At 41.9% G+C, this 128,346-nt stretch overlaps 8 protein-coding genes across 10 annotated transcripts; 4 read left to right on the forward strand and 4 right to left on the reverse strand.

Moving 5' to 3' along the window:
• Window positions 1–18,715: 18,715 nt before the first annotated feature.
• On the reverse strand, window positions 18,716–20,023 carry htr1aa (5-hydroxytryptamine (serotonin) receptor 1A a; the record flags this gene model as incomplete). The annotated part of the gene is made up of 1 exon (XM_079270474.1): window positions 18,716–20,023. The coding sequence occupies exon 1, from the start codon at window positions 19,997–19,999 to the stop codon at window positions 18,716–18,718; it is 1,284 nt and encodes a 427-aa protein (XP_079126600.1). The 5' UTR covers window positions 20,000–20,023.
• Window positions 20,024–22,876: 2,853 nt separating this feature from the next.
• On the forward strand, window positions 22,877–30,281 carry rnf180a (ring finger protein 180a; the record flags this gene model as incomplete). The annotated part of the gene is made up of 5 exons (XM_079270799.1): window positions 22,877–23,105; window positions 24,562–24,674; window positions 27,853–28,090; window positions 28,993–29,118; window positions 30,076–30,281. The coding sequence occupies 5 exons, from the start codon at window positions 22,877–22,879 to the stop codon at window positions 30,279–30,281; spliced, it is 912 nt and encodes a 303-aa protein (XP_079126925.1).
• A 3,530-nt stretch (window positions 30,282–33,811) lies between these two features.
• rgs7bpa (regulator of G protein signaling 7 binding protein a) lies at window positions 33,812–39,804 on the forward strand. Its single transcript, XM_079270345.1, has 6 exons — window positions 33,812–34,065; window positions 35,001–35,167; window positions 36,996–37,126; window positions 37,437–37,581; window positions 38,521–38,591; window positions 38,806–39,804. Exons 1-6 carry the CDS (start codon window positions 33,916–33,918, stop codon window positions 38,895–38,897), a joined length of 756 nt encoding a protein of 251 aa, XP_079126471.1. The 5' UTR covers window positions 33,812–33,915; the 3' UTR covers window positions 38,898–39,804.
• Window positions 39,805–41,347: 1,543 nt separating this feature from the next.
• On the reverse strand, window positions 41,348–49,180 carry c7a (complement component 7a). Its single transcript, XM_079269672.1, has 17 exons — window positions 49,162–49,180; window positions 48,922–49,000; window positions 48,568–48,709; window positions 48,336–48,480; window positions 48,116–48,254; window positions 46,815–46,958; window positions 46,479–46,722; window positions 45,656–45,769; window positions 45,385–45,551; window positions 45,029–45,257; window positions 44,617–44,788; window positions 44,393–44,480; window positions 43,787–43,919; window positions 42,797–42,985; window positions 42,538–42,631; window positions 42,254–42,438; window positions 41,348–42,157 (listed from the first exon to the last, which is right to left on the reverse strand). The coding sequence occupies exons 3-17, from the start codon at window positions 48,692–48,694 to the stop codon at window positions 41,952–41,954; spliced, it is 2,376 nt and encodes a 791-aa protein (XP_079125798.1). The 5' UTR covers window positions 48,695–48,709; window positions 48,922–49,000; window positions 49,162–49,180; the 3' UTR covers window positions 41,348–41,951.
• An 8,817-nt stretch (window positions 49,181–57,997) lies between these two features.
• Window positions 57,998–72,737, reverse strand: plcxd3 (phosphatidylinositol-specific phospholipase C, X domain containing 3). Its single transcript, XM_079269549.1, has 6 exons — window positions 72,611–72,737; window positions 64,705–64,961; window positions 64,296–64,469; window positions 62,360–62,535; window positions 61,674–61,775; window positions 57,998–60,582 (listed from the first exon to the last, which is right to left on the reverse strand). The coding sequence occupies exons 1-6, from the start codon at window positions 72,711–72,713 to the stop codon at window positions 60,426–60,428; spliced, it is 969 nt and encodes a 322-aa protein (XP_079125675.1). The 5' UTR covers window positions 72,714–72,737; the 3' UTR covers window positions 57,998–60,425.
• A 1,295-nt stretch (window positions 72,738–74,032) lies between these two features.
• Window positions 74,033–112,472, reverse strand: oxct1a (3-oxoacid CoA transferase 1a). Its single transcript, XM_079270836.1, has 17 exons — window positions 112,298–112,472; window positions 111,442–111,550; window positions 110,718–110,808; window positions 107,903–108,038; window positions 107,522–107,671; window positions 106,987–107,093; window positions 106,217–106,277; window positions 95,658–95,765; window positions 95,263–95,377; window positions 94,691–94,785; window positions 94,056–94,104; window positions 92,713–92,785; window positions 91,404–91,479; window positions 85,777–85,866; window positions 84,245–84,325; window positions 74,962–75,063; window positions 74,033–74,857 (listed from the first exon to the last, which is right to left on the reverse strand). Exons 1-17 carry the CDS (start codon window positions 112,400–112,402, stop codon window positions 74,822–74,824), a joined length of 1,584 nt encoding a protein of 527 aa, XP_079126962.1. The 5' UTR covers window positions 112,403–112,472; the 3' UTR covers window positions 74,033–74,821.
• A 371-nt stretch (window positions 112,473–112,843) lies between these two features.
• On the forward strand, window positions 112,844–115,668 carry rimoc1 (rab7a interacting mon1-ccz1 complex subunit 1). Its single transcript, XM_079270391.1, has 6 exons — window positions 112,844–112,966; window positions 113,632–113,741; window positions 114,503–114,649; window positions 114,806–114,937; window positions 115,123–115,237; window positions 115,339–115,668. Exons 1-6 carry the CDS (start codon window positions 112,873–112,875, stop codon window positions 115,572–115,574), a joined length of 834 nt encoding a protein of 277 aa, XP_079126517.1. The 5' UTR covers window positions 112,844–112,872; the 3' UTR covers window positions 115,575–115,668.
• Window positions 115,669–116,500: 832 nt separating this feature from the next.
• Window positions 116,501–120,581, forward strand: fbxo4 (F-box protein 4). 3 transcript variants are annotated; one of them, XM_079269877.1, is made up of 7 exons: window positions 116,501–116,745; window positions 118,587–118,861; window positions 118,931–119,151; window positions 119,465–119,540; window positions 119,654–119,826; window positions 119,960–120,189; window positions 120,294–120,581. In XM_079269877.1, exons 1-7 carry the CDS (start codon window positions 116,581–116,583, stop codon window positions 120,384–120,386), a joined length of 1,233 nt encoding a protein of 410 aa, XP_079126003.1. In that variant the 5' UTR covers window positions 116,501–116,580; the 3' UTR covers window positions 120,387–120,581. The 3 variants fall into 3 exon arrangements, with proteins under 3 accessions (XP_079126003.1, XP_079126001.1, XP_079126002.1); XM_079269875.1 differs by having other exon boundaries at window positions 118,587–119,151; XM_079269876.1 differs by having other exon boundaries at window positions 118,587–119,151; window positions 119,963–120,189.
• Window positions 120,582–128,346: the final 7,765 nt, after the last annotated feature.

Below are 128,346 nucleotides of genomic sequence, written 5' to 3' on the forward strand. Positions count from 1 at the left end.
CATTCAGTTGTAGGATCTCACTCTGTTAATTGGCTCTCTTCTGACCTCCTCCCCCTCGCAAACTACTCTCCATAGTCTATCATGCATTCGGCTTTACCTTTGCTTTACTCCTGGGACTTCAAATCAATTTTGTTATCCATAATTCTCTGCACCCTTCCCACTTTCCAATGGATTTGTCACTCATGTAAAATGTTTCTGATTCTGTAAAACTCTGCGGGGAACCAGATTGTAATTCATTTTTCATATTGAACTTTGCCGGAGATCAACATCTCTTGGTTATAATGAGATTGCATCTCAGCGGACTGTAAATTATTTCCGAGTTCTTCAGTTCTTCAGTTCTCAGCTCCCGTGATGTGAAAATGCCAGCTTGCTCTTAAGAGAGTATCATTGCAATCAATTTCCTAATGCTAAAATGAAAATGTCAAGAACTTTCAATGTTAATTTGCCCAAAGGCCCTTGTGGTTCTGTTGAAGCTCATTGTAATGTGTATACACCAGTATTGTATGTAACATTGGGGTCTGAACTTCACCCTAGCAGTTCTTTTTATCCAAAAAATAAAAGCATTGGTCCTCTACAAACTCTTGCTTTACGTGACAGCATGAGAGAAAGGTGATCAGCCACTTTATTAGGTACACCTGTTCCACTGCCCCTTCTATGTTTCTATATTTAAATAGACTTGCCATTTTTTGCAAGATACTTGTTTTAAAGTACTGTTATTTGGTTGTTTGTGTGCCATATGTTTTTGTAAATTTTAATATGATTCTATTTTTAAATGATGTCTTGATTATTGCTTTTCATTGTTTATTGTTATGCACCATTCACCAAGTTAAATTCCTTGTATGTGTAACATACTTGGCAATAAACAGTTCTGATTCTGATTAATCTAATCAGCCAATCACGTGGCAGCAACTCAAAGCATTTAGGCATGTGGACAAAGTCGAGACGATCTGCTCAAAGTTCAAACCAAGCATCGAAATGGGGATGAAAGATGATGTAAGCGACTTTAAATGTGACGTTGTTGTTGATGCCAGGCAGGTTGGTTTGGGTTGCTGATCTTCTGGGATTTTCTCGCACTACCATCTTTAGGTCTGATAGAGAATGGTCAAAAAAAGGAGAAAATACCAAGTGAGCATCAGCAACAGTAACTCAAATGACCACTTGTTACGACAGAGGTATACATGAAGAGCATCTCTCAATGCGCAGCATTAAAACTTGGAGCAGATGGGCTTCAGCAGCAGAAGGCCACACCGGGTGACCACTCCTGTCAGCTAAGAACAGGAAGCTGAGGCAACCATCGGCACCGGCTCACCTAAATTGGACAAAAGATGTTTGAAAAAAACGTTGATTTCTGCTGAGACATTCAGATGGTAGGGTCAGAATTTGGTGTGAACAACATAAAAGCATGGATCCATCCTTCCTTGTACAGTTTATGCTGGTGGTAGTGGTGTCACGGTGTGGGGGAGATTCCCTTGGCACACTTTGGGCACCTTATTGCCAAATTTAAGCATCATTTAAACACCACAGCCACAGAGTATTGTTGCTGACAGTCCATCCCTGTATGGCCACAGTGTACCAGTCTTCTAATGGTCATGTCACAGAGCTCAACACATCTCAAACTGGTTTCTTGAACAGGACAATGTCATGTCGCCACCAAGTCACCAGATCTCAATCTAACAGAGCACATTTGGGATGTGGAGTGATGGGAGATTTTCATCATGCATGTGCAGCCGTCAAAACTGCAGACACTGCGTGATGCTATCACGTCACTATGGACCAAAATCTGAGGAATGTTGAATATTTATATTATTAACTTAACTTTAAGATGTATGCTTAAAATTGTTGACTATCTTTGCAACCATTATTTTACATTATTTTCTATCTCTAATTTACAGTTATGATCCCAAGATGACTTAATATGTACGGTAAGTCCAACATTCACTCTCCGTTTTGCTTGTTTTTCGGTCGTCACCAAATCGTGAGGGGAATATTTATCTCTTCAGCTGCTAACTGCTCCACTGTGTTCACCAGACAGTGGCATCGTGTTTAGTGCGCGCTGGTGTTAAACTGAAGGTTTTTACAGCTTTGGCACACATGATCAGATCTGTTGTCTGCTTGGGTTTGCCGAGTGTATCACCAGTGTACCATTTATTGTGATTGTGTAAATGTGTGTTTTGCAATACTATAAAGCTGTTGTAGTGTGATCCTGTTTATGATTGTAGCTTTTCAGATACGGCTCGTATTCTTTTCCCTCCTGGTCTACATTAATAAAACACACTGGAGCTATTATGTTGCTCGTATTCATATTTGTATTATATTGTATGAAAGCCAGGTAATTTCAAGCAGAATGACTATGTTTATATAACCGCCTTAGGCCCCTTTAGGTGAACGTGTACCGCCTGAGGCCGGTCACCCCGGCTGAATAAGGCCTCCTCTCCACCTGTCTGACAAATAGCTCGGGCCCAATTCCCTCACTTTGCTTTTTTATTCCGTCGCCTCTCTTTGATGTCATCGGATAATTGCTCCTTTTAGAACTCGGAAAGGGCCACTCAGCGCTCACGGGATGGAAGAGTATCCATGGTGACAATCTTTGTTATTCCACACCGCAAACAACTGTTTATTGTGCCCCTGGAACAGGGAAACGCTTTCCAGTGGAGATACTGCACATCTGGGGCCGAGGAGAGAGGGAGACGGAGAGAGAGAGAGATAGACAGACGGAAAGAGAAAGGGAGAATAGGAAGAGATGAGAAGCAAACTGGAAAGATCACATTTGTGTGTGAGTGACGGAGCGAAAGACAGACAGGTGATCGATACTGCCGAATGGATCGTTACTGCTCAGGGAGGAAAAGAGAGCTTGGTGAGGGCTCAGCGAGGCTGCTGAAAGGAAAAACAAATTCACAGGATTCTTCCCTGTGTTCACAAAGGATCTTTATGTGTAGAGCATTGATCCTGACCAGGCAGGATGGATATTGATAACCGGCACTGGATCAATAAGCAAGAACGATTCCTGTTATTGACAGGTAGTAATGTCGCTCAAATTGAACATGTGGCTTATTAGAGCCATTTTTTTTGTTTCATGTACTTCTGCTGTACCAGCGCACTCCTGCTTTAGTCACCCTCTCCCTCGTGTATTGCTATTATTAATGAATGCACACACCCACTATGTGGATGACTTGGGCTCAGCCATTTGTAAGGCTGTCATTCTGCTGTATCCCTCGGCCCCATCTGTCCCCCTCTCTTTTCTTGTATTAGACTTGATGACCCAGCTAAACCCCACGAAATATGTCAAAGCACTTTGAATAACAATCCTCTTCACACTCCACTGAAACAACCGAATTGGCCATCTCTCATTTTGTAGTTATTACCGTTGGATATTGCCAAATTCAATTATGGCAGAAAATGCATGGCTGCCAGCTACGTGGTTGACTTTTACTGGCTGCCGTATCAACTTTATTGTAACTCGAGAAGGTAATGTGAGTCATATTCTTAATGTGCCTGATTCATTTAGGTAGCACATATCGCGGCCCAGTGAGACAAGTGAGCCCACTGCTAGAGCTTTACAGGACTATGAGATTTGTATCAAACATGTATTTTGCAAAACATACTTCTCTCTGATATACTGTATTACACCTGTATTTCAAAGCCGACAGTTATTTGAAAGACAGCGGATGGATGACTGATCGACTGAGAATATTCACAGTCGGGTCAAATATAAGTTGGATGTAATGTAAAAATAAGACCTTCGGGGAAAAACAGACTCGGAAGAAGCTGATGGATGACATATTTTCGGTAAACAAGTTGGAAGCCGTATCGTGTGAAATTGCTCCCCGTCTACAGCCATCTGCGAACGATCTGCCCACATCATGTTTCTTGTTGTGCATGCTGAACCATTACCAGCAGCACTTATTTCAGTGGATCCTCCAAGATATCCCCGGGGTCTGGAACAGCAATCACTTCCCTGCACTGCATCACAGAGGAGAGGACAGATTGTGTCTCTCTTAGGGGTCGGTAAGGGGACTGGTGAGAGGATTTGGGTAAAATAGAGTGAAGTGGAGAGGAGACAAAGTTAGAAGAAGGATGGGAAGGACAGGGAAGGTGTCAAGAGGAGGAGAAAAGTAAAGAAGGAAGGGGGAAATTATCATAACACAAGAAAATAGGAAAGGGGAGTAGCAACGATCATAACTTAGAGGGTCTTACTTTGTTTTCCTTATTCAGAACCGGGTCAGAGACACAGGCTGTAGCTACATATTGTAAAGCCCTCAGAGGCAAATTTGTCCTTTTTATTTTTGGGGCTATGCAGTATGAATAAAACCGACTTAACTTTAAAAGCAAAAACTAGAAGGAGACATGGAGAGAGGAGGAAAATCGGATAGAATTAGTGAGAGGGTGTCCCATGAAATGAAAGAGAATAATAGAGGGAGAACGAGAGCAAGTGAAAGATAATGACGGGAGGCTGCTGGAGCTGGAGAGGAAAAGTCAAGAGTGATAAAAAGAAGAGAGAAGTTCAGTGAAACCGGAATAAAGTATTCGGTGTTATGTGTGCAAGTGTGTGTGTGTGTGTGTGTGCTTGCACAAAGCAGGAAAGCCTGTGAGCATTTTAAGAGCCTATCCAACTCGGGTTTCTTACAGAAGTCTCGCTCTCCCTCTGGAGTTTCACTTGGTGAATTCACGTCAGTTTTGCGACGCATGAGTTTGGCAATCAGTGCAGTGTGTTGTTCACACATCTCTGGTAATCCCGGCCTAGTCCTGCTGGATTAGTGCAGGAGATTCCTCTGTGTTGTTTGAGAGGAGAGAAAATGCTTCGGCTGAATCAGATATATTATGTCACTGTCTGCAGCCTTTGTCTGTTTGTCCTATAACTTACCATAGATAACCATAGATTTTGCACTTGGGAACGTGACAATATGTAAGGGCCGATGGCTCCAGCTTTACATCAAAGTAGAGCATTCAAAGGAAATGTGTGGTGTGCATAATCATATTCACGATAGATTATCAGTCGGGCCGCTTGTCTGCATTATTCATATTTTTGTCAAACAGCATATTTTATCCACTGTATACTTTCTCTGTTTCTGTAGTTTCCCTTCTTGTGTCATTAAGAGAGGAGACCTTTTGAGTGAAGCACTTTATTGCACTCCGTGTCAGGAATGGAAAATCATCTTTCACTGACATGTTCTTGAGTTGAATATATCCATTCAGTGGATTCCTGCTCATATGTAAAGATAAAGGGTGTTGAGGTTTACTAACAACAATCATCTTTTTGTGACATAAATAAAGAAAGAAATAGACACAGAAACATACTTCTTACATGTCACTGAAAATGTGACGTGTCAAAAGTACTGCAGTTATTAAAATGCTGCCTTGCCATCTTAGTGTCACATGATATACTGTTAAGTCATGGAACGATGGATGACCCTCCTCATCCCCACTTCCTTCAACCCAAAGAGTTCAACCACAAGTCATATGCATAATTCTGTATTACATGGTGGTCGGCCACTATGGATTAATAAACCGTCACGAGCACAACATAAAGGCAAAGCAAAAAGGCAGGGCAGTTCTCCTCATATTGCACATTTCCTCCACAGTGGCAATTCAAAGTGCTTCACCAATTGCACAAAAATAAGTTAAATATGACCGATCATTAAAAGTCATGACAATAAGGAACCATTAAGAGATTGACGAGAAGACCAAAGAAGAGAGAAAAAAGCCGAATAAGGCAGGCTAACATACATCTTGTGCTAACATACATGTTGTGCTACTACAGTCTGCATACAACAATGCTGAGTTCTGCATCCTCACTGCCCCACCACACCCTCCACCTGCTGAGCCTCCGCCTGTATCAGTATCTGGTTGTGTGTTTCGGCGTTATGTTTCCATTCTCATGGTCGCGTCATCTCAGGAACCCCTGGAGGGAATTTCTTAAAATGTGGCACAAATGTCGACCTAGACTAAAGCGCCAAAATCGAACTGATTCAATTTTAGAGGTCAAAGGTCAAGTTCACTGTCGCATCCGTCACGTTCTCGTGAGTGCAGCATCTCAGGAACGCCTTGAGAAAGTGTTATTTCTTCACATTTCTTCATAGACGTCGACTTGGACTCGATGATGAACTGATTAGAATTTGTTGGTCAAAGGTCACTGTGACCTCACACACTTTTTGGAAGAGAAGAGAAAAGAAGAGAAGCTGACAGCATGAAATGTAAATCATAACTGAAATTCAAATATGATCCACTTGTGTGTGCGTGCATCACTTATGCATACATACAAACACACATGCACGTAAACCAACCGCTGCAAATCTTCTGTGAATCTTCTCGGAGAAATAGGATTATTCGAGAACATATTAATGGTATACAGATTTAGCACTGGCTCTGCAAACTCAGTGTATTTCTCCTGGGTCTGCATAGTTAATGGGAACTGAGGCAGGCATATTTCATCAATATACTATATATACAGGATCCATTCCAATTGTGTCTATAGGTCTACTGTTCCCTCATTGTTTCTTCTTCTTTCTGCTTCTCATCCAAATGTGCTCGTGTCCACATATTCTTTGAATTATAGTTATTGATAATTAGAATCTTTTATTATTCAATGATGGCTCAATTTTACCCGTAAATAAAAACAAATGCTGTCCCTAAATAGAAAGCGATGAACATAAATTCACTAACACCTCATATTGGCACATTTAATGCTTTTTAATCGATTATTATTCAGATGAGCAACAATGCAGAATAATTGCTTATCATCTCACCACCACTGCCATACGTTTCTCTCTTTTTGTACAATGATGTGATGTATTGAGTTTCTGATACTATAATGCTATGATGCTACTTGCTTTGTCAATTCAAACATTACACTGTTAAAGTGTCACTCTGTATTTTGGAGGATTAATATAGCTGGACGGGGATATATATCATGTTTGATATCTTGCATAACAACACAGAAAAAGTGAACCGATGCACTGAAACACAGTCACAATCATCATTTAGCTCACTTTTCTGAAAGTACATTTTTTTTAATACAGCTATTTGTGTAATCTTTGAGACAATTGCCATAGCATGCTCTCTTAGAACATTTTATTTAAAAATTAATTATTCAAATTCGGTAATGCCAGAGACCAGTGATACCCCGATGCGCTGATAAACATGATGCATTTCCTAATTTGATTTTGAGCCCAATTTTCGGGATACAACACATTGTGTAGCGAGCTTTGCACATTCAAACTGCTGAATTGAACCAAAGCAGCGATAAAATACTTTAATCGAGCATGATCGGTGTTGAAATCTGATCAAATGCTTGTAGCCAGCAGATGCTCTTGTCCCAAATAGCTGTGCCTCTCTTCAGGACTTCACTCTCTCTCCGTCTGTCTCAAAAAACATTGAAAGGGTCTCTCAACATTTGAGACGAGAGGTCAGCTGACAGGCTCCGCTGCTCAGAAAAACGGAACAAGAGCGAAAGGTCAAGGATTTCTGCCAGCCAGACAGCAAGTGGGTGCTGCTCTTCTCTGACCTGTTTTTTGTTTGTTTGTTGCTGTTAAGTGGAAAGTCTATGAGACTAGACTGTGGAGAGAGGAGAGGAGTGTTTGCTCGGGGGATAGTGCGAGAGGAGTAAAGAGGTGAAAATTGAAGAGCACGGGAGGTGCACAAAAAAAGAGATAAGGACGAAGGGGAGGGAGACGAGATACAAAGACCAGAAAGGGGGGTTCGGGGTTGTGAGGATGATTCATGCGTATGCTCTTCACGGCACCCGATCTCTCATTCCAGTCATTCTACTTCAATTGGCTGAAATCTATTTTGAATCCTTTATTGTTGTTGTTTTTTTTAAAGAAAGAAACAAGAGAGTCAGTTGAAAAAGAATAACAACTACGGTTAACAGAGGAAAAACAAAGGGAATCAGTTTGCTTTTAAATGATTTAAACAGCAACCCACTGTGGTTTGGGACCAGGGCAGCTTAGAGGGGGGAAGTTGTTAATGATACTGAAAAGTAGATATTGATCAGGATGCCTCCCAAGACTCTTCCCTGTGGAGGTTTTCCAAGATTCCCCCAGCTGGGAAGAGACCTTGGGGCAGACTCGGAACACGCTGGAGGAAGTCTGAGGAAGTCCTTGGGATCACATGCCAGATTTAATCACCTCACATGTTTATGAACAGCAGGCAGCCTGGTGATGTGTGTTCCTCATACTTATATATGGACCTTCCATATGCCTCTAATGTGACACTGTGGTGCGAGCGCGGACGAACACATGGGTTTCTGTTGGCACAAACTGCCATGCATGACTACAGAGCGCTGTGCAAGCAGTCTCGTATACTATTAGTCTCTGTTAAATGCCATGGTCAGAGGATCATAAGATAAGCCCCCTGGCTGCTGTTAGCACTGCATGTAGCTAATTGTCCTCCTTTAGAGGCTCAGTTTGCGAATGATGAAGTGTCAGCGAGCGCTTATCCTTTCGATTCGTGGAGCTGCAGCTGTGCTGTGACAGAGACTAATGGATAGACTTTGCCAAGGGGACTGCTGCTGATCTCCGCCAACACATATACACAAATCACACGCACATCTACGCGAAATACAAATGAGAGCATGCCATCCTTACCCACACACACCCAGGCACACAGTGTGTTTACCGAGGTCTGATAATCCCTTATAGGCGTATTAAAACTGTCAGGGTGCCTGCTCATGTCCAGACTCGACACATTCGTATACAGTTCAACCACATGAGCAAATATATACAGCACGTGCTGCTGTAAATTGGAGCGCATACTTTATGTATCCCATGCTTGACGGGGTACTGCCTGTATATACATGTGCACGAAGCAGCAGCTTCCTCATCCCAAGCCTCGAGGCCCTCAGCTTAGCCTTGAGCCAGTACTCTGATTGTCCTTACACATGCCAAGGATTTCTTCCTTTGGTAACAAATACGCTTTCTGAGTGGTGCACGGGCTCCGAATTTCTGGCAAAAGCCTGAGGCCGAAGACAATATTTTAAGATCAAAACTAACTCTCTCTCTTTACTTTTCTTCTCTTTTTGTCTCTCCGTTTCTCTTTCTGTCTGTCTTTTGTTTTTGCATGTGTCCCCACATAGATGGTGGGGCCCTGTCCACCGTCTCCTTGCTTTAATATATGGGCCCATATGTCCATCACAAAGCATCAAGGACGTGAAGCGATTGCATTAGCTAAGACAAACAGCGGTAATGTAGCTCTCACCAAACATTAGTCAGTCGACCATCTCATGCAAATCTTTAAACCTCTCCCCACTGATAAGTGATGGCGAAGAAGTGCAGCTGATCAAATATTTCTCCCATCAGTCCCTTTGCCTGCTTGATCTAGACTTAACTTTATGACTGTATTTATGGGGGACAATATACACTTGTTGGCATTGAGTCTAAATATCTCACTGTCTGTCCCTCTGTTAAATGAGGCGCCGTCACTTTGTAGTGACAAAAAAATGGTAAAGGTTTTTGCGAACCAGACCCAATTAGGAACATCAGTGGGGCTCTGGGGAATATCTGTGTTTGTTTCTGTCAGCATAAGTGAGTGTGTTTATAACTGCCCAATTACTGTGCACATCTTTTGCCAGTGTCAGTATCTTGTTGGCAATTAAGACAACATGACTGAAAGCAACCACGTTGCCTCAGAGGACAGAAAACAGCGAGCACTGAGATGATGTTGTTATTAAAGATCTATGAAGCAGCAATAAAGCCAATGTTACTGAGGGCGCAGACACTTGACTTCTAAAAAGCATGCTCAACTGATGGTGGTGGTGCATTATGGCTCGCAGAGACAAAGGGAGGAAATGTAAATTGAAAAATAATATAAATCAAATGCGATGTCCCTGAGGCAAATAGCTGGCGTGTTAAGTTATTCATAGAAAGGCCGTGAACATATTTACAGGACACATGCTGAGATGCTGAGAAAATATATTGCAAGAGTTGGCAGGAGATGAAACGAAGACTGGGGGCTTTTTGTTGTTGATTTGAGTTAATTTAAAGGCAATAGATCTCACTCTTGGCAGATTTTGCCCGCTGACTGATACTGGAAATGATGCAATAAGTCAAGTGATGTTTCCTGTCTCTCTCTCTCTCTCTCTCTCTCTCTCTCTCTCTCTCTCTCTCTCTCTCTCTCTCTCTCTCTCTCTATTTGTCTCTCTGTCTCTCGCTCTCTGTTTCTGACTCCGTCTTCCAACGCCGCCAACGAGGAGCTAGCAGCAATAAACCTGCATCATCTTCTTTTTGAACCACCACTACAGCTTTGAGAGAAACACAAACGCATTTCATTTTGGTAACATCCGGCGAAAAACAAAATAATCTGGGAGATAATTAGGTCAACTTTGGTCGCCCGAATTCCACTTTTGGATCTCTAACAAGCCAAATTGCATTCAGAGTTTGGGCTAAAATTGAGTTGCGGAAATATTGGATCTTATACATAATAATTCTCCATTACAAGTGAAAGTCCTGCATTCAAAATGTCATTTAACTTTAGTAGAATTACACATATATTAGCAGCAAATAGCAGCAGAATGGTTGTATCTGGTGAATCTGGAGCTATATTACCTATTCTACTAGCCAGTTGAATCTACCGTATAGATTAAATATCCATATATTATTACCTGATCATATACATTGAATAGCACATGTATGTAATATCTACATCAGAAAAGCTGTTCAATGAATGAAGTGTAATATATAGTACAACATGTAGTGGAGTATAAAAAAGAAAAAAAATGAAAATACGAGTACAAGAACATCAATATACTTTACAATACTTTCCACCGCTGCTGTAATTTTATTTCATATTTCCATTTTTGCTTTTCAGCCATCTGCTTCTGTTTTTCATGTCAACCAACATTATCAAGATCGAATGTATTTTGCATCGCAATTGTGTCTTCTGTCATGGAAGCATGTGAAGTTCTACTGCAGATAGTTCAGGACAGGAGAGGAAACCAAGAGACAAACAGCTGATTTCTTCTTCTTTTTGAGAAATATTGAAATACAGTCAGTTACTGTAAAAGCTTCGTGGACTGTGATAATTCATTACTCGGCTTGTTTGTTGGACCCTTTGATTATTGTATTATTATGCACCATTGTTCCATTCTGTTTCATTTTGTGAAGTTACATTATGCGCTTAAAGATGTTACAGTGACAGCCATATTTCTTTTCATTTGTCCAAATCATTTTTTTAGGACTCAGTGAATGATGAAACAAATTCAGTTTGTACAACCTGGCAACCACGACAGCGACAGAGTGTTGATGGTAGATACCTGCAGTATGATGGATCCAAGAAAACCAATAAAGTTTTATGGAAGTGAACAAATATCCCTTCAACTGCCTCTAAAAAACACAAAGACTGTCGCTTTGTCCATTGTGTGTTAGTAGAGAAAATTATTGTTTCATCAAGATACTTTATACACAGTTCAGTCAAAGTTCTGGTAAACAAATGCACATTCATTTTTAGAACTTTTTTCTCACATTTCTTGTGTTGTAAAATGTTTGTTAATCAAACCTTTTTTGCTCCTTCAACTCTTATATCTACAGTAAATGGGTGAAGACTTCTGAAACGTGAGATGGGACCACAATCAAGCCAAGCTTGTTTTGCCATGGGTCACAAACCAAAATGGATCTGGACCACTGGTTTAATCTTAAAGAATGCATGGTATGTTTTTAAGCTTTTATGTAAAATCCAAATCTGAAAAGAAGCTGTCAGAAAAAGTCGTAAAAGCACATTTCCCTCTAAAACACAGTGGAGATGGAGCATAAAATGGAAATACCTTAAAACAATGTCTCTAAGCCTTGTACATGAGTAAATGTATTACATGTTGCACCGCTGCTAGGTCCAAACAACCAAATTTGTAGTTTTAAATGCAATTCCTGGGTTGACAAATTAGTGGTGAGCAGTAAACCAACATCCAGGCTTTTTTCAAATTTACATGCTCTTACTGTCCTCTTCTTCCTCTAGATTGAGAATTGAGCTTCTCCCTTCTGGGCGGAGATTCAGAGGTCTGACAAGGTGAGAAATCCTTTTTTCTTCTTCTCTTTTGCCATTTAACTGTTGTAAGCTCAGGATAATGATGATGCTTAAACCACCGTTGATTGGGTTGGATGATGATGATGATGATGATGATGGATGTGCTCCAGCTTTTATGTCACGCCGCTACTTGATGTATCTTGTTTTATGTCAGCGTGCGTAGTGTTTTATGTATTTTATTTATTATTCTTATGCATCTCATTTTCAGTCCATGTGAGTTGTGTTTCACCATGGCTACAAGACAAATTTCCCCTTGAAGTTCAAATTGAAGTTGGGTGGGAGCTGTGAACTGGCATTTGGCCTTGTAAATAATGACAGATTTTAATTTCCCTCTGCCCCTCTTAACACACTCACACACACTTTAAAAAGCGCTGAGTGAATGGAGCGGGAAAAACGGAGCAGCGGCAGATGTTTGTCTGTCTCGCTTTAAAAAATGTCAACTCGAGGTGAAGTGTTTCTCACTGACTGTGATACTAATAGCACGAGGCGCTGGAGCACGACTATTCATCACTCTTATGCTTTTAGATTGTTTGTGAAAGAAGAGAGCGTCAGAAAGCACATGGTTTACTCTTACTTTTTTTCTGTTTGCTGTTGTCCTTGAACACATGATGCCTGCCCTCCATCAAAGTGATGAGTTGGCTTGTTCATGCGTGTGTCTGTGTGTGAGAGAGTGAGAAGATCTGAACACATACTTTGTTTTATCCATCAATGTTTGGACTGTACCGCGGAACAGAAGTGATGAATCTGTTTTCCAAATGAGGTAAACTAACGTTTGTAGTAAAAAAAAAAGACTGTATCTGAAAATGCCCAAACCGTAATCTCTCATGTCAGAAGAAGATTTCTGGTGCTCTTCCCTCCCTGCCTCTCTCAGGCTTGGACGGAGAGAGAGAGAGAGAGAGAGAGAGAGAGAGAGAGAGAGAGAGAGCCTCCGGTGTGTGACGGGCTGTGGGCAGTGAGATCCTTGAAAAACAATCTGACAGATGAAAGACCCAGAAGTAGGATGGGGTCGAGGCAGAAAACATGTGTTGTGCTGAGTGTTCAGTCCTATATATTTCTCTCTTACATTCTCCTCGTCTTTGCCTCTCCCCTCTTCCCATTGTCTTTCAAACCTTATTTTTCACTCTGTCTTTTTTCTCTCTGTGTTGCTTTCCGCTCATCCGCTCGCTAACACTGAAACACACACAGATATTTCAGTGAAAAGCTGCATTAAGCCACTTACAAAAAAAACAAAAACATGATTTTTGGTACCCAGATACAGCCTCCCTTACAGTTTATGATGATCCTTAAAATAGTTTAAATCTTTGCACATATTTACCTACTCTGAGAGTTCACTTGTCGACCACCAGTTATTATTCAAAATGTATTGTGGTGCTGACGTCTGAAAGAAATCCTCATGCAACAAATATTTTGGACTGTGCTTATTGTTTACAAAAATATCAACAAAGCAGTCCTTCCTTTTTTGAACGCAGCCTAATTTTGTAGGTTTATTTTGAGATTTCTATTTGAAACACTTCTCTATGAAAGGCTTGAGTTAGTCAACTGATCTCAGGTGACAGGCCATTTTAATTAACCATGTTCATTTTGAAATTAACATTTGAACTACTTTACTTTAAATCGTCTAATTATTCATATTAACGGTGTTTTAGGTCCTTGTCAGTCTACACAGTATAAGTTAAGTTCAGTGAAGTTAATCCACTTTCACAGCCGTATGATCCGAACCTGAAATCTATTAGATCCTTTGATAAGTTCAACACATTTTCACTGTCTCACCTCAAAACTGTTAGATCCTGGTATACTTCTGGCCCGATACGGGGCTACTTACTGACTCAGCTCTCTATTAAAAGATTGTCGAGCTGGTGTTCTTGCGAGGGAACTCGCCTGGCTCTGCTAACTGCCGTTACTCCCGACGTCTACCCTGCTTCCTCCAGTCTGAGCGCACTCGGCCGAGAGACCAGTCCTGGCCCCGGGCGCTCCCACCAGTCGCGTCGGTTATGGCAGCTTCCCTCTTATGGATCCGTGCTCTTGATAAATGCCAGGTTAGGTTTTAACGGCTAGGATTACTTCTAAAACCGTAAGGGATTGTTAAGTGGATTCGGTCTCTAGGATAACCTTACAGAACTCAGTTGTTAGACATACAATGGCTTTAACTTTTTACTGCCACGAGGAACTTTTTACTACTTGAGCAAATAAATGCACTTGAGAAATTTACTTTAAATGCAGATTAGATATTTATTGCAGGTTATATTTAGTTAGTTAGCAAGGGTTAAGCTACAGCTCACATAAAATGTTACTACACTTGATTCGTTACTTTAATTTTCTTCTTCGATTATACTCAGTTTTAGATGCCGAGACGGCTCGGTTGGAGCTGGATCTTCAATGGTGCGATGAAAAGGTTCTTTTGGAGTTGTTAGGAGCGAAGGTCGGGCCAGACCCTCGGCCCTCCTGCTCTGCAGCGGAGTCCGCTCAACAGTCCTCAAAACTCAGTACAAAGTCTTTCTAGGGCTGCCGCGTTTTCTCCGTTGTCCAGTTGTTAGAGTCGAGCAGTGGGGAGAGGAAAATCTCCGTCTTTAAATCTTGTTGTCCACGAACAGCGGTCTTCTTTCCGTGAACAGAGACGAAGTCCTCAATACTTCAGTTGCAATCGTCCGTATCTTCTCCTCAGAGCACTTGGACGGCTCTCGTGTAGAAATCCCAGTTTGGAGCTTGCAAGCGTCTCCTTTTATCCATGATTTGGGCTGTCTGTTCTGCCCCCTCCTATCCAACACATGATCTCATTCCCCCACCCACTTGAGTGGGCGTTTGGTTCTGGACATCACCAGACTTATTCTATATTATATATATTATGCCTATATGACTCATCTTTTGCAACAGTCTTTTGCTGCCACGTCTGCTTTTCCGATCCACACCTAAAAACATCTGTTCCTAACTTCACTCTTTCTGCTGACTCATCATGACAAAACACTTTTCCCACATCTCGGCTCCGGTCACACAGAACATTATTATAATCAGTATTTACATTTGTTAAATCACTCTATGCATTAAACATTCGTTACATATTGATTAAACATTTTGCTATATAATGATCATAAACCTTATCTTTTGATTACACTTTAACTATTGATTTCTGAGTATATACTTTGTGCTTTTATATCCTGACTTTCCCTTGAATGTGCAAGCATGTATCCGAGGCAGCTCTGTGAGCTCAACTCTTCTCGACAAAACAAACTCATGTTTAATAATGAGTGCATTCATAAAGTGATTCATATTAATAAGTAGATTTGTTTCTTGCAGTGTCTGTTCTTTATGCAGCCTCCAAGGTGTCACATTTTCAGTTGGCGACTGCCGTTTGATATTGATCGCTTTAATCAATTTCAAAGTAGCACGCTGAAAAAATTACAATTATGTAACCAAATTAAATGTCACTATAAAATGAACAGGGTTGCCTGTGGAATAACGCCTGTTATTTCCTGTGTGACTTTTCAATACAGAATCTATAAATGTTTAATATCTTGACGTTGATGCCACTTTTAGTGTTGAAAAATGTGTTGATACAGGAGCTCTGCATTTGCTCTCAACCGTCCTATAACCTGCTGTTCATTCTTGCTAAATTGCTCCTATAGGAACAATAACAACCTACTCTTTGTCGGCATAATCTCATACAATTTCCATGCAGCTTTAGGCCAGAGGGCAGTGGTAGACATAATAAACCCTGTAATCACACTGTTTGTGGTGCCATTTTATATAATCCACCTCCTCTCCGGCCTCCCGGGGTTGAAGGCGATGCTCCTGCGTCATCACACTGCTCCCACCTTCCTAAGATTACATTTAAGAAGCCCAGAGGGAGTGGGATTAATGCAGCCCTACAATCCAAAGCTTTGATATTACTGCATAGTTCAAAGGAGGTCGCTGCCTTGTAATCCAATGTATCAGGACCACAATGTAATGATGTTAATGGTTTTACACAGTGTGACTCACATAATGGTTTTACACAGTGTGACTCACATGTGAAAAAAAAAACTGGACAATGCTCAGTGGCTCGCACCACATTCTCTATGGGCCTCTCTGACTCTGTCATAAGCCCAGGACTTGACCTACAGGTCACAGGTGTGAGACTCGTTTTCCCAAAAGCATTTTGAGTACATTGGTGTCGCACTGATGCACCAGAGAGCAAAAGGTAGCCAGTGTCATGCAGAGAAAGATACTTTTTAATACATTTTTTTTGAAGTCATCCTTCCAGCTCAATTTTCTCCTGACACAATTACACTGACTGTTGTAATTGTCAAGATATTTTGTTTACAATCATGAGAATGATAGTTGGCTGCATAACAGAGAGAAACATAAATCCTCACATTTGAGAAACTGACATTATTAGAGTTGCAGAATCATTTTCATGACCATCAATTATTTGACTTTTTTCAGCCGTAGTGTAGAGTGACTGTGCTGCTGAGCCCTGAGCATCACTATCACTTTTGGCACAAGCCAAATCTTTATTTCCTGAAATCAAAGAGTGATATTAACTCTGGAGGGAAAAGTCAATTTTTTCAGACTCAATTAACTTCTGTGATTTGAAATGTACTGTATTGTCCTGTGACTGCACATGGACGGATGTGCCATTTAGATCATACTTTATTGTGATAGGCATTTATTTATACTCAGTAAATGGCTTATAACACGCTATAACACTCTATATTGTAGTCATTAAGCATTTCTAACTGGTGCATTAAACGTTAATGAATCATTGACAATATGATATAATAGAGTTGTAATCTTATACGATGTGTTCTAATATTTTACATGAATATTTTTCATTTCTATACTATTTTGTTAAATTCATTATTGTTATTTATTACATTCATCAGTTAAGTTATTATGTATTCATAAATACTTCATCACAACTGAGCAAAAGATGTTGCTTAAAGCTCTGGAAGAAATGCAGTAAGTGGACCCTGAGTTACTTTTTCTAACTAAACGTCGTCAACACAAAACAACATCATGTTATTAAATGATTCATAACTAACTTTAAGCAATCGTTAATGTGTGTATTCATATTTAATTGAAAGTACAGCCTGTTATTCCTTGTCATCAAACATTCATTAACTGCTGTGCAGCCTCAAAGATGCCTTAGGAGGAGTTCTGGTTGTTGACATACATTAATCAACACACAAATGTCCTCATATCTGCAGACACCACATTACAGTGCGTTATAAATCATTTAAAAATCATTTTACATTTAGGTCTGCTGCTTATACATTCTTACCCCTAAATGAACAGTACCGCCACCGTGGAATAATTATTAAAAAAGCGTTATTTATGTGTCTTGTAACCTGCATGCACCCTCCTGAGTGTCTGTCATCTCTAAATTGCCATTACATTCTGGTCTGTCCATGCTCACTTTGCCCACCCGCCACCTTGACCGACCCATGATGCCTTGGGCCAAATAGCCACCCATCTTGTGAAGCGTGCAGGCCGTATTGGGACTTATTCCTGAAAGTTGTTTTCCTCCTCCTGACAGTCTTTATCTTTTGTATCTGCTGTAAGTGGATTTGTGTCTGGGATTTGTTTGATCAACGAGAGCAGTTATAGCAGTGGAGTATGTGGTCTTTTTTTCCCCTCTACATTATGTGGTTTTATGAGTGCATACTAAATTTAGCACTGCTTTTCTAGATGTTGATGCAACCAGGCTGTCTTCTCAAATACTCAAAGCTATATGGTACAGTATAATAACCTAATGTAGGAAAAAGATGCTTGATGCTCTCTCGTGATTTTTTTCTCAAGCTATTTTCCTTCTCAATCTGTTGTTTGAGTCTGTCCCACACACACAGGGGACAACCTGAAATAGGGATGGGAAGGGGGAGCTCTGGAATTGGAGAGAGAGAGAGAGAGGGAACATATATCATAAATGTAATATCAGCCTTCATTTTAGAAAAGAAGATTGCCTATCTTCTTTTGCTTTTGACTCCGAGACGGATTTGATGGATAGGCAGAGGGGTTTGTGCCACAACCATTTTATGTAAGACATCAAACACACCATGCACTCCACAGCCTGATCGCCCATCATCATCATCATCATCATAATCATCATCATCCCTGTGGCTTGTCAAAGCAAATTGATAAGTTGCTCCTGTTTTGTTTGCTCAACAACACAGTCAATGATTCATTCCTGATATGAAGATGTGATGATGATGATGAGGTCCCAAGTGAAACTGTTACGTTTTTTTTCTCACAACAGGTCCTGCTCTGTGCTTGGCTCATAAGCTATTTAATCGTCTGAACAAAGATGGACTCATTCTTCATGACAAACTTTGATTGCTTTTATTGTGTTAGTGCTACAAAGCTCATGGTGTGGGACGGAACCCCCGCGTGTCTCAGGATAGAATGCATGGAATCAGCACATGACACGTGTTGCACGGCAATAAAGCGATGGCTGCCGTCGTATATAGGCTATATAATGTAGCTACAACACTGAACAAACATGAGCTTGTACGTTAAGAGCGAAAGTTCCCGTCTTGTCTCATTTCTTCAGCGGATAGCGACCCTGGGTTTTCTTTTTTCTTTTTTACACGGTCCTTAAACACACACTGAAAAAGAGACTGTCCCTGAATGAAAAGTCCCCCCCCCCCCCCCCCTATACTGTCAGCGAACATTTCCTGCTGTCCGTTCATTCACTCCACATCAAAGTAAACGCACATGTTTTCACTGTGTGTGGTTACGGTCTGTGGAATTTGCATCTGATGATCTTCTTGAAAGCACTTTGGAAGTCTTTGTTGAAGTAGGCATATATGATGGGGTTGAGGAGAGAGTTGGAGTAGCCCAGCCAGTTTATGACTGCGCCCAGCCAGTCGGGCATGTAGCAGCTCTCTGCACAGAAAGGCAGCACAAGTGCGACGATGAAAAAGGGCAGCCAGCAGAAGATGAAAGTTCCCATGATGATCCCCAGTGTCTTCACCGTTTTACGTTCCCTCGCCAGCGCGATCTTTCTCTTCGTCCCCGAGTTCTTTTCATTCATGTGTTCGTAGCCCTGCGAGGAGGACTGGGGCGTGTTGGGCAGAGGCAGGTGCGTTTTGGAGTTGCCGATAACTTCTATTATCTCAAGTGATTCACCCTCTTCTCCGTGCTTCACCGCACCGTTTACGCACGGAGAGCTGGGCTTCGACTCGTCGCTGCGCTTCCAGCCTTTGCCCCCGTCCTCCCCGTTGGTTTTCTTGTGGAAGATGCCCGGAGACACAGTCAAGCACTTGTCGGACACTTTTGTTTTCTCGGGTTTCTTCACCGTCTTTCGAATCCGAAACCGAGCAGCCTTGAATATTCGGCCGTACAGGACCAGCATGAGAATGAGAGGGATGTAAAAAGCCCCAAATGTGGAGTAGATGGTGTAGCCCGGGTCCTGGCTGATGAGGCACGCGTCGGGGTTCGCCCTGTCTTCGGCGCTTCTCCAGCCTAACATAGGCGGAATAGAGATGGAGAAACCAATTAGCCAAGTCACGCTTATCAAGAGCGCAGCTCGCCTCGGCGTCCGTTTATTTACATTGTCAATTGGGTCTGTTATGGCCCAGTACCTGTCCAAGGCAATTGCGCACAGATGCAGGATGGATGATGTGCAACACAGTACATCCAGGGAGATAAATAAATCACAGATCCCCTGCCCCAGTGTCCACTTGTTCAAAACCTGGTAGAGGGCCGCCATTGGCAGAACCAGCACCGATACCATGAGGTCTGTCACGGCCAGAGATCCAATAAGATAGTTAGCCACATTCTGGAGAGATCTCTCCAGGTTGATGGCTGCCACGACGCACGCATTGCCAAATATGGAGCAGAGGATGAGGGCCCCTAAGAGCAGAGAGGTGATAATCTGGTAACTCAGCTTTACATCTGGCGGAGACCCAGAGCCCGTGCCATTCTCACTCCCGTCCCAGACGGCAACCACGTCCACCCCATCAGGGTAACCGCTGGTCGCGTTGCTGCCGTTGGCGCTTGTTGTTATAAAATCCATAATGCGACCACACGGAGAGCGCAACTTTCCCAGAGCACGCGGGACACGCAATTGGACAGATAAGCCGGACCCAGTCAGCCCCTCAGACTGCTGCCGCTGTGCGCTTTACCGGGGTCCATCGGAGTTCCCGCGTTCGTGCCGTCGCTTTCAGGACGCATGACGCAGAGGTGTTTGTGCGTAAGTGTGCGTGTGTGTGAGAGGGTTTGTGTGAGTTGTAGCCCGTGAGTGTTGACAGCCGGGTGCGCTCACGGGTACTGCGAATCATCTGAGCTCGGTGACGCCGTGAATTCATTTATACCAGCAGCTTTGGGTACGTCAGACCGTGTGGAGGTCGCCCTGGAGTTTTGTCCCTCTGCTCTTCTTGTTGCTCCATTTTTCACTGCAGACAGCCGACGAGGGCGCAGAGCTCTCCTTTCTTTTTCTCTCTCCTTTGTTTACTCTTTGGACTCACTGAATGTAACATTTTGTGGATTTTTGTGGAAGTTTACATTTCAAATGGTAGGTGCCAGTCAGGACTAAAACGTAATAGCCTAACTGAGTTATTACAAAAATAGCATGATTGCAAAAATATATATCGGCAGGTGGAAATAATCACTTCATTTTTCATTACTTCTTATTAACTTTTTGTTTAAGGCAATTTCATCTGAAACAGACATTTTTTTATATGCAAAAGACCTTAAAAAGAAACTCAGTAACAAGTATATAGTATTTAATGGCGCAACCATGCATTTCAAGCCGGGATGGAAGGAAAGGTAACATGCTAAGAGCGTTGGGAGCGAGAGGTTGTTTCAGGACCAGGGACAACGCCGCGACGGTGCAGAGAGGAGAGATGCTGCCATCTGCTGTTTACAGATGATGGCCACTGTTACATCAGTATTTTCAGGCAAAGTTAGATGCTGTGGATGTGGACGTGGCAGGATCATTGAATTACTTTTATTATTACTCACATTACTATTTCATACTACCGATACCATTAATGCACATTATTGACCTGCTTCTTCACCAGAGTCTCTGTGCTTTCACGCCTCACAGGTTCCTGTGTATCCGGGTTTACCTGGACCAGGTCTTGCCTCCTGTCGTGGTTGTGTCATACATTGAATGTGCTGTAATTACATTGAATGTGCTGTAATTACATTGAATGTGTTGTAATTTACTATCCTGTTCTACACATGACATCATTGCACGTCTGTCCATCCTGGGAGAGGGATCCCTCCTCTATTGCTCTCCCACAGGTTTCTTCCTCTTTCCTTTAAAGGGGTTTTTGGGGAGTTTTTCCTGTTCCGATGTGAGGGTCCCGGGACAAGAAGATGTCAAACGTGTACATATTGTAAAGCCCTCTGAGGCAAATTTGTAATTTGTGATTTTGGGCTATACAAAAATAAATTGAATTGAATTGAATTGAATTGTACTTTTGTCTAGTTTGTGGGTGTGCTTTTATTTATTCACAGTGAGTGCATTGACTTCACTGATTGCATTTTCCATGTAATTAAATATTTAGATTTACTCTTGTTCTTTATATTTAATATTTGCTTCTGCTTCTGTATCATGCATTTACTTCAGATGAGCTGGGTCGAATGTTTTTTTTTCTATGCTCAGTTATTATAACGAAGTAATTACACTTCACCTAACCCATAATAATAATGGGTGTGAAAAAAATATCTGAAGCTGTTCTGTTTTTCCTCTGATGAAGAATCTTCTCTTCCTTTTTGTTTTCTCCATTTCATAAACATTAAAGAAATCTGTTGCAACAAAGCGCCACATCTTGCCTTCTCAAGTTATTATCAAACACATTTAGGTTTTATTAGAGTCGAAAGAAACAAAAAATCAGACATCAAATAAAGGAAAAGTCACACACACACACACACACACACACACACACACACACACACACACACACACACACACACACACACACACACACACACACACACACACACACTGTTTGTAAACCCCAAAGTGAAAAAACAGCTGACACCATGGTAGTGGTCGTGAGAAAAAAAATGTGCCTCTGGTTTTTTCACCTTATTTTTTGTTTATTCAGTGGTTGCATAGCATTGTGTTTTGTATAGGTCACGGGACAATCGTGAGGCCATGACCAGTGCACCTATTGTGATGGGGCTCACCAGGGGGACTTTGTCTTTGCCAACAGTGTGGAATGTCCCAGCGGGGGAACAGGGGCAGGCGAGGGCAGGCCAGAGGGCTGCAGTGCTCACCTCCTCTAAACTGGAACAGTCCCTCTAGCTCAGAGAAAAAAAGTTACCGGTACATCCAGAAGAAGAAGGATGCAGAGATAAGACTTGGGGAAAGATGACAGGGGAAAGACCAGGCTGGTTGAAGTTGAATCAGATGCGCTCTGCTGGTGACGGAGGGCCTCGAAAGCGCCGTGATGAGCTCCCATTTGGGACCCTCTAGTGTAAATGTCTCAGGCAGAGTTGGAGATCGTGGAAGTGAGGATGCCGTCGAAGAAGACGACAACAACGAGATTTGCACCCAGTGTTTAAAAACAGCGGGACCCAGGCCGAGGAGTGCAGATCCAGCCGGTGAGGAAAGGCAGAGCAGTGTGGAGCAGCTGGTGAGACCTGCCCTGCCAGGGAGGAAGGCACACAGAAAGACCTGCAGCAAGGACAGCAGAGGAAGATGGAGAGAGGGAAACCAAGACTGGGATGAGGAGAGACAACATGTTGAACACGTAGGAAGCAGGGAAAGAGGAAAACAAAGGCAGAGAAAGGCAGAAAGAACTGGCATACATGGAGATGGAGCCCAGGGCAGACAGGGAACAGGAAGCACTGAAAGTTTGTCGAGCAGTAATTCTGACATCCCGTTCAACAACACTTTGGAAGTTGGAGAAGGATCAAACAACTTGCAGAGAGTATGCACATGTCCCAGACTTCCAAGTACTGGCTGCACACGGGCCATCACCACCAATTTAAACCTCCAATCGCCTCGTCCAGCAATGAGGTCCATGTCGTCTGCTCTCCCTCAGCCTCCCACCCAAACCAGATCCACACCTCTGTCCCCTCAGAGACTTTCATCCAGAACAGCGGCAGGAAACCTGCACCACCACCCGTTTACTTCATTCAGAGTGGCAGATCCGTTCTGGATGGAGGTGAGAACAGGGACAGCAACTGGACGATCATCACAAAGTCATCAGACACGCATCCCATCTCTCATCAGCTCAGAGCTAGGAGAAGAAGGGGAGGAGGAGGAGGAGGAGGAGGAGGAAGAAGAAGGAGAGGAGGACTTGGATGATGGCGAGGAGGGAGGCAGTGGCGTGATGGAGGTGATCGGTCAAACCATAACCTCAGCAGTGGTGCCGCCTTATGTTCCCTTTGGGGAGAGGAGGATGAGTAAAAGAGAGAAGAACAGGATTAGGTGTCTGAGGAGGAGGCATGGGAGAAGGGAGAGGTGGAGACAGAGTCAACTGCAGGAGAGCAGACAGGTGAATGACACAATTAACTCAGCATCAATATGTCAATGGCTCCTGAAGTCAACGTTCTTTCACTAAATGTTTTGCCAGTGATTTTCGGATTAAAATCAGGCGACTGCTTCATATCATGTGTTGCAAGAAGAGTCACAGAGTTTGGGATTAAATCATTGAATGATTTATTTTTCTCTTCCCGTTTCCCAATCAATACTATGTTAATACAATGCAAATAATGTGTTACCTATAAAACCAGTTTTTTATTTCTATGTGGCCACTGAGAAGTAGGTGCACTTATCTACCACTATATGACAGTCATCAAATCAAACATTGCTGTCATCATGTGCAGTCTTTCTTCAGTTTGCAGGATACTTGAGAAAACCGTAGGATACTCTTCAGTCGCTCACGTCTCAAGGCACTCCAGCCTTAAATTACCTAACTGATCCACTTAAAAGTCCATTTACATTTTAGGGTGGAAGGCTAGTGCAAGAAATCAAGTAAGAGTTTAGTGTGTTTGTGTGCGTGGTACAATACAATCAGACAGGCAATCAGACTAAAACATTGCTTGTTGGGTCCACTTTTAACTGTATTTATTGCCGGCACCTTTTGTGCACTGTGTGTGGCCACACGTGTATTCGTGTGTCTGTGTGTGTTCATTTCAACTAGAGTCTGACTGTCGACAGCCCTATCAGCACTCAGCTCATCTCAAAAGCCATTGTCTATGCGGTTTCAAGTGCGGTTAGATCTGAATTAGTTGCATGATGAGGCTTGGCTGGAGAGCCCTTCAAAAACAAGCAGACAAAAGAGCAGATTCAGTTTTCATTGGCTGCTGCAGATCTGCTGTCACGTTGGCGGACTGAAATTATTCTGACTAAATTAGAGAAAGTGGAATAGAATTAGTTGCTTTGAAACACAAAATATCCATTCTGTAATTCAATGCCTCCCTGCTGATGGTGTTATTTTTGGTTAAGCTATTCCTCTCTCACACATTGGGGTTGCGGTGTTAATGTATGCATGATATAGATACATAATACACGTGCCATCTGGCTCTAGCAGATACAATTGTCTTTGTTATAATGTGGCACATGCCATGAGGAAAATGTATGAAATGTTTTTAAATCTTTCCTAATTTGTTCCACAGTTATCAAGGAGCCAAATGTTAGAAACTCAGAGTTCTGGCTGAGTCAGTCAGATGAGAAGATTGATACCGCTTTCTTTTCTGAGAGCGGTGTTGGTCTTCTCACCTATCCCTCAGTAAAAAAAGCGAGTCAGCGTATTTGTCCCAACTTTACCCTTTTATTTTGTCGGAGGAAATTGAATAAGCTTGCTTGGTCATTTGTCATTATCAATGACATGCTTATCGAGTATGCATGCTCTTTCCTCAGTTTTATCCAACTTTGCACTTGTACAGTTATGTTCCTTTTCACAAGGGAGCTGCTCACTACAAGCACAGCATTTCTGCTATGAGTCATAGCCCGAGGGTTTTTAGGATACTCCTCTTGGGCAGCTTAACAATAGTTTTCCTCATTCACCCTCTCATATAATTATTATTTTTTTGGACCCATTGGTCTCAAAGCCTGATTTATATTGTGGATATGTATTTATATGGATGTGAATTGTAATTTGCATATCCAAGTATGATGCTTTATTTATTTCCCCCCGCATACATACCAGCATTTTTGGTGGAAATGGTTGTCTTAACTCCCCTGATAGAATCTAATGTAAATATGTTTGAGTACAATGTCCTGGTGTCCTTTCTGCATACAGTATAAAGAAGGGCAAAGGTCAGAGCGGGTGGTCATCCAGTTCCCCACAGGAAGTGGTTTCATCCTGTGTGATGGGGAAACCATTAGTGCTGGATTGCTCAGTTACTTGATCCAGCTGCTGCACGGAAGCTGAAATGTGGTTTTAGTTGCTGCCTGTAGTTTGCAGAGACATTTATTGGTGTAAGAATTACAATACTTTACACAAACCACATTTGTTTCTGGTGCAGTAGATATCTTCGAAGTTAAGATGGTAAAAAGACGAGCTTTAGGCCTACTCTGTGTCTACACATATATTTAGATTTATGTTCTCGATGATAAAGAATTGTATTTGCTTTTTTACACATTTACCAATGCAATCAAGACAAAGGTGCCATGATAAAGTGCAAGTTGCCAGAGGGGAGAGCCTCAGTACCCATGATAACGTGGGAGCTGAGCACTGTGTGTTGTCTACTCTGTGTTAATGACACACCTTGGGAAGCAGGACTGGTGCAACACGGAAATCCCTGGAGCTCCCCCTGTGTGAGAAAGCGGTAATTACTCTGTATATACCCCCCCCCATGCCTTTTTTAAGACACCGGCTTCAGACACCAATCCTCTGGGTCTGACGACATGGGTCTGACATAGGTCTTGAGGGGCCCCAGATACAGTTCTCAGAACAAGTTTTGGTACTCCCTCTGATATGAGTTGTAGCTGGAATTTGGAAATGCTGAGTGTGGATTTAGGTGCTGATGCACTTGGGAGGGTGGGCAAGTTGACTGCTGAGGAGATGAGAGAGATTAGAGCGGGGGGGGGAGGCTGTTTGATGACTTGAGCAATTTGAAATAAAAGGATGCAAACTAGATTTAAAAAGGTAAACTGAAGACAGGCCATCTGCAGCATCATTTTTTTAAACCTTAGAATCCGAATTGTGTCTTATGGAAAAAACTCTACCTGAAGAGATGCAACACCTCTGTTTTCTGTAACGTGAATGGAGTTTGAATTGGGGTCAGCTTCAGGGTTAAATAGCTCTCTTTAGCGAACAACATTTATGCTTTACAATAAGAAGTGAGAAAATATAGGTCGGTAGACGTTTCACTGTTGAGCTCACACCTGACACCCTCATGTCCTCACACATATTGTTATGCTGTGCAGGTGGGTGCCAAAGACATTTACACCCAATCAAATAGGCCGTATTACATTCATACACAATCTCAAGAGGAACACGAAAGAGGACATTCTCAGTTGAATGTTTTGACAGCTGGTACGATGACATCTTGTAGTGATAATGTATGCTCAGAATCTAATACGTGGGAGGGGGGCAGATTTCTGAATTGGTGTCCTTCATTCTTTTATTTGATATTCTTTTATTCTTTTATTTGATTTATTTGTCTGTCTGAGAAGCTCAATCCGTATAGACATGACCCTGTAGAAGTGGGTGATCGTTTTAGAGATAGAAGAAGAGATAAGCGTCGCAATAATATTTTGAATATATTCATAAAAGTATTTTATCCATACACAGTTTATCCAGGGCCGGGTCTTGGGGATAGCAGGCTTATCAGGATATTTTAGACGTCCCTCTTCCCAGCAACATTTTCCCGCTCTTCTGGGGAAGCCAGAGGCGCTCCCGGGACAGACCAGTTAAATAATCTCTTTTGCGTGCCCTGGGCCAACCGAGCCTGAAAGGGCTCCTTCTTTAGGCTCTTAGGCACCGACGACCCTGACCCCAACTCCTATAGCAGCCGCTTCTACAAAGGAGGTTTTCAACATGGCCCAATAGGATTCCATGTCCCCAGCCTCCTCCGGGATGCACGAAAAATCATTCCGGAAAGGGGGAGTTGAAGAGGTGGGACAGGGGTCTGAGTCAGACGTTCCCAGTTCACCCTCAATACATATTTTGGTTCACCCGGTCTGTCCAATAGCAAAGCACCACTGAGGTTTAGATAAGGCGGGCCGTTCCCCCCAATCCACCCCGCCCCTCTTGTCCATGTGAGATTTGAAGTCCCCCAGTAGAACTATAGAGTCCCCAGTCTACGCCGTTTCCTGGATGGCACTCAGAGACTCCAGTTACTCTGAGTTGCTGTTTGGTGCATCAGCACAAAAAAAACAGGAAGAGATTTCCTCTCAACGACTCACAGTCTCATGGAGGCAACCTTTTCTTTCTCCGGGGAGAACTCCAACACAGCTACGCTCAGCTGGGGGCTTGTGAGTATCCCCACACCTGCTTGGGACCTCTCACCTCTCAACTCTGGAATAGGCTGGAGTCCCAAGAGGGAAGGGCTCCCCTTCCAGGTCTGGCCCGAGAAGGGGGCCCCGGTTTCCCTTTTTCTGGGCGACTCTTTTCTGGCCGATTCATACAGGGTCACTGAATCGCTCTAGGTCTGGCTCCTCCCCTGGGACCTCTTTGCCTTAAAAAAGACCCGACCAGGGTTTTTTGCCCCTGACAACACAGCTCCCAGGATCACTGGGGCAAACAAACCCCTCCACCACGTTAAGGTGGGGATTCGTTGGAGGGGGTAAAAGTATATATATTATTTTTAACCCACATAAGTCAACTCATACGTTTGCATTTATACACATATATACATTGATTTGCATGAGGAGGAGGTTTAAAAGAAAAGATGCACATGTGGCAAGTACATCTATCGATCTATCTATCTTTTCTCTCTCTGCCTTTCCTCCTCATCCAGAGTTCAACAGCGAACCCATCCAGCAGCAGCAGCAGCGAGGATGATAACGTGAGCGCCGGTGAAAAAGAAGGTTACATCTGCGCAGTGTGTTTGGATGTGTACTTCAGTCCTTACATGTGTCAACCCTGCGACCACATCTTCTGTGAACCCTGTCTGAGGACGCTGGCTAAGAACTGCCCCACCAACACCCCCTGCCCCCTCTGCAGAACAATCATCACTCATGTCTTCTTCCAGAAGGGTGAGCTAATGGGCAGAAAGCACCTGCTGTACAATTCACATGATTGAAAAAACACTCATCACCTCTACTCATGACTCTGCTCACAAGTCTAGATTGAATAATGTGAGATGGATGGTTTGAAAAATGCCAGTAAAATGTGGAGTTTAGAATTTAGTAATCCATGGCTGCATTATCGAACAGTTCGTATATATGCATTCATGTATATTTGCAGCTCTATGTGTATGTCTGTTGGCTGTTGTACTGATGACATCTAAGCTGCAGATTGTTCAGAGGGCCCAGCTGCAGATACCCCACAGGGAGCAGTGTAGACCTTTAGTTCAGCTCTGACCAGATGAGTCACCCACATCGAGAACGAGAAGAACAAAATCAAACACGTTTGGAACACTGTCATTTAGAGCTTTCCGATGGAAATCAGACATTTAATTCTGTGTATGTGAATAATGCATTGGGCTAAGACAAAAGAAGATGTGTCAAATGAAACTGTAACCCCCAATCATAAACCTTGTGATCACTGCATGCTGATCACATGGGACATAGTGGTGAAGTTCTGTGATTCATTTTGGCCTACTTCTAGATGTAGGAGAAAATGAGCGGCAGGGACACTGTTGTGGCCATAACAAGACAGAGTGGCCGTGGTTCTGAGCGCTGCAGACACACTAAGGGCTCTTGTGAGTGATTAGATGGTAGACAAGGATGGTAGATTAGATTCTTGTGATGATTACCAAACCCAAGGTGACACAGAAAGGGAACAAGGAGAAAATGAGGGAGTCTGACGATGCTGCTGCTTTTTAGAATGTATCCAATAAATCAAACATCATCCATCCAGGCAGTCATGAAGTGGCGGTGTGAATAAGATGTTTATGTTTGATCATATTTACTTGGTCTCCCTGTCTTTCTTACAGAGCTAAACCAAACAGCAAGGACATTCTTCCCAAAAGAATACCTTTCCCGGAAACAGAACTTCCAGAAAGCAAGTTGCGCAAAGTGGCCTCTCCCAAGCTGCCGAAAACTCTTCCGTATCTTTGGAGGCAAGTTTTTAATTACCCTACATTGAAATTCTCTCAGTTCAGGATCAATTGATCAGATTTGAGTATCAGCAGCAGTAGGACTCGTTTATAACGTAACTGCTATTCTCTTTGTATGTACGATTGCAAGTCTCGACAAGACGTGACAGAGTAAAGTAAACCTGCTGCACAATCATCCTGAAAGTACCTGAAGGCGTCAATGGTGCAAACACAACACTTAAACTTTATAGCAGACAGAATGCAAATTGAAGGGGCTGACTTTCCCACACACGCAGGCAATTTCTTATTATACAAAGAATGTTTGGAGAAGATCTTGAGGGGAAGCAGTGTTGCACCATTCCCGAGAGTTATTTGCTTGTGTGCAATTACTGATAATGCATAATTGCTCGTAATATAAATACATATAAAAGTATTTAATGTGGAGTCAGCAGTTCAAGAGAAAGATTACTGATATTTGAACTCAAACAAATAATAATAAAACAGATATTTACCGTCCCTCTCGCTCCCACTGCCTTTCTCTTCATACATCCACGGCCTTTCTCCTGTCCTGTGCACGAGCATGGATGTTATTGGGTGGAATGGTGTTGTGTGGCCCGATTTCAGCCAGGGCTGTATAAACACCGGGGTTTTTTTCAGCCCTGTATGAAGCAAATATGACTTAAATACACAAAGGTTGTTTGGTATAAACTGAGCATATATATCTAAGATACAGAATAACCCACCCATCTAAGAAATGTTTGACCATTTATCCACCAAACTTGTTTTGTTTTTGTCTGAAGACAAATTAAAATATGAAAAGCAGAATCACCCTTAAAACCCCAATTTGTTTGTAATCTTAGAAAGTACATTTCATTGAATTCCACTAATTTCCCTCATTCATTTCTACGTAAATATTTGATTTTTTTGGGTTGGAGTATCACTACCATCAGATGAGATGCCCCATTTGTCACCCAAAAGCAGGCTTCCAGAGGCAGTCCAGTCCCATTGCTAGACGCCAGTTCCCCCACGGAGGAGACTACCGGCTGGACAATCTGGACTTTGAGGATGACTCTCGAGGCTGGCGTTTTGACATGGACATGGTCATCATCTACATCTACTCAGTCAACTGGGTTATTGGCTTCTTCATCTTCTGCTTCCTTTGCTACGTCTTCTTCCCTTCTTTTTGACAGTCATGGCAACTATGAGTGAATTTTAAGCAGGTGGGATGACGAGGTAGAGGGAAATTACAAGAGTGTACCAGCTTGTTGTCTCTTGTTAATAAATAATTGAAATAGGGAAATATTGTTGGGGGAAGTTTTGGGAATCAATTGTTCTCTGTCTCCACATGTTGCACATGAATTGTGGGTTGAACAACACTTCCTGTTCCTGTACGGAGGGGGGTTAATACATGTATAACATCTCCTAGGTTTGATTTACTTCCAACATCAGTCTGTTAATGCCTAAAATGTTGATTAACACCTCAGTCAACTGGATTACTACCAGTCGCTTTCAATGACATAGGCTACAGATTTCATCATAATTTCCTAAAATTGCCCAAAAATGTCTAATTTAAAAAGATCTGATGGACTGTGGAACGACTTTGCATTACATGTCTTCATTGGGAAATACAAGCATGAGCAGCTCCTCTGGTAATGATTGAGTTATTTTCGTGCTTCTTTATACTTTTACCCAAAACCCAGAACACAACATTTCAGTACTACCACAGGTATTTCATATTTCCGTGATAATACTGTAATGTAAATCCTAGTCTAATATAAATTATGATAATAATAACTAAAATACATCAGAAACGGAAAAGACTATAACGTAAGTTTTTGGATGGATTTTCATGTTTATGCATCCTCACAAAACTTAATTAAATGAAAGATTTGCTCTTTGGTATGGGTTGAAACCACATGTTTATGGTTTTATGAACCTCTTTGTTCCAATTTACCACCATACACCATATCCTTGCAAAACAATTTAATTGGTACTTTTGTTATACAGCATGTCTTGCTCGATGATTTTAATTTGCTTGGACTTTGTGTTTTTTATTGTTCTTAAGCATCCCCTTGAGGGAAGGATGTTTGACTAAGTCACTGTATTTTACAGCCAATAAAGTTGACACAGTAACACTTACATACAGACATGGCTTTTTAAATGAATATGTACATTTTAAGTGATTTCCAATTTAGTAATGAAACCATGTGTTTAAGCCAAATAAATGACTTTATACTCAACACATTTAATGTGATTTAATTGAGATACCAAATACTGTATTGAGCTTTTCCAAAGAGCTTCACTTTTAGTTTCCACTTGTATCTGTCAGGATCCAGGATCCCTGTCTGACCCGTTGTGTGTTTCCCCTGATCTCCTCTCCTCAGGTGTCCTGTCATTCCCCTGTCAAGCTACCAGCCCTCCGGTGTCGAGCCACGGGCCTCACACCGTCGATCTGCCACTCGGGTGTCGGACCACGGGCTCCACACCTTCACACATTCTGAATAAAACCTGTTTCCATTAACTTCTGTCTCCTGTGGTCTTGCGTTTGGGTCCTACCTGTGAACTCCCGTGACAGTATCAGTGTAACATGGTGTGCTTCGCTCAGTGCACAAATTGTTCTCAGTTTGATATAACTTTACAAAAACAATCAAGTGGTCTGGGACAAGTCTAACGAGCACTTGGGATAGAAAGCTATATCTCTGTGGCTAGTACAGTATTGCTGGTGCAGGAAGCAATGTTTCTATGATGAGAAGCGCAAGGCCCCAGCGAAAACATTTGGGGAGACCATGGAGAAAGACTTTCAGTTGGCAACTCAGGAAGGCATAGCGTTTAATATTGACTGGCAAAGTTATAATGACTCCATTTATTAAAATGGTACATACGTTTTAGAGTAAAAGCCATTTAAGAAGAATTTATTGACTTGTCATCGCTCAAATCATGGAGCTGGGTTACGGTGCTATCTCTTCGAAAAGATCCAAATCCAACTCAAACGCATCATCACTGCATAATCTTTAACATTTTATTAGACATAAAATTGCACTGTACATTTCCTATGTTGCTCCCCAGTGCATGTGTCTTTTTGTGTTTGTGAGCTGTGTGGGTGTATGTCACGTACATCGATGGATTTTGAAAGTCTTCCTCTGCATTCATAATTAAATAGTAATGCAGGTTTAGAAAGAGCACTCACATGGAGTCTTAATTTATTCTGAATATCTACTTTCCTCTTTGTGGTTGTGAAAAGCATGCAAGGGCAAATAGCCACCGCTGAAAGTTGGATCCAAGCACGTTTATAGTAGCAAACCAAGAATAGGAATCTTGAAAGAGTTTGTTTTTGTTGTGCTGTAACCAAAGGCAATGAACTGGCACATGTATTGATAAATTATACATTTATATATTCATATACACTGTAGCCTGTTTTGTTTCTTTGATGCCACCATTCTCCATTTGTGTGCATGAAAGAAGCATACTTCCAATTTACATATGACATGTTTTCCATGGCATGGATTGCAAGTAAGACTTTCGTTGGTATTGGGGGGGGGGGGGGGGGGGGGTATTGTGGGCTACCAAGCAACATATGAGGTATATTCCAAATATATAGTAAAACCCAATTATTAACAAATTTCAAATGTACTTATGTCGCTTTGAAATCGAATAAACACTACACCAGTCTGTGTGTCAATAACCATATTATATATTGCTGTAGAGAAGAGACCATTAAAAAGAAAATACAATAAAACACACTTTTCGTCCCAAAACAATGGCCCTGCATATCCCAAATATGCCGCAGATGTGTATTTCAACCGTGGTGTTCAATGCTAAAGTTTAAATTGACCCACATTTAGTCTCCACTAGTGTATCGAATTATCCTCATTCATTCCATTTGACTTTGACCATTTTCTATTTGGAGGCAAAGTGGCCATGCAGTCTGATGTTCACACGTTTAGGAGCTAATACAGCTCTGGGCGGGGGTTTCACCTGACGGGCCCAATTAGTATTCCCGTCCCTTTGGGTGCGCAGTGTTGCCAGCCACAGAGCCACGTCAGGCCTGTAGCAACTGTTCGTCTAACTGCCTCTCCAAGGTTAGCGATAGGGCCGCCCGACCAGCTGGAAACACTCGAAGGGAACCAACCCTGGGAGCGGATTGAGACCCGCCATAGCAGGGATTAAGTTTTTTCTTTTTTGAAACGTTCAGATTTTCTCCGACACAGAGGTTTAACGTGTCGCCTGTGCGATGTGAAATCCTCAGCGGCGTTAATTGCGTCTCTATACGGAGGTTGTGCAGCTAAGAAAAAGATCGTTATCGCCCTGTTTTTATCGCTGTTTAATGGAAACGCGCAATCATAAAAAACGGTTGCATTTGGAGAATATCCGTGAACGCGATCGTCTCCTTCCGACATCGGTGCGTCAGAGAAGACACCTCAGCTAGCTGGACTCCGGGTTGGGTGTGAAGTCTTCACTGTGTGCACCGCGCGCTGCTGGATTGAAGGTGACTCGCGCCCCGTCGCAGTCGAGGCAATGCGGAGAGGAGTCGCAGGCGTTCATCCGGTACTTTTTCTGCACTCTAAGGCTCGTCTGGGAACATATTTTCTCCGTCTCCCACATTAGAGGGGGAGGAACGTGAGAGACGGACAGAGCAAAGACAAGAATCGGGGTTTCAACCCAGCCAGTAGTTGGCTGAGGTGAATTGGCGGAGGAGAGGAAAAAGGTGAACAGTAAGGTTCAGGGTGGTGAGGCAGGAAGAGAGAAAGTGGTGGATTTTGGTTGGGAAAATAAGACAGAACCGTTCTGTGTTCGGGCTGTTTTATTCGTGGATGTGTATGCATGAGTTCTGCATCGAATGGGCGCAAAAACCGCCCCAGATCCGCGGGGAACATCTTCCAGATCGGCAAGCCTCCGCACCGAGACCCACAGAGGAGGGAGAGCACCGAAAGTACCCGCAAAGCCCAGCGCGCCGTGGCCGACTGCAGAATGGTAGGTTTGCGACACGACGATGCCTGCATGGTGCCTCTGATTAAGACGTTATTAGCGCAACCTTCCTTTGTTCTAGGACGATCGACTGTCCCGTGCATGCAGGATGCACAGGCGACAGCTGTTAATAGCTGCAAAAAAAAAGAAGAAGAGTGTAACCTGGTCTGGGAGCCTAAAAATAGATATAAGCATTGCTTTGTCGACAGCGAAGGCAAACAGATCATCTCGGCGTGCAGATTGATTGTGATTGAGTGTTGGTGATTTGGCCTGATTTCAAAATTGCCCCAATCACAAGATTATCGAGATGTTCGTGATCATGGCACATGTTTTGACAGATGTTTGACACGCATATGTCGATCATATGTCAACCCTTTTATACAACATATTTCGCCATGCAGCCTCGCTGAGTGCAGCAGGAGGTTATGCAGGAGTTGCACAAAATTAACCAACTATTTTTACACCAACCCCAAGCGCTTCAGTTGTGCAAATTTAACATAATGGTACCTCCGTCAATAAAAGAAACAATCTGGGTTTTTTCAACATCCACTTTGACTTTGCGGACTATTTTAATGTCAATGCTTCACTTTTTGCTCAGTCACAAGTTACTCTAAGATATCAATGCACTTTTGTGATCACATATTTGCAGGTTTGCAATTTTGTTTCTGAAATACTACCTCTTATTTGTCTTCTGTGTGGGGATACAAAGAATAGTGAGGCTGTGTGTAGTACTGCTCAGCATTCCTTCTTGTCTGACACGTTTGCATGTTGACAAGTCAACATGCAGGCCAGGGATGAAGGGCATTCTACTGCAATGACCACAACAGGAAGCCATGAGAAAGCAAAAGTTGTTTGTTGTATTTGTGCGGTGCTTACTTGACTAAGTCATCTGGGGAATAACTTGTGTTTTTGTGTGATTTCATCATCTCATTGTAACACAGATCGTCCAAGAATTTAATACGATTGTGGCTCTGTACCGTGAACTGGTCATCTCCATTGGCGAAATTACCGTGGACTGTCCGTCTTTACGGGCCGAAATGCTGAAAACCCGAACTAAAGGCTGCGAAATGGCGAGAGCGGCGCACCACAGTCTGTCCTTGATATCGGGGTGAGTTGGCACCGACACTGTCCATGGTGCTGAAAATAAGTACCTCGTCAAGAGCTGTCTACGGGCCTGATAGTGCGTCAAATGGGGCGCTCTGCAACATTGCTGCGCCTAAAGTTGTTAAGTAATATGATAATAGAGATGTACTTTGGTAAACTATATATATATATACATATGTAGTTTACCAAAGTACATCTCTGATTTGCATAAGCATCCCCGTTTTAGGCACATGTATTCGTTAAGCCCGCTCCTCAACACTTCAAAGATGTCATCCATGTGTCTGCCTTATTAGTGTTATGGGGGGGGACGTGAGTTCAACTGGAAAAAAAAGCATGATGTCTCTAATTGCTAGTGGGACAGCTTTACCAGGAATCAATCACAACAACATGCTGTAACTGACCGCTTCCCATTAGCTGGGGCCTAAAGCGATAATGCACGAAGTGAAACGCTTCCCAGGATGAATATCTGAGCTAATAGTATCAATAATGTGAAGCCAATGACTTTTGCATTGCTTTTGCTTTTAATGGATTGTGAGTGTTTGTGTGTGTGTGGGGCGGGGGGGGGGGGGGGGGGTCTCTCTTTGAACAATGGATATTATTATTTTCTAGCGTTCAGAATAGGATACGAATCCAAATCCTTGGCTTTATCTTTCCTTAAAAGAAAGATAACAAACAGTCAATGCAACGTGATCAGAAGATATGAGGTGGTTCAAATAGTGGTTTGTTTACGCTCAACGTTTTGTTGAAGATAGGGCAAAACAGCTGCGATAGAAGCTTGACGTGTCTGTTGACTTGGCCTGCACTCTCCATTGAGCACAACATCTACTCCACATTGATGCCAGTGGAAGAAGGGCAAAGTGAGGCTTGGGATTTGAAGGTCCTCAGTGACGCTAAGATGCCAGTTGACTTGGCACCCTCAAATTTACTTAAATAACAATTGGACAGACTGAAGCCAGTAGGTGAGGGGGATTTGGAAAGACGCTCTGCAGTATAGCTGCTTGCCAAAGCCTGGGCGCTATTGGAACAATAACAGCATCAGGTTTACTGTAGCCCATCTTCCTCCTACACATTTGCTGGAGACCTGCAAAATCATTCAATGATCTCCATTAAATATTAGCCTGTTATATTTTTCATTGGCACACGTTTAAATGTGTTAGGCTGTACTCTACTCTGCACTGTAACCCATTTCCTGCCTCAATAATTAATCTGAACTTCTTTTTCACATATATGGCTTGTAATTATACAGCTAGATACAGTTATACCTCCCAGCCAACTATCAATTATAGTCGTGTGCTTGAATTTTCTGCCGTTGCTTCAGAAGAAGACACGGTGTAGCAGCTTTAGAGAAAAATCTACGTTTCCACTGATAGCAGCATCAACGTCACTGTCATAATACTCTAAACCTCCTCCTCTAAAAGCTCTCCGGGCCATTTCAATGTCCGTCTCCACTGCTAGAGACACAGGCCTTGAATTAGACAGCACAGATCATTCCCCGTTAATCAAATAAAGCCAGTGTGTCTGAATGGTTTGAGTGATGCAAGGCCTCTCCGATGTGCTATGAGGAAAGCTGATAAGCAGGATAGCATTGACGACAGCTCTGCTTCAGCAACAGTATACTGTAGAAGGCAGCACTGTGACAAAACAAGGATGGGAAGGAGAGGCTTGCTGTTGGAAGAGGGGAATGCAACAGCATGATTTGTGTGAAAAATATTTGCAGGTGCAAGTTTCACGCCTTCCATCGCTGTCACTTTCCCCTGTGATATCACACCCACTAGATATCACCTGCTGTAACTGCAGTAACCGTTCTGTGTTCTGACTATGTATCATCTCAGGCCAGAGGACGGGGAGATCCACCCTGAGATCTGTAGGCTCTTCATCCAGCTGCAGTGCTGTCTGGAGATGTACATCACTGAGATGCTCAAATCTGTCTGCTTGCTGGGCTCCCTGCAGCTTCACAGGAAAGGTTAATACATGAACAAGCCTAAAAATGCACAGATGTAATTATTTATTGACAGCTTTCAACATGATTTATTATTCAGAATATCATCTAAAACTTCACTGAAATTCCTTTAATACCACCAGTACCATAATCAACAAACCTGAATATATGCGTACAAATATAAACAAGTGCTTCTGTACATCTTTCATAAACAAAGACAAAACATGTGATCGAACGGGTCATTTTATGTCCGGTTTCTTTTTCGTCCTTGTTTCCCCTTTGTTTAATGTAGTGGTGACACATGTTTAGGCTCGCTGCTCTCTATGTGCTTTAGGTAAGGATGGCTGCGGCCCTACCGGGGTCGAAAGTAAGACGGAGGAGAGCTCAGACATCCCCATCCTGGAGGACACCTCTTCCTCCCCCACTGACTTTCCTCAGCTCTACTGGCTGATGGCCACTGACATAGAAAACATAGAAAGGTAGGTCGACGAAGAATGTGTTGCGTCCTTCTGTGTGCGAGTGAAAGTGCTGTGTGTTTGTGTTTGTGTGTGTTTATTGATGTGTCAATAATTACATGGTCCTCGTTGTAGCGCGAGTGTCAGCAAACATAATGCAAAGTATGCCACTATTTTTTTGTCACTTTACAGGGTTGAAAAGATCAGCGACGCGTTAACAGGTTGCTTCATAACATTCATTATTTTCTTTAAGTTATATATTTACTGTAATCACTTTATTTAACTACATCCCACCTCAAATCTTCCTCTTTCAACCTCACTAATAATGTAATAATTGATCATTTACAGCTTACTTTGTTAAATATTTGTTTTTATGAAGATATAATTGCATAGCAGTGAAGGAAAATGCAGATTCTATAATTTACCAGATGTCTTTGTGCAATACCAACCCACAGTATTCACAACCGACTGTACTTAGCAGAGTTGACAAAAAGAATATAGATTATATATTAATCTATAACATCATATTAATATACTAATCTATAGCATCTATAGATTTATACATAGATTCCTTAAAAACACAGAATCTAATTATGAAAAATGTAAAACATCCAGTTTTACTTGGGATGTTGCAACATAGACTGTTTGCAAACTACTTGAATAATTCCTGACATATTGAGGTTGCATCTCGTCGTCACAGAGCGCACTGTGCTTTGTCAGAGCGTGTATAATATTAGCTGCTGAAATGAGACCAATACATTTTATCATGCCGAATACAATTTACTTAAGATGTATATTTTGATGATACTGCAAAAATGGGGCAGGTGAGCATTTGAAGTTGTGTGTGTGTGTGTGTGTGTGTGTGTGTGTGTGTGTGTGTGTGTGTGTGTGTGTGTGTGTGTGTGTGTAAATACAGCGCATGAAAGATGCTCTACATTAAAGCCCTTACTTGTGTTGTTGCAGGGATATGAGGGAGATGAAGAACCTTCTCAGTAAACTCAGGGAGACAATGCCTTTACCATTGAAGAACCAAGGTGAGACTTATTTAGCATCACCCAATTACACACACATCCCCAAACACACCTCAACCCCCATAGAGCAGTGACACTTTCTCAGTCTTTTATAGTCGAAAAAGTATCGACAGTTCATTGAGATGAAGACTGGCTTCAAGAAAACATACGGTATCTAAAACTAACACAAATGTCTAACTTGGCAGTGTTCTGCTCTGCCGTGTGTTATTGTGCCCAGATGACAGCAGTTTGCTGAACCTGACTCCCTACCCACTGGTCCGACAGAGGAAGAGGCGGTTCTTTGGGCTCTGTTGCCTGGTAACCAGCTAAGGGCCCCGCCTTCGTGGGTAGGAGGCGGCAACAAAGACACCATCACCCACTGTCCTTCACCACTTGTGTCTCCCACCAATCTATTACTGCCATTTTCAAACAAATTGTCTCTTTCTCTTTTTTCTTTTTTTTAAAGGCTGCCCATTTTATAATTTTATTTTGTGATACAAAGAAGAATTGTAAACTGCAATGTGATGAAAACAAAAGTCATGAACATATATTTTAAGATATTTTGCAACAAATTTTCAATTTTTTTGGTAAAAGAAGTCAGATATTTACTTGCTTGTCCGATGTAAAAGAGAACGAGAGGTCATTTGAGATAGTGTCAATGTTCATTTACTTCTGCAAACCCGAGTGAATGAAATGAGGGTTCATGTAAAAAAAAGGGAATGTAATTGTCAGTTTTTGTCAGAAATAATGTGTTAACTTATGAAGAGAAGCCATCTGAATATTCCACAATGGCACTTGCAAAGACAAAGTTATATCTTCGTATGTCTGAGCTGAGATGAGAGGTTTGTGCAGGGTAAGTTTGTTGTGTATTACAGTATCTGTTTTCTGTTTCTTGCTGTTTTTTTCTTCTCAATGTACTTAATTTAGTCTTCCATAAACCAAGTACCTGTATCCAACTTTACCTTTCCAGCTTCAAAATGGAATATATGATACAATACTCAAAAAGAAAACTTCTTTGCACACACTATCTATCTATAAATTGAGACATTAGACTTGTATATACACATACTCTCTTTACGCAATGCTCTCTGGATTGTTTCAAAGATGGAGGTGGTTGGTAAATATTCTGATTGTTGGTGTAAAAACAGGGAGGGTCTCCCTCTGTCTCAGGCAGTCCAGTGCAGACAGAGGCCAGGCAGCATGGTTCTTGCTTATTAATGATAGTGATCAATGTTTATGGCACGGTGAAGGTACAGTAGTCAAAGCTGATATCGGTCATTTTACATTGTTAATAAAACTTTTGTTATTGAAACTAATCATCTGGTCTTGGAATTGTCTTGCATGTAATCTACTGAATTTTCCACTGGGTGGAGACAAACTATCAAAAATGTCCCATTTTTCTCTATTTTGTTTCTATCTTGGAGGGTAAGAAGGGGAAGTAAGTATATTTTTTATCAGTAAAGGAAAAGATTGAAAGTGTTGTCATTATGTAGTGATAAGTGGCTGACATGATTTATTTCAAGGATACTCATCAACCCCAAAATTTATCCGACTGTATACTATTATATTTGTTATAATCTAAACATGCAGGTTAGGTGAATTATGACTCTAGCTTGCCTGTAGATGTGTGTCTTTTAACAAATGGGTGACATGTCTACTGAATGCAGGGATACACAGAAGTCCCCTATACACCGGACCAGCACAATATAATGAATGGTTTATGTTACAGTATTATATATAAACTCTTGTAAATTGCTCTGTATATAGACACTGTATATTTTTGCTGCCCAGTTCAAACCATGTTTCTCCAATATGGTGAATTTGCAGATGAACTGGAGGATGAATGGTTCCTTTGTGGATTGAAAAACAATCCTCTACTTTTTAAGCTATATGAATTATTTAAAAACGTGTTGGAGTGTTTCAAAATGCATCGTCACAAAGCTGAAATCAGCGCTGTTTTTCTTGACTCATCAAAAGATGACTTTTTGGAGATACATGATGACATTCAATTTTATACGACATACTATACCATGACTTTTAATAAAATATATTATATCATGACTTTTTTCCTGGCTATTATCAACATACCATACCATTCTTCTTCTTCAAACTACTATAACTTGACAGTTTTTGAAATGCTGCACTATACTATGATTCTTTGCACGCTATTATGCAATATGACGATATATTTTGTCATGTTATGCTATGACATTTTTTTGACTTTTTACGACATACAACACTATGATTTTTTTATGACTTTTTTTGACATGCTATACAATGACTTTTTCATGAGTTTTAAGGACATACTATGATTATTACTTTTTTCACACGTGACGTTTAAAACAGAAATTCGGCATTCTATACAATGATACTTCTTTTGACATTTTTATTGCATACTATATCCTATGGCTTTGATGACATTATTATGACATAGTATACTGTGACTTTACATACAACCATTATTATCCAATTATTTTTCATGACATTTCTTATGGCATACTATGTAATATGCATACAATACCATGACATTTTTAACATCTTCATGGCAAACTATACAATTACCTTTTATGCCATTTGTTATGCCACACTATACTATATCTATGACATTTTTAATGACTTAATATGAACTTTGTGATTTTCATATGGCATACTGTACTTTGACTTTTTATGAAATTTGTCACAGCATACGATACTAAGATTTTGTATTTATTTATTTTATACATTTGACTTTTTGTGGCATAATTTACAATAACGTTTTACGGTACACTATAAGATGACTATTGTGAAAAATTATTTGCAAACTATACTATGACAATTTAATAGAATACTAACTTTTTAATGAGACATTTTCACGCCATATTTTATTCATTCTTTGTGCCATATTTATTGTTATTATTTTTATGATATTTTTATTGCATACTATACTGTGTCTATTTATGATATTTTCATGGTATATCATTTGAAGATGTATGTCATTTTATACTGTGACTTGTTCATGAAAGCTTTTACGATACTCTGAATTTGAATGCCATTTTCATACAATGCTGTATTTTGACTTTTGATCTAATATCTATGGCATACTATCCTATGATTTTCATGACATTTATATGACATATTGTACACGGTTTACAGGCAGGTTCAGACACACATGCACTCACACCTTGAGAGGGTAACTAGCTAGAATACATTTTCAGCAGGTCCATTTACCATTTTGCTATTTATTTGTTGTTTTGATACAGTTTTACATTATGTTTTATACATGCATAACGATGTTCTTTATCAATTTGGTGAAGCGGTAACATTTGATACAATACTAATTCACCGGAAATATATGAGGAGAGTGTTATAGAGGATTAATGTGTGAAGGAAGGTGGAGATTTAAAGTCATATGGTCAATCCCGCATCTTCAGCAGTACAAGGCATGATACTGACAACTGACACTGTTTCTCCCTTACATCTCCGTAGTCCTGTTTCACACTCGCTCATGGTCTGAGATGCTGAGGTTGCATCCTCCCCAACTTTTACACACACATTTATTCCCGGGGTCAAGCAATCTGCAGAGTCCTTGCAGCGACACTTGTTGGTTTGATCTAAATGAATGGCGTGAAGACAAATGGGATCAATTACTACAAACTGCAAATACTGCACGTTGCCATTGATTGTTTGTAACTATTAGACGTCCCTACCGTCACAGGTCTCCCACGCGTGACAGTTGATGCAGCGTGTTGTGTTGTGCTCCGGCCACTTGCATGCGCTGTCCTCTGCTATAGTATAGTTCTTCCCCATGCACTGCAGAGCATGCATTTTGCAGACATTCAGAAGGACTGATTTTCTATTCACAGGATTAGTGGCACACACCTCCAAAGATGAACTGGTGACAAAAATCATCATCAAACACAATAACCACAAAAACATTATTGAAATCCGTTCAATTTGCAAAATGTCACATGGACAAAGTGGTGAAACATACCTGCACTCAAAAGGCATTTTGCAAACACATTTTCCTTTGGAAGACTTTTCCCACGGTTTACATTGCACGACAGGAGAGCTGTGTTGTTGTGGTACTGTGGGATACATCGAAATCATTCTTCCACATTGCGAGAAAATTATAGTATATGGAACATTAAAGAATGAATGAAAAGTAGGGTACAATCACATCTTGTTACGCAGCAGTTCCAAGCAATCTGTTAGATGACTAAAAGGCCTATACACCTTGAAGTAAAATGTACCTGGGCTGCATTTGATGTTTGCTGGGTCTGGTGAAAAATGCAGACTGGGGTCACATATAACCGTTGGTTCTCCTAGTAGCTGTCTACCTGCTGGACAGGACAAGGTGACTGTCTCCCCTATGCCATAGCCCTGCTTTAAAGGAGAGGCGGTGACGTCATCAGAGAGGGACTGAATGTTGCACCTGGAGACTGAAAGAAAAGCGGACTTCAACAGAGTAACGCTGTAATTCATTGTGATCGTAAATGTTAAACTTTGGTTCTAACCCATACAGGGTCCACGCTTTACTTGACTCTAAAGGTATCACAAACAAAATTATCACAATCATTATTTGCCCAGGTGTCGAGTATCAGGACGTGCCTACTCGAATGTGTGCGGACCCCATAGTATATAAGGCAGCATACCTCGCTGCTAAACCGTTCTTTTTTTCTCTTCAGTCAATTTGCCCACTGATATCTTGGACATGTCAAGCTCCCTTTCAGGGTCTATAATCACTGGAATGACACAGAACTGGTGTAGAGGGTGGGAATGAGATGTTGTGGTGCACCTTAAATCCCCCTCTGGGAATGACACACCTGCAATTCCCTGTGCTCATTGATGACCCGGGTAATGTGGAATGGATGGTGTCTACCGCTTGTCTGTTTGATCCCTGCAAGGTCAGGCCATGGCTCGACCAAGTTTCGCTGCGTGCTATACCTGGGTTAGCTGGAGCACCCTACTTCTCCGCTGCGGCAGCCTATAGGTAGGTGGGGTTAAGGCTATCGCGCTTGCTCTATGGGCCCAGAGATGCGAAAGATCAACGGGAAATCTGGGTATTTTAAACTAAATTCTGCAATCGGAAGTCAAGCTTTTTTTGCTACATGCACCACTGAGTAACTAGCAATGAATGGGGTGTCAGCTCGGACACTGTATCCCGTTTTCTTCATACATCCAGAATGGAGTCCTTATTGAACTAGGATTACAATATCCTTACCTTTGTTATAAGTACTCACCTGTACACAGTCCAGGGCTGGTAGACCAGGTTTGATTAGCGGTGCATTCTAGGATGCTGTCACCAACGAGATAAAAACTGCCAGTACAGGTGTACGCAACCTTACTACCCACAAGGTAAATATCCTTAGGGACCTGTGGAGAATGTGGAGACAAGAAGGATATTAAGTTCCATTTTTCCATTTTTGATTTCATGCACAGATCTCTTACAAAGGAACAGAAATTCGGAACTGAAATATAAATACCAAATGTGACTCCATGCCATTAAGCCAGGCTCATTTCCCTTTATTGGAGGCACATGAAATATTTAATTTCACATACACAAAAACATTTCCCACCTTGCCTGTTGTTTTCATGCTGGGTCTCAAATGTGCTTTAGAGGCATTCTGATATGTACCAAAAGACATCATTTCTCCACATTAAAGCCTTTGGTAAATTAGGCTGACTGATATAAAGAGAAAGTAAATAATATGAGGACACTAAACTGCCCTTCTTGGACATAGAGACCGCAAACTTGAAAATCAATTTGTGTGATCATGAACATATTCAATCTTTTCAATAGTTTGTTATGCAATGTACAGTATATAGATGTTTGGCTTAATCTTCACCAGGATGTAGCCGTTGATTAGAACAGGTGGGTTTCCACACGTCTGACTTGCTGGGAGAGTTTGGTCAAAGCAAAGAGGCTCCATTGTTCTGTAAAGAAATAAATAGTTTAAAAAAATCAAGATGTTGTAAAGTGTTGATGTTGTGAAACGTCCTTCGATGCAGAGAACCCTGGTGCCTGCATGTTACAATACTGTTGCAAAATTAAACGTAAACTCGCTCTGACTTTAAGTATTGCAGGTCTTGGTCTTCACAGTCAGACGTCTCAGTGGGTTCTCCGATACATTGTTGACCCCCGTTCTGAGGAGTGGGATTAGAGCAGCTACGTCTTCTTGATCTTCGACCCCCAGAGCACGATGACCAGGCTGACCAGCAGGCCCAACTGCCGTGGATCACTCCTATAATGGGAAGGAACAGAAAGGAAGAACGAGGGAGAAAGTGAGGAATATATTGCAGTCTGTGTGATATCATCCAATAAAGAGTGATTCATCTCTTCATTGTCTCATCTAACTCTCAGAAAGGAATTGAATGAGCCTATTTACCAAAATGTCAACGAATTCCTTTAAACATATCAAACCTCCTTGAGACCAAAGTGACAGCAGTTTTAAAGAACCTGCCGAAAAAGATGTAACACCCACCCTGCTGACCCTCCGCTTCACTTCCCTGCTCACAGGCCAGTCCTGATGTGCCAGGCTTACAGATGCATTTGCATTCATCTCCAACCATGACAGCCATGCCATTGTTTCTGCAGGGCCGGCAGTGGCAGGTGTCGCTCTCAGTAAGGTACTGCTCTATGGCCCTGCGTAGGTAGAGTCTCTTCACCCCAGCACACTGAACCTCTTTCACCAGCTCTGACAGCGGTCGCAGCTGCCAAAACAAGCCAGAGAGATGGAGCGTTGTGTTATTTGATGAGATGACTTACATGCATATATTGTGAATCCAACATTACGTTCAGGCTTCTATAGTTCAAAATGCTGATTTTACTCTCCCTCACTGTTTGTTTTATGACCTCTGGAGAAGATCGAACAGACTCAGCCCAGTTTGAGAACATTTCCCAGTTCCTGTCCGGATCAGAGAGACGCATGCCCTGCAGTGCTGCGATATGTTGGACGCCTCCTCCCTGCACATTCACTTTTTGCACATGATTTCTCCTGGTAGTACCTATTTTGAAAAGGTTTGCAGAGATGAAGAATGACAGAATGATTCAGAAAAGGCAAGTGATTTCAGAGGCTGGTGTGTTCGTAGTATTAGCAATAAAAATGTACCACTGCTTGTTCGGTGTTGATCTTGACCACTCTTGCAGACCGTTTTGTAGATGGGGAATATAAGAAACCAACGTTTCGTCCTTTCACATTCATCATACTGACTGCTTATGCTGACTTGGAAACAAAATCAAAGGAAAAAGACATTAACATCAGGATTGAGGCAGCGCTTCATGAGTGGCAATTTGATCAATCAGATTGACAATTGAAAAAAACTTCTAATACCAATACAATTGCATCCAACCACAGTTTTTATGGTTGCATTTAACCACTGAACATTAAAGAAAACTTGAAATTATTATTTGTTATTTTGGAAATTCTATGTGCCCTTTGTGACAATTTAAAATAGTCTGATGCACCCTTCATTTATAAATGCACCAAGAAACATATTGATATTGCATATTTATTCAGATTTTGATGCAAATATCAAAACACATTTCAGAAAAGCAAAATAGATTAAATTCTAGAGTAGGTTATTTGCTTTTATGAAATGTATTCAGGGAAAAAACATTTTGATGACATTTTCCCTCAAATATATATTTCAAATATATAATTTAGCCATGTTGTGCCAATGGTGAACAACCTGATCTAGTTATATTTATTTTTTATTTTTGTCACGTTCATATATAATACTTTTACAAATAAAAGACAACAAGGCACCATTAGAATAATTATGATTGTCAACCACCAGTATGTGAAGTAAAAGGTACTTTCTTTATGAACGTTTCTCAAAAACACGACATGTTGAATTTGTCAGGTGCCTGAAGATTCACTATTCTTTGATTAAGGCATACAATGAAGCTGTTGATGATATATGAATCCTCACCCATTTGTCTTTCAGTTTCTTCATCAATCTTGGCGATGACCTTAAAGGAGCCTCCGAGGCTTCCTTCCGACAGGTAGTGTGTTCCAAATCTCTGTAAAACCTTCCTGTAGGCAGCGTAGTCGTAGACCGATGGGAGTTTAACCAGCGCCTTCCAGAACTCCTCAGATAGTGGGAGGTACTGATGAGAGGTGCTCTGGAACTGAGCTACCTCTATGTCACTCTTCAGAACCAATAGCTTCTGGTACTGGAAGGAATAGTATCACTTAATAAGTTTAGTTTTTGATTTTCCTTTTCCATTCTCATACATTATCACTGGGATCTGGGTTGAACACACACCTGGGTCCTGTCCTGAGTCTCGTGAAAGTCATAGTTGTTATATCCTGTCGTGGTCCCGGTCACTGTCTCTCTCTTGACAATGTCCTTCGCATAGTGCCATTTACTGGCGTACATCTCATCACTGAAGTCATTCTGAACTTTAACCTAAGAACAGCACAGGTTTCACAATGTTAATTAAACAATTTAAAGCACCCAATCTTAAGAAAATGAAATAAATGTGCACAGGAACTGAAGATCTTGAGTATTCAAAAACACCTTGTGGAGATTTTGACCACAGTGGTGGTGGTGTAAGTAAGTAATGATTTCACCACTAAATTTACAGCATTCACAGAAGGTCTTACATGCACACCACAAGACTGCAGCATCGGTTATAACACTTAAAACTAAGCAACCTTTGTGGTAGTATGAGCTGAGGCAGCATTGTTATTCTCTCACATTCACCCCCTTTACACCTGGAACAAACATGCAAACTGTATCTGTTTGTCCTACCCGAACTAAATGTGCGTTAAAGGAGTGAATGCACCCAGAACACATTAACATCAAAGTACGATTGGATTCACCAGACAATATCCGGGGGTGGTCTGACTCACGTTGTGATATGTGTAAATGTGTGACAACATCCTTTCGAAAAAAAATGAGCTCTGCAAGTTTAAAAGGTCAGCTGCAAAAGCTGATTTAGAAATGAATGACGCACATTCGTGGCATTGCTTTGCTTGACCTGGAATGCACCATTTTCGCAAAACTGATTTGCATGGAGATCCAAGGATAGAGGTAAAGTGAATGCTCATTAACACCCGGTGTAATGCAAAGATGTCATTTTTCAGATAATATTTCCGGATACAGATCACATGTTAATACCAGGTGTTACTGGGGCCATTGTGGATGGTTGGGTCAACTAACCCAGTGTCTTTTACACCAGCGACAAGTCATGTCTTTGTCTTTCTTGTCCTTGAAGGCTCAACCATCGCCACATTCTTTTCTCAACTTTAGTCGAGAAGCTTTAGTTGCCAGAAAATGAACCAGATCACAAAATGCATCGATATGAATGCACCGATAAAAAGAGGAAAAGAAGAAGAAGGCCACAAGTTGATGTAACAAACTAATAGATAAAAAAAAAAGCTTTAAAAATCAGGTAGAAGATATTGTCACCTGTTAATAGGCCTTACTGATGCTCAGAAAACAAAGCTGTGGTCATGAACAATCAAAACTCTGCAGGATACCTTTACAGTAAAAAAAGAGAAAGGACTCCAAGAGGAGCATCAATAGTAATTGCAACTCTAGATGTTTCCTGAGTGACCAACCATGAAGCTGTACTGGGTCGTACTCAGGGGCAGTCTGAAGAGAGCATTGTGGACACCGCTGTTGATGGTGCGACACTGTCCCCCAAAGCTCTTTGTGTTGATGACAGCGGCCCTCCGCAGCCCTGACACCACATCAAACCTACAGAAAGTATCCCAATGTTAAGCCTATGGTACGTGCTTCTGTGTTGGTGTATGGGTGCACAAACGATGTGTCGCTCACCCGCGTCCTAGGAGCTCAATTTGAGGCGGGGGAACTGATGTTAGACATACAGTGTGTTTTCCAATGTCACAGCTACGTTCGTCATGTCCGTCTTCCTCACAGTCCTGATCTCCGTTACACAGCAGAGACTGGCTAATACACTTCCCTGTGGGTCCGAAGACAGACACCCAGCTCTGTGATTGTTATTTCATTCTGTATGATTATGTGAAGTGAGCAGAGATTATTTTCTAACCCGATCGACAGCGAAACCGGTCACCGCATCCATCCTCTAGAGGGCAGCCTTGTGTGGTTTCACAGGACCTGGTCTCAGTCCGATCCCCATCACAGGGGTTCCCGTCAAACTGAGCGTAGACAGCCATAGCTCGGCTTCTTGTCTGTGACACACCACAATGTGACAAAGAAATATAAATATATATATATATATACGGTACTGACAAGCATTAAACAAAATATCTTCATCATTTAAAAGCTTGCTAGTAAAATGTGTATTTTATTATAATTCTATAAAGTGTTAAACTTTAAGTTGTGCTAATAATTACCTAGAGAGAGAAGTGAACGACTCAATACTAGAATTATTCGTCCTCACCTGTGATTTGGTGCAGCCATTACACTCCGACCAGTCACCATAAGGCCCCCACCGGCAATGAACCCTCTGGACACAAAACCTTGGGGTTGAAATTTAATTCAAATGATTCAATAAATGAAACCAAATAGGTGAAATTAAACCAAATAATCATTGCTGTTATCATTTGTATCATTTATATTATATATATATATATATGTTGTTTTTTTAAATGTTGAAACAGTAGAGCATTAACAGACTTACCCTTTGGGAGTGAAAATGAATAGCAGCCATGGCAGGGCCGCTAAAAAGAGTTGTGTAATGCTCTAAGGAAGTGAAGAAGAGAAGAGGAAAGGAGAGAAGGCAAGAGAAGGTGAGAGGTTTCAGCAGTAAATTGAGGACACAAAGTAAATGCTCAAATACTCAAAAATCTAATCTAAAATTGTTGTGCAGAAATCTGATGAAATAGGCTCATGATTTCCCTGTTATTGAGTGTAAAATGTACTTGCCTTCATGGTGAGTGAAGAGCAGCAAACAGAAGAGTCTTGAAGAGGCTTTGGCGCTGCTCAGTTTTGTTCAAGTTAGGGAGTCACACTCTTAGAGGAACATTCCTTGGAATTCATTGGGTTTCATGAGGGGAAAGGAAGATGTATTTGTGTGTGTGTGTGTGTGTGTGTGTGTGTGTGTGTGTGTGTGTGTGTGTGTGTGTGTGTGTGTGTGTGGGTGGAGGGGATGGGGGGGGTCTTTGGTTTGGTCAAGAGATAAGAACATATTTTGTGGAGCTGCCAAAATGCTCATTGTGAAACTGAAAACAAAGTTTCCTCTTGGAGTGAGAGTCTCTATCTGCTGTTGTTCTTCAGACTTTGATACAAGTATTTAAAAAATATTCCAAAAAAGCCCACAACAACATAACTACTACCTATTTTCCGAGTTGCCCGCAGCACTAAAGAAAGGTCTGGCTCCACACATTATCATTCTGGTCCAGCAGGAAAAAAACGTTCTGGCCTATTTTGCATTTCTTGAAACCAACAACAATCATCTTGGGCAGGGCTAAGCACAGGATGCAGCGACAATGCAAAATAGATCAAATACTGTAAAAAGATTCATGATGGAATTGCCTGTGAGGCAAGGGGCACCAGCAAAAATCTTTTCTGGCAAATCAAACTGTCTGCTGTGAAAAAAGGACGTCCAGAAAAAGGTGAAAGAAATGTCATGTTGGGGTCAGTGCCCCTTCATTTCAACCCAATCAGCCCCTCCAGGACTTCTCGTGGTACATTACACATGTTAGCTTACAGGTTAATGCTTTGTCAAATGTCAAGCTCAGCTTTTAAACCAATGTAGACAGAAACAGAATCAACTTCATTGACCAAGTATGCGTACCGTACATACAATCTTCTTTTGTTTTTTGCATTGCTCTCAGTGTACACAGAAATAGACATAACAGCTTGGAACAAGGACAACAAAGCTCAACAATTAAATTGGAAGGATAAACAGGACGATTATGTAAACAAGTGTGCAGAAAAAGAAGGCGTACACAGTATACTCTGACCTTTTTGTTTTTTTTGTGACATACTACATGACTTTTGTGAGATAATATACTATGACCCTTGTATTACCTTTTGTTGACCTTTTACAACCTTTGTGACAAATTATTCTATGACTTTTTAATTCATTTTTATGACTTTTGTGACAGACTATACTTTGATTTTCTTGTTACTTTTGGATCATATCGTTTTACGACTTAAAAAAAATAGTGATGCATAAGTGCGCATGGTCATGGAATGTTCACCTCTCCCTCCCCCCGATCCCCCTCCCTCGTTTGGAAGTTTTGTGAACGTCTTCCAGATGGAGGAAAGCAGATTGGGTTCCATGTGCACAAGACATCTATATTTTATGTTGCTTGCATTAGATATTTACACGGATATCAGCCATATTACAAAAATTCCGCCGGAGTGTGTGTTGCTGAGACAAAGAAAAGTCTCGAACAAAGTTCATTTTTCCTCACTTGTCTGTCTGAAAAATGCCATTTCAGTGTCAGAACGTTCAGAAGATATGTGGTTGGTGACCATGGGACTAAAGACAATCAGTCACGATCTGTGTTCACATTCACTTCTGAAAACGGAGTTAAAGGAGTAGTGTGTAGACCAGGGGTGGGCAATTCTTTCTCCCAAGGGGCCACATGAGAAACAGGGACTGTTATGGAGGGCCGGACCAATAGACTGAACTCAATCCTGTTCAATATTATTCCACCTCTTTCATAAAAGCAGTATGTTGTGTGGTTTTTATAAGCTGCGAGTGGGAAGAGTAAATGTTATGCTCAGTGGTGGAATGTAACTAAGTATATTTGCTTAAGTACTGTACTTATGTACAAATTCAAGGTACTTTACTTGAGTATTTGTATTTTATTTAACTTTGTACTTCTACTCCACTACATCTCAGAGGGAAATATTGTACTTTTTACTCCACTACATTTGTCTAACAGCTTTAGTTACTTTGCACATTATAATTTTTCAAAACTTTCCTAACTACCCAAACTGAACAACAGAGTATAAAAGAGTTAAAATGAGCTCCACCTAAAACATCTGCAGCAGGAATAATGATCCAAACAAATATACATTTGTAATATTCATATATAATAGTAGAACACTGACAGGGATCATGTTTTTGCAAAATTAGTACTTGTATTACTGTAACTATTACCATACAAATGACCTCTTTCTGTTTTTCAGTTCAGTGCGAGAAATCTAGTCTTTGAACAAGTGCACTGAAATCAGGCTGAATGTGTGAGGTGAGATGTGAAGGACAGCTGACAGGTGATGTCAGTGAGAGAGGATCTGGATCTGGATTTGTTCAACTTCATCACAGAGAATGTTTGTTCACAGATGTAGGTTGATCCAAAGAGAACCAACATCTTCTGAGCATGCCTCCTCATGTGTTTAAAGTTCTCTTCTTTGAGAGAAGAATAAAAATCTAGCAGTGATACTGACTTAAAGTGCTCTGCAGTACTGCATCAGACTGCAGGTCAATGAGTTGGAGCTGAACATCACTGAGAGCATTATCCACACTGCACGTGAAGGGAGAAGAAATCATGTTTCACTCTCAACTGTTTTGAAGCCTTGAAATGGCCTTGAACACTCACCATGCAGTGCCCCTAACATGGATGAGTACTTGTGGAGATGTTCAACTGATGGTGTGGCTTCTTTCAGGTTTTGCAGATGGGTGAGAGTGTTACCTGCATCTGGCTTGAAAGAAACTGCAACTTTGTGATGAAAGCCTTCACCAGGCTGCATGTCATGTGCAAAGAGGCCCTTGCCTTCAGTTTGGTATTCAGATCAGTCATTAGTGCCGTCCAGTGGTGGGCCGTCAGGGCCAGCTAAGCCTTCTCTGCTGGACTAAACAGAATCACAAAGTTAGAGCTATTTTATAATTTAATAACAATAAAGATTCAGCCCCTATTTCTATATGCTATGCTAACCTGAGGATGCCGAACGTTCCGAACGCCGCACGTTTTGAACGTGGAACAATAAAAAAAAACAGCTGGGGCCGAACGTTCCCGGCATTCCGAACGTTCCCGGCGTTCCGAACGTTCCGAGCGTTTTTCCTGCAAAAGTCCAGCAACATGAGTCTGTTTTCGCTTGTTACATGCATACTGTCTTTTCAAAATAAACTTCCATCTTCACAGGAAACAACTAAGGTTTAGGCGATGAAATGACTTAGTTAGGTTTAGGAAAAGATCGTGGTCTGCGTCAAAGTAGCTACGGAAGTGGCGTTGCTTAAGTACGGAAGTCACGTCACAAATAAATCAACATTGGCTTCTCGTTTCACACACGGCACAAACTACGGCCTCCTGGAGGAAACACCAGTGTTTGTTTGACCCATCCACCTCTCCTCATCCCACCCGTCCTGTGTGGAATGCTACTCATGTAGTCGCTCGCTAGCTATAGCATGTAGCATCAGCTTTGAATCAACAAGATTGAGAGCACGTGTTTGCAATTGCGCATTAACGTGATTAACCAATGATTTAACTTGCTGCTAGGACCACTGATTCACCAAACCTGCTTGCTTGCAGTCTGTGTTCCACCACAGTCCCCGACGCTGCTCTCATGATTCATTTTGTTTCTAAAGATAGATTTGATTTTGTAGCGAGTAACGAAGGTTTCAGGGGAAATGTATCGGAGTCAAAGTATCACTTTTCTTTGCAAAATGTAGTGAAGTAAAAGTCAACAGAAATATAAAGTGAAGTGAAGTTCAGATATAAAAAAAACAACTTAAGTACAGTAACGAAGTATTTCTACTTCGTTACTATACACCACTGCTAATTTCCCAATGACCTCCCGTGGGCCGGACGGCAACAGCTCGCGGGCCGGATGTGGCCCGCGAGCCGTACAATGCCCAGGTCTGGTGTCGACTGTAGACTGTGGTTAAGTGGAAAGCAGGGCCGTCCTTCAATCAAAGGATCATTTTTCTAAAATGAATGCATGTTGTCATTTCTAACTTGTTCAGAGGGAGATTTGCTGAAAGCATGAATGAACAAAAACTAAAACAGACACCCATAACTATGAGTATTGAGATGTGATATAGTCGCGTAAACACTGGAGGGCAATAGAGATTTGAGAACCGCTTCCTCTTCATGGCTGAAATGTGAATCAAGGCAAATTAATGGATACGGTAAGTAAGTAGAGGAGATTTTTGAGGAAAACTGCATAGAGTTAAGGATCTATTAGGACATCTTAATGATTTGTCCACATGTTGAAAGAGACAGAGAGAAACAGAGGCTGCATGAAGAAGTCTATGACAACCAGATGTATGTCTGCAGAGGGACACATTTGAGCCATATTTGAGTTTCTTCTGCTATTTAATGAGGAAGTGTTCCCAAATTTGTATGTGGAACCCACATCGCTGTCTAATTATGGGTATATATATCTGCTGTCACAGCCAGACAGGAGGCCATACTGTGCATATCCATCACATCCTGGCAGCTCAAAAGGGAATAGCACTGAGTTTGAGTGTTCCGGTGAAATGTTTCAGCAGCCTGAGGGCAGGCGAGGTTGTTTTAGTGAGCGTTGATTCCTGCTGCCTATCATTTTGAGACATACGCAAGAGACAATTTTATCCTGCCCACAAATTTAGGATGTCAATTAATGTGCAGCTCAAAATGAGCTACACCAGACAAAATAAAAAGTTAGTTTTACTGCAGATGGTGATGGGATTTTGGAAATGCTGCTATATTCTCTGGCCCTGAACAGCAGAGGTATAGAATAAAGAGAAATACAAAGCTCAAACAAACACTTTGTGCCAACAAGCTCAGCCCTACGTTCACCAAAAAAACTAAGCTCCCTCAAGAGCTATTTTACAGGTACAGCAACTTTAGAGCAATGTAGAAATTGCATGGCATTTTCTACTCGACTGTCATCAAAGAGTAAATGGAAAAGCGAGCCTTCTATCTAACATTCAGCCGTATCATTTGTTACCATATACTATGCACATATATCATTTATGCAACACCGTCAAATACAAGAAGGTGTCTAAATAACTACATTAGTCTAATGTTTTGAGGAGAATTGATGTTATTACCACACCAACATGTAAAAAACCTGGAGAAAACTTTTACACAGTGTCACCTCAGGTCAAAATAGATGATCAAAACATAAGGGATGGATACTTTGTTCATATTAAACTGAGAAAATGACGACAAAAGTGATTTCCTGTATTTCTGAATTGACCACCCGATACTAAATGACTCGCTACTGTACAGCAGCGAGTCAAGTCCCTGCAGCGAGTCAAGTCCCTGCACTTCAGGCCAGAACAGTTGGCTCAGACAATAGGCCACCAGGCCGTGCCCTCCATTAGTGCCGTTTCTGTGAGTCTCATGATGTTCGGAGGGCATTTTTGATCGCCAGCTGCCCTGGAAGTGAACAACAGGCGGTGAGGCTCCGACAGAGACAGACGTAGTCAATAAATATGGGGCTTATGTGCTCTCCTCCACAATAAACCGTACCAATATTTCAACATTTCTTCATTAGACTGATATTTGTGTCCTGATAGCCGACTGGTTTAAATGCATACTGCTTGTAACTGCTACGTCCCTGGTTTGATTTTCCTGGGGTCCTTTTGTTGCATTTCATATGTATCCTGTCTGTTCCTACCATCTGTCAATCAAGGCAAGAAATTATGAATACATATAAAAGAGATATTCAAAACATTTTGGAGCTTATCAACAGTGAACTGCAGAGACTGTGAAGTCAAACGGCAATTAACAACAACTGTCAGTTCAAGGTTCCCCAACCTAGGGGTCTAAAATATATTATTTTATTTGTTTCTAACTTTTCTGTTTTATTCAGAAATTCTGGATAATTCTACCTCCTGTCTAAAAACGATGAAAGGATTAGATATTCCTTCCTTTGCAGGTTGAAAACAATTGTCTACTGCACGTATAAGGCAAATATAACACTCAAACAAATGTATTTCCACAAAGCTTTAATATAGGCTGTATTTTTCTTACTTCATGAAAAGTTGGTGTTTTGTAAATACATGTTTTTCAACGGACAACATCAATATGAAGATATGAAGCCTATGACAAGGGGTCACAAGTTGAGTCACATAAAGGGTCCCAAGCCAAAAGGGTTGAAAATAACCAACATACAGCTCAAAATTCATTTTGAGCTGTATGAGGCAAAGGAAAAGCTACCAATCTTGAATGGAGAAAGGGAAAATGATGTCAAGGTTATGCCTAACTCTTTGACTTTGTAGGTGAAAATCTCTGTCCCCTTGCTGCGAGTGTTGCCTGCAACAGGATTTGGAAAAACTTGTCCACGCATTTATCTTCAGCAGACTGGACTACTGTAATGGTGTGTTTACAGGTCTCTGTAAAAAGTCTGTCAGAAAGCTGCAGCTGATTCAGAACGCTGCAGCTCGAGTCCTCACTAAGACCAGGAGGGTGGATCATATCACCCCAGTTCTGATGTCTTTGCACTGGCTTCCTGTCCAACAAAGAATTGACTTTAAAATCCTACTGTTGGTTTACAAAGCACTGAATGGTTTAGGGCCAAAATACATCTCTGATCTGCTGCTACCTTACGAACCATCCCGACCCCTCAGGTCGTCTGGGACCGGTCTACTTTCTGTTCCCAGAGTCAGAACTAAACATGGAGAAGCAGCGTTCAGTTTTTCTGCTCCACATATCTGGAACAAAGTCCCAGAAAGCTGCAGGTCTGCTGAGACCCTCAGCTCATTTAAATCAAGATTGAAGACTTTTCTGTTTGCTGCTGCCTTTAATTGAACCACATTCAATTAATATATTAATCAATTTCCTGCATTTCTGCATTTTACTACTGCATTTTATTTCTTACACTGTTCTTAATTGCTGTTAAATCTCCTTTTCTTTTGCATTATGTTTTGATGCTTTTAATGGTTTTAAAAGGACTGCACAATATATCGCCATTTCCTCCGGGACCGAGTTCGTGCAAGGCGTACACTATAAAACGCAGATCGGCAGAGATCTTTTCCAGACGTGGTTTGTGTGCGAGTAATTGCAGAATTGCGGCAGTGTATGGTTGATTGCGTGCAGCGTAATGTCTCAGGGAGACATCAATTATTGTTTCAATGTATGTTTTAAATCTCCTTTACTTTTTACGACTGAATTTTATTTCTTACACTGTTTCTTGAATTGTTTTTAAATCTCCTTTTCTTTTGCCTTATGTTTTGATGCTTTTAATGGTTTTATGTGAAGCACTTTGAATTACCTTGTTGTTGAAATGTGCTATACAAATAAACTTGCCTTGCCTTGCCTTGCCTTGCTGCCTCCATGTGTCCGCTTGCTGTTTTCATGACTGAGTTAACGAACGATTCCAATCCCCAGTTCCCCTCTCTCCCCGACAATGACTCCGTCTTTTGTTGACTTTTAATAATCAACTGTGTGTCCCAGCCTTTTACGTCTCTCGCCATAATATTGTAGATTGTTGTGTAGCTCGTATTGGCGGATAAATTGCCAGCCTGTGTTGTGTGCACCTCATACAGCTAGACACAGGAGTGGCTGGCGAAATTGCTCTTCCTCCTCCTCCTCACACTCCAAACTTTTCTGAAACTGTTCATCTCGTTACTGCCCCTCTTTAAACCGTCTGAATGCCATCATCCATCTCTACCTCCCACACCTTTACCTCCTCCTCATCTGTGTGTGTGTGTGTGTGTGTGTGTGTGTGTGTGTGTCGGCGAGAGCGACAGATAAAGACACACGGATAAGCACACAAAAACATCAGGCATTTGCATTTTGTTTAAACTTTACATAAACTCCAAGGACATAATAGAGCCTTTTCTTTCACTTTTCATGGTACAGCATTAATACTGTCCATTAGGAAATGGAATAAAGCGAATAAAGGAAATGAATAAGTTATAACCTTTTCCTTCACTCAACTACTGCAATGTTAAATCGAAGCAATCAAAGCACTTAATACCCATCCAGTCAGCTGGCCTGTGTTTACCAGCACAACACTGCTGCTTCCACAGAACTATGTGTGTATGCGTGTGACATGATGTCACTTAACCCTGTGCATTTGTATGCATCAATATGAGAACATGACTTTTCGATTCAGTGTTTGTTAAACGCAGCTGCGTGCTTTATTTATGAGTCACATGACAGAAGGTCAGAATAACTCTTTCCTTCTTTTTAAAAGCGAAGACCTTGAACCTAGAGTCAGACGCGCACACACACACAGTGAGCCACTCGGAGTTATCTCCATTTCCTCTTCGTGAGCAACACCTGGCTGCAGAATGGCAGATGCTGAATTACAAAACACAGTCTCAGCAAGGTCACTCTGGGTGCCGCTGCCCACCCACCTCCATCCTCATCACTCTGGAAACTGGATGATTTTAGGATGCTCCTCTGCACAGATAGGGAATGAAATACTGGTATGTCAGCTTAAAAGCTGCAACTCTACCTAGATTTATAGTACTGCCATTTGGTGATTGAATTGAATCACAATTGTTTTATAATGGCTTTAATTAGCACATTTTTTATATATTTTTATAAATCAAGCAAACCAATCACCACTCAACAAGACGTAGTCACTCATTACGCATAGAAGCTTTATTTGATTTTGCCGTTTCCACTTACAATAGAGTCACCTTTGAACAAATGTTTTTTATTTTTATTTTAACAGCAAAGGACTCTTTTCACACCAGAACATAAAGGCAACGACAACGGTATGGACCAGAGGAAGACACAAAGTCCTTACAACACAGTTTACAAGCCTTCAAAGTCTGCTTGTTTTCATATGCGTGTGGGTTAGTAGCAGTGCAACGTTTAAAAAATAGATCCATTTTGGAGATGTGTCTTAAAGGGTAAAATACATTTCCAGCTGAGATGCGCTCGTGCTCCTGAGAGCATTATGCAGAAGGTAACTTAGCAGATGCACAAACACTAATGGACCCTGTTGCGAAACAACAAAAGTACTGTTGGGTTCATGCACTTGAAAATATGACTAGAAGAAGCAGTATGATAGCTCAGTTAAGTTAAGAAATTATCGTCAATAACTTTGCAAAAGTTTAAATAATTTACAATTCATCGGCAGCATACTATTTGCAATTACAGTATGTACAAACTTCCCACGATATAAAACATTTGAACATGAAACCACACTGAAGTGAAAGAAGAACTGTTTGAACTGTAAAACTGGAGCTTGAGCTCCATATTGAAGCGTACAACACAAACAAAAAGACTTTCCAGCTGATACTCAGTCACTCCATCATGAGACTTTTTTTGTTTTGTTTTTTTGGCAGAGTTACTTACAAGACACATACATTCACAAATCCAAAGAGTTGAGTTTCTTGTCTTGGTTGTATGTTACCAAACTAGACAGCAATGTCTTTACAGAATACATTCTCAGCAGAAAACGCCACACCGATCATAACACGTGTGGATGTTTGACTCGTATGTGATGTGAAACCTTGCAAGAACAAATATTCCTATTTTCTTTCTGGGTGCCATGTTAAAGTACTTTTCCATCCTAAATGAAATACTGCAGGGTATATAGAATGACACCCATTAAACATGAATGAAAATGAAATTGAACTAAAGGACATAGCAGAAATCCGGGGATTCAGTAACATTCAGACACATGAAACACCGAATAAGGTAGACACCGAAGAGTTACAGCTAGATATTAAACTACCGGTAAACATTTACTGTATTATTTTCAATGTGTCAAAACACGGCTGTTACATCAAGACCCACTGACTCCATATGTATGATGTTTAGCCTCTTCTGACTTTAGATAAAACATGTCCGTGAGTGAGTGTGAAGCAACATTATCACCTGTTATTATGAAAGACACATACATCATGATACATCTCATGATGACTCATGTATACTGCACTACAGCAGTAAGGACAGGCGCACACACAGACAGTGGATACACTCTCGTACCCAGATGTACTGTATTTTTATACTTGGCTATCACGACTCAGCACCCACCAGAAAGTCCAATAAATGTGTCTCGTTGGATGCTTAACCATTAGAAATGACGAGTAGCATTGATTGCATTTCCTAAAGAAATCATTTTTTTGTAGGTTTCCTTGCAGCGACAGCTGATGCTCGTCTTGGAATTTCAAACATGCTGACATTGTTAAGATTGTTGTTTGGTTTAGATGCACCATAGCGTGATTGGTACATTGATCTCCACTTGCCGAGCTGCACCCTCTCAAAATGTCTGTGGTTTTGAACGAGCGAGGTAATGACTTACCGATGCACAAAGGTGTCTGATCAATGCCTAGGCTGCAAGCTGACTTCAGAGGAGACTATTACTGGGAGAAAGCCCCTTCAGAGATTACTGCTGAGGAAACATATGGAAGATGGTTCATTTATCGTCGATGTACTGACCAAATATTTTGTAATAACACGTTTTAAACATATTCTGCTGTTTGTCAGAGACACCTGCACCCCTGTCTAACCAGGGATGCATACTGTAATAATTATTTAAAAAAAACATCTTTTGTACAGGTTTGGATGAAGAACGGCAAGCTATTTAAACCAGCCTAGAATTAGAGTGGTTTAAGTTACATAAGCTTATTCTGCAACAACTTCTGAAAAAAACTGTCACTAGAATACAAAAAAGAATGTACCAATACACTGAGTTGAAAGTTGATATGCTGTGAGGAATCTACCCCGGGTGAAGTGGTAAGTCAGAAAACAGTGCATTTGATCAGTGGAAAATGCAGTTACTTTTACAGCACAGGAAGTAAAGAAAACAAACATCCTTGAGAAACAAAATGTTGATCCCCAAAATAGAAGAAAGAAAAATCGTAACCTCACTCTTCGTGCTCCAAACAAAGACCCGTGTCATTTCTCCCAATCCCAACTTCTCTTACCTCAACACCCTTTTGCCATTTGAGCTGTCAATTCACTATATAGCCCTAAATAAAGTGAAAGGAGCAGTGCAGCTCTCCTCCTGAAATAAATGCCAAAGAGAAAAGAGTGAGAGCACAGACCAAAGCTAGTGGTGATGACCGTGCTCCCCGTCGCCCCCTGTGGGCTCTCAGGTGGCATCATCTTCCTCGTCGTCCAGGTGATAGTTGAGGGTGATGACGGCGCTGATGAACTCACCGAGCTCCACAAAGTCAGCTGTGATAATGTTGATGCCGCTCTCCCCGGGTCTCTGCGATCTGATCCACTGCATCATGCCCGGTAAGGCCCTGGGAGGACGCATGGAAACACGCACACACACACACACACACACACACACACACACACACACACACACACACACACACACACACACACACACACACACACACACACACACACACACACACACACACACACACACACACACACACACACACACACACACACACACACACACACACACGATGATTCATGGTTGGCTGGTTTAACACAGAGAGAGGCATGCTGTGATAAAAGATCTCTGTGACGCAGGATGAAATGTCTGCAAGCCAGACACCAGCTGTGAGGACGACACTCTGAACACCTGCTGGACATGTTCATGTGAGCCGTGCAGCTGGGGGAGGGTGTTACTCCTGCAGATGCCTCGCCCAGGTTTCTACTTAGCAAAATTCTCAAGAGTTGTCTCCTCCTCATGCTCGCTTCCCCTGTTCTGTCGAGTTCTACGCTGGCAGCCTGTGTGGCAAAACGAATGGATGGAATTCTGAAGGATGCCGACATCAAAGTAACCAAAGGCCTGGTGAGAATGGCTGATAGTGGAGTTGTCAAATGAATAATTCATGCCAGGAAAATTGACATTTGTTGCTGCTGAGGCTTTTAACAAACTGGTGACACTTAGAGGGAGTTATATACAGACAAAACTGGGGGTAAAGCATGAAAAGAAAATTCTGAAGCAAAACTGAGCAGGGGAGATATAGAAAGGGAGGATAAGGATGAGAAGCATCGCCTTGGGTTTGTGTCAGCTGTTTAAAAAAAACCTGAGGTTAGTGTCAAAGGCCTAGAGATACCGACGAAAAAACAACATGCCTCTGGATTTAGTTATAAAATGCTACAATGACTCACATATGACTGTTTATGTGGGTGGGTATGTGTGCACATGCAGATGAATTTTTGTATTAAGTTGTTTTGTTTCAACCATGACATTTCTGTGGCCTCTGGTGCAAAAGGTGTTGCTTTAAGTTTGGTTCCACAGTGCCTGTGCATACGTTGAATAATGCTGTTTGCCGTGTTAACCCTGCATCTCATCCAATTCTACTGTCATACTGAACATGATCATAAAACATTTTTTCTGTCTCTGTCATACATAAACAGTGGTACACACCTGTCTGTGATTGTCTCTCTCAGTCCGCTATTCATGCCCTTCATCACAGTGCTGGCCTTTGGTGTCAGAACCACCTGGGAGACAAAGAAGGTCCCCTTCCTCCTGCAGGAGTCACATCACGTATTCATAAGTTATTTTTCTGTTTTTCTTTTCGTGTGTGTATTTGATCCAGTTTATGTAAAGCACCTTATGACATCTGCTGCAGAGAGGTGCTAAAGGAATACATCAATGTTCCACACAGGGGAGAAAAACACTTATTCTGTCAGGAAAAAAAACAACAGAACTATTTCACATGCAAATTTATGTCAGATTTTGAAGATTGCTTCCTATTAGCAGTTTCCTTTACGTGAATGTATTAATGTGTTTTAAAGGGGAAAAATGTGGTTTTACCTGAATTGTGGCGCGATCGCAGAAAAGCAGGGCCATACCCGGTTTAGGTCTAATCTAGTTTATAACTTAGCCATTGGTGTGTCACATAGCCAGTAATAACTTGTGCATTTCATCCGAGTTCCCATCCTCTTAGTTGACTACAGCAAATTAAATTGTAAGTCATTATTTCCTGAACTATGAGCAAAGGATGAGCATATGACAATAAATCAAGGTCATGGCTGATTGACCATCATGGTTAGATCACATTAAGTCCCATTTAACCTCATGCATTAAATAAAATAAAAGCAGAGGCTGACCTGCGGTCAGTGACAGACGCCTGGAGAAACTGAACAAGCTTCTCTGGGTCGGTAGTGTTGGCCCAGGGAGTGGGCATCATCTGCCCTGGCCACAGGAAGGGCACTTCCAGGGCATTGGGGTGGTGGTAGAAGACAACCACCTGGTACTCCTTCTCCCACAGATACTGCAGAGACACCTGGAGATGGAGGCATGTGCTCAGGTTATAGGTGACAAAAGAAAAAAAGAAAAAGGTGATGGGTGTTGAATAGTAAATACAAAAGAGCCCCTTCTGTGCTGAGTGACAGAAAACATTTTAATAAACAAGTAGCTGAGGTGGACTTGGAAGTTTGTCTCGTAAGCTTTATGAATAAATGGATATAATTGCCTGATATGATGCATCACTACGGCTGATTATTAAGCAGCTTTGGTTCAATATTTGGTTCTGATTGACCATATACATCGTTAGGTGGTGTAGTCCCTTCAGAAGAGTGTATATTGCATGAGATAGATCACTACGGAGAAAGGGGGTATACTATGTATTTCAATGTTTATTGGCTAATAGCTGATTGTACAGTAAATTGACAGTATTAGAGGTGGATATACTCCAAAAACCTACTCCGTATACCTGCGTATATATACCCTCCACTACTCCAATACACAATTAACATTGGTATTTCTGAAGAGAATCTGTCTTTTATGTCTAATCATAGAGTATTGCTAATCGAGAAAAGAAACAAAGGCGAAAGAGTAAAAACACAAATTTTATTTATATTTTAGAGCTACTACAGGCTAGTCGAGAGGTGCAGGAAGACTGAAGACTACCTGCCAGAAATCCCATTCCTAGTAAATAACGAATAGCACTTTTGTGCAGATCTATATACCTTTTTTCATAAACAGCAATATGTTTACATAGCTATGGTTGCCGTTCTGCCACAGTGTAGCGTATGGACATGAGAAACACATCTGTTGGTTAAATCTCTGCTGCAAGATGTTCGCTGGACGAGTGTAGGTAAATCAATTAAGTTAGCAACAAAAAGAAAAAACCTAGAATAAATATCCCCTGTCTGATTAAAGGGAGAAGCCAGGTAATAAGTTGGATGGTGTCTAAGGAGGTGGCTAGAGTTGAAGTACAGGCCGTTTCATCTTGACCCCAAGATCCACATAGCTCATTCATTTAGTTTTTGATTCTCCATCATTCATGCTTATTATGTGACAATGAGCCTCCAGCTGTATATTATCCCCTGGGTATTTCTAGAGGTAGAGGGGTGACAAGGAAATAGTAGAAGAGATCTACTCAAAGACAAAGGAATGGACGAGAGGGGAGCGAGGAGTGAATATAATAGGTGTGGAGGAAAGAACACCATTCATTTGTCTTCTCTAAACACCACCCGAGATGCACCTACAGCACTGAGAAGACTTATTATTGTAATCATTACTTAGTCCAAGAATCGACAAGTCACTATTGTCCTTTTCCTCATACACTCTATCTTCACACAGCTGTAGCACCTGACAGGAAACTATGATCTTTGGTGTTGATTACGACTCCTTCTTCCAGGTTTCAGAGATACACCGTCACCTCGGGGTGCGGGGAGGGAGGGAGGTGGATCAAGTGGTGGAGGGTGGAAAAAAAAGGGACTGAGAAAAGCGGCAGAGAGACAAATCTGAGTGAGCATGGGAGCACTTTTCTACTCAACTTCCATGCAAAAGGGCATACTCTGTGTGAAAAACAATGAACAAATATGAGGGATGTGATAACCATCATTCTGCATCTCAAGACATCAAAACATAGAAATCATTGTTATGCTGCACTGAGAAAACTATAATTTTCAAAAGAACACACACAGACACACACACAAAACGAGAGGCTGATTCGTGTTCTTTCTAAATCAAGCGTTGTTGAGTTGTGAGAAGCATCTGGAATAAACGTTTGAGGCCGGCTGGCAGCTTCTACAGTACCTCCTGAGCGAAGACGACTGGGCAGAGCTTGTCCCCAAACACCTCTTTTAACATGGCCACCAGCTTTTCATGGTGCAGGTTCTGCACGCCGTAGAAGTGGTTGAAGTCCAGGAACACAACCTCTCTGGCATGAGACGACAGGAAACTGCTGATCTGCTCTAGACCTTCTCTGACCTAAAAGAAAAGCACAATAATTACCAATACATGTAGAAATAATTTGTTTCATGACACAATCATATGAAATATAGGCACATAAAAGACTGGAATGTACTTAAAATCTTTGAAGGACCATGTGTGAGTCTGCACTCTCACATAAGCTGCCACAAACAGCTATAAAAACATCACTTAGCAACCACAAGCATTGCAAAAAGATTCATCACATCAAAAACCAGCAAAGCTCTGTGCTGACCGTGGCACTGAAGAGCCCGTGGGCGAAGAACAGCTCGTTGTCGGGGTCGCGGGGTTTGGTGGAGATGCGCAGGTCAAAGAAGCGGATCCCAGCCTCCAGCTGGCTGGTGAAGTTCATCGTCTGTGTAGCTAACCACTTCCTCATTAGTTTCTTGGCCACCGTGCCAAAAACAGAAACAAAGTTCTGCACCGTCTCTGGCTGCTCGGGTCCCACCGGGGACGCCTCGTCAATGTAGAAACTGAAGGAATCATGGGAACCTGGAGAAGACACAAACATGAGGACGCATGCAGGTGTTGACTGCTGTAGGTCTTATTTCTGCGGCGGGACACAGCTGGAAGAGTGGGGTCAGTGCTGGACAACATCATGGCAACAATACTGACAGTGAATAACAGTATTTAACAGACGAGGTCGCTGAACTACTGCTTGCACTGAGATGCACCTGAACAAGCTGACCTACCATTACATTTCTGGCACGCCACCTATAGTGCTCATTATCACTCAGTAAAACATCAGAAGATTCATAAATCTTCTGCAGAAAGTAGTCCTGATGAAACATGATGTGAAATTTTCCAAATGTCATTTTCCATTGCCTCAATGCTCAGAAACACATTTACATCCACCGCCACTGTTCTGGAGTAGCAGCGGAAATGTCAGAGATAAGATATCTTAAAATGTCAGCAGATAAAACAAACTATCAGAAAGGATGAATACCACTTGTTGTGATGTTTTATTTGGTTAAACCAACCCTTTAATCAAAAGCTTATTCTAATTTAATTCTAGGAGCTGTATCAAGAGAAAACAACTAAATCCCATCCCACTAGTGGCTGTTAAAATGACATTGGACCAGAATCTGTCAATATATCGATGCTTTCCTAGGTGACACTCGATCCATGGTGAGCTCTATAAGCTAGCTAAGTCTGAAGGTCATGTGTCCTTCCATTCCTGTTTGAGAGTAAGACAAGTGTGTGTGTGTGTGTGTGTGCGTGTGTGTGTGCGTGTGTCCAAATTAAGCTTAATCCAAATTAAGCTGACAGTAATGCTGGTATCTTCCTCCTGCTGGTATCTTCTCAACTGCAATCAGCTTCGTCACGTTCCCTCACTCAAACCAACATTCCCCCTCCTCTCCTCCACCAACACACACACACACACACACACACACACACACACACACACACACACACACACACACACACACACACACACACACACACACACACACACACACACACACACACACACACACACACACACACACACACACACACACAGGGCCTGAGTTTGACCTGCAGCTATACGCTCCAGTGCCAGGTCTTCTCAGTCGGCCCAGAGAATGACCATAAGCAGGTTGGACAGTTGACTCCTGGGGGCAGGGCAGCAACCAGCATCTCTACAGGCTCATTGGTAGCACCACGGTCGCAACGTAACAGAGTATGACCTTAACCGGTCACAACAGCTGGCTGCGCTGTTTTTGCAGAATAAAGAATATCGTTGTGTAACTAAAACACCGTAATCATTATCACACTATTGTTTTATTTATCCACTAATCTAGTTATTTTTTTCTTTGTTAATTGATTAAAAATGCCAAAACATGGTGAGAAATAATCACAATCACATATTTGTGCATTACTAACGAGCATGCGTGACAAAACGACATTATGCTCTACTGCAGAGAGGACAAACAGCGACTGAAGGGCCGAACATTGTGCAAAAGGTGCGTAACATCCATTAGGAACCGGCAGAGAAAGCTGCGTTCGATCACAATCGCACTGCTACCTGAGCTGTGAACATGATTTAATGTTGTTTATCTTATAAAAACATATTTGCTCCACTTTAACGCTGGGGCCGTGTCTCAAGGGCAACACATTCATTTAGAAGTCTCAGGAAACACTTTGAAACGAACTGTGCAGACGTCGCACTTTCATCTTCATACAATTATTTACATCTAACAACATCGTGCTTCAGACATGAGTCATTTCCCTTTTAGTATCGTCTACTGGAACTAACAATCCACATTTGTTGGACAATATATGATGTTTCCACAATTTCTTTGCTCTTAATATGTTTAACTGGCAGAACATTAGACAAGCCAGTCATCTCTGCTGCTACAGAGCTTACTGAAGGAAATCCAAGTTACTACTTCCTGTGTGGCCTCAACATACAGTGAACAAACTTTTCCATCTGTGTCAAAAAAAAAACTCATTTGGTGGTAAAGGCTTAAGGCTTGCATAGTGATTATGCTTTGGTTCACATTGATTTAAAGGGCCATAGTCCATCATTTGGAATGACCTGCTTACTGTAAACAACATCCAAACTCATGCAGTTCGATAGGTTCAGCTTTGATAGATGTGAAGCTCCAACATATTCTTACTCCTAACTCGTCAAAATACCAACGCGTGTTCAGTGGCCCTGAGACGCTATGTCTCACTTTGTTTCCTTGTTACTCTCTTCCATCTTGTTCGACTGGCGGTGCGCACAAAGCCCGCATGCATTTCCGATGTGGGTGAATTCTTTTGAATTTTAGAATCGAGATGGATGTCCTCCTGCTGGAAAACTCAATGAGCTGCTGTGGTGAGGCAAGAACAGCCTGTGGAGAATCCATACCTAATCATTTCTGCCCGTTTCTTAGATATTCTGACAAAAAGATTTCCTCCAGCGACTTGTAACATTGGAAAAATACTTTGCTGTCAGTTATAAAAATACATGAATATGCACCTGGTCAGACAAATTGACTTTGGTCAATCTACAGTTGAGGTAAACAGAGATTTGGGTGGTTTGTGACTTACCTCCCATTTGCTTCATTTCTCAAGGACAATTATTTTTTTTCTCTCTCTCTCTCTCTCTTTGTCTTTCTTTCCACCGAACTATTTTCTCCTGCGTTGTTTGTTTTGAATCTTACATCCTGTTTTCCAATGGACTTTAAGCCGACTGATTTCCTGCCCCTGAAGCATCTCACTGCACTGCCAGTGTTAATCCTGGCATATGATACCATTCATCCTCCTTGTTCAGGGGCTTAAGTGGCAGCATAATGGTCTCGGGACTGACGGACAGATTTACAGTTAAAAGTCCTGGGCCAGCCTTTCCCTCTGCCCCAAGGGAGCCGGCAAGACTGACTGAAGATGCCTTTTCTGTCAGGGATTTGTTTTTATTGCCTTGGAGGCCATCTTAACTCAATCCAATTGCCTTCACCCTTTCCCCCTGGCCAAAGGTATGCTATTCATTTCTTATGGTAAAGCCATAAGCTGCTACAGTCAGCCATTGGAGAGGGGTGGTATGGCTCCCATGAGCCCTCTCATGTAAATATGACCCTGAGGGCTTTTTAGCATCTTTGAGGTAAAGTAGTTTTTCTGTCCAGGAGTTTGTTTGCTTTGAATAAAGTCAAACATGTAAAAAATGTAATTTTCTCTGATAGCGAATTAATTCATTTTGGGTAACTGCTGTCTAATTTTGAATTAGATGCTACATTTTGTACGAGTCACTGTATATATTGAAACAAAAAAAATGTAAAAGCAACAAAAACAATTAATGTGCTCAGTATATCTTGGCTAAATCATCACAGTAGTATACCATGACAATTTCGTTCCTCATAATACAAGATTAAAATAAGATTCAAATCAAATGTGTCCCTTTTCCAAACTTGTTTGATCACGCATGTTACAAGCATGTGTAATATAATAATGTAAAAAAATGAGTTAGGCCAGTTCAACAAATAGTGTTAAAGCTGCATTGATCAATATTGTTTCTATTAACATTGAAACAAATCATTATGTGTCTATAAAAGGGGTAAAATAAGTAATTTATTAGGAGAAAAACATGTCTGTTTTGGAGTTATTCTGCCTCCAAAAATCGATTGATGGAGTTTTAAAAAGCCAGAAGGAAAAGATGTGGATTATTTGTTGACATAAATCATTAGAGAGCAAATGTAAACACTTTGGCTGGTTAAAAATAACCAAAGCTTAGTTGATTAATACAAGCAACATGGAACTTTAAATTTACATTTCGTCCTTGTGCACACCTGTAGGACACAGATACGGTATAATGACCATCCAGTTTAATTACTATGGTAGAAAAACAGCCGTTCCCTGCAGTAAAGCTTGTTTCATGGTGAGAGAACCACTGAGAAACAGATTCACAGTATCTCTGGCAGCACACCTCTGCTGACCACCTCAGCGTCCCGAACGTGTAGCGTACTGGCAGTCTGCAGCACTCACCATGCAGATCTAACAATAGCCTCAGAAAAACAGCCCATCATGTCTCCCGCTGATCAGCTTGAGGGATGGAAAATGATAACTACCCCCTGCATCTTTCCCTCCTTCTCTCCCTTCAATGACCTCCATCTTTAATCTGCTACCGCTCCTTCCTGCTCATCCCCCTCACCTTTTTCCCCAATTAGCAGAGTCGAGCTGGCGCAGGTCATCTGACTTGTAGACTCGATAGTTTGGCACAGTGTGAGGCAAAAGTGGCATATGGGACCAAGCACAGAGAGACGAGTCACGTCTGAAAGCAACCATGTTCTTATCTCACAAACAAGGTGATGTGGACCAGCGGAGGACTGGCAAGAATATGCTCATGAAAATATGTATTCTTTTTATAGAATAAATGATAGAACCACAATGCACCTGGCTGCTGGGAGGTGTCATGACTCACAGCAAAATAAACTCACATGGTCAAAAAGTTATGTTCAATGTTGCCCTCGTATCATCAACAGCAACAAAAATGAAAATCTGACTGTATTCAAAAACCTTTTGTTTGAAAAAATACATTTTTTTATCTGATTCTGACAAAAGCTGTCTTTTCACAGCTCTTCTCCTTTTCTGGACACATTTCAGTCAGCCTTCACAGCAGAGCTGAGTCAGCTTTCCTCCGGGTGACAAATGATTTGTTGGTGTCGTTGGACTCTGATAATCACGCGGCTTTAAATCAGTGGGAGCTCTCTATGACAATCAAAGAGAAAAGAACAACCAATTTTGCAATATGTGGTAATCATGTTGGCACTCAGGATCAGGCTGTGATCAGCTAAGGACAGGATTTATTGTTCACATTTTGTCTTCCTCCGTCTCTGCGGTGTCCCACAAGGTTCCATTATAGTGCCCATTTTCGTCCCATAGGATATGCTTGCAGTGGGATCTATTTAAAGAAATGAATTAAATAAATATTTACTAACACTTCATATCCTGGTTACAATGAGAATATGCAGCCTCATGAAACCTGCTGTACATCTTTTTATGACCCTTTAAATTCGAACTGTGTCCTGAGTGGAAGGGTGTATTTCACCTGAGAACTGTTGAGAAATTAAAACCGTTTCTCTCTTCTTTAGGGACTCGGAAACATGCTTTTATGTCTTCACTTATTGATTACAGTAAGTCTTTGTGTGGGAGTCAGTCAGTTGGCCTTGTCTCGACTGCAGCTTGTTCAGCATGCAACAGCGAGGCTACTCGAGAAGAAAGACCATCCCTCCCCCCGTTCTGGCTTCTGTTCATTGTCTTCCAATTAAATGAATCCTTTTATTGGTTTTTAAAGCACTGCATAATTGGACACCAGTGTACAATACATTTTGACCAATGTTTCCAATCCAATCTAAACTCGGGGTGATTGAGCATTTCCTATTTCTGACTAGGAAACGGTTTACACCTTACTATAAAGTGTACTGTGCCGTACGCGCTTTTGAGTGTAAAAATTGGAGAACGTTACTTCCTGTTATTTTTATTTTTATTCAAATTGTCTAAACCTTAGCACTTTAGTCAGCATTTGTCCTCTTTAGGGTCAAATATCTCCACTTGACGAAATATTAAATTCGTGGCTGGTACTGGTATGTTGCATACATACTGTACGGAGTTAGGAATCCTTGCTTAGATTAGCTGGCACTTCACCATTAGTGCATAATGAAACAAACAAACAAACTGACTAACCATTTAATCATCCTGACAAAAGCAGTTCACGGCAGAAGTGACCATCCATGATCAGTGAATTCATATATATACTGTATAATGTGACTTTTGAACTGTTTTTACTCGAGATTGGCCAGGTAGATCTCAGTCAAACGTAACAGCAAGAGGACAGAGATAATATCTGTCATATGCTACCTTGAGAGTCTATAATGGTTTATGTGTATGGACATATATTTTCCTATCATACACTGGTCCTTTGGCTGCATTAGTTCATATCCAATTACTCTAAATATGGAAAATAGATGGCATTAAAATACCATCTTCTCTGTCACCGCTAAATGTTATGATAAAATCATCACGAATCATACAGATTGTATACTAATGAGTACAGCAGGCAACGCAGACACAGTGGACTGTTTAGCTTTTAGGCAATAGCAGAGCACCATGCCATAACATCACCCCCACATGAGTGCTCCAAATTGCCAAAATACTTTGGCCTGTATCATTGAGGCTGGTGAACTCTTTTTTTTTTCCTGTCAAATAAATAGCATCACTGAATTACAGGCAACAGTGGGCGGATGCCAAGGATTGTATGACAGGAATCTAACATGATGAATATAATATCATTTCAACTCAAAGGAAGAGTGAAACTTGTGGAGGAAATAAAGCAGTTGTCTCATTTGTTTCTTGTCTGTCCCAGTTTTATTTCAGCTTGAAAGGCTTGTAATGCTGCCTTCCAAAATGAGATAAAGGGATGCAATATGAGAGACTTTTGAAGGAAATCAAATATATACTGCAATAAGAACACATCGTTTTTGCTAAATAAACTCATTAAATCCTGTGGATTTTTTTCTCTCTCGACAAACCTTACACCAAACTAGTGCACACAAGCACAAGAAAGTGCAAAGAATCTGCGGATGTTAACAGAATCAGCATCTAAATGGAGGATAGACAGAGAGCAGCTGAGCTGCAGGCCGCGGGGCCAATAAGAAGTAATGATACCTAATTAAATGGGATAGAGCATGTTCCCATGCTGGCTTGGCATGGTGGACTGTGACATGTCACGTGATTTGGCAAAATCACAAGCATGAGGTAATACACGTCATCCTGCTCCTGTCGATCAGTGAGTATTTGATTACATCTAATGCTGTGTCTTAGCATCCTTAAGAGCAGTGGACAGCGCTGGTAATGCCACGCCTCATTGGACTCAAGGTCCAAGCCATCTGCAACTGAAAAGCCATCATTGCACATAAACACACCACAGCAAGAGATGGAGAGAAGGAGAGGAGGGAAAAAAGAGAGCGGGGAGCGCGGAGGATTGGAAATGCAAGAAAATGAAGAATGAAAGAGCTTTGTGTGGAGGTGTGATAATCACTAGGCAGCAGATATGGAATTAGCTGGCTGCTAATAGGCCATTCCATCACTCAGATGAGTGGTGGGCTTTAAAACCAGCATTTCCAATTTGAATGGAGTTTAAGGAGACCTGCACACCGATTGGCTGAAGGTCTAACAACTCATTTTCTATGAGATGTGCTGTGCGCACAGACTGAACCCATCCCACTCTCCTCTGTGGCCACCACCCCAGTACAAACGCCAAAAGTCCCACATAATACAGAGCTCATGGTTTATGTGTATTCTTAATCTTTAGAGCAGCTCTTAGTCATAATTTTGTTTTACCCATTATCTTCTCCTCGGAATATTATAAGGACAAGCAAGACAGCAGAACATCACAAGAGGATGCGGAACTGTTGAAAATGCATGGCACTGCTCACGTTGCGCAACAGGTTTTACCCTTCGTTCTAATGAGGTCAAATTAAACCAAAGCCATATTTAGGTTGTAAGGGTTGCCAAGAAAAACATCAAAGTTTGCAAAGCAATACAATATTGTAACTGTTGAAACTCACAGCCTATTTATATATTCCTCATTTACTACGACAGCTCCACGAAATGCGCGCGGACAGAAAGACATGGACACACTCCCTCACCTGATTACACTGGGGCAACGTAAAAGAGACACCTACCGGGAATTGCCAGGTTGGTGAGCGGAATAGTGTGCATGCTCTGCGGTAAACTTGCCATCCAGTCTGCAAAGCGCATGTCGCTTCTCCCGTGAGACGAAGCCATGCTGCCGCCGTGAACAACGCTCCGTTCTCCCGGACCGGTGCCTGCGCCAACCTGGAGTGCTCTCTCTCTCTCTCGCCACTCTCCCTGCCGCTCTCTCTCGCTTTCTCACTGTCTGTCTGTCACACACATACACACACACACGCACACACACCAGCGCAACAGAGAGCCAGTCCACACACCCCTGAGCAGTAGACCTACGCATCGGCGGATGCCACAATTACGAAAATGGGGTTTGTTGGATCGATCCAAATATGGCAACAGCTTGTACGCAATGACACTGTTACACGTTTCAGTTTTACAGTCACATAATCCGACATAAACAGCAGCCTACCATTAATAATTACAGTTTGCAGTGTTCTTTTAAACGATACGAGACCAAAATCCACGCATTTTCTTCATGTTTTATCGCATGGCGGCAGAACACCAACCGGTGGCTGCATGTTAAACATAGTGGGACAATTAAGCTGTGCACTTGACTCGATTTTGAGCATTTCAAACACACACGAAATATTTGAATCTGATCATAAAGCCACTTGTTGGAGCAGTGGTATTTGTTCTGGTATAATATGCAGGTATATCCTCAGTATGACATTATAGAGATGTCCATTATCTCATTCCTTCTCTACAAAAAATATATATATATGTAAAGTACTGGCTGAAATTAATGTTAGCGCTAAATACTGGGATTGAAAGCGAATTCCCAATTGACCTAGAAGCAAGTCTGAGGTCATGTACTTGGCTGACATGAGAGCCATATGGCAGGGATTCATTATCACTGCAATTAATATGGCAGTGATAATTGCACAAATAATGGTTGTGTTTCTGCATTCTGAGGTGAGGTGACTTATAGGAGGAAGGGTTGGTCATTTGTAATAAAAAATGTTTTTGCTGCACTGCTCATGTTCAAACATATTGGTTTGAGTAAAAGCCTTTCATGTTTCCCGTATTCCCTTTTCATAGCATTCCAGTACCCGCATGAGAAATAAGTTACTAAATGTAGGCTTACAGGGTACCACTCGCATTAACAGCCGGTGGCAAAAGCCCCCATCGCTTTCTTTCATTTTTCTGCTTGATGACCCAATCCAGTTGATCTTCTTGAACCCAAAAGCCCACTGGCTGAATTCCCCAGTTATGTAACAGCCCTCAGGTAATGTCAGCGCCTCTCTACTCGAGTGGGGAAATCACATCAAGAATGTCAATGCAAGCGCACCCTCCACATATAGAAAGCTCTAACCTGTGGAGTGTCAGAAGCCATCACTCTCAAAGCCATTTGCGTTCAATCATTGTGTGATTTGATGAATCATTTTAACAAACAAGTCAACTGTTGGTATTGTTTAATACTTTTTAATCAGAAATCAGAAGAACAAAAAAAAAAGCATTTTCTTTCTTTCACCCAGCAAACAAGGTTGTATTGGATTTTTATATACAAATGCAAGGGGAGAGCAAATGCCTGTGTAAGAAATACGAAGCTGAGAAACAAAAAGGGTTTTACATGGTGGCAATGATTATTGTTCCAAACATGTTTCAGTCGGATCCTTATTATTACATCTCACAAAATGTATCTTACATTAGATTTATAATCCAAGGACATTTTTGTAACTTGGTGTATCACAACCTTTATACAGCTACAATACAAACATCTATGCAGAATGAAGAATCACCTCAACAGCACAGCTCTCTACATCAGCTCTCTACATCAGCTCTCTACATCAGCTCTCTACATCATTTTTGTTGATATACTTAAAATATTATTATTGAATTCTTGTATTATTTTTGTTCAGTAGTGCTAGTGGCGTAGCATTTTTCTTACAGAACATTTAGATAGTATTCCCTGTTTTCCACGACACTTTCATGTGGCTTATTTGGTAATAACTGCACAAATATTATAGTCAAAGATGCTTAACGTAACGGTGTAATAGGCAACAACATAATGTTCCCTAACCGTTTGCCAGATCAGATCCTTAAAGAACCAGGGAACCGAACCAAACAGTTCTGTTTAACAAGCATATTTGACCCGTCTGAGGCTGCTTAATCACCAGCTGTTTATCACAGAGAAATAAAATTGAGTGTCACACAAACCAAAAACACAGATCCATTGCCACCCCCTTTTAGATTTGCTGCATGGACCTCAGGTTGGGAGACACCTAGAAGACACCAGACAGATCACAAGGAAGTCAAGACATGTCTCATGGTTCTGAAGTTAGGAAATGAAATATAGCGCTGGTAGCCAAACTGTAAAGATACTTACTTCAAAATCGGTGCCAGTGCATGCTTTGATATCCTCAGGAGTGAGCCCCTCCCATACTTCTATCAGAGTCAGGCCTTTTGTCTTATCCACATCAAACACGGCCTGGCAAACACAAACGGGGCAGGAAAAGAGGGAGATGACATGTTTAGAGAAAAAGACGAGGGTGAGCGATGAGACACAAAGACAAAATGGCGAGAATGAGCATTTCCTTAACAGATGGGTTTGAACCCCATTATGTGTGGTCCCAGAGGAGGATGCAGGAGTCTCAATTTTCAAAGTGATTTAAAAGAGATGACAGCACCCTCCCACACCACTTCAGTGTCATCCATAGACGACAAAATAGCTGCAATTATTTGTGAAATTGTAAGTGTGGTGAAAGAGTGGTCCTCAACTCCATGAGGTTGGACCACTACAAAGTAAAGAGCAATTACATATTAATTGTGGTAATAATTTTAACAGTTGAAACAGAAAAAAAAAAAAAAAAATCTGTTGGATTCACGAGTCCCTGATGAAATAGTCATAGCTAACATCAAGAAGGAAGGGAGGGGAGTCAATGTTCCCTAAACAACATTTAGTTGTCCTCAACATGTTTTTTTCTCCCAGTAAAATTCATACAACCTCTTGAGAAACTCTAAAGATGCCAAGATTTCCAATAACCTGAACTAAAAACACTAGATTATTTCATGCAGCAACACTCGGTGGAGAGTGAAGCATCTCTACAGCGTCCATAGCTGACAGTCAATTATCGTTATCAATTCTGGTTCAAAAGTGGCATTGTGAGTTTCTGTTCATACCTGTGATCACACTTCTACAACAACCAGGGAGTTGTGCATGTGTTTTGTGATGAGTTTTCCTGAATATAGACAAATCCACAAGCAATTATTGATTAAGCCGATTCCAAGATGAGCTTGCACATGGTTTATGCACAAAACCGAGTGTGCACGATAAAGAAATGAGGCTCCAGGAGATTTCCACATGAAATGCTGTACATGGGTAAAGGCATCGCTCCTGTTGAAGAGAGTGGGAGGTGGAAACCTTTAGCAAATTACCATTAAGAATCCTCCCAAACCTGTCATTTATACTGAAGGCCAAATCACCATAAATGCCTCTAAAGAACAACTAAGTAGCGTTCAGTCTGACACACTAATGCTCGTGAAGTATACCTTCAGGGAGCAGACCTGTTATTACCTCTTTAAGCCTTCTTTTTGGAGCTCAAATAATAATTTGTATACATCAGAGTGACACTGTTTTTTCTGGCCAAAGTGTCTCGTCTCAAACACATTTTGTTTTTGGGTTCTTTTCTTACTTGGATTCATGTACGTGTACAGAATAATGATTGTCAACACTGTAACTTTATGTTACTACGTTTTTTTACTTTCGCAATAGATATCCTAAAGATTGGGAAAGATTTTCAGCATAAAGATGACCGTTGATTTCTCAGGTACCTACTATCATTAAGTTGGATAACTGCCCAGCTTAAAGGAGCAGTGTGTAGGATTTAGTGGCATCTAGCGGTGAGGTTGCAGATTGCATCCAACTGAATACCCCTCCGCTCACCCCTCCTCCTCCAAGCGTGTTGGAGAACTACGGTGGCATTGAGGTTCTCTCTAGAGCCAGTGTTTGGTTTGTCTGTTCTGGGCTACTGCAGAAACAAGGCCGTGCAACATGGCCGACTCTGTGAAGAGAACTCAACGAGAAGGGCTCATTCGAAAGTAACGGAAACACAACAATTCTTTGTTTTAGGGGACTAATGAAAACATAGTTATGAATATTATATTCCATTTCTATAAATCTCCCATTAATCCTACACACTGTTCCTTTAAGATCGCCATGGATTTCTGTCAACTGATACAGTATCATCAGATTCAATTTGAAATATCTTAGCCTGCTGCTTCTCAACACAAGGCTGACATGAAGTTAGTTATAGTAATGATCGCCTAAGTCTATCTTTGTGTGCGGCAGTTGTGAATGGAGAATATATTGGTGTTTATTTTCCTTAGCATATTTAAAGTACTGTACTTGTAAGTGTTATCAGTGGCCTGCAATGTTGACATAGGTTATGAACAGGGTCTTTTATTATTGTTACAGTTATATTTATTTTTCTCGCATGTAAAATGGATGAGAGGAGTATGGAGCGAGCAGACGGGAAGCAGGCGGCGTTTACTGTGGGCTCAAAGGATTACAAGGCGACTGTACAGCAAAGGAGCAGAATCAAACTTTGTGGATTAGAAGTCGGAAAACTTCACTGGACTACTGCAAGAAAGACCCACCATCTAAACGGCCTGTGGTGAGATCGCGCGAGTTCTACAGATTACGGAGCAGCTGCGTCTCGCCACGCTTCCACCTGTTATTGATGTTGTTTTTGGCCTTGGGGATTTATTCATCATCGGACTATCTGAGTTGAATTAAGGAGCTTTGGGACTGATGGGACACTGGGTTTGGGGTTATAATTTGTGAACGTTAAACTTCTTTATTGTGTCGGAGTACATGTGTGAGCCTCACGGCTTATTGTTGGCTGTAACTTATGCCGACCAGGTCATCTAGATCTGGAGCCATATCATTATACCTACTGATGCAAAAAATACTCTCTGAGCTGTTTCCTGTTGCTTCCCTCAGCAGGGACTGACGGACTAAGCCACAGACACATCCAGGCAAAGGCTGTCAGGACTTTCAGCTCATTAGAACCACACACACACACACACACACACACACACACACACACACACACACACACACACACACACACACACACACACACACACACACACACACACACACACACACACACACACACACACACACACACACACACACACACACACACACGGCAGGAGGCAGATATCTCACTCCAATATAGCAAGACAGATGGAATGTCACGAGGGTCTATGGTTAACACAGGCACTGACATGCATCTCTAATCGTCACACGTGTCTCAAGTGACTGAGGAAAATTAAAGATGTCCCAGAGGTACTGGATATAGGAAGAGCAACAGTGTGCTGACACGGCAGGTGCTATGTGATCAATGTGTCCTCACAGTTTAAAATATACAGGATCAGGACACAAAAGGAGCTGGGGGAGTAAGTCATAAAGCGACGAACCATCGACTGACCTAGTTTCTGGTAGCCACACTTTTTCTACTGACCAAAAAAACTTGCCTCCATACGCAAAGCAGCCTTTTTGTTGTGAAACTGTTGAGTCACCTTTCTTCACAGTCTTCAGAGTCGCCACCATCATTGCAAGCTAGTCATTAAGAAGCTGCTACTCTAACACATGTGTCGTCTGGCGAGAAGTGGGCTGCATGTCATGGAACAACAATAAGCCAACATCATTCAGCCCACCTCACGCTCCAGACAAATGTGAACGTTACAAAGAGATGGGAGTAAAAATTTACATTTTACCCTCCAACAGCTCATCCAGTGTCCTGTCAATGTAACACAGCAATTACAAGGAGCAGCTTTTGAGATGTGTTCAGACAAAAACAATAAAATCATTTTAATTTGGTTCCTGGAGTAATAATTGCTGTCACTGGGCTCTGCCGTCATCACGGAAAACGCCACAGGTAACACATTTCTTGGCCCATTATGATGACTGAATAATTCACGAGTTGTTCTGCTTCATCTGTGAATGAGTGGGCAATTGTTGTTTTGTATTTAAAAACAGGAGATAATTCCCTAAATAACTGTTGAGGCGAGAAAGTACTGAGAAACTTAGCATGAAAAAAAACATCGGAGCCACGGAAGTGATGCGAATCACTCACCGCACATGTGATAAACACAAAATGTATCATTTCAATGACAATGCCGCAAGCGAGCAAGCAAGGGAACTGTGGCTAAGAGAAAAGAAAGGGCAACATTGTGTTTAAAAAAAAAGGTCCAAACCATATCGGGAGGCAGCAGAGACTGCCTGAGGCAACAGGTTTCCCATCACCCTGGGACTCGAATCGCAGCAACACTATTTAGGACGACGCTTGTGAGAATATAGTGTGTGTTAGCATCTGTGCACGAGTCTTGAGTGGAGGGAGCGGAATATTTTTTGGCAGGTTTGGCAGCCCCCAGTTTCTGTTGTCATTTTAAAGACAAATTGCAGCAGAGATTTTATTTATGTGAAATAGCAAACCGTAAAAACAAAAAAAATACATTTAGAATAACCATTATCAGGCTTATTAAAAGCATTGTTCGCCACAAGGTTTATAGTCCCGCGTGTTTTACCACTGGGAGTTTTCTCTGGTAATAAAGTTCTCACATCCCACAAATCATTTTATGAACAGCGCTGTGGGCTAATAAAAGAAAAAGCTCAACCGTTAGGCTGGTGTGCTGTTGTATTCCATTCATCTCACCATAAGTTAATAAATAACATGCTTCCACTTGACTTCAGACATAAAGCCCTAATTGGTTTTACGTCACCATCTTTAATAAGTTTTTAGTTTACCACCACATCCTGTGAGATTAATAACAATTGTGCGTAATACAAAAGTGCCGGCAATATCCTCACTGAGGTTTCAGCATGGGGCCTTATTTGCAAATGGTTAGTTTCATTGATCAGCTTTTACTGGCAATCACAGATAATTGTTTTTCCCCCTTCCTTATTGTCATGGAGATACATGTGGCAGAGGAGACTACTGTTCCACTTTCAGATGCACCGCTTACTAAACGGTCCTGCAAGAGATTTCAAATGTCTGTCACATGTTGAATCCCACTGGCAAAATGGGAGGAAAACATTTCCTCTCATAAAACTGATGCGCGTCTTGTTTTTCAAGCGTAAGAGAAAGTTTGAAGGCCGATGCTTTTCCTTCATGTTTCACCTCGACTTTATGGATCTCACCGGAAAAAAAGGGAGAAGGCTAAACATGTGTACACGTTTAAATTACAGGATCTACAAACATTCTATAAACTATAATCAAATTGCTATGAACTAAGCGTAATAAATGGAGTAAAATCTACAAGTCAGTCTCTTGTGTGTTAATCCCCAAATCTCTCTTGGTTTCTCCCAGGTACACAGAGCATAAAGACACTGGCCATCCCTCTAGATGAGGACAGTACACATTTGTTTCAATAGATAAATGCTCTGAACAGCACTGGGCTGTGCACCAAACTCATTATTATTCAACAGGTAAGGTTGAATAATGCTCTCCGTTTTGGAGTAATTTAAAACACTTTCATGTGTCACAGTCAGAGCTTTCGGGCGTAGCCTTTTGACATCCCTGCCTGCTGTCATTGCAGTGAAAAACAACTCGAACACTAAGGTTCCTGAAAGAAAAGAAGAAAATATCGTTTGGTTCACGGTTACGGCTACTGGACGGCCCCCTGCGGGTAAATCACAGTATGCACGTTGTGTATTCATCAACCTATTCCAACAAAATAACACGTAACATACACATACTGTACATGCACTCGGAGGTCTAGAGGGTTCTTATATCGTCTCAAACTCACACCAGTCTAGCTACAGTGTGTTTCTCATACATCGTGTGTGAGCCCCCGCAAATAAGAAACACTCATTTTGGCAAACTTTACTCAAACACAATATTAGAGCGAAGAAGCTTTAAGAAAGGAGGCCTGAGAAAAATATAGAACAGGTGTTTGTGATAAGCAAAAATTCGCAAAACCATCGTCAAAAATTCGCAAAACTATAGTCAGAACGGGAACCACGTTCACACCATGTCTGACGAAATGGATGTGGATTCAAACTTCACATTTTCTTCACCCGAATATGTGTAATTTTCTTCACATTGCAACAGACGTGACATTGGAAGGATAGAGGGTAGAGTAGAGGAGGAGGGTTATGATAAGTAGTAAGCATGTGTTGAAAGAGATGGCAGGAAATGAGAATAGATTAATGAAAATTTGAGTCATTACCAAGAAAGTAAAAAAGCTGCAGGAGAGGACTAATGGATGTAGAGGGAGTGAAAACAGCAGGAGATGAATTGAGGAAGGTGAAGAGGAGGAGGTGGTACAAGTGCTAGTAGGGCAGTAGAAAGAGCTTTAACCTTTGTAAATATTGACAGAGATCTGCTCGCTGAGAAATGTTGCGCAATCACAACAAAAGCCAGCCGAGTAGGAGTCATGGACACGCTGTCTGACTTTGCCCCCGACGGGTCGTGTTTTAAATGAGCGAGTTCTAAAGGCAGTGAACACCAGAGGGTTGCAGGGAACTGACTAAAGTACAACATGACACCGCATCAGCACTAAGCTCTACTAGCTATTGAAACCTCTCTCTCTCTCTCTCTCTCTCTCATTTTTATTTCTAAACTCACCCACACATTTCTTTTCTCCCAAATCAGCATTCCTCCATTCTACTTCCTCCATTCTCACTAACTGCCATCTAACCCCCCCCCCCCCCCCCCCCCCCCACACACACACACACACATCTGAACTGCTCTTGATTTTCTTCCAATCTTGTACTTTAGCTTACTGCTTGTTGTCAACAGACAATTCCACCCTTGGGCCATCACAAGCACTATTCTGACAAGATAAGCGTTACCATGTAACTTGAATGCTGGCCATTACAACTGGATGGGAGTGACACAAATATATTAAAATAATGTTCATGCCCCCCCCCCCCCATATGTGCTACCAAGTATGACAACATACTGCTGTAAATGGCTGTATCCAAATGTTTTCGCCGTCTTCCGTCACAGCACGCAGAACACAAACTGTGGGGAGCTGATGAAATTGAAAAACAGAGCAGAAAGAGAGCACTTCACATACAAATGAAGACGATGGAGATTTGCCTTCAGGTTAAGCTCTCCATAAGCTTTCCAAGGGAGACCGAGCAGTGAGATTCCCCAACTTTTTAAAAAATGGGAACCACCAGCCCCACCTGCCACACCGAACGTCTTGGGTCAACCGAGACTACCCAACCATATCCAGAACCCCAGGATCAATCTTTTCCACCAGTGCCACTCTGGAGCTTCTTTACTACCTGAATCATCCCCTCTACAGAGGGCAGGTGGGTTGCCTTTGGGGTTTTCTCAAAAATATCAAAATTAAAAAAAGAGAGCCCAAAATATATAAAGCTGCAGATCAGCTACGACTACACTTATTGCAGTAGCATCAACAGCATTAGAAGCCGGGCCCTGAGGCCGAATGCATAATTAAGGGAAACCCAACCCTAGCCATGAAAATGAACAAACTATAACAAAATCAATAAGAAGTCTCCTTCCCCAAATCCACTGATTGAATTAATGTTAACTGAATAAATGTAATTTCCATCTACTTGCATCACAACAAGCTCTCAGTGGCAGTGTGATTGTTTTCGTACGTGTTTGTGTGTGAGGGAGATGTAATTGAGAGATAAAGACACAATGTGTGTCTTGTGTTGCGTTGCGTTCAAAGTCTCTGTGTGTGTGTGTGTGTTGCTTATTGCCGACATATTCAGGGGACGGATTGGCTGCGATAGGAACGCAAACCCGCTGACTGATCTTATTCGATTTTGGTTTCACTTAATCACTCATGACTGCAAGGTGGGAAATTGTTATACTTCGCAAGGTGAACAGCCAGGTCTCGAATAAAAACAAATGGACCAATATTTTTTAATTCATATTAAATAAACAAACAACCAAAAACCATAAACTGGTGGTGGAGGGAGGAACCTGCAATGTTGGCCACAGGTTAAAGGCTTAGTATCTGTAGTGGCGAGATCAAGTGTGTATTCAGTGTATTCATGTTCTACAAGAACATTGCTGCTTAACGCAGAATTAACTGAAGTAAAATATGTCCCAGAAATGTTAATATAAATAAACTACTTGCACAAACTTCTCTTATGCCCCCCGAATCAAAGTCTTTTACATGTACTGCGCAGCCACCAGTGACTCATTGCCACCAACTAAGGAGCACCTATGAGCAAGCAGCCACGTTCATGACTCACCTAGCCATTCATGCATATGCATGCATGAAATATTTATCTTTTATTGTTACATTTATATTTATGAATAAAGGATTTTGACAACATCATCAAATGTATCATAAAATCAAATATTTGTCATCATTTCTTCTTTTTTTTAAAGAAACCAAAGAGCATATTTTTCCATATTCACGTGTTTAAATTATATATTCAACAACAAATCTGCAAAGATCTAACCCAAATTCGTTGGTGTGAGAACAATCCTAAAATATTTCTGTTTCTGAATATTCATCACAGAGAGAGAAGTTTGTGTTGATGTCAATTTTAAATGTCTGCATGTAGTGATTGGCAGGGTAATATTTATGGGTCATTTTGAGGTACTTCCTCAACCTTATTCAAAATGAGAAACACTTTCTTTCTACCGGGGAGTCAGCTGGGATTATCTCTACCTTCTTATGTTCAAGGAAAAATGAAGCAGTAAAAAAAATCTGATGCAAGATTTCTTAAAAACAATCATTACAGGCTCCAGATGGGAAAGGACCTGGTGTGTGTGCAATGTATCACTAGAGACATGTCATATGAATGAGTGGGGTCGCTGCCCCCAGTACGTTACAACGGAACCATCCTCCATGACGTGCAGCGGTTCGTAGCCCAGTCCCTGGTGCAATATTACAAATAATACTAAAAGTAAGACATGACCCACCCTGCTCTGACTCCGATCAGCTCGCCCTGATATTCTTACTCTAACCAATGCAACCAACGAAGGCAACGAGAGCTAGCCAATCAGAGGCAGAGTAGGGCAGGTCATACCTTTGCCAGTAGGACGAGTTACGGTATATTGCATCCCAGGTGGCCACTAGTCCGAATCCAGTCTCGCATTAGTTTACAGCTCTTTAGGGCTGCTACAACAAGCTAACTGTTGCATTGGCTAATGCAAGTAGCTTGCTACCGTTCGATACACAAAGGGAAACAGAAATCTGAAAAAAGTAAATTTGGGCTTTGTTGAAAACGCCTAAATGGAATGCATCTGTTCAGTGTTTAAAACATAATATTCTTTCTAATATGCTAGTCTTATCTATTGATTTACTTTCAGTTTGTCACACTCAATTATGTATATACAGTGCCAAAGAACTCAAGATATTTGTAAATCATCATTGGACCAATGCAGTGTCGATATTGCCCTGTAACCCAGCAGGTGCTGCTGTTGGAGAATTTTAATCTGAATTTCAATAACATTGTTATTTTCCAAAGAAGAGAGAAAAAACATTTTATAAATGATGTTGAGATTCGGTAATGGTTTGAGTCAACCAATTTCTCTTTTGTATATTTTGATCTCCGTCTTCCCTCTCAAAAATATAGGAGCAGCAACCGCCTCTGTCTCTGTGGACCTGTATCGAAATGATTTAAATATATATATATAAATTAAACATACAAATAAACTCACCTTTTCTGTGATGATTCGATCCACACACTGCTTTCCAGTTAAAGGCAGGTTGCATTTGTCCAATATCTTGTGTTTTCCTCCCTGAAAGACAAAGGGTCGTACTTAATTAGAAGTCAGCCACCTTTATTCCGAGTTAACACTTCCAGGGATGCAGCTAATTATGTACACTCATCCTATCCCCAAAGGATATACAGCACATCGATCAAGATGGCTGCCTTGGTGTGTTGGTGCGCATTGTTTTGTATTCAGACAATTTCTTACCGTTACACACTGTGGTGGTGGGCGTGGGTGGCTCAGCTGTGGAGGGGGCGGAGTGTGGGAGTGGTTCGGGGAACGGTGCCGGTAAGGGACTTAATTAGGCGCAGCTGGAAGGGATCCTGATTGTCTCACTCACGGCTGTATTTAATCCCACAGTAGAGACTGAGGCGGGGGACGGACCGGACGGAAAGCTCCTGCGGCGTGTGCTCGGAGGCGAGGCAGGAGAGCACCCGGCCAGGCCCGTTAGGGTTTAAAACAATAAAGAACCATTGAAACCGTCATTCCACCGTGTGCTGGCGTCATTGTGCTCCCCAGACCCACCGGGTAGCAGAGAACCTGCTACACACACCCTTGCACATCTTTTCTCCTTTAATATCCACATGACACTTTAACAATATACCGGTACTTGATTTAACAGACTCTTGTTTGTTTTTGTCATATTTTATTGTAAATTTTCTATTTTTAAATGGCGTCATATTATTGCATGTATGTTGCGTGTTTTACTCTTACGCACGAAATCACCTCGCCAACATCCTTGTATGTGCAACGTACTTGGCAATGAACAGATTCATATGAGGCTGTCTCAGTTTCCACAACAGTCTCCTTGAAGAAAAGGCACTCATCAAAATGCCTCCGACGCTTCCTGAGAAGCACTACATCATACATCCCCCCCTCCCTCCTCCCCATAATGAATGAGAGCAGACTTCAGGGCAGTCAATTTATGCTCACCTGCTGCACCATCTGGAATAAAGCTGGGCGCCAGACAGGCTCCCATTAGCAAAAAAACAGCATGCTACTCTGAATGCAGAATGTTACGTTGAACTTGCATCATAGCGGTTCGGACTTTCGAAAAAGTAGTGCCTACTGCTTTTGTCAAAGACCCTGTGGGGTTACTCATCCCTTCCTACAGAACGAATCAGCTGTTCCCAATACGCAGAGTCTAATTCTAGACTTCTATTCAAATTAGCCGAAGACAAACCAACAGGTAATGGTTTGTGTGCAAAATGTCATCAGGATGAGCTGGCGCTCTCTGTTCAAGAGGCATTAAGCAATCCATGAACGGAATTATCTCTAATCAGTCATAACACTCATAACCGTAGGAAGCAGAGACAAGGTGCGCTGGTGGGTTGTACCAACATGGGAGAAGAAAATTGCAAATTTAATTGGACCTGGACCCTTGGGGAAGGAAATGAGTCTTTTCGGGTAATTTGTAAAGGCAACACTTGTTAGAACAAGCATGGTAAAAGCTCAGTCACTCTCACACACACACACACCTTAGCCGAGTGCTCCATTGTGACCACCACCTTGGTTCCAGCGCTCGCCACCAAATCCATGGCTCCTCCCATTCCCTTCACCATCTTGCCCTAAGAATGGAAGATAAAAGAGGATTACGGTTTCAGCTTCATTTCTTTTGAGGACAAAACAACATAAACACTTTACAATACAACACACTGGAATCATAAACAGCCAATAACCATGGCCTTAAACATTACCATGACATTAAATGAACAAAAAATAGAACAATAAACAAAGGCATTCATTTTCGAAGTGTGGAAAGAAATGAAAGCAATACATTTTCTCCTTCAGTGCCCAGTTTCAAGTACGTAGATAGCTCTCCCCAAAACAACTCCCCCTCCATCAAAAATACATAAAAATACAAAGCCGATATGTGGCTCTGTGCCTTCAAAGCGTGAATATCTTCTAATGCTCTGTGCCTGGTAAAAAATAATTTCATCCCTGCACTAGTAAGACCCCGAAAAACTTCACAGACTGAGACAGAGTAGAAAGAGTTCAGAATGGATCTTCAGCATCGAACTATGAAGCAAGGAATCTCCGTAGGTGTGCATCTCCTTCGCACATCTCGAGAAACAATGATCTACTTCACGGTTGGCGGATGTATTGCTGTTCACGTTCAATATTAATATGTTTTGATGAACAAGCAATAGCCCTCTGTATGGCAGTGGGGGTGGGGCTTAAGGCCTCTGCGGCCTTTACAGGCTGAGGCTTATTGACTGCAGTTCACGTTTACTGCTGGATGCTGGACATACGACTGAAGAAAGTAGCTCCAATGAAAACTGTCCCAACGTGCTCTGTGAATTATACTGAGTGGCGGTGAGGCAGTCACTGGAAATACTTTATTTAGTTTTTTTTTTAATGCAGTGATCACCACAAACTATACTAGAAAGGTGCACTCAGTAGACTGCAGATCTCCGCCAGGTGCGTCTGCAACGAGCACTGCTGTAATGATGCAAATATATCAGACAATAGTGAGTGATGAGGCAGCAGTCAGCATTCAATCAATGGCACAATGGCAGTGTCCAACAGGCAATAAAAGGTGTTTTGAGAAAGTGTGAATCACTCCAACCACGAGAGGTCTTTGGGCATGCAGCGATAAACGAGCCTCCAAAATATGCAGTTTGGTGCATCACTATGTAAGACTAGCTGTGGACGGACACAAAAGACACACAAATTCACTCACACAAGCACTCATTCACTCATGACCGATCTCATTATCTCCTGGCAGAGTAAACAATAACATTCACCGTCTTTGTATTGGGACACCGGCAGAAATGTCTGAAATGACCGATATCTGAAAACCTGAACAAATTAAAGCAAAGCCATCTGCATGAATAGACACCACCGGCGGTGAGTTTTGTAATTGGGTGAACCAAACCTTTACTTGTAGGAGCAATGTGATCAAAGGTCATGGTTCTTGGTACAATTTGATCAGCGGCATCTTGAGCGTGTACTTAATGGTCAAAGGTATTAATGGTCGCACTCAGATGCAGCAGCAACAGGACTCCAGTATTGGGCGTTTTTAATTAAAGGTGTTCACAGCAGCATTTTTTATTTTATTTTAGACTGGGAGTAATTCTTCACCACGGTTTCTTGCACAGATCACAATCGGAACGATCAACAAATATCCAGAGACCACCATCTCATTTTTAGGCAGAAAAAAATGAAGAAATGCGAACAAAGCAATGAGCAAGCAGCAAAGGATCTGCATTGAAGCAACCTTCAGGAGGCATCCTTTTCAAGACAACAGACATGTTCCCTTTTTCCCTTTTTGAGAGGGAAGACTCATTTCACACCTGATGCAAACAGTCAATCAAATATAAAATATTAGTAAGGAAATACAATGTATATCAAATATATGCAACAATAGTAAATCAAGGCTACATATATGACATGTAAAAAGTACAAAGGGGTACTTAAAGATGATGATGGTATATACAGGAACATACCAGTAAAAAATGTACCCCCATAATAAAGTCTTACTAAATGTACTGACACACTCACAATATACCACTCCTGTTGCAAATGCACATAAGGACATGCATTAAGCATGTACACGATGCAGAACCCAGATAACACAATACTCAAGTTAAAGCTCTCCTAAGATGACGCTTATTATAACATGCGAGAGCGAAGACGTTGACAGATTGAGTCCCACTCAGCACAACAAGGCTTTCTCAGTGAGCCATCGATGGCATACAACTATAAGGCTATTAATAGATAAAAGGCTGACACAGCATTTTACAAGAGTAAAGCATGGAAGGCGATGAAAGTGCAATAAAATGCTTCCTTACTGTGAATTCCTGTGCACACAACATCTATCCACGAAATGCGGGGCAACAGGCGATTCAGAGTCTGGTCTTCTTTTTCAAAGTGGCCGCTGCATGCAGAAGTGCCTACACACTGTACTCTGAGAGGGAACATTCAGAAAACTAACAGTGTGTTGCCTTTTCATCCGTTATCAGTCAAAGTGGTTTCAGTCCTACCTTTCAGGCAGAACTGAATATGTGTCACTGGGAAGATACAAGTCCAGACTGCTCCCTGTCTCCTGTGGTGTTCCGCAAGGGTCGGTCCTCGGCCCCATCCTCTTCATTATTTATATGCTCCCCCTCGGTCGTGTCATCAGCAGACATAGGATGTCTTTCCACTGTTATGCTGATGATACACAGCTCTACATCAAAACTGCCCCAAGCCCCTCTGCAGCCATGTCACGTCTCACCTCCTGTCTTGGGGAGATAAAGGCGTGGATGAGCAACAACTTTCTCCAGTTAAACAGTAGCAAAACCGAAGCCCTCCTTGTTGGCACTCCACACCAGGTTCAGTCATCCTCCATAACTCATCTCACCTTCGACGGTCAGGTCATCCCCCTCGCCTCCACAGTCACTAATCTGGGAGTTAAGTTTGACCCACACCTGTCCTTTAATGACCATATAAAACACCTGTGCAAAACCTCGTTTTATCATCTCAAAAACATCTCCAAACTCCGCCCCACTTTAACCCTGTCAGATGCAGAGAAGCTCGTCCACGCCTTTATATCCTCAAGACTGGACTATTGCAACGCACTATTCACTGGGATCACTGCCAAGAACATCCAGAAGCTGCAATACATCCAAAACAGCGCTGCCAGGATCCTGATGAGAGTCCGGAAGTATGAGCACATAACACCCATTCTGCACTCCCTACACTGGCTCCCTGTCTCATTCCGGATTGATTACAAAGTCCTACTACTCACACATAAATGCATAAATGGACATGCACCTCCCTACCTACAAGATCTCATCACTCCCCAAATCTCCACCCGCACCCTCAGATCATTAAGCAGCTCGCTTCTCCGGGTCCCCAGCACCAAGCTCCGCACCATGGGCGACCGGGCCTTTGGCTCGGCAGCTCCACGCCTATGAAACAGTCTCCCCGACCACCTAAGGGCAACACAGACACTGGTCTCTTTTAAGACTGGCCTAAAAACCTTTTTATTCAGGAAAGCCTTTCTGACCTAAGTCACTGTCAGTTATTTATTTTGTGTTTCCGTTCATTCACTGGTTTTTATTTTATTATAGTTTTAACTATGCTTTTTACCATGTTTTACTATGTACTGGCTCTGTGGCACTCTGAGATTTAAAAAAAAAAATGAAAAGTGCGTTACAAATAAAATACATTATTATTAAAAGGATTGACTAAAAAGCAAACTGCTTTTATTGGATTGGTGTTCCAAAATATGAGCGCAAAAAGCACCAAGGGACACATACCGGTACTTTGACTAGCGCTGTGTTAATCGTGGTAGGCTCATGGGGGCTTTGCTTGTATGTTTTTAGTTTGTTACCATGACAACAGAATATGATTTCCTCATTTGTTTAGCAAGTGTTCACCGTGACAGCGGCAGAAACAACAAGGAAAGTGACCCCCTTCACAATCCAAAAGTTCCTACTTTACCAACGGGCTTCATTTCTCTCGCTCACAAATTCTGTGAGGATCTCCTCAGTCCGACACAAGCGGCTCTTTATATAATAACATAGCGACGGACCGTCACAAGCCTTCGTTACCCAGACAACTAATGACAAGAATCACAGGGGGGGGGGGGGGGGGGGACAACGGACGACGCGTACAAAGGAACTGGAATACATAACATTTTACAGTGTGCGACCGGTGAACACAGCGGTAATCTACACCGGTCACGCACATGGGAACGTGACACTGAGAGCTTTGTGTGTCACTGATGACAAACTGGCAACCAATCCAGGGAAATCTGTTTATGATACAGCAGGAAAACATGTGACGTTGCAAGTGAAATATTCTTAAGCAGCTCCTTCATTAAAGCTGGCATCAGGCCCTATCATGAGCACAGAGTACATTTTAATAGTGCAGTAGCTCGAGCGATCGTAGCACTTAAGCTGCAGTTATACTGAGCCTCCGGAGTTTTGGAATATATTTCTGATGTAGCGCATGTTTCTCCGTTAAAGGTCCACGACTATCATACTGAATTCTACTTATGTTTAATTGTATTGCTTTGGTCAATTTGAATATGTTCACTTTTGCTTCATTTACTGCTCAGATTTGAAGGTGCAAGTGAAAACTAAAGTACCACTGTTCAGGCAGCCCAAATCAATAAAAATCTAATTTTAAAAACAATGTGTGGCTGACTGTTAGAAATGTGTGAGGAGGTACTCACAGAAGATACCCACGTCTACATTTAGGACAGCTTCATAAAGCTCCAGCACCTAAATGATATAACAGCAGCACACCAAAGCCAAAATGCCATCCTATATTCTAATGCCGCTTTCTCTCCATCAATCGTTTTTTCCAGATGTTTCGGACTGATTGGCGATGTAAATGCATTTCAAAGCCCTCGACTGGAAAATATTCATCTGCAGTTTGCATATTTGAAGCAATCAAAATCAACATAATCGCGCTAAGCTTACTGCATCCACCACTCCTACGTAAATCATTTCCAATTTCACACCGTGTACCCATCCTTAGGTAGTGAATAATTTTCATTATCCTAGAAGGTGGGAAATGTAATTCTCCTCATCAATCCTTTTGAAAAGATGGGCGATAATGGAGATTGAATGTGGAGGTGAGGACAGAGCGGTATTTCTGTCTGTGCTGCTGCATCATTTTGCTGTTCGAACTGTCCATCACTAGAATGGCCCAAAGAAGATAAGATTTTATTCTCAAGGTCTCTGCATGTAAACATCTGCTTAGAGGAGACGCATCTATGAAACGATTCGCTGGCTGAGCAACCTTGCAAGTACACTTAAGTCAAGCAGAAGGCAGATGGCATTCCTTGGTTGAGCCCTTCGGCGATGTGAACAGTCTTTTTAATGGGTTTGTGACCTTAGTAATCACTGAGGACTGTGGCCACTGTGGCGTTAAGACCAATTGACCTAGTGAAACGTCAAGCAATAATGTCTGCCAGCCATTACACTGTAACACTACCAAACAAGCCCTACTCCTCGACCCCCCTCTCTGCACAAAGTCAAAAGAAAAAGGCTATTATATGCTTCATAAAGCAGCATTTGCATCATGCCTATTGCACTGATGTTGGTGGGTTGACCCCCAGCAGCTGGAGCAGAAAAGATGGATGTGTGTCATAAGAAAACTAACTTACTGGGATCATCCAGTTGGCCAGGTCTCCATGTTTGGACACCTGCATGGCTCCCAGCATTGTCAGGTTGATGTGACCGCTAAAGAGAATGACACAAAAGAAGAAGACAGCTGTCAACTTCAGAATCAGTTCTGAGCTCATCAACTCACTCACCAAGTCCACTCATCAGAAAAGGCATACAGTTCCGCCAGTTTACTTGTGACAAGACACACAATACAAAGACAAATATCTGATAATTGATGGTAGTATAGATTCTCACAACAACAAACAAATGTCTTCACAATATAAAACATCTTTCCATCTCTGCTGTTTTCTTTATAGCAGAACGTGTCGTAAGTAAAAAGCTGGTGAGACGGTTTTCTTCTCATCTCTCTTTAAACTCCTGTATCTTCTTAGCACCTTTCCTTCCTTTCCTCCTGAATAATGAGTTCTCCTACCTGCCTTTTAAGTAAGTGGGAGCATTGTCAGGATGCTTGCAGTTGCATAGATGTAAAGCAGGATTCATGGCACTGCTGCCCACAGTAACCTCCTTAATGTTCCTCCATTACACATGATGACACATAGCAGGTGTGAAGTCATAGACGAGCACATAGATGCGAAGAAGTGATCAAGGTTTGTGATGAAGAAGTACAAGTCATCCGAGTACGAGAAGAAGCTGGACTAGTATTTGAGGCCACTCAGCTCACAATCCATCATATGTTGTGTTCTTCTCCCTCAGTGACTCTGGCCTCTTTAAAGGTGTTCGCACAACAGCGAGCGTGCACACACACACACACACACACACACACACACGGTTCGGCTCGCTCCCTGCCAGTGTGACTAGACAGCTCTATTTATGAGCACTATTGGATTTCCACTGGGTGGTGGACAAACAGAACTGATGCTGCAAGGTGTGCGGGTGGGAAATTTCAGACAGCTGGCAAATCAATAAAAACCAGGGACCTTGGGAATATATGGCTGCTGTCTAGTTGTACTGGTGACATATCCTTATCCAGAGTGGTAACGGAGCTATTTCTTAATATGTAATGTTGCAAATCGTGGCTAGCTCAATCCCAATGGTGAGAGCTGGCTTATGGTGCAGGCGATAACACTACGGAATTAAGGAAATATTTGCTGAGAAAAAAAAAAAAGAAAAGTGTTTTGTTTTTTTCTGCATAAATTGCACCACAAGTTCATAGAAGTGACCGGTAGTGTTATGATTTAATTTTTTTTAGAGATCAATACGCTGTGTATATGTAAATTCTGAAATGTCAGGCATATCCGAGTTTGAGTTTGTGAAAACGTTTTCAAAGCTTCAGTGTTGTGGCCTTACCCTCGGATCATGGCAAATGACTCATCACTGGAGAAATAGGCGGCTCCCGGGAGCACCGTGACAGTCTCCTTCCCTGCGGAACAGACAGCTGACATGTTTAATTCATGGGGATGCAGCAGTTGCAATTTTCTTTTAAAAATCTCACCTGCCGCTTCCGATTTTCTTTCTAAGAACTACGATTGACAGCAAGGCTCTTTTCACCACCATCCCGAAAAAGTATTTCAATCTTCCCGAAGTCAGTGTAACCTGTCAAACATTCTAAATTGTATCCTTTAGCTTTGTTATTGCCATCTATGGTTCACAATTCAAATAAGACGATACATCTTGCATTTTTATTAAATATTTACTTTGTTCAAATGTATTTAGTTTTTGTGGCATTAATAGTTTTAATGATCTATTTTAAGCTGCTTAGAGCTAGTGCTAGGAAGTTAAACAGGTTCCCTCTCTAACATCTATTTTATCTTGCCGATAACATCATCTTCAAACAACTGTATTTACTCAAGGTTCTTGGCAAAAATTTTATTTGACAAAATTACATTTGGACACATCATATTATAATTGACCTGCAACCAATACAATATTTTATTGAATAGAGCTTGAATGCATCATAATGCAAGTCACCGCAACCTCCGTTATAACGCTTATAAGCAGACTGTGCTGCCCGTGCTGTCGGCAGGCGAGCCGGCCACTGCGATCACTCTGAGGGGTATACATGGAAATAAATAATAATATAATAAGTATCTGGTTATTGTTCCAAATATTTAAAGGTTGTTCCTCCACAGCTTATCTTGGACTTGCAGTGGTGACAGATTAAAAGCTTTATGTCTTCTTCACTCACACATGTTCACATCAACAACATGTTATGGCTGTTGTGGCTGTGACGACACTGTCTGTGCTGATGTGTGCCAACATAAAACTATGATGCGCTGGTGGCGGCGGCGGCACAAGCGTGCAAATGTGACTAGCAAAAATATCGAAAATGTGAGACTGATCGGCCGGTCACCATTCATGATCGCTCAGCAAAATAAACTGTCGCTTTCGATAAGTAGCCGATCAAATCGGTGCATCGCTATGAATCTATTTGGCAAAACGAAAGATTGGGATTTATTTAACATAGCATAGAGGTGTTAACAACATGTCAATATCACTTTAAAAGAGCATCTGGATAAGAAAATCCATTGTACACACACACACACACACGTTCATCAAAGAGTGTGTGTGTGTGTATAATGCAGGAAATCAGTTGTCACCGAAAAAGCTCTTTTAATCAATCCATATCTTAGTTGGATTTTTACATATACATAGATTTATCATTGGGAAGAACTGATTAGAAAAACCCTCACCAGCATTAATCAGGTCTGCATCCACTGCATCCTCAGTGGGGTACGGGCCCTGTGCAGAGAGAAATGAAGATAAACAAGAATGTGTGCACAGGCGAGGCAGCCACATACTCTCACTCGTCACTCAGCCTCACCCGCCATGATCCTTCAAAGGAGAGAAAGACACAATCACATGTTGGTGATTGGATGAGACATTGATTTTCTCTGTGCTCAACAAAAGGAGCAATCCTTTTGGATGGAGAGGGGAGGAGAGCAGAGAGCAGTGTCTCTTTAAAACTGGCACTCATAATCAGAAGAAACTTTGACAAGTAAGGTATTAGCATAGGCGCCTACTTTCTCCTGCGAAAACAACTGAATGGAAAGTTATTCTACAGCAGCAGCAGCCTTTGTTGAAGGCTCTGTCAGCAAAAAATGATCGTGAGACAGAAAAATGAAAGAGAAAGTCAACCTGCCACAATCTGGCAAACCCAGCACATTTTAAATGATAATGCTCAAATGAGTGGCTACAAGCTCAGAGCACAATTCAGTTTTTAAAATGTTCCACACAGGACAGAAAATAAGCTGCTCGTTAGCTTGTTTAGTTCAGATTGGAAGCACTGAAGCCGGAGTGGGAAGAAAGCTCTCTGTAGGTGTCTTACCAGTCCCAAAATTCCATTTTCACTTTGGAGGTTTACGGTGATGTCTGGTTTTATGAAGTTGCTGGCCAGCATGGGGATACCGATTCCGAGGTTGGCTGTTTGGCTCTTTGTTAAAGATGCCAACTATTACATTTGTAGTCATGCATTGTGAAGCAGCTATTACAGAAACATATTCGGCATTGATTTGAAAGCTGCTTTAACAGAAACAACCATACACAGGAGAGCATTCCGTGGACATTTTGGTGTAAGTTTGAAAGATTCCACAGAACTATGAAGTCATAACATTTCCAACATACCAAATATGTGATGCTGAACTATAGGGGAAAATCAGGGATCGATCAGGACCAATCATGTCACAATAACATCTAAATGTTAACTGCTGAGAAAAAAAAGTGCGTAATTTGAAAGTGCAATCAACACAAAGGCAACAATTATTCATTATGTGTGTTGAAAAAAAGAAGCTGTACAGAAAGAAAGAGGTTTTACTTGTTGTAATTAAAGGGAGGAACCTAGAGCACAACGTGATGTGATTTTGGGATTTGCTCGCTGCTCGTATTCTTTTTAAAGGATACCATACATCCCATCCTCAAACTCCAGAGCAGCCCGGCGAATGATCCTTTCCCGAACAATATCCGAGTCCTTCTTCGGTTTGGGCTTGTCTTCTTGGCTTTTCTTTACCGTGCGTTTCTGGAAGCGTACAGGAATATATGAGGATCAGGGAGACGGCATGCTGAGAGGATATTTCTGGCTGAGCATAAAGACACACATGAATAAGAAGAGCTAGTATGTGCGCTTCTGAACAATGGAAATGTGAAATCCTGCTACAATGGCTTCGTCAGAAAGGGGTCGACTCTCCACTTTGCTGTTAAAGGATTAATCATGATTTTCAATAAAGTGACTCTCACATAATTCAGACACGATAGAGAGAGAATGGATATGCATGTTCTGTGTCGGCCTGGTGTTGTACCTCAATCCTTTTTTCGTAGCTGGCTCCCTGGACCACCCTGTGGACGTAGATGCTGGGTATGTGGATGTCCTCTTCGGCAAAGGTCCCGACATCCACCACCTCCTCCACCTCCACAGAGACACAGAGGGATGAACACGACCGTTGAGATTAAAGTTCAGATCAGGAACCCACGCACAGGTGGACGTGCGCTACCAGAAAATGACCTCCATCTACCCAGCTATGAAATTGAACAGGTTAACTGATTGAAGGCCGAGAGTTTCTCTCGTTCTGCTTTTGCGGGGTTATCTCAAAAGCAATTATCTTGACTTTTAGGTTGTTGGGTATTTTTTAAGGCCAAAAAAAAAAAGGTGTTATTTTCAGCAATACAGCAGATTTTTTTAATTTGCTTCGATATCAAATCCTAAATTGAGCTACAAACAACTGACGCACACAGCAGACATTTGCACAGCAAATATGATCTCACTGGTTTAAAATGTCTGCTGCCGTCATGTCTTTCAGGAGGAAGCCATGGTAAATATTTGTGTGAGAGTCTTACAGTCATTCTTTTAGCAACACCAGCGAGTTCACTGAAAGCCGTCTGTGTACTCAAACCCAGCCTGTGCGACTAAAAACAGAAGAGGATCATCAGACACACCGCGGCCCAGGGGACATAGCTTGATCCTGAGAGCAAAGGAGATGGAGAGTGGGGGGATCATGGGGGGAGATTGTTTTGGTGTTGGGAGGATTTTGGTCGAACCAAAAGCACAGTTCAGAAAGAAACATACAATGTTTAGCTACATATCTATATTTTCAGGTCTATTCCACACACACTCCGGCCTCAAGAATCTCTCGCAACATTTACAGCTCAGCTTATTCTTTGGTTCTCAGTGGAGCTGCTACAACCTTGGCCATGTATATTGTCTACATACACCCCATTAACACTTTAATTACTTTTAATATGGCAGCATTTTGTCCGTCAGTAATCGACTAAGCAATATATTCCTGACTCTGAGACAGGAGTGCACCACCTTTCTGTAGAAAGTGTCCAGCAGCAGACGAAGAGTGTACATGAAGGGTTATTTCTGTCCGACAAACAAGACGGGTGGCTATTGATTTAAGCTGAGCTCGGTCAACATGCCTGGGATAGAAATCCCAGAACAAACGCACCTGCGCCCTCCTCCTTAGGTAACATGAGGAACTGCTATAAACTGAGCCTGTACAGCCTCAACTTACAAAGGTGTTCAGGGACAGGCATGTGTGGGCTCCACTCAATCTTGCCGCCCGTTTTTAGCCTGCTCTAGCTCCTAAAAACTCATATGGCATGCTTACATCTGTAGCATGCGGTATTAAAACGTAAGAATCAGATTAGATTTAGAGGACGGATTGTGCATATAGATATAGATAGAAGAGACCCCCAAGAGGGAGGAGGCGCAATTTCTTTCCTTCTGAAGACGCATCAAAGGGGGGGAGCACTTGGAATCTACACTAAATTAAATGGAAAAAGGAGAGTTAGACACATCTTTAGGGACCAAAAGGGGACTTAACCATGACAACATAATTCTCGCCCTCCCTTTTTTACGCTCCTTTGCAGCTCGCAGTGTAACCTACTTATTGCATTTACATGAGGGGCAAGCAGCCGTTCAGAGCAAATTTAATTGAATCTCTCCTTATCTCCACTTCCTCCCTCAGCACTCGGGCACTGACTGAGAGGAGTTAATGGCAAAGAGTGGATCCCATCTTAGCGTTGTCATGGATACGCAGGCTTTGGGTCTGTGGTGAGCTCGGGCCACTCACGGCTGTAGAGTGATTTTTAAGACTCCTTTTCTGGTTTCCCTTCAGTCGGGTTATGGTAAATCTCTGATGCTCCGCAGTGAAAAACGAGGCCAATGCGAGATGAGATTGGTAACGCGAGAGAATTGATACGGCGGTCCCACACATCCGCCCACGTCTTCCTCTGGGGGCTTGATCTGTCTTTTGTGAGAGTGATGATTTCCACAGACATCTTCATCAAGCAAGACTGAGCTCATCACATTGTAAAACGGTTACAGGGAGAACATAGGGAAGACTGGGGTGCAAATATTTGATGGCGTAAATTCCGACACTTCCGATGAATTCATTTAATTAACAGTATAAATCCCTAATTTTGTCTCCTTGATCTAAGTGTCAAATAGCGTGCCCTTCAAAAAACAACGGTATCAGTAAAAAAAGAAATCGCACGTCAAGGACGAGTTTCAGTTTCAGTTTTTTGGTTGTCAAAACACACACAAACAAACTGTGTATTCAGCTCGATTTTCAATTAGCCTTCTGTAGCTAAGTTGCAGCACAATAACAAGCTCATACAATTTAAATGTGCCGTGTACATAAAAAAGCCTCCTGCTCCTTTCATCTCGGTGATGTGTCCCGCCTGCACCGGCGCTCAGATGCAGTTCAGACAGGAGGTTCAATGGACAGGGACGAATAAAGCATTGAAATGCAGTAATTCAATTTTAAAAAAGCACACACATACAAAATAACAACACACAGATACACACACACACACACACACATCAATGAGCAGGTGTGTGGAGCAAGCAAACGGGCACACGCACAGACACACACATTGATATTCCTGTAACTGTAGAATGATTTTCAGATCAATGAGAGCAGGGCCAGGCATGAAGTGAGCTGGCAGGAGGACAGAGGTAATCAAAGTGCCCTTCACAACAAACACACAACAAACCTTTTTTTTTTTTTTTTTTTTTTTAGCTTTGTCAAATCGTGTTACTCTCAAACTGATTGGATCACAATGCTGCAGATTCCTAGAATAAACCACCAACGGCGGTGTTGCATACATCGTTTCCTCTACGGTGAGTAAACAAAGCTGGACATGTGCCATGTTTATCACAAATGTTTGCTAAAACAAGATAAAAACTAAAAGTGCTGCATATGCAGTCGATCACATTTTCAAACGCATGGGACTAAAACCAAAAAATGATCAGCGAGTGAAAAACACCAGCATGCTTTCAGACAGGAATTGAGATGCAGCCAGACAACACTTCAGCACCAATCACACTCCATGCTCTGAGCGAAGGTATTCATTGGAGCTGATCACACCCCTATTGACCATCTGGCATACGTGCACCAAGTAAAGAATGTGAGATCATATCTGCATTGTAATTTTGACAATTCTAACAAACTGTTAGTAAGCTGCCAGCTTCTAAAGGCTACTATATTCATTCCATCCTTTCTTAAAAAGGGCAGTGGTTTAAATGAATGCCTTCTCTTCCCAGGGTTGTGCCAAAGGATAATTCGATTTTTTTTCTCTGATGAACATTGATACCCGCAACACATTTATTCAAATTTTGGTCATTTGTCATCAGTATCTTGTGGTGAACAAGCAATTTCAACATGTAGTGCGCACGCTGAAACAATAATTACTGAGCAAATGTTTGCTCCCTTAAGTGGAAATTTAGCCTGGTGGAGGTAATAAAAGGAGAGGTCTGGTTGTCACCAGGATCCTGAGGAATCTTCTGCTCGGGACTATAAATATTTACATCAAATCTTATTTCAATCTGGCAAGGAGCTGTTTGGCTATTTTATTTTGGAAGTGTTGGGAGCACCGATGACACCAGTCTATACTACGCAGTACGCACCACCAGGCGCTTTACACCTACTACATGTTTTGGCTAGCTAACTTTTGCTAAATTACTTGGCATAATTTACCAAGTGGATTGGAGGGGGGGGGGGGGGGGAACCAGGACCAAGACTTGGCGGGGCAGACTGTCACACGCCCTGCTGCAGTAGAATGAGACATTTTCTAAACGGACTCTGGGGCTCCAGAAACACTACCACTTTTGTCCACTTTTTTCCACTTATTTCTGAGTATTGAATCATCAATTTTAAGTCTTAAATCAGATCTGTATAATGCCTTGACAAACTGAGATATTACAGACTGTAAAATAATCAGTGGCCAACACTATAATTGCAAAGCTACCTGACTTTACGATCCATCATGTTCGTGTTTTGTGTGCGTACTGACATGAGACAGTCCGGAGAAAGAGATGGTGTGGTTACGGGCATCAGAGCATGAGGGTGACAGCGACACCACACTGTCATTACCCCGTGTATTTATAGCCTCTCCATCTTCCTCCCAGTGTGCGTATGTGTGCGTTTGTGTATGCGGCACTTGGCCATGCTCTGCTGCCGCTTTCGGGGCTCAGCTCCGGCTCCATCCTCTAACCCAGAATACTGACAACATGAGCAACCTGTTTCCTCTCAGTGGAAACTCGCCTCGCCTATGACAGCCTTCATGGTATCCAGGAAATAGGAGACAGCCAGGCAATGCAGACCCTGACGACATTATAGGAACTAAAAATAAATGTTTTGAAGGACACACACTGCACACCAAAGGACATTGCGTCATAAGGATTTCAAACTCCAGCCCTAGCTCAAATGGTAATGTTTACATTTCAAAGAGCACTTAAGACTCTGTGCAAAGAGCATCAGATTCAGATGATAGGCAGGCAGTCATCAGAGAACTTTGAAGTCATCAGAGAACTTTGAACTTATAGTCAAAGCGCGCAACATGCAAATTTACCATTTCAAACATTCAGTTTGTGAATATGTTCAGCAAATCAGTCTTCCCCTTCTGCTGGCTCCCATCATCTCTTTTTCTTAATCTATACTCTCCTCTTTTCTGCCTGTCTCTTCAAATCCCTTCTACGGAGACCTACAGTAGAGCTGATTATTAAACTAGCCATGCAGGTTGTCACTGGCTTTAGTATCAGTCAGTAAATGTCAGCATTGCAAGTGAATTTAAGTCTATGTCGAAACTGGCTTCCTCAAGTTGCTCTGTGTGGCGGTGCAGACGTGCAAATACTGCAATCAAGATCCCTAAAAAAGGTAAGCTGTAAGATACACGAGTTATTCAATATTAATCAGCTTTTCTTTTGAGGCTGTATCTGTTTGAATTAATGCCTGAGCAGAGCCCACAGACTACATTCAGTCAACTACTTTAATCAGACGCCGATATGATTTGAATGTTTATTATGTGCACAAATTGATGCACCCGTGCCAAAACGGAAATGGACAGCCATGGTTTCAGAGAACTGACACATGAATGTAGAATAGTATCTGGTCTTGTAACTCGGCTACCATTATCACGCCTATATATATATATACGAGTTCATTCATGAGCTCACCTCGTGGTGTGTGACTGTATTCCTACCAAAGCTACTATAAATGAATAGAGTTGTCCTCCATCACTATCAAGGTGGCTTATTCATGAATCGATGTGTAGTCTCACAATCTCAAGATAGCATCGGCTAAATGGATATGCTAGTGCAATGTCATTGCTATCAGTGTCATCGCAGAGTGTTTTCTTCTCTCACATGCATACAAACGAGCATACGCACGCTCTTGTGGGGAAAAGGATGCCAAAGGCATTATTACAGCCATTATTATTACAGCAATTTGCTCTGGTTGTAGCCCAGCCAGCCCTGTCATTACCACCATTTAAAATGGTATATAAATGTGCCTTTGGCAGTCTATAAATAGAGATAATTAGCCGGCGTATTGGAAATAGGCATATCGCAGCTATACATTACAAAGATGGGGGAATCGGGGACCTGCAGTTCAGCCAGGCCAAAAGTAACCTGATAAAACATTGACAGCCCCCCCCCCCCTGCATGCTTTTTCAATGTACTTGTAGCCTGCAGGAGGGGCCTCCTTTAAGGTGCAGGTAGTCACCACTGCTGTGCCAGGTCAGGTTTTGCAAAGGCATAAAGAGTCAATGTCCGGATCACTTAAGAAATCATGACATTTATTGCACATCTTATGTACACGAAAGCTAATTCATGAACCTCTTCATGCCGGAAATGATGGGGAAAGTGAGTGGATTCATAATTATTTGCCAACAGTAGCTTGAGGAATGGAATTAGTCAAGAAAACTCAACAAGGCATAGTAAGTGCTGCACAACAGCATTACAAATGTGGGCTGTGATAAATAATTAAAATTCCAGCGGGGAGCAAACAAAGCATTACGCACCACGATGACGACAACTGTCATTTCAAGGCCAAACTCTGAAGAAAAAAAAACCCATCAAACATTACCTACACACTGAAGTTAACAATTCACTGCTGAAGCTACGGTTTCCTGTGTTTCGCAAATGTGTGCCATTTTTGTTTCAGCACAAATGTACAGCGGGAGGTTAAGGGTGAAACCCTCCTGAGGGACGGAGGTCATTTATACCCAATTAGACCTCTAGCTTGGTAAAAGAACATACTGACAAATACATTCATTAAATTCATGCATGACTGGTCGGTTGTTGTCGTGCACACACCAACACCCACGGCGCTGCATTGCACTGCCACAGTAACAGAATACAGTTGAGTCATTTACCGTGACTGATGGTCGAACAACAGCAGAAACCACTGCTTTGATTCGGTCTCTGGTGTATTGTATCCCACAATGCAATGGGGGGGGCCTTCATTGTAACTGTGATAAGGGAATAAATGGACCAGCTGGAAACCGTGGAACATTGAACAATTGAATAGGGTTTTGTTGCCTAGTAACCATGACAGGAGCTGTTGATGATCTAGTCATTTTCAAAGTGCTTTTCGTGTTTTCTTGTTTTCTGAGACCTCTCCTGCCTCTTGTAGTTTAGATCCAGTAAGAACATAAATAATAGTGGACTACAATGATGTGCCAGTGGTTACTGACCTGAAGGAATGAAGCCGTAGTGGTGGGTATGGTCAAAGTTGAATCTCTTCATAATGGCTCATGTATCATGATGTCATTTATATTAGAAGTTTAGTTCTTCCCAGATTTTGCCATTAATGTCGTACAGAAGTGGAGTCACCAGGTTACCCATCTACACGTCGCTAATGGATTAAACACCCATCCACTGAGCCTGAGGCAAACAAGTTGTTTAGAATTCAAATTGATATTTTGATGACTGACAGTTATGGATATGAAGTATGTAAATATTTCAATTGAATATGCCTTTCAAAGAACAAAGTCACAAGTGTAAGTGAAGAACTTGTAAAACACGTAAACTGGACAAGTTAGGAGGTCAAGCCGACGTAATTCAAACAACCATTCGGTAGCAGTGGGTTGGCTCAACGTTTCTTTAATCAAGAGGCTCATTGGGCACCGGCGTCATGTGTCAAGTGGAAACTCATCAGTATTTATGGAACTTACTTTGACATACTTCAATGTTGTTATGGATATTTTGGCATTTCCTTGACTCTGATTAGGGGAATTCATTTCATGAAGTATTTGTGAAGAAAGCATTGAATTGAATCTGGTTTGAATCAGCCAAACTCTTCTGGCCTCGTTGTATATGCAGTCCAAGTTGCTGCCCTTTAACTGAATGTGAGAAGTGCATAATCTTTACTCTACCCGATTTTCCTCAGTTCGGTCAGTCTCCCGTCGCAATGTCCTGACATTTTTGTCCTTTGACAACAATGAATTGCTTGGCTGCTGAACAGCTTGAGCCAGGTAGGCTCAAGCTGTTAAGGAGCTGGTGCAGCAGACTAGCAGCTTATTCTGCAACATGATCGTCAAAGAGCTTGCCGCACGCTGGCCTGGGCTGCAAGTTACACGAATGGCTTAAAAAAATAAAATAAAAACCTGAACCCGTCTGTTGGTTCCTTTCCCGGACTTAACAAGCGCACTGAGAGAGCAGGGTCAGTGTTGACAGCACATCACCATATTCGTGACTGAGCATGCTCTGAATCCTAAAAGATACATTTATTTTCAGAGAGATGGTAATTGCTTCAGGATCAGACATAAAAATGTTCCTAATCGGTAATGAAATACAGGCCTATCATGGTATTGTCACCACTAAATAAGCCTGGATAATGTTCTTAGCTTACCTGCACTGCCATAAAAAGGCACCGTAAAAAATGGCAAAACCGTGTGATACGAGAAAGTGTTCAGGCAGCTATGATGGGATTCCAAGTGCTTAGCACAACTAATGAATATCATTCCAAATACACTTTTGAAATATTAATTCATTTCAAATTGTATGCATCTGACATGAGCACACAGTGAATCAGTATCCAATGAGGAAGATACCTCACTTTTCAGTAGTTGTTATATTTTCAAAAAGCAAGTAACATCAAATCAATAACCACACGACGTAAGGAGGACAGTTTTGAAATATACCGAATTCCAATTTAACATTTAAAAAAAACCTGTTTGATATTGTTTGTCAGACCGAAGCACCATTGACAATGAATGCCCCAGTGGATAGAAGCATTTAGTTGATCCGTGGATGACAAGTGTCTGAAAGGACTATTTGTTATTAGAACGGGACGTGAAAAAAGGAGCGAAATGCAAAATCTTCAAAGACTAGGATGGAACCGACAGTCTGCTTTTAGTGCTGGCAGAGAACATAAAATTACTTTTTAAAATGGATTAATTTAAATTCAGATGCAAATGCAGAGCTTTCCAAAAAATAAGACGATTTGTGCCAGGGTGTGGAATGTGTTTCGGTTGAGATTGAGACATTACTTCTTTTTACAAATAGGCAATTTATAATTTCTTTAGGCTACACGCCAATGTCTAGTTCTCAACTAAAAGACTGTATACTGTGTGCTTGTTGAAAAATGTATGATTTCTGAATACATGCGAGTTGGCCGAAGCTGCTTGCTCCATAACCTTTTCTCGGTGCTTGTTAACTCAAGTAGGTCGAGTGCGTCCTGGAAGCTTGTGACAACGTGGGATATAAATCTCACATTTAACTTGTCACATCATTCCCTCTCTCTTTCTTTACATTCCTGCCACTGTATGCAAGTAGAAATGCCACAAAAACAATTTTAGAAAAAAAATAAATAAAAAAAAGTCCAAATGCAGCCTGGGTCTCTAAACCCATGAATCAATCGTTTCATCCTCTCCACTCAGCAAACATACCCCGAGCAGATGATTCTGGGTGCACAGAGGTTGAAGCAGGCAGTTCAATATTAAATCCAACCAACTACACTTGCATAAAGCAGCCGTCTAAGCAAAGCTGCATCATCATTCATGTCACCACCGTCTACATTACGACTCCAGCAGACGTCACACAGACACATTTCTTGGTGGCGCCGCTGCTGTCAGAGTGACTGGTCTTATTATCCCTTTAGAAGAAAATTAGCTCATTTCTTTTTCCACATAGAACAGACTGTCCATAGTTCATTGGTATATCCATCATCGGCATCATGGGTGTCGTCAGGTTAGTTAGGCACGATGGGAAATAGTGCTGAATACTGTCTCAAAACTTCTTAAATACCTGTGCTACTTACCACTTCAAAGGCTCTCTATACGGCTGTGTAGTGAGAAAATGTACTCTCCCCATTTGGTCCCAGACATTTCTAATCAACAGAAAACTAAATCCAGCAACCGTGGAATAATTGAAAATGTGCTTAGTGGAACCCACTTAGATTTATGAGAGACCCTTCGCTACCTATTTATTTTCTGAAGGCGCCTGTGTTTTATGGTTTTCACACAGTTTTTCTCCCGGCTGCTCTCTTAGTCAAACGGTGTCTATATGGGAGGTGTGAAGCCGTTTTGTGTGTTGGAGAGAGACACACACACATCCACACAGAGGGAAGAGATGAGCTATCACATTTCTAGACAATCAAATGCAAGACAGGTGGGTAACCAGACAGATAGGATGACACAGACATCCCAGAGATAGCAGGACGTTCAGACTTTGTTTTCGATCATACAGATTGAGGCAAAGATCTTTGAACTTGTAACCATTAATAATCTGAGGTCTAAGAGTTATTTTCAGATGAATAGAAACCAATTCCAATATCCAAGTGATCCTTTCATCCCACGAGCATACAACACCTGGCCTTACACCTGTAAGATGCCCGTCTCACATTTCTGCTTCCGACCTCGAGTGTGAAAAGGATTTTTTCTTTTCTTTTTTCTCCACCTTGTTGTTTGAGGTTGGTTAGATAACATCTATCTGATGATGACTGTGTTGTTGATCTCCCGCTACGGGTGATTAGGTGACTACAGACTTTGTGTGGTTGGGTTCAATTGTCAATGGCATTTCTATTTACACCATTTCCTTCATGATCTACAGTTAAACATCTTTAAAATGTTACTTAATCCACATGGATATTCTTTGGATGTAGATGGCCGGCTGATTTAGTTTGTTGAAAGACAAATTCACACATTCACACAAGATCACTTCCAGGCGGAGCTGGAAATTAAAGGTGCAGAATACGAGATTGGGAGTATTTGGATTGTCTCAACGGCTTTAAGCAAAGTGCTGACAGAGCTAACAGTGTTCACCAGAGGGGTGACCGGAAGGTGGGTGCTACACACGCGTTATCAGCTGCAACCACCGTATGAGCAGTGCAAAGCGGCGGCCGTAAGTGAACCAGTGGGGCACGCTCACATGCACTAACATGCACTAAAGGCACGCGTGGCCGGCCTGGCTACGTCAACAAAGCAAGGAGAAGCTCAGATAACAACACACACAGTAGGAGAGCGACTTTCAGCTGTGAGGGCCAGGAACTAAATTCCTAGAAAATGAAAGTCGACATAACGCATGAAAACTATTAAAAGGAAAACCCAAGTCTGTGTTGTTGGAAATTCATACCTCAACTATGGTGGTTTTGGCTGCCTTGCACATGGGCTGGTTGAAGTTCCTGGCTGTTTTCCTGACAGAGGAGAGCAAGAAAGAAGTGATATGAAAACAAATCATAATATTTAAATTAAAAAAGGCAGAGATGAGCAAGTAAAACGCAAAACCTCTCAGTGTAATGTCCAACATCTAGTATCCAGTACGGCATGTTAGTTTACTAGAAGACACTGCTCTCTTGTGGAGAAATACTGTACTACATCTACTAATTGGTTGGCGCAAATTAGCTTATTGATGGTAGATGGAGGGTCAACACTGAATTTAGACCGATGAGGATATCCATTAACTTAATGAGTCATTTATTATCTGGATTTTTCTGACTTTGTTCCATGTACGTTGTTAGTAATGATCAGTGATGATCCTAAACCTAACCTGAGATGAGTGTGCTGTGAGAATAATTCAAGAAATAGAAGCTGATGCTGACATATGATATGTTAACACACGTGGATCAAACGAAAGAAAAGCATGTAGCTAGAATCAGTCCATACAGTACATCCCTCAAAGATCCTATAAAAAGGTCACGGTTCAAATAATTGAATTTCCATTGCTAAAACCAATCCCAACCTTTCCTTAAACTGTTTCACTCTCGCCACGTGACATTGGCATCATGTGAAGATTGTTGTGCAAACACGAGCAAGGTGATAAAGATCAGGCTAATGTGCTTTGTGGCAGGAAGAACCTGAATCCTTTACTAGATAAATACTGGTACCTTCCATTTCAGCCGTTACCTGAAAATAATGTTTCCAGCCTTGTCAGCTTTCCACGCCTTGACCAGTGCGAAGTCTCCAGTTATGGCCTTTTCCATGATGTAGTGCCTGCCATTGAACTCCCGCACCTGTACAATGACAACCCAATTCAAGGAGTGAGTGGCGCCGGCTGCAGCATTTACAGCATTTTCAGACTTGGCCCAGATATGCGAGTCCAGGCCGAGGTTAGTCATTGCTGCTGATTTTTATTTTTTATTTTTCACACAAGAAAATCAACAACACGACAAACATTCACGGCGACGCATCACGCCATCTGTGAAAAGCCTTATTCTGGTAAACATGAACTTTCAATAACAACAAACAATAACTTTCCCTCGTTATTTAAATGGTGACTGAATGCGTGTTTTTGTAATGCAAAGCCTATTTTGAGGACTTCTTCAACCCAGGTCTATATGCATCTTCCACTGTGAAGAAAGGATGGCTTTCACTTCTGGAGAGAACGACAACGCACCACATCCAGCTTCCTGGGAAGCAAAACAGTGCCCAAAACTCTCACCTCTCTCTTCTCACTGGCGATGGCAATGCTGCCATCTTTGTTATACTTAATAGGAGAGCCTCCCTCTTGGATCAGTGTGCCGTAGCCAGTGGCTGTGAAGAAGGCTGGAATCCCAGCACCCCCAGCCCTGATCCTCTCTGCAAGAGTTCCCTGAAAGGAAAAAAAAAAAAAAGAGTGTCAGATTAAAAGAAGACGACAACATATAAATGTCCACGGCATGCCTTTGTTATTGTCCAGTATATCACATATACAGTATGAGGTCTGATCATTTGGATGTTGGAATTTAGCATGTCAAAACCTCCTGATTGAGTGAATTTGGTTTGTCAATGTGCATTTTCATAAAGTTATGTATAATAGACCTTTCCATGTTTTCTGACCAACCTGTGGCGTCAGTTCCACTTCCAACTCCCCGGTCAGATACTGACGCTCAAACTCTGCATTCTCCCCGACGTAGGAAGAGATCATCCTCTTGATCTGTTTAGTCTTCAGCAGCAGGCCCAGGCCAAAGTTATCCACTCTGAAGAAAAACATTCACATATCATCATGAACCTTTGAATGGGAGTGATTAGGTAAATTGTTAATGGACGGCATTCATATGGCTCTCTCCTTGTTTAGCGACCACTAAAAACACTTTACAACACCAGCCAACATTCACCCATTAACACACACACAAAACTATTTGGGGTTCAGTGTATTGATTGCATACACATTTGCTGGTTTAGTCTCATTTGTCCCTGCTCTTTGACCGAGAGGAGAGTCCTGACATTGTAACATACCTCTTATTCCCAAAAATCCCCAGGGAGGTTATTCACAGCTGTTGTAACTGTTGTAACCATTGTGTTACGAGGGCTGTTGGGATACTCACGGTTTAGTGAGATGACTGACTTTATGTGGCTGGTCAGTCTTTAACATATGAAGGCATAGTCTTCATACAACTTAATAAAACACATAAAGAGGGTTCTGTCTTATATTTCCCACCCTGTCTTATTACAGGCTGCAATATTCCTCTGAGAACACTGCAATCAAATCAAATCTGTTTTAATGACCAATCCAAATGAAACTTTAAGTTAATGTTATTGTTGCCCTTTATTACTGTCTCTGATCCTACTGTTCAGAGCCAACACAAAAGCTGAGCTTTGCAAAGAGCGGATTTTCCTTCTTTCCAATATCCCAGGGAGCCGAGAATCAGGAACCACTGCTTTGTCCACAACTCTAATCTCAGATCCTCAGCTGACACGATATCTAGGTCATGTGCGCTCAGAATGTCAAAAACAGATGACTGTGTTAAGCCCCCCCCCCCGTCCCCGTCCCACACGCAGCTAGCGTTACAAAACATCTATGTCAAAGAGCAAGTCTGACTCACAGTTTGTTATCTTATTTGTTTGTATGTTTGTTTGACGACAAACACCACGTCAACTTCAACGGGTGGACTCTCCTATCGGGGACAGAGGACAATACAGAATGAAGAAATTCGAGCTCTCCAAGATAAATGTTCAGTGATCAGAGCAGCTTCCAGCATTGGACACAATTCCTGCCTTTCATACAGAATCTATGCTGGTGAAAGCATGAATATAAAGCTGCGGGGGGGTGCCGCTCTGTCACAGCTCAATAATCTCCTGAATCCTCTCATCTCCCGTTACAGTGCATGAAGAGCGCACTGTGCCAGTCTTCATCACGCCAGAATTCAATCTTCCCAGAAAACATCAAACACACTGCTCTTACTTTTTCTTACTATTCGCAAAAACTTCATCCATCATATTGTCTTGACTCCCATATGTCGTATTTGTAGTATTGCACTTTCACCAGGATTGTTGAGAGAAATGGCGTTTATCTCAAAGTGCTCATCGTGGCGGTAAAGAATGTCCTCTCTGTTATCACGGGTGCATTATTCCTCATATTGAAGTTACACATAGTGTAAAATCGTGTCCTTCCTCTGAGACTTGAAGAGGATTAACAACCCATTCAGGTCTTCAAGAACAAAAGGAGCAGAGGAAGAGGAGTTTACAGCTTTGGGAAATCTTCTGTCCAAAATTGAAATGTTACACAACTGCTGCTTTCCCCTCACAGCCCTCATCCCTGCAGACACGCTTAGTTGTCCCCAAAACAAAAAGAGTGGATGTACAGTAGGCACGGTAGCTTTTACAAAACAAGAATAATCAACAACAGTCGCGTGTTACGACTGGCAGTCAGTTCTAAACTCCCCTCCCCTTGTTGCAATATGACTCGCGCATACTATAAATACCATAGTTCCCACTATAATGTACACGTAGCCTACATGTAGCCATGCATAAGATGATCCACTGTGTTGGGACTGGCTCAGAGACAACATGGCCACTGTTTGTAAGAGGTTGCAATGTACAATCTATGGGCAGCAATGATTGTTCAAAGGGCTCAAGTAAATATTTTGAGCAACTATTTCAAGAATCAATATCCAGCAAAAACCAAAGTCCACGAGAGAAGTCTGGTGAAGAGTAACTTCTGTGAAGCACACTTTGTAGGTGAAATAACTACTGGCACAGAGAAATGTATTCACAATGTCTGTACAGAGACTAAGCCATTTGATCTTCCTACTGCACGACTACAATAGGAAGTAGTCAGTGTTTCTGCAGAGTCGGTTTCATATTTAAGTAGAACAGGTTCCAGTGACTCTTTTCAAGTTTCAGTGCTGCTGTGCAAACACTTCAGATAAAACTACATTTACTGTGTTGGCAGCACATTGGCATTCGGTTACGGAAAAAGATTACAACATGACAACTGACAAGACTGTTTCCTAGTCTGCAAGAGAGACATCGGCATGGTGCTAAAAAAAAATCCAGGGAAATTGCGGTGAAAAGCTAAGTTGATAGCATACAGGTAAAGCTTTTCATTTGTACTTCTTTAAAAATGAAAAAAATGTTCTTTCCAGGATTGTCATGATTCAGGTATTTCCTAAATGATTGACCCATGAACCCAATGCTTAGTAGAATAAATGACTACGTCTCTAGTTTGAGATTCTCCTGCATATCAAGGTAACTAGACCGAATGCTTAATAAAGGGCATTGATGTCACCTCTGAACGTATTTATCTGGAGTTTGTCCCACTGAGAGAAAAGACACACGTCACACACACCTGACCACTGAAGGAGGCACTGTAACACTGCTTGGTTTGCAAGCACACATTCAGATCCACACACACACACACACACACACACACTTACCCTGCATTGTTGCTGACGGCGGTGAGACCGCTAACGCCGGTCTTCAGTAAACTGTTGATGAGATTCTCTGGGATGCCACATAATCCAAAGCCTGTGTTGCGCCACACAAAAAGGCAGTAATGCATTATAAACAAAAAGAAAGTGGAAGCAACCAAGGAGTCATTGCAGAGTGTGTGAAAAGGCTTAACTATGGTACTTCAAGGTGGAACTTTCACCTAGTAGGGTTAGGAACATGGCAGATATGGAAAAAAAAGAAAAACCTATAATATTTCCCGCTGTTACAAAACACACAGGAAAACTTTGAATCGAATAACATGGTCAACCTGGAACCAAGCCTCAGGTAATTCTAGTCATTTGTCAGTATCACGTGTTTCGATTATTACACTGAGTGAGGCAGATTTCTGTTTGTCCGTGTTTTTTTTCCCCCCAGATAGAGGTGACACACAACGGAAAATGTTGAACAATGTCTCTCCGAACTTGACTATAAATAAGAGCTGTGGAATTTCTGTGTGCTCTGTGTGTGGATGGTAAACAACCACAATGCCAGACACAGTTCAAGCTGACTTTGCTGTTGAGTGCTCATTGAACATACATTGTTTTCATGAGTTAACAAAACTTGCACGCAGTTACAAACTGAGATAACTTGCCAGCACTGTCATCAAGGTGTCGATGTAACCATCCTATAATCTTAAGAGTCTGTTTGTGAAAGTGTTGTATGTATTACCTCCCACAAGAATGGTAGCTCCACTTGGGATATCTTTGACTGCCTCTGTGGGATCCGAGTAGAAGTGTGAACTTCTTTGGCTGGAGGTAGAAAAGTAGCAGCCGCAGGACTGCAGAAAGCAGATCAAGAGGCGATTAAATTAAACAGAAACACTTTAAATTGAGTCTTTCAGAAAGAGTTCCAGGAACTAACTATAAGTGATTCTGAATAACAACATGCCAGTATAACGCTTAAAAAAACTGTTGCTGGTTAAAACGAAACCGACAGATGCCTGAGGGCAGCTAATATGGGGCTAAAACCAATTCTGATTTATATGCAGCACATTTTGTTGTGTTTTGCCACCTGCATTTCACAGACAGGACTATCATGGATTATAACCATGATGGGCTGTGAGTCTACGGGCTATGTTTATTGCAATTACATTATAAACCTGTTTAACTGGCATTTGATGTTACATATTTGGGATTTCAGTAACACGGATTCCTATGAACGTGTAACCTTGAGCATTCACTCCTTTTGCTTTCCTCATTATTACTAACTTCACAGTGGATTATGAAAGCAATGGCATTACTGTATTGTACAACGTCCAGACTATAACATGTGCATAACAGAAATATTGTTTGCGTGTAAATACATACTGGCAGAGGTGGATTATGCTAAACACGAGCACACCTTCACGTTGGACGTTTTGACTGTGCGTTATGTAAAGCCGCTACAATGAACTAAGTTAACTGTTATCTATTCATTGTTTAAAGTCATTAATCGTCACAATATTATGATCATGTATTCCAGCGATTTACAAGCATATTGTGTTAACCGTGTCAATTATTGAACCCATCAACGTAACCGTACCAACCTTTCTCAAATGGAGATTTTCCCCATTTAATTTGGTTCTGCGGGGACCTGAGAGATTTTTGAAGAATAAATTCTCCGCTCTGCACAAGGCTTTGAGGGCAGCCATGCTTTTGAGACACGGGGAGAGGAGCACTGTGATAGCTGCAGCCGACGAGACGACAGATGATGTAGGCTGCTGAAAGGTTGCTGTGTGGCTACCCGCAATGCTAGCTCACACGCCAAAAACTCAGCGCCCCAATGACATTGGCTGGTGCGTCAATGGGCTGGACTAGCACGCGGTGACACAGAGGCTCGGCTAGCTCATTTAAATTTAACCCTTTCACTACCACCACGCCACCATGCGGTAACAGTTACTCTGCGAACTGCAAAATGCTTTCACTGTTACAGAGACGTTAATGTCGTTTCAAAACCCCTAAATTGGAATAAGTATCGGAATTTAAGTATATACAAGTGCGGAGATAACTACCTTCATGCGCACGCGCACACACACACAAACACACTGATGTCTCTTGGAAACAGGCATGACACTATGAGCACGTGAGTAATCCCTGGCTCACGTGACGCATACTTTTAGTCATGGCCGACGACTACAGGCGACAGGGTTTTGAGTTGGAGAGAAGGATCTTTGAGTTAGACATCAAGTGTTCCAGTCTCAGAGCTGAAAAGCAAGGTATGGACATAACGTTGTTATTTTTGTGTCTCGTGGCCGTTCTTGGCACCGCGTCTGCGTGGCTAAGATTATTGTTCAGTTTATTAGCTACCTAGCAAGCTAGCTAACGTTATCTAACATAGCTTGCAACTATAACAACAGCTGTTGTCTGATGAAATGTTATCGGCAGATAATACTTGCCCAACAGTTATTATCTAGCCGGTGAACATTTAACTTCGTCACGGTTACTAACTGACCGATGTTTGTTTTTGAATATTATATGGGTGTCCGAGTTAACGGCTAGCGTAAATTTGCTAACGTTAGCTAAAATGCATTATTGTTGACAAACGTTTTACATTAGCTGGCCATGAAACACGATGCCACCTAAAAGTAAATAAAATAGGGGTGAGAGTTAACCGTAGAAGTAAAGTTTCCATTATTTTATGTTCAATTCTACCTGTTATAGTCGTCATTACGTGTCAACATTGTTAACGTTAAACGCTTGAAAACGTCAGTTCACATTTCATGCCATGATTGTATTAATTTATTATGTTGGCAAACAGTCACATTGCCTTTAGCTTTGTTACGTTAAAACTATTTTGCATAGACTTGTAAATATACAGTGCCATTCATCAACAAAAGTACAGAAATAATTGGTAACATGTTAATGTGTCGTTCTTCCACAGATGATGACTATTTACAGAATGCGTCTGCCATACTAGACAAGTTGAAAAGCTATTACAGGCAAGGAGGGGAGAGTAGCAACCTTTCCAAGGTGCTTCAGGATTACACACAGGTACTTCATTACACTACATTAGCTAGTGTTTAATATCTGGCTCTGTTTTCCATTTATCATTTAGTTTGTAAAACATCATAAAATAGTGAAGAAAATGCCTCTCAAATTCCCTGAACTCAAGGTGATCTTCAGATTGTAAGGTGCATCTGTCTTAGAGTCCAAAACTCAAAGGTATTCAGTCATGCTTACTTTTATTAAACGGGGAAAAGCATCCTTAAATTTGAGAAGGCGGAACCACCAAATCCTTAGCAGGTTTGCTTGATAAATGACATAAGCGATTAACCAAAATGAATGTGTTCTTTTTTTGTTTTATCCCTATAAACGTCAAACTTGTAGCCCCTCAGTTCAGCCTTTGAGTTCAAAACCATATGCTATACATCTATTTCACTGATATCATAGCTTTCACAATGTAGGAGAAGAAATGTACGCCCTAACTGCAATCAACTTACTTAGCTTTGTGTAAGAGATGCTTAGATTGAGGAAGATTAAAGCCAAGTGTGTGCTGGAGTCAGAGGTTAGTTGTAGATTGTTACGGTTGTCTTGTTGATGTGAAGTGGTCTAAACCCTGACTGAAGAGGCTCAATCGGGTTTTTCGTGATTCTGATTTGATCTACTTTATTAATGAAGAACTCAATACAGTCATTTAGTTTGCTTCTGATGATGTAAACAGTATTTTTGTAAGTGTCAAACTTGTTGCATAGTTTTCTTGAACATTGTATTCAATGTCAAGTGTGAGTATACATTTGTTTTTCATCCTTCAGGTGATCCTGGACATCACATTTTATGAAGAGAATAAACTGGTGGACCAGGAGTTCCCTGAGGACTGCTCACCTTTTAAAATCCAGCAGCTGCTGCAAGACCTGACTGAGCCAGAGGTTTTGGCAGGGAGGCTAGCACCAGCACAAGAAGTGTGTATATGTGTGTCAAGACCATCTTGTGTGCATGTCAATTCCACTTTAATGTGGTCTCTAGTTAGTTTATAGTTGTGCAAAAAAAGAAGTAGCCCATATTTAATTACATGTCATTGTCAAACAGTGCTATTTATGTCTTTTGGTTTTTAATAGGTGCAGTCTATGTTGGGCCTTGAGCTGTTAGAATGCCTCTATTGGAGACGTGGAGCTCTGCTGTACATGTACTGCCACACCCTTCATCAGCGAAAACAGTGGATTAAGAAAAACAAGGACACATTCCTTAAGGTGCCACACTGTTAAGAAATCTAAGTAGATTCAGTAAATTGTCTTTGTGAACAGAAATATGGGCTGATTCAGCCAGATCCATTTACTTTGTTTTGGTGCAAACAGAAGTTTAGTATGTGAGGTTTTTTCTTGGCATATGCTGAGATTAGTCCTAATGCTCATCTGACTCTGTTGTTTCAATCTAGTGTATTCAGGAAGGGGTGCGCTACCTAATGCGGATGTTGCAGGTGAGAAACTCTGTGAAGCTCAACGATGGCGTGGTGCTCCATGACACTGCTACAGCAAGCTTCTTATCTGAAGGTAAACATGTCATCAGTTATCTATGATTAACAGCTTCAGTCAAGTTGGAGAAAATTCTTCATGTGGGCCATTTGATCATACTCACTTATTATTTTGGTCAGGCATCTTCTCAGACACACACCTGTTGACGATGATGTACATCGGGGAAATGTGTTTCTGGGCGGTCAAGTACGAGGACTGCAGTGCTGACACTATGGATCGCAAAGAAGATCGCCTCCAGTTTCGGGACATTGGCACACAGATCCTCAACAAATACGTGCTGGCCTGTGAGGGCCCTCTGCAGGGCCAGGGCTGGAACACAGAAAATGCCAAGGAAATCCTTAGTATTTTACAGTGAACCCAGCTGCCCCTGTGTTGAAGTTGCCCTCAGGCACAGATCTAAGTTCAGTATTCAAATGTGTGTAAACCCCAAATAAAAATGCAATTCATCAGGTGGGGTGTAATCTTGTGGAAGGTACAGTAGAGACATGGGGAGAAAGTGTATGTGAAGGAAAGAGTCTTTGGATCAGTGTCTACAGGCAACCTCATCCCATGCCAAATGGCCGAGGCCAAAGCAGGTGAAGGAGAGGTTAGAAAGGATAAGACTGGTGGTGTAAAACTGGCAGGGGATGCAGCCAAGGTTGTTAAATAACATTTTGCCCTGTCCTGCTGAAAAAGCAGTTATCATCTTGATTCCAGACTGTTGACTGGGGCACTTATTTTGCTCTGAGAATGTGTTATAATAACATTAATATAAATATTAAAAGGTTATTAATGAAATTTACCTTTTTTTTTTTTTTTTTTTTAAGATTGAAGATAATCCAGCTGGAAATGAGACATTGCACAGTAACATTTTATTTATTGTTTTTTTTTTGCGGTTTTGTTCTGCTTTTTAATATGTTATAATTGCATATACATTATATATGTGTGTATACAAATATGCACTAACGGCAAAAAGAAAGGTGTTAAGAAACAATTCACAATGATGTATTCATGACTATTTGAAGTATGTTCAGATTTGTTCATACCAGCTTTGTAATGCGCCACTTGTATTCTCATCTATTGCAAAATTACATTTCTCTGCCACTTCAGTAACCTTGATAGTACAACTATTAATAGAGACTCTGTGTTGTTTGGACGAAAATCATTTTCTGTTTTTTATGTCCTCGTTGACAATAAACACGCGCGTTGTTTTAAGAAAAACACGATTTAGCTGCACGTTATTGAAAAACACAGTACCCACAATGCCCCACTTCAGCCAGCAACAAGGAAGTAAGACGGGTGGATGTGTTGTCATCGCTCACTCCGTCGATATCACGGTGGTTTTACCATTTCGTCGCTTATTACCACTCACTTCTGAAATCATGGCAGGACAGACACAGCAGCTCAGCGAGTCTGTTGTGATCCGCAGCCTCAGAAGGTTCAGGGACCGATATTTCCCAAACAGTGGTAAAGTTGTCAAAGGCTCTTTGACGCCTGTTGTGGACGCGGTAGGAGAGCCACAACCGGGATCTCTGGATAGTTTACCGGTGAGTGAAATTAATGGAAATGTATTTTGTTTAGTTTGACCTGTCCTAAACTATTTAGCCGTTTTAATGTCTATATTCATCTCATGGGGCGAGGTAGGGGCAGGTATGTGAGGTTCAAATGCATGACTACAATTTCGACTTGTTTCCATATAGGACATCTAAAAGCCTGGAAACTGTTCCTCGCATATCTCGATAACCGCTCCTCCAATCTTCTCACGTGGTGGGTGTATTGATGGGGACCCCGTGAAGTGCTTTTTTAAAGATCTAGTGCAATTTTGACACGCGACACATACAATAGTAATCCCATCCTGCGGACAGCCGCTCATGAATACGTCACTTAAACTGCTGGATAGAGTGCTGACCAGTGGCCCAATCCCAATGTCCCCCTTTAGGGACTCACGGACTTTGAGGCGCGCTCCCGCGAAGTCCGTGAGGGTTTAGTGATGTCCCACTGTTAAATCATCGAGTGTTTGATTCTCTTGCAGACATTTTGAGCCCTTTATGAACCCTTACCGTCAGTCAGCTGACTTTGCCTAAGGGAATTACCCACAAATCATTGCAATGTGACGTTAAACACGGGTTAACCAGTGGACGCATGGAGACGTAAAAAAAAAGGTAAACAAAGAGAACGGCTCACGTGTGTTCAGCCTGTCCTATTCAATTTACGCAAACATTAAGGGTTAAAGATGGAACAAAAAGTAAACTTCAGATCAGAAGATATTTATTTATTTGTTCATCAAATATTTGATTTAGTCATTGAAGCTGTTTTGACAAAAACGAGTAAATATATTATATGAAATTACCTTTCAACTTGTGAGGAAAGAGTCTGGAAGACTTTCAAATCAGGGAGTACAAAGTATAAAAATGAATACACACAATTGTATTTGTAATTGTACAATTGTATTTGCAATTGTGTTTGTAGTATTTTTTGTTGTTTTGATGGTAATGTGATATGTTGCAGCAAAGTGCTGTCCCATTCCTATTTACACCGTCTCAAGCCGTCACAGTCTCTCTCACTCAACCACTTACCAGGTGACTTCAGTAAGTCCTTGAGGGTTCAGGGTCTGAGGCTTTAGGGGGGGGGACATTGGGATTGGGCCATAGACTAAATGAATGCTGGATAACGTCATGACTGAACTTACCTTTACTTCCGGCAAAATACCCCCTCTCACTACATCCACGCTCTACTCATCAGTCGCGTTCGTGATGTCAAAGCAAGCGACTAACGTGCGCTGTGATGCTGTTTCCTCAACGTTCCATGAACGTTCACGGGACGTTGTCATTCGAACCTTCCGGGAACTTTTGACGAACTTTGGCTGAAGGCCAGGGTTCAGGGTAGGTCCAAGGTGGAGCTTTCTGTTCTGGTTGAACAGGCTTTATAATGCATCACATTTTAATTGTCAAATGTAATAGTACCACAAATGAATGGACAAGATGTCACATTACATAAAGTGAAATAAGCTGGTTAAATGTAATAGCCATTGAGTCGGGTGGTGAAGAGACACCCTTTTGTACAAGCCGTGTACTCAAGACCAGAATTTGTTCTTTAATTGACAAAGTCATAGTCCTTGCTCTATGCTAGTTTATAAAACTATTTACTGTGATACTTAAAGAAGCCCACATTTTGCTGTTAATATTTATGTAGCCAACTCTCACTAAAGTAACATTTGAAATGCCGGGTTTTTCTTATCCTCGTGTGTCTTTCTATTGATAATATATATCCAAGTGTTAGTGATTGTCCATCGGTTCCTTCCTGTCTCCTTCTCCTAACTAGTCCTTGACACTCTTTTACTTTAGTTTTGTTGAAATCGTGGTATTAAATCATGCCCTCCCTCTTTAAGGTGGACGTACAGTTCCTGATCATGACCTTACTGTCTCCGGCGGATATCTGCATTCTGGGAGCCACCAGTCGGTACTGGAGGGCCATGGTTAGAGATCCAATACTGTGGAGATACTTCCTGCACAGGGACATGCTAAACTGGCCCTCCATTGATCATGTGAGCATGCCCCAACTGGAGTTGTTGGACGCACCACTAATCAATGAAGACGAGAGCCTGGACGATAGAGAAGAGTGGAGCGACAAAGGGATGGAATCGAAAGTTGACTACATGTCAGAGTGGGTGTCTTTTACTGTCGAGGTCAGTTTGTTTGAAAGAGATTTTGACTGCCCTTTATGTCCCGACAGATACCTGAAAGGCTGCCCATCCTGCAGACAACAATGGCTTCCCTCACGGCCAACCTATGAGGTTGTGACCTCTTTTCTCCAGTCTCTGGTGCCCTCATCTGAGCCACGTTTTGCCATGTTGGGCCCCGGCATGGAGCAGCTGGACGTCTCTTTAGTCACAAGGCTCCTGCGTGCTCCAGATGTGCTTCCAGTGTCGGGCACTCCTCACAGACAGATAAATGGTGAGATAACCTTTAATGTTTGGTGCTGATGATGAAGGCTATAAGCTCTTCTCGGTCACCATTATTAGCATAGTGACAAAAACACCCCTGAATCAGTTTAAAGTCCAGCTTCGTCTTGAGCTGATAGGAGCTGGCACTGGAACAAGATCACTTTAACAAGCAGATAATGCTGATGTGGTTATTTTTACAAACCACACACTTCACTTACTTGTTGTGCGTTTACTTTCCTACCACTCGGTGGCAATATTGGCCAATAATTGTTATCAGCTAAGACGCCCCAAGAATCTAACCGACCCTTGTTTTTATACTCTAGGTATTGGCTCAGGGATCAGTTACATGTTCAACAACCAACACAAATTCAATATCCTGACTCTGTACTCAACCAATAGGTAAGCACTTTGTATTCAAAGATACCATGTGAGTTGCAGTTATAATCAGTTTTTCCTGCGTATCATTGTGAATACTGCCACCGTCATTAAACTGTGCATGCTTGTGTGTGCAGGGCAGAGAGGGAGAAAGCCAGATTGCAGCAGCAGAGCATCAGCAATAAACTGTTTACCTTTGAAGGAACCGATGACTCAGGTTATCCAATCTACAGCCCTGCTCCTCAGGTCCAGCAAGTGTGCCAGGTGGTGGACGGTTTCATCTATGTAGCCAATGCAGAGCCTGAGAGAGGTGAGATAAGATGGCATATCTATTCGCAGCCTCTGCTCCTCTGCTACCACCATGTCGCATCATGCACAGTGGGTTTTTTTTTGCCATATAAACTGCCAGCGAAGACCATTTGCATGAAAAACCATGTCATCAGTAGGCGACGGGGAGTCCGAGGCGGCTCAGATTCGGGCTGTGCTTAGCTGTGCCGAGGGTTCGGCGACCAGGCCTCTGCTGGTGCTCTCCTGTGTCTCCAGAGAAGAATCGGAAGAAGTCAGGATAACCCGCCTGCAAACCAGTACCAGCAGAAACAGGGCCAGGTGTCGAACTCCCTGTGTCAACATCGCAAAGAGACTCGGACTACCCCAGCTGGCGAACCCTTGGATGGTAATTGAAAGATTAAAAGATTGATGATTGAAATCTATCCAGTGTCAGTTTCATGAGACTTTTTTTTTTCCCAACCTGTGTTTGTGTTTCTCGCTCTCATTCAGGTGCAGGATACAGTCGCAGAATCCCTATCAGGTCTTCTGGAGGGCGTCTCCTGGTTGCTGAGATGTTCGGGAGTCAAACTCTATGGTAGCTAGTTCTCTAACTTCTGCTGGCTGCCAGATGAGTGAAAACCACTCAGACACCAAGACACACTATACGGCATTACCCGAGTAATTTATGCCACATCTGCACTGATGGGTTTCTAACTGTTGTTCATCCAGGACAACTGAGAGAGACTCTGATCTTTATTTACAGAGAGAGCCGAATGAAGGAGTGATGGCAGGACAGGAGGTTTGACCCCCCCCCCCCCCCCCCCCCCCAGTACACACTCGCAATAAAAATGTAGTTGTTGTAGGATGAACACTGCTTGTTCACTGAGACTTGCAGTAAAACACAGATGTAAAAAGACTCTGGTGCAGGACTACAAAAACCCAAATGAAAAAAATGTAAAATCTCACTTTGACTCAATTTATTATCACATTTAGGACTTGCCGTGCTGCTGACTAATCAGGTTGCCCGCTGTTCAGTTCAACACGGGGAAGAGATTTTTCATGATTTGACATGGCACTTTTCAATATTTCATCTACGGTTCATAATGACCCGGCCTTTTTACAGCTTATGTAACTTTCAGACAAAGTCCACTGCCCTCTGATCAATGCTTACCTCTCGTATACCGTAAATATATGACTTTTAGAGCTAAACGACAATACAAGCAATTTAATGAAGTCACTTTATTTTAAATATTTGATGTTGTGCAATAAAGAAATGTTGCCTTTTGAGAAATGGCAAATACTCCTGAATATTTGCATCTGTTATCTGTACAATTAGAAAATATATATAAAATAAATTTCTGATACAAATGTTTTTTATGAATACAGATTTCTCTTGTGGTGGAGAAGTCACACTTTCAGTCTCTCATAACCCTGATAACTGTATTACATGTCTGTTAAATAACCAGTAAATCGCTGTTCAAGTAATCACAAATGACAAAACTATTCGATGTATGTCAGTCACGATGTTTGTCTTCTCTCCTTCCTTCTTTCACGTCTTCTCTGCACACATTCACAAGTTCAAAATGTCCTGAGCAGTGGATGGTGTATTTCCCCCTGCTTTCCTCTCCTCTGAGGTCAGCCCTGGCATGAAATGTTGAGTCAACATCTGTACTCAGCAAGCGAGGGAGAATTATGTTGTGGCCACCAGAGGGCGCTACTAGCAGCTGTATGTTTCTATGCTTTGTTGCCAAAGGCTCTGCCTTACTAACTGCCTTGACTGTTTGACTAGCACTGACCATAAAGCTATCAAATGTGAGAAATATTTGTCAAACATAGATTTGAAATAATCACAGCAGAAGAACAGATACATTTTATTTATTTTTTTTAGACCTCTCACTTATTATGTGTAAGTTGTGTTTGTCCCATAGAAATGATCACCCGGTTCATATTGGGTGTCCCTGGTGGCAGCGTACGCATGACCTAATGGCAGCATGTAAGGCATGACAACGTAATGAGCCTCACTGGTGCGCTTTTGTTGTAGTCCCCTAGGTAACCACAAATCCCCCCCCCCCCCCCCTAGTCCCCTAGGTAACCACAAATCCCCCCCCCCCCCCCCCCCCCCCCGGCAGCCCTTCCATCAAAAAGCTCTTTTGTCTCAACAATCATTTTCATAGACATACACAGACTTGAAATAGGACCATGATTGGTGCAATTTAGGTGCATTTAGCTGAGCTGAATACTGGTGAAGCGGAGATTGATTTTTTTTTCCCCTGCTGAAATTTAAAGGGAAATTATGGAGAAGTTGGCCGCAGTGTGTGTGTGTGTGTGTGTGTGTGTGTGTGTGTGTGTGTGTGTGTGTGTGTGTGTGTGTGTGTGTGTGTGTGTGTGTGTGTGTGTGTGTGTGTGTGTGTGTGTGTGTGTGTGTGTGTGTGTGAATCTGACTTTTCCTCTCAACTCATCTCTCTGTTCTCTGTAAACAGGATGTCTACCTCTCAGCTACTCGCTCCACACTTATTTACCTACATTTTACGTTTGTGTGTTGTGTGTATGAACGCTCTTTCACCGAATGTCCAACAATGAAGGTGAACCACATCAAAAAACATTTAGAAAAATAGTATGTCAACAATGGTAACTTGTTTTTCGGGCAGGTATGCAGAGAACAACTGCTTTATCTTTTGTTCTTACTCTGTGATCATGATGCAGCCAACGGAGGTAAAGTCCTTCCGCTGTCGGTGTGGATGAATATGTACAGTTACAGTCTGAATGAATGAGTGAATGAAGATGAGCTACTTTTATGTGAATGCAGACTAAAGAAAGTAAACTAGCGATGAGGTTACTGTGGGTTCGCATCCAGGATGTGTTGAGTCCATTGCTGGAGCTTGCTTTGCTCGGACAGTTTGTTTAGACTGCAGACTGTGGAACATTAGCACACACCGCTACATAATGTTTTGGGGGGGGTTTTCTGGGGCCTTGTTTTGGAAAGCAGGCCTCCGGCTGCCTCTCGTCTTCCGAAATCCAGAGGGGCCTCTGGGAAATGATGTCACGAGGAAGACACCCCTATACTGACCCAAGACTGCAACAGTGTGTGGACAGTTACAACATGCCATGTAAGATGTGTATAGTGACACCAGGACGCAGCCGATTGGAAACCCTGTGTATATAAAAGACCGATAAAAAGGCTCTTCCGTGGCTCACAAGGATTTCATCTTGATGTAATGCCAGTGTTGGAGAGGTGTGTTTATAGGGTTCTTTGTACAGCCTGAGGCAATAGAAACAAAAAAGAATCGGGTATATTTCCCCTGCTCAATGAAGCTTACGTTTTTGAGCTGTCCAATATACAGTATATAGTATCTCCATATAAGCCTCATTCACCACTACTTTTCAGAATTTGTAGAATAAGTCAAATATTGAATTTGGAGAACTATATTTACCCGGCAGTGTAAAAAAACACGTAGTTTTTACTGAAAATATGCACAAAAAAAAACGAAATCTAAATATGCTTTCTGTTGAGTGCACATTATTGGAAACACCGATATAAATAACAGGTGGGGTGGACCACGATTAGAAACATCGGTACAACGTAAATCTATAATTCAGGAATGACTATTGCCACGTTTATGATATTACTTTGCTGTTGAAAATGTTTGTGCTTTCTGGGGCTGCAGTTTGTGGTGGTTGCAGAATTACGTATTCATAAAGCGTCATTAATGCTTTGTTATTGCAGCAGTAGATTCAACAATGGGAGTAAACTGCTTTGAATCGAATGAAGCTCTGTCGCTCTGTCAATAATTGTCTGACTTGATGTCTTCCTCAGACATCATCCTCTCCATCTTCCGCTATCCCTCTTCTTCACCGTGGTCTCATCCCACCCGTTTCACTCTCTCTCCTTTCATTAGAGTTAAGTCCCTGATTTGTATTCCGCGATAACGGCCAAGATTAAAGTAGGCATTGAAAAAAAACAAAAAAACAGTATTTGCATGATGCATTCACTGATTAGGCTAAGCGGCCCTCTTAATTGTGTTGTTTTGCACATGGCGGGGCTCTCATGCTGATACTCTGTGGATCTTACTCTTCCCATGCAATCTCGCCAATTCGCTTCAATTTCCTCCCCAATTCACTGCGTCCGTCCCACCGACCTCCCGCTGCCATACACCAATATGGCAGGTCAGGGACTCGCAATGCTGGATCAGGGTTTTAGAAGTGTTAATGCTGAATTACTTGTGAATCCCTTTGAATCTATGAGCAGCTCGGTAATAACGAAGATATGGAACCAGGAGCACAGTGATCCGTCCATGTATTCGATGTTGTTGTTATTTCTGTGTGTGTGTGTGTTCCCCCTGTAGCCATCTCCTCTCTTTTACCCTAATCCAATCGGCAGCAGGGTGCTGACATGTGGTGGTGAGTGGCCACACTTGTGACGTGAAACCGTACTAAATGCATTCGGGGCTGAAGGGGATGACACAAAGGGCACTCTTTCATCATGTGGAAAATAAAAACAGACAGCCAAAACACGGAGAGGTCCTGCATGGCTATTGAAAGGAAGCATCACGAAAGATACATAAATTTAAAAAAACACTTACGGGAATATGGCTGTGAGTGAAGCAACAGTGCTCAGTCAGGTGGCTCGGAGATTGAAGCAAAATAATCTAGAAATCTGATTCTGATTCTGAAAAGTGTAGTGATTTACATATTTTATTTATGTCAACAAATCACAACAACAGTGAATTGATCTTTCCGATGAATATTTCCTAAGTCAGACACACTTTATTCCTTGGTGCCATAGACTTCCATTCCTGTTCAAAACCTTTTAAAAACACACAAATGAGCCACATTATTACACTGGGAGATGTGTCACATTATCACATTGAACTTGGGCACAATAGTTGTTTTTTTTGTTTGTTTTTTTACTGATCCTGCCAAACCAGTTTGTTCCAGTCAAACCTTTCCCCTGCTGTAAATACTCACTGGCACATTAAATCCACCGCTGGAAATAGTCCTTGACGAATACACTGTTTACTTCAGTTTGACTCATGTTTGCTTAAAGCTACACTGCCTATAGCTGTTTTAGGAAATGATTTAGCCTTTTTAAAGAAGTGAAACTCTGATATACATATGAGCCATTCATAAAGATTTACATCAGAACCTTCAGGGCTGAGAATCACAGACAGGATGTGGAAGTTGGAAAGTATTCGTGGAACGACGAATGCATGGTTGGTTCTGGTCTATTCCAAAAATACCAAATATCACCCGCCCCGTCCTTCAACGTGGATTATTGGATATGGATGAATGTGGCTTACAGCAGACAGATCAAGGTTGAGTCACCAGCACTCCCAGCCCTGCAGTGCAGGCACAGTGGCATCAGGCTGTGGGCCAGATGCATTGTTCTGTTGTCACATTCAATACAGCATAAGTCCACATGATCACTCAGGGCAGACAATCACAGGAATGAGTATTCCATAACAAGGGAACTAATTCAATGGACGCCCCCCACTCTGCTCCAATCAGGGCTCTCCGTCCCTCTACTGACCAATACATGGCCATGTTCAGGGGTCACTACAGACACACTGTTTGTGGTGGGTTTTCTCTGTTTGGTCATTAATGTCACAAAGTGCCCCGAGACCAGTGAAAAGGTCAGCTAATTACAAGAACCCTAAACTTGAAAACATAATTTCAGCCAGTGGTGGCTGGTGGAACATGTTCTAGGTAGGCCCATCCTATCAATTTCAGCAAACATCCCAGTATGATTTAATGCAAACAAATGTAAGTATCAAACACGCATTATTACTTGGCAGTTAAATATTTAACATGTATTCCAACACGAAAACAATCAGTAAATAACACTTATATAATATAATATAACATGTGTATTTATTGAGATGCCCCTATGGACCTTGTTATAGGAGGTAAAGATCAGGAGAAGTAAACATGAAGTGTAATTATGAATATTGATGTTAAATTAAGCTTTGATGAGTTTTCACTGTTAATTTAACATCTCTATTACATGTTGATGCCTCCATGACCAAGTTAAGCAGATGAGACTGAGGACAGCTATGTAGAAGAAAAGATGTTCACTTTGCATAATATGTAGCTTGACAGAGTTCTCATGTGTGTCCTGGTGTTCTCATGTTTCCTTACCTCCTCATCCCTCACTCCCGTAGCTGTCCGTGCTGGAGCCGTCCCCGTTGTTTTAAAAAGCTAAATAAATTATTAGCATGACGTCATCCAGCTAGCCAAACCTGTCTGGTGTACAGCTAGTACAGAAGCTCCGCATGTACTGCTTCCCTTTCCCGCGAGTCTGCTGTCTGATTGTGAGGTCAGGCTGATCTGATATCAGCTCTTTGGCTGCAGAATCTCCGCCAAAGTTCTCCTCTCAAACGGGTCTTGGAGGAGGAGTGCTCGCGCTGGCGCGGGCGCCTGTAGAGACTTCTGACGAGAACGCGCAGCGAGGGGGGCCTGATCGTTCTGGCCCCGAGCTGAATCTATTTGAGGGCGCTGATTGGCTAAATTGTATGTCACTCATTTATATCTTGAATCAGCAATTGGCTAAACTGCTTCATAGACCCGCCTCTTTTGGGCCAAAACGATGAGGCCCCCCTAGCTCGTTCTCAGAGTGTCGTGCACACAGACAGAGAGCACGAGCAGAGAGCACACAGGCGGAGAGGACGAGCAGGAAAAGCATATATTTTGCGCAGATATCATATTTTAAAAATACAAATATTGACAATTAGTATAATTTATGATTATTATAATTTTAATTTTTGTTTTTTTGTGTGGCTCATGGTGGGGCCAGCCACCACTGATTTCAGCTATAGCTCTTTCCTCTGTGCAAGTTATAATTGACAGTATTTGTGTTGCATGGGAGCAGCCTTGTTTGTCTCACAGCGTGGATATGAGCACTGCAGCCCACTTAGGAAAAAGCTTGCATGCTCATGTCATGAACATGCTGCTAAACTCGTTCGTCAGTCCAGAGGACAGCGGTGAACTCGACTTTATTGGCTCACACATGACGTCATAACGTGAAAGTGTACACTGTTGCGTTGTATGTGAAATGAGCAGGAATGCTGTCACGCCAAAGTCAAATCCTGAAAAGAAAAACTATAACATGGTCCACAAATACACGCAACATACAGTTTAGCAACAGCTGGGTACATGGGGGCGTTTCTCTCGCTCACGTGTCGGGGCGGGCACTCCATGCTAATCGATGGCTCTTGGGTCCGGGGATGGGGGGTGGGTCTGGGGGGGGGGGGGGGGGGGGGGGAGGTATATCCAGACAGCTGAAATTCTGGGCGAGCCTCTCGTAGCGTCACTTCTCCAGTGGACCCTCGACGTGAGCCCACACAGCCTACACTTTACAGACAGGCAGCCATTCATGAGCAGCGTGTAGTTGTCAGCATCATGTCGTGTGAAGTTACACCCTTAGCTTCTCTAAAGCGCTTTATTCCTGTTTTGTTCGTCTTTTCCCTTTCATTTTACAATCAGCGGACATGTGGTAAAACACATTTTGTTTGTTATGTAATGCCAGACAGACGGAGTAATAATAACAATACATTCTCTGGTGATTTTATTTCCATCCATCTGAAGGCAACAAGTATCTGTTCCATCTGCAGTCTTGGAGTGATGTAGCGCACTGTCAAGCCACAATTACGCACGCCATATCCGCTGCTTAATGTATGTGCAACAAGCACCAGAATGTTGCAACAAAACAAAAACAAAATCACCGCAGAAACCTCCGTGCTCGTGCGCACATACAACTGGTCGCTTATGTATAATTACACTACAAAGGTTTTGTTGTAAACCGGCACGTTAACAAGGTCCCGCAGCTCCGTGAAAAGTTGTGGACCACTAGACACAAACTTGGACCGTCGGGACCATCCGTGTTCTCCGTGTCTCCATCTGGAAGCACCGGGTAACCCAGGGCAACAGCTGAGCGCGTCATTCCCTGCTTAACGTCGGACCAAAGTAGCGCCTGCAGCTCCGCGGTTTTGATTACGACAGCACACACAGGTGCACGTGATGTCTTTCGCGTTCAGTTTCAAAGCGGTGCTCGTGTTCCCAGAAAATGAAATCTTCATGTATGTACGATTGCAAAGCTTATGTCGCAATATGAAGATAACACTTGATCCGTGCCCTCAGTGTCCTTTTGAGCGCACAGAGCAGCAACGGACCTGCTATCGATGTATGGATTATAAAGCGATACAAACAAACGCTCATCTGCGCAGCTGCTGATTCTTAATGACAGACGGGATCATCTGAAACATGACACATAATTGATGTGACCCAAAAAACGTGTTCAGTGTTGTATTTCAGCAGATTAACATTTTTAAACACCTTCGATCACGCTGTTGTATTACGGCACCACATTATTTCCCCCACGTTATGAACGTGCTGTCGTGCGCATGCGTATCCAGGGCAGCGACCCAGCGCACTATGGAGTCAATAAATGGTATTTGCATATGGAAACAGGATTTGAGGCCAATCGCTTTAAAAGCATTCTTGCAAAGTATGCAAGTTATATGTTAAATAGACACATCGAACTATTTGATTTCAGGGAAATAGCCTTCAG

The sequence above is a fragment of the Melanostigma gelatinosum genome, assembly GCF_949748355.1.
Source record: "Melanostigma gelatinosum genome assembly, chromosome: 6".
Taxonomy (NCBI): Eukaryota; Metazoa; Chordata; class Actinopteri; order Perciformes; family Zoarcidae; genus Melanostigma; species Melanostigma gelatinosum.

What these genes read in the sequence shown, in the direction of transcription:
- c7a (XM_079269672.1), bottom strand. Translation starts at nt 48,694, where the DNA reads ATGGCTGTCTACGCTCAGTTTGACGGGAACCCCTGTGATGGGGATCGG. An exon ending in TAATCAACGGCTACATCCTG is followed by an intron (nt 43,920 to 44,392) that starts GTGAAGATTAAG and finishes CATTCTCCACAG; the next exon opens with GTCCCTAAGGATATTTACCT. An exon ending in CAGCCCTGGACTGTGTACAG is followed by an intron (nt 42,986 to 43,786) that starts GTGAGTACTTAT and finishes CTTTTCTTTCAG; the next exon opens with TCTCCAGGTGCAACATTCAG.
- plcxd3 (XM_079269549.1), bottom strand. Translation starts at nt 72,713, where the DNA reads ATGGCTTCGTCTCACGGGAGAAGCGACATGCGCTTTGCAGACTGGATG. An exon ending in ACGGGCTCTTCAGTGCCACG is followed by an intron (nt 64,470 to 64,704) that starts GTCAGCACAGAG and finishes CTTTTCTTTTAG; the next exon opens with GTCAGAGAAGGTCTAGAGCA. An exon ending in AGAGAGACAATCACAGACAG is followed by an intron (nt 60,583 to 61,673) that starts GTGTGTACCACT and finishes GCGTCCTCCCAG; the next exon opens with GGCCTTACCGGGCATGATGC.
- rgs7bpa (XM_079270345.1), top strand. Translation starts at nt 33,916, where the DNA reads ATGAGTTCTGCATCGAATGGGCGCAAAAACCGCCCCAGATCCGCGGGG. An exon ending in CCTGCAGCTTCACAGGAAAG is followed by an intron (nt 37,127 to 37,436) that starts GTTAATACATGA and finishes TATGTGCTTTAG; the next exon opens with GTAAGGATGGCTGCGGCCCT. An exon ending in TTTACCATTGAAGAACCAAG is followed by an intron (nt 38,592 to 38,805) that starts GTGAGACTTATT and finishes TATTGTGCCCAG; the next exon opens with ATGACAGCAGTTTGCTGAAC.
- rimoc1 (XM_079270391.1), top strand. Translation starts at nt 112,873, where the DNA reads ATGGCCGACGACTACAGGCGACAGGGTTTTGAGTTGGAGAGAAGGATC. An exon ending in ACAAGGACACATTCCTTAAG is followed by an intron (nt 114,938 to 115,122) that starts GTGCCACACTGT and finishes GTTTCAATCTAG; the next exon opens with TGTATTCAGGAAGGGGTGCG. An exon ending in AGCAAGCTTCTTATCTGAAG is followed by an intron (nt 115,238 to 115,338) that starts GTAAACATGTCA and finishes TATTTTGGTCAG; the next exon opens with GCATCTTCTCAGACACACAC.
- oxct1a (XM_079270836.1), bottom strand. Translation starts at nt 112,402, where the DNA reads ATGGCTGCCCTCAAAGCCTTGTGCAGAGCGGAGAATTTATTCTTCAAA. An exon ending in AAAATCTCCATTTGAGAAAG is followed by an intron (nt 111,551 to 112,297) that starts GTTGGTACGGTT and finishes TGCTTTCTGCAG; the next exon opens with TCCTGCGGCTGCTACTTTTC. An exon ending in TGGCCAACTGGATGATCCCA is followed by an intron (nt 85,867 to 91,403) that starts GTAAGTTAGTTT and finishes TTCCATTCTTAG; the next exon opens with GGCAAGATGGTGAAGGGAAT.
- fbxo4 (XM_079269875.1), top strand. Translation starts at nt 116,581, where the DNA reads ATGGCAGGACAGACACAGCAGCTCAGCGAGTCTGTTGTGATCCGCAGC. An exon ending in TCCTCACAGACAGATAAATG is followed by an intron (nt 119,152 to 119,464) that starts GTGAGATAACCT and finishes TTTATACTCTAG; the next exon opens with GTATTGGCTCAGGGATCAGT. An exon ending in ACTCTGTACTCAACCAATAG is followed by an intron (nt 119,541 to 119,653) that starts GTAAGCACTTTG and finishes TTGTGTGTGCAG; the next exon opens with GGCAGAGAGGGAGAAAGCCA.